The sequence below is a fragment of the Pelophylax lessonae genome (assembly GCF_965119305.1).
Source record: "Pelophylax lessonae genome assembly, chromosome: 2".
NCBI classification, from domain to species: Eukaryota; Metazoa; Chordata; class Amphibia; order Anura; family Ranidae; genus Pelophylax; species Pelophylax lessonae.
The window spans coordinates 464930074-465060320 of NC_138769.1; the positions used below are offsets into that span (position 1 = coordinate 464930074).

Consider the following 130247-nt stretch of genomic DNA (forward strand, 5'->3'; position numbering starts at 1 on the left):
ACATCATGATCTCCACCTTGTTCAACCATAGAACTCTTTGCATTCATTGGAAAAATGCAAAGTGTTCTCTCAATGGTGCCCGTGCTAAGTGAGTGACCTGTGTTCAGAAAGTAGTATTGGAGGCCGGAGGCACAGGACCTGGAAGCTAGTGGCAGTCACTATAGCGTTGATGTCTATCATAACTATTTCCAGCTTCCACAGGGATCCCACACATGGCACATATACAAATCAGGGCTTGTAAAATGTAACCATGTAAAAATTGGCATTCCTACTGTATACTACAGCTTTAAAGTAGAACTATAGGCAAAATTTTATTTTTCATGTTGGATAGCGTAAGGGAGGATTATCAGAGCTCAAAGCGATGTATATATATATATATATATATATATATATATATATATATATATATATATATATATAATTTTTTGCAATAATATTAAGAGTAGCATCTTGAGGGTCATTATTAGCTAAGGTGGAATCTCTTAGGGACCCCCAGGTCACCAGAACTAGTGACCTAATTGGAAGATTCCTCCTCTTACTTTTTATGGGACAACCAAAAATTGGGTGTTTTTTTTACTTTCAATGATAATGGTAAACAGGAGAAATAGAGAGAGTTAATCTCCATAATCGGGGCACAGATAGCATTCAAAACTGACAGGGGTTCTAATCCCTCTTCACTCTATCCAAAACTAGACACAGCTATCTAAGACTAGACACAACAGGAAGTGAGTGGAAATCTTTGTAAAGTGAGAGAAAACCCTGTTAGACAATTGACAACAGAACATTGAATGGTTTACCCTCTATTCCTGTCCTGGGGACCAATCTAATTTTTCTATTTCTCCTAATTTTCAGTGCTGGTGATAATGATTTCCAGGACAATAGTGAGGACGGATCTACCCAAGGGGGAACATAGACAGCAATAATTTCTCATCGCTCAATCCAAAACCAAAAAAAGGTTTGGGTTTTAGACATGCAACATTTAAAGTAAACCTGTCATGAAGGAAACATGGTACAACCATCGCTGGCATCATTCTGCTAATGCTAGTTACCTGGCTGCTACAATGGTCACTGGCTTCAGTACTTTCTGAATCACTGACACAACTTATTGAAGAAGGAGGATCACTTTGACAGCATTTTCAGATGAAGAGTTCAGCCATGGCAGACTCCACGCATCTCTCATGACAGATTACTCTACATTATAAAAGAATTTTAATCCCTGGCAAACTCAGTCTGTTATATACAGTATGTGTCTTTCTTTACAGAAATGATCACTGCAAAATATTATAAAAATATTATAGTGCATGATGTGGAGTATCTTAAAAAAAAAAAATTACTATGTTATTAAGATGTACATTTTACTTTAAATTAAAACATATGAATATCGCTGACTATACATGTTGGAAAAATTCAGTTCCAGGAAAAGTCAGTAAAAATAAAATGAGAAGATATTTGCTGCCATCTGCTGGTGATATTATGCATTTACAAAACGAGCTGAAAGTATGATTATTTCAAAAGGTTTGGTTCCTAGTCATTTTTTATTTGACTAAACATGATGTAACTTGAATGGCTTAATATACAGGGGGTTGTAATGCGCTTCAAGGTGTACTAAAACCAGTATAAATAAATCTATATATAATTAAAAGATCATAAAAAATGATTCCAAATGGTGAATATGAAATTATAAAAGTGCTTGTGTGCTTCAAGTATAAGTGATATACATACACTTAGTATCCAATATCATTGTGCATATCATAAAATATCATTGATCCTTATTCTTAAATGAGGTGCCTTAAAGCAAAAAGAATATACAAGGTGCTAAATATATAAAAAGTGCAGGTGCATCAATATAAATTTCTAGTATACAAAGTGCTTCTATGGTTCTGTAAACCAGTATGCTTCTTCCAGTGTTAGGTGCTAAAATTAAGTGTCCCAAAAAGTTATATAAAATAGTCCAATCAAACATAAATCGATCCAATAAAATAAATAAACATATAAAGTGATCCGTAGTGCTTTCTATTTTCCTCCACCTTCCCTGTGTCCTGTGTATCTTCAGTGCATTCACCTCTACGTGCCCAGAATGCTCATCTCACTTAGGTAAGTAATACGCCTGTATCACTTAACCAGTGGTTCCTCTGGTTATAATTCCTCTCTGCTTTGTTCGTCTCTCTCTGGGATGGTCCCTTGTCTCCTGAGTGGTATCCAATATTTCCTCCTATGCCACTTTCTCTTTCTTATCGGTGCTTCCTAAATCTCCTAAATCTCTACCACTTGCGATCCTTTACTGCTCCTCTTTCTCTTTACAGCTCATGTAAATGATAGGCCCTGAGGAAGTCACGTGTCTTCGTGACGTAACGCGTAGGATTACCCGGAAGTGACGTATCGGAACGGGACAGAGAACCCGGAACAGACCGAAACAAACGCTCGATTGTGATTTTAAATGTGAGTTGGCTATTTTTTTGTGTGTAATAAATATTTGGAACGACTACACTATGTTGGCCCCTATCATTTCCTATCAAGGAATTATAACCAGAGGAACCACTGGTTAAGTGATACAGGTGTATTACTTACCTAAGTGAGGTGAGCATTCTGGGCACGTACAGGTGAATGCACTGAAGATACACAGGACACAGGGAAGGTGGAGGAAAATAGAAAGCACTACGGATCACTTTTTATGTTTATTTATTGGATTGATTTATGTTTGATTGGACTATTTTATATAACTTTTTGGGACACTTAAATTTAGCACCTAATACTGGAAGAAGCATACTGGTTTATAGAACCATAGAAGCACTTTGTATACTAGAAATTTATATTGATGCACCTGCACTTTTTATATATTTAGCACCTTGTATATTCTTTTTGCTTTAAGGCACCTCATTTAAGAATAAGGATCAATGATATTTTATGATATGCACAATGATATTGGATACTAAGTGTATGTATATCACTTATACTTGAAGCACACAAGCACTTTTATAATTTTATATTCACCATTTGGAATCATTTTTTATGATCTTTTAATTATATATAGATTTATTTATACTGGTTTTAGTACACCTTGAAGCGCATTACAACCCCCTGTATATTACCTTGAACAGCTGTTTTATTTAGCACCAGCTTCAGTATATGCTGCATTGAGGTGTATCTTTACCATCCTCTGTGTTAGCGCAAGAACCATACTTTACAATACTTGAATGGCTTAATGTTGCTATATTTTGATTGATGCTAAAAAATGCTAAAAAGCAGAGAATGTTTTTCCAGTGTTTAATTGTAAAAATTCTGATTGCACTGATTTGTATATAGTTTTAGGTGATATAAAAACATAAATACACCCTTGCCATGCCTATGTATGTACATGGCATAGTAGACAAATTTATACAGCACATAAGGAAAAATATGGGTGAGACATAAATTATGGGTGCTTATACAAGCTGTTTAAAAACATGTACGACTCCTTTCTCCATCAAAGTATGTCTGAGACTACCAGTATTACAAGGTCTGCACAATCCGGCTGTGGTCTTGCATCTAGTCAAATGGCTGGGTAACCTTGTTATACTGCAATAGATAATACAAAAAATACAGAGGACAAATACACTAACAGGGGGCAAATCACCCTTAAGTCCCGGTTCACACTGGTGCGATGCGGGAAACCCTGCGAATCAGTGCCGGTTCCCGCATCACACCAGAATCGCACAATGGTTCACACCAGTGTTAATTTCGTCGACTAAAACCGACTAAAGCGTTTTCGTCGACTAACACAATTCAGATGACTAAAATACGACTAAAACTAAAATGGCATTTTAGTCTTAAGACTAAAATACGACTAAAAACTAAAATGGCATTTTAGTCAAAAGACTATAACTAAAACTAAATCGAAATTTGCTGCCAAAAATTAACACTGTTGCATGTTCAAAGCATAAATAATAACATATTAGATTTTTCCCTCCAGGACCAGCAGTAGTATATAATGAGTTTGGAAATTGTAGAGAAATGCTTAAATAATGCATTACAAATTACAATTGAACTACACCCATTTGATTATAGATGACTAAAATGAGTTTTAGTCGACTAAAATGTAGGGCGTTTTAGTCGACTAAAATATACTGGAGTTTTAGTCGACTAAATACGACTTAAACTAAAACACTTGCAGAAGACTAAAATAGGACTAAAACTAAAATGCCATTTTAGTCCTAAGACTAAAACTAAAACTAAATTGAAATTTGCTGCCAAAATTAACACTGGTTCACACTGAGATCTGCGAATTGCTGGCGGTGTCAATGTACACCCTCAGATTGGTTTGCAAATCGCAGTGTGAACTGTGAAATGGTGCGGGAATCGGATCGCATAGGTATGAACACTTATGTGATCCGATTCCAGTGCGAAACAAAAAAAGGGTCCTGCACCATTTTGGTGCGAATGCAATGCGATTTCAGCCATACATTTTGCATGCCTGAAATGGCATCTCACAGAGATCGCATGCGATTCGCACCGCATTGCTGCCTGGCATTGCACTAGTGTGAACCGGCACTTAACTATATAAAAACATTGAAAAAAATATGATCAATGCAAGTTCACAGGCGCCATAAAAATACAGATTTCTAAGTCCAATAAAAAATGTGTAATCCTGCCATGACAATGTCAGTTTCAAGAGGCAACTGCTGGAGAAAATGTCAAATGTATAGGGAATGCCTTGGATCTGTTATAACCCAGATAACCAGTTTAAGGCCTCATGCACACTGGAAGTTTTCTAAGCCTTCCTCCTGGCAGCAGCGTTTTGGCCAAAAAAATTGCTGACGCTTGGAAAAATATGTAACGCGTTAAGCCACATTAATTAATTTCATTGGCCAAAATGTATTCTGGTCGTTGAAATGAATTCAGCTCAAGCATTAAACAAGCCTAGCGTTAACGCATGTTTTTTTCAAGCCTCAAGCATTTTTTCTGCCCAAACACTGCTGCTCATGGACGCACTGACAGTGGGGGTTTTCCTGCCTCTAAACTCTCCTGCTACTAAACACCACTAAAAGCCTATATGTGCATGGACAACATGCAGGGGAGTTTAGAGGCAGGAAAAAAAAGAAACACAGTCGCCCCTATTAGCAGCTGTAAAAATGCCCAGTGGGCATGAGGCCAAAAAAGTCAAGATTTATTTCCCAACACTAGAGCAGATTTTAGGGATGGAGCTCTTCTCTAAAAACTGGTTAGTTGTGATGTTAGAGTTCAGCAACTTTTTTTTTTCTTTATTAAACTAACTAGGTAGTGGTAGTGCATTTTCAGTGAGCACACCTTTTAAGCTGTTATTACCTCCTAATATGTTTATTGTGACTTTCATATTTTGGCATGTTTTGTGTTCCATATTTAATTTCTTGCAATAAACACAGATATTTAGATTATGCACTAATGGGTGATCTTTAACCAGTTCTGGACCGGAGGGTATTAACCCCTTAATGACCAGGCCATTTTTTGCGATATGGCACTGCGTTATTTTAACCAACAATTGCGCGGCCGTGCGACGCTGTACCCAAATAAAATATATGTCTTTTTTTCCCACAAATAGAGCTTTCTTTTGGTGGTATTTGATCACCCGTGCAATTTTTATTTTTTGCGCTATAAACAAAAAAAAGAGCAACAATTCTGAAAAAAATATATATTTTCACATTCTGCTATACTGAATAACATTCTCAATAAAAAAAATGTAAAAATAAAATTTTTTCATCATTTTAGGCCAATTTGTACTCTGCAACATATAACCCAATAAGCGTATTTTAATTGGTTTGCGCAAAAGTTATTGCGTCTACAAACTAGGGGAAAGATTTATGTCATTTTTATTTTATTTCTATTTTTTTTACTAGTAATGGCAGCAATCTGCGATTTTTTGTGGGATTGCGACATTGCAGCAAACAGATCAGACCCCTAAATGCCATTTTTGCCATTTTTGGGGGGACCAGTGACATTACTACAGTCATCAGTGCTACAAATATGCACTATTACTGTAATAATGACACTGGCAAGGAAAGGGTTAACTCAGGGGCAATCAAAGGGTTAAGTGTGAGCCTAGGGGGTGTTTTATAACTGTGAGGGGAGGGGCTTGTGGAATCAACACAGAGACCTGTGATCTTAAATAGGAGGATCAGCGTGTTCATTCCTGAGAGAACAACCGTCTGCTGTGTTTACAACAGCAGACCGTTGTTCTCTCTCCACAGGGAGCGATCGCGGGTGCCCAGCTGAAATCGCAGCCACCAGCCCCATGGATCAGCTTCCCCACTTCCCAATGGGGCCCCAAGAAGCGCTCCCACGAACCAACGTACCTATACTTTGGTTCGCACAGCCGAGCCAGCTTGCCTCAGTATATCTGCGGCGGGCGGTCAGCAAGTGGTAATTCATTGCCGTCACCCTCATTGATTAGCACCTGTTGTGATGATATCACAACCACATAGATTGTTGCCAGTGAGTCAGACTTGACTCAGACTTACAGGGGTAGTCCACCCTAATACTAAAATAACTACATCTACAGGCGTCCATGATCTAAGACTAACCTATCTAGCCCTGTGTATAGGAATACTTATTTCAATTGACCTGTAAGAAACAACCTCTAGACTGAGAAAATTCCAAATGAAAAAGGTTTATTGAAAAACAGAAAACGTAGCTATGTGACAGCACGCCCCTAAAATGCCGCCCAGAATGCACTGGTCTGATACATTTCAGATTCCCCTTTTTATAGGGTTTCTTTACACACAACACATACTTACAGAATGATACATTGGTACGAGGCATTGGCATTCACGTTGGTATTGGCACTAGTATGATAATATCTTTGTAACAGACTCATAAGCACCATTTTAGCTTCCTCATGAATATATATATATATATATATATATATATATATATATATATATATATATATATTACCTAAACGTATCATATGTTTATAATATCAATAATAATATTAATACTTCTTATATATGTTTAAATATAATTGTATTTTAAATGTGTTATTATCATGCATTATGATGTAGGAATCAGTAAAGTTCACATTATCCTTGTACACCTGTAAAGAAGAAATCATTATACATACCTTTTTTTAAGCCGATCCAGTCCAGTCTCCAGCAGCAGAAACTCTGCAGAGGAGACAGCTGATGGGCAATAATGGCTGTGAAATGAATGGGAAGTGATGTCACCTGTAGAATTACTATGGGACTTCTGTTGTTGGCTGCTTCCTCTGCAGCCGCCTACACAGCAAAGCCGTCACTGACAACTCAGTGAGACCGGACCTGAGAGGCTTTAGAAAAGGTACGTATACTGATTTCTTCTTTACAGGGCTAGATAGGTTAGTCCTAGATTGTCGATGTCTGTAGATGTAGAGATTTTAGTGTTAGGGTGGACTTTCTCATTAATCTAAAAGTATCAACCAGTAAAGGACAACCAGTGTATAGCACTGTAAAACAGGAAGTCAAACCAGCCTTTGTATTAATTATTATAGCCATCCCCATGCACATAAAAAAAGCATAGCTTCACTTTTCTATGTGAACATTTCCTTCAATAAATTACGGTCAAGGTTTTTAAAACATTAATACCACTTTAGGGATTGTTCATCAGCTTAAAAATCCTTAAAGTAATTTTAAAGTCTTGTTTTTTTGTTTTTTTTTTTTAATAACAAACATGTTATAGGTACCTGCTCTGTGCAGTTGGTTTTGCACAGAGCAGCCTGGGACCTCCACTTCTCGGGTCCCACTTCGTTGCTCCTGGCCCCTCACTCCTGTCGAGTGCCCCCACAGCAAGCAGCTTGCTATAGGGGCACCCAAGCCCAACTGCAGCTCAGTGTGTCCATGCAGACAGAGCTGCAGTTTGGCCAAACTCCCTCTCTCTCCTGATTGGCTAACTCAGGTTGATTGACAGTTGACACCATGGCTGAGTCTCAGCCAATCAGGAAGGAGAGTCCTGGACGGCCAAGGGACTTGTGGACATCGCTGGATAGAGATGAGGCTCAGGAAAGTATTAGGGGGTGCTGGGGTGACTGCTACACACAGAAGGCTTTTTATCTTAATGCATAGAATGCATTAAGAAAAAAAAAAAAACCTTCTGCCTTTACAACTTCTTTTACCACTTAAGGACCAGAAGGTTTTACCCCCTTAAAGAGGAACTAAACCCTCCTCTGCAACTTTTACCTATAGGTAAGCATATGATAAGGCTTACCTATAGATACTGTAAATATCTCCTAAACATGTACCGTTTAGGAGATATTTACCTTACATGCAGCCAGTGACGTCATCTGTGACATAAGGGGGCGGGGTCTCCCGATGACGTCATCTGGCGTCCACGCCCCTAATGGCTATATAATAAGCTGCAGAGACCGGAGACCGGCATAATCACCGGAGACGTCGCCGGAGGAGGACCGGAGGAAGAAGGAGAGCCGACAGCAAAAGAGCAGAAGAGCAGAAGACCGGAGAGGAGAAGACAAGAAGGGCGGACACAGAGAGGAGAAGACAAGAAGAGAGGACAGCAAAAGAGCAGAAGACCGAAGAGGAAGAAGACCAGATGAAGATTTTTAATAAACTTTCCAAAACGTCTCCTGTCGTTATTTACACACACTGCCTTTTATGGGGTGAATGGGTAGGGGTACAGTGTACCCCATACCCATTCACATAGGGAGGGGGTCTAGGATCTGGGGGGCCCCCTTGTTAAAGGGGGCTTCCAGATTCCGATGAGCCCCCTGCCCGCAGACCCCCACAACCACCGGCCAGGGTTGTGGGGATGAGGCCCTTGTCCTCATCAACATGGGGGCAAGGTGCTTTGAGGTGGGGGGTGCAGAGCTCCCCTGCCCCAAAGCACCAACACCCCCCATGTTGAGGGCATGTGACCTGGTATGGTCCAGGGGTGGTGGGGCCGCTCGCTCGTCCCCTCCCCTTTCCTGGCCTGCCGGGCTACATGCTCAGATGAGGGTCTGGTATGGAGTTTGGGGTGGACTCCACGCCGTTTTTCCGGCGTGGGGCTACCCTCAGATTTCATACCAGACCCGAAGGGCCTGGTTTGGAACCTGGGGGGGAACCCCACGCCGTTTTTGGTGTAGAGTTCCCCCTCAAGATTCTCACAGCGCAAGTCGCGCCTCAAGTCGGATCATCCTGATCCGACTTGCGGTGCGACTTCCATTCAAATCAATAGGCTCCCATAGGGAACCATTGATTTTGAATGGAAGAAAAAAAACGTATAACGGGGCTTAACGCACGTTAAGCATCGTTATGCAGCCTTTAGCAGGGTCAGACATTTTTACAGCTTGACGCTGCAGCTCCAGAACGCACAGTTCCTGGGTTTTTTTGGAGCTGTAAAACGCCTATGCCACTTGGAGCTCCTAAAAGCTCTATGTGTGCATGAGGCCATAGAATAACATGGATGGGCATTCTGCAGCTGCAAAAAAAAAACGTCTGACGCTGCTAACAGCAGCTCCAAAAACGTCCAGTGTGCATGAGGCCTTCATCTTGATGCAAGGTCTGCTTAAAAAAAATACTGTTTATGATTACTAATGTCACCTGTGATTACTGTAAGCCCTCTGCCTTGTGTCTTTTCTCCAAGCACAATTATAAAAAAAAGAAAAACATAACAGTGTAGAAAAGACAAGCATATCAAGTATAACAATTCTTGTCCTTATTCCCCCACCCCCCCCCCCCCACCCCATAGTTATATATATGTACTGTATCTCTATAGTTACAAACAGACCAGGCTCTGAAACAAAAGTAGCACTGATAAGAGTAGGGACAAGCTAATGCACAGCAAGGGATAATTATAACTCGTTATGACTAAGGCCTTATAGGCTGAAACACGTCAACTGATCTAATCAGCAGTTGTGTTCTGTGGTTCCTGAATAAAAAAAAAAGATTTTTTTAAAAGCAACTACCAGTGTGCGGATCATCTTTCTACATATGTACTTAAACGGCTGTTGATCGGGCACCCGGAAGCTCGTTTATTGGTGAGCTGTATGGGTAGTAGCACTGCTCTCTCTGTTTGCATAATGATAACTCACACATTTCTTTCCCAATGGTTCAATATACTTTTTTTTAATAAAGGATATCTAAACCCAAAAACTAACATTTATTATATTGCAGCTTACCAGTCTCTAAATATGATGTCTGCATTAGTTTTCACTATTCAGGCCAAGAACATTTTTTAAGCAAGTACAAAAAGTACCTGATGATCTGGCCAGAAATGCAATGTCCTTGTCATTCTCTGTGAGTGGAGCTGAAAGCACAAATGAAATAATCTTCCTTCTGTAAACTACTAATCTCCCATCCCATGTAATTGAGAAGAAGAGAGGTAGGCATGTTTGAAGTCCAGCCTGGGTGACAACTATGGCTCCCTCCATAATTACAGTGGAACAAGTAAGCGTAGCCACCTTAGGACAGGAAATGTGGTATTTGGAGGATTACTAGGTGAAAATAAAGGTAAGAAAGCCTAAAAAAATCTAAAGTAGCTATAAAATGTAAGTTTTGGAAAGCTGCAATATATTCCTTTTTTGCTTTGGGGTTTAGATATGCTTTAAGGAAAAAAAACTGTTATTGCAGCTGCTGAAAGTGGTTGATTTGCATGTCTGATGTTTTGTCTGTCATCTCAGGTTACATGCACAAGGTCAATGCACAGATGTAGAGGTCTGAAAGAACATTTTGCAATGCTTCTAATGTCTCCTCCTGAAATGACTTACTGAAAATAAAATTCCTCAAGGCAGCCTGGTGACAATGAGAATTTTGGAGCTGTTACTTTCTGAAACCAGGGGCTTAAAGTGGTTGCAAAGTCAAAAGATTTTTTTTTTTTTTAACCTAATGCATTCTGTGCAATAAGATAATAAACCTTCTGTGGCCAGCAGCCCCCCTCAGCCCCCCTAATACTTACCTGAGCCCATTTCTATCCAGTGATGTTGCATGAGTATCTCGGCTGCTCGAGACTCTCCCTTCTCATTGGCTCCCGCTGCTGTCAATCAAATTCAAAACAGTCAAAATTGTGCACTTGTTACAAGTGCACAAACAAGCGCTCTGCCAGAATTGTAATCGTATTGTATTGTATTGAATAAAGGATTATATAAAAGAGAGCACTAGATTCTTTCTATTCGCTTTTTTATCGCTATCCATGATCCTTACAGCGGAATTGGCTGTCTTGGATCCACTCTAACAATTGGGAGGCTAGTAGATCCCTTCATGGGAATGCTTGTTTGACTATCCTGTTGGTTCAAGGGTCATGGTCCTAAGGTGAGTGGCCATCTGTGTGTATGGTGGAGGTGCTGCACATTACATGACACCTGCATGTTCAATCTAGAAACTCCATTTTGCACCATCCGGGATCTTTTTTTATGAACTTTTTATGGAAATTTATTTTGGACTTTCTCTTATATATTTTATTGGATTTATATGTTTAATATATAAGTATTTCTTGCGTTGCACTATTTTCATTTATTAGCTTTTTTGGAGGTGTTGTGTAATTGGTCTTGAGTGTTCAGCTGCAATTGTTAGTAATTACTCAGGATTGTTTGCACTGATTATTTTTAGTTTATATTTAATGTAATTGTTATTATTACTGTCAGACTGCCACATTTCTCTCACTCATTAAAAAAAATGTATTAATCAGAATAAATGCACCCACATTAATAACAGAGAAAATGAATTAAGGCTTGCAGAGAAGTGTGCACAAACCTCTGCATTGTTTACTTCTAAGCCCCAGCTCGGTACAGAGTTATAGACCTACAGTTATGGGATTAGAAGAGGTAATTGGATTTACCTGGATTATAAGTGCAGTGACATCACCACACATGTGCCCCTTATGTGTCATGTGATATGTGAGTCTCTGTACCACTGTGAAAGATAGGACTTGTGGTCATTACTATTACAGGTCCCTGTTAATAGATCTGTGAATAGATGACATGGCTGTGAAGGCTGAGCAACTCAAGTAAATGCTCTATGACTCAAGTAAGGCAGGGCAGCTTAAGGATTAGGCGTTGGGGAAAGTAACTATGTTTCAAGTTACAATGTACAATCTAAATATGGATGTAGCATGAAACATGGTCACAAAGGGGAACTAAGCCAGAAACCAGAAAGCAAGCTACTCACTAGGGGGGGAACCTCTGGGTGAGTCTAGGATGGAAAAGGACTTGGGGGTACTTGTAGACAACAAGCTTGGCAGTGGCATGCAATGCCAAGCCGCCGCAAGCAAAGCCAACAGAATACTGGGATGTATAAAAAAGGGGATTCACTCCAGAAATAAAGAGATTATTCTCCCTCTCTACAAGACTCTGGTCCGGCCACATCTGGAGTATGCTGTCCAGTTCTGGGCACCGGTCCTCAGGAAGGATGTGCTGGAACTAGAGAAAGTCCAGAGAAGGGCAACAAAAATAATTAGGGGAATGGAGGACATCAGCTATGAGGAAAGACTACAAGCACTGAACCTATTCTCTCTGGAGAAGAGACGATTGAGGGGGGATATAATATCAATGTACAAATACTGTACTGGTGACCCGAGCATAAGGAACAAACTATTCAGAGAAAGGAGATACAATAAGACACGTGGCCACTCACTAAAACTAGAGGAAAGGCGGTTTAACCTTAAAGTGCGTAAGGGGTTCTTCACTGTAAGAGCGGTAAGGATGTGGAATTCTCTTCCACAAGCAGTCGTATCAGCAGGGAGCATTGATAGTTTCAAAAAACTATTAGATGGACACCTTAAAGACCAAAACATACAGGGGTATACAATGTACGGTTAAAAGCAAACACACACACACATCATAGGTTGAACTGGATGGACTGATGTCTTTTTTCAACCTCACTAACTATGTAACTTTTCTGATATTTTTATGGCATTACATTGGCCCTTGCTCAACCCTCTAGGATGTTTTTCTATAAAATTGAGCCCCATTTTATAGGGGACATTCCTTTTTTATCCTCCTGTCTCTAGGACAAAGTCTCCCTACCTACCTCTGTGCAAAATAATCTTTGGTGATGTAATCTAGTCTAGATGAGGTCTAATGAACATTGGTTGATTCCAGAGTGCTAAATTGGCTAAGAGCCTTTTTTTATTGCCAGGATGGTCATACCTTGGAATGCCTTTCATAGACTACTTTCCAGCTTGGGAACTAGGTTGCCTTGGTGTGCCTTGTACAACCTCTGCATTTGAATCCAGTAGGTGGGTTTTCCAGTGTTCTTTTAGCCGAGGCTAGGACTTGTTGCTCTGTGGAGTCATTCTCAAACCTGACGATATAGTGATATAGTGAGGTAGAGCTAAGGAAAGAGGTACAAGAAGTTGGAGGTGAGAAGTGTTGGCCATCTCAGCAGAGACAGACAGGCAAAATCTGTCTACTTGCTGGGGAGAAAGCCTATGAAAAATAACTTCAGAAGAGTGTAACTCAACATGACAAAATAAATGTATTTATCACAGAACACAAGATAAAAAGGTACAAAGTTACCTACATCCATGTTAAAAAAAACGATTTTTGCCAGGGGCTACAAATTGAGCCTGTTGTTAAGTACATACTAATATGAGTGCATCTGTGATCAAAGATATCAGAGTCTGCAGTAGAAAAAAAAAAGCTAAAACAGTGAAAGGCATCTACAGTTAAGGTTAGGTGCAGGGAATCACATTTATAAGCAAACATACCAAATCCAATACAATATTGTAATGAGAAAGGGGTTATGGTATACCCGCACTATGGTTAAATATAAAAAGGGCTTCTTATGCGTATCGGTTATGTAAACCAAAATAGGAATAAATTATTAAAACTGTGAAAAATATAATATAAACCATATTTTGAAGCTGCTGCTAAAGTGAAAGGTGTAATACCTCATGTGTTAATGACAGAAATTAAACTAGCGCTTCTTCCACATATAAATCACCTATAATGAATAATACATGAACAGTGCTACATAAAAATTACAAGTGCATAAACAAAAGTAATTAGTGCAAACAAAGTGTTAGTGCTGATGAATTCTTCTGGTGAAATCCAGGGTGCTACTCCGTGCTCCCCTCCTGAAATCCCCACTCACCAACAGTAATATTCAAGCAGGCATGGAATACTTTCTTAGGCAAAGCGTGTAGATATGACTCCTCTCCTCTCTTTCGATAATAGGGCTTTCAGCAAGGTTGTGTTATAGAAATTGTGTAACTTAAGTGAATAATCCTCTGCATCCTCTACATTGTGTAAAAAGGCTGTGTGATCCTGTATGCACAGATCCTCCCCCTCCTGCACGTTCACTCTGGACAAGTCCAGATAAAACACAGTAAGTGTAGTTCAGCTGCACATGCTCAGTTTGGTGAGAGAGACCAAATTTCTTCTTGATAAGGGTGTTTAGTGACAGGTCAATCAGTTTTAAAACAAAGCCATGGATGAAGTATTGTTACAGAACATTGGAACGGACAGAGCACTGATTTATAAGAAGAATACTTTTCTATCTACAGCTTACTTTGATTGTCTGGTATAAAGTTGGCCATATACAGCCTGAAAGTGCGTGACCCTTCATCACCACCAGGTGGCGCTGCTCTGTTCTCTCTTTTTTATTTGTCTACCATGCACAGAGTCCCCCTCTAACTCTGATAGAGCAGGCGGCCGCCCAGCCATCCATCTCTACATAGACTCTACTCCATGGACTTTGTATCTATATACACCTGAAACATGTATCATTATTGAGTTTTTTATTATTATTTTTTGATTCTCTATATCTGTTTTTATATCTATTGTTTACATTTGTTTTTATAATTCTCCCCTCACACTGTGGGTTTAATAGCGCTGGTCCAGCATTTGTTATATATTTCTGTATTCTACATGTGATTACTCAGTTCTCAAGCTTATAACCGACAAGGGACAGCTACAGCGTTAGACCTATGCTGCAGCATAGAATTGAGTATAGATATTTGCTTTTTTAAATACCCCAGGCTTTTGCTTTAATACCAACAATGTTTTCTGATGACCTTAACCCAAATCTTACTAAGATTTTACAGTGTAACCACTATGCAGCTAGAAATATATTCCCACAGGTATAACTTTTTTTCAAGACACTTTTTGATCATCGTTTTTGAGGTTATGGGCAGCTACCAAAACCTTTTTCTGGTGACCTTTGCCTAACTTTAAGCTTATTGAAGATTTCTCAACACAGTCTTTATGCATATAAATGCCTGTTCCCAAAGATACATCCAATTTTTAAAGCTCTCTTAAAGTAGTTGTAAACCTCAGACATTAACTGCTTTAAGAGCGCCCGCCGCACATTTACTGTGGCAGGCTGCCTCTCCTGTGCGAACCGACATAGCCCTATATCGATCACGCGCCTGGTGCTAGGAGGGCGAGTGCGCACAGCAGGCAGCATGCTCTCGCCCCACTAGGCATCGGGGATGCAGATGCACGGGGGCCGGCGGCCACGTTTGCCGCCGGGCTCCGACGATCGCTCCCTGCTGAGAGAGAAGGACAGTCAGCTGTAAATACAGCTGACCGTTCTTTTCTCTGAAATGATCACAGAGCACCTGCGATCCTGTCACAAGCCCATCCCCCATACAGTTAGAAACACTCCCCTAAACACTCACCCTTTGATCACCCAGTAGCTTAACCCCTTCCTTGTCATTATTACAGTAACAGTGCATATTTTTCATATTTTTAGCACTGATTACTGTAGTAATGTCACTGGTCCCCCCAAAAGTGTAAAAAATGTCAGTTAGGGGTCCAAACTCTCCACCACAATGTTGCAGTCTCTCTAAAAATCACAGATTGCCGCCATTACTAGTAAAAAAAATAAATAAATAAAAATGGCATAAATCTTTCCCCTAGTTTGTAGACGCGATAACTTTTGGACAAACCAATCAAAATACGCTTATTGCGGGGGGTTTTTACCAAAAATATGTCGCAGACTACAAATTGGCCCAAAAGGATTAAAAAATTTGATATTTTATTTCTTTTTTGGGGGGAATGTAATATAGCAGAATGTGAAAAATATTGTTTTTTTGTTTTTTTTTCAGTAATGTCACTCTTTTTTTGTTTATTGCGCAAAAAATAAAAATTGCACTGGTGATCAAATACCACCAAAAAAAAGCTCTATTTGTGGGAAAAAAGGACATAAATTTTATCTAGATACAGAATCGCATGACCGCGCAATTGTCCGTTAAAGTAACGCATTGCCGAATCGCAAAAAAAGGCCTGGTCATTAAGGGGGCAAATCCTACCGGTCCAGAAGTGGTTAAATATAAACAAAGCATATTTCTGTATAGTGTATGCTTGTCTCAATCCAGAGCACTAAGTGTCATTTCTGTTCCCTGCCTCATTACTCTGCTATCTGTTTTAGTCACTTCTGACAAGTTTTCCCAACACCAGGAGAAAAATGGTGACAGGGGAGGGCAAAGCCTTAAGGCCCCTTTCACACAAGGGAGTCCATCGACAGAATCCGTTTATCTCAGTGGGGGATCGATCTGCCAAACCCCCGCTGAGCAGTCGGATGGCAGCTGTGTCTCCACGCTGTGTGCGGAGACAGAGCTGTCAGGTCCCCGCTGTTCTCTATGGGGGAATCGGATGGGAATGGACCACCTGTCCATTCTCATCTGATCCCATCCGCTGGACGGATGGAAAATAGGGTTTCCATGTGTCCAGATTTGATGGATCGGATCGAATGTCAGCAGACATGTCTCTGCTGACATCCGATGCCCCATAGAGATGCATGGGGCATCCGTTCAGATCTGCCTGAAAAACTGACAGGCGGATCTGAACAGTCCGCAAGTGCGAAAGGGGTCTTACTCTGTATCTGTGTGCTGTGCGAAGGGGGTTGTGCCCCTTCCTTCCAATCAGCTCTCAGAGTTCTCCTCACTGATGAAGCTTCAGCTCTCCGCCCCCTGCTTTTGGGAGCTGAGAGATCCTGCATAAATTCTGCACTTTGAATGGATGTGGGGAAAGACATCTGAAGTTACACAGGTGCAATTTATGTAGGAGGATCTGTTTCATCGTTGTGTATCACCTGAGGCCAGTCACTTCACTGGGTAAAGATAAGGGTTTACAACCACTTTAAACATAATTACTTTATAACTTACCACTGGCTGCATTCCCTCTTTGACCAGACAGTTTTTTCCACAAATAAGTTTAAGGAATATCTTGAACAGCCAAATTGTATTGCAAGTAATAGAGAAGTGTTTGGAGAGTCAGCAAAAGTCAAACTGACTCTCTTTAGTCTTGAGCTAATGAGAACCTTATCTGGCAAAATGTTGTGTAGTCGATAGTGTAATAAATCATCGATTTTTAGCAATGATCCTGTTTCAGGGATTAAATATTTCGATTTTTCCTAGATGCTAAAATGTTCTGGTTGAAAGTAGACGTTCTGTAAGCTTGATACCCAAGGTGATGGGTGATATATGCATCTGCGCTGGATTCTCTTTTAATATGGAAGCAGTCATGATCTTTTTTGTTCTTTTACAAAATAAGACTCAGATATGAATCACTGTCATGATCATTCCATTGCCCACCTTTATGAGAACCAAAGAGCATAGATATTTTTTTTTCATTTAATATTAACCAAGATGTTTCTAATCAAATATTTTATACAAAGATGGTTTCTTTTTTTTTTTTTTTTAGTTCAATCTGGAACCATGAGTGTAACTGGGCAATCAAACAAACATTTTGGGGTTGTTTGGCGTGCTCATTGAAGTTGACTATTTTTGTGGAAGATAAAGCTGAAATTGCCTGCCTGCGAAAAAAAATGTTGTGGCCTCTACATTTATAAAAGAAAATATGGACAAGGTAGAATAGCTAAATTACTTGTGTTGATTGTCTTTTTGGTTTTTCCAAATTGTATTCTAGTTACAAATAAGGATTATTTAAATAATCCTTCTCTTCTTGTGCACGGAATTCAGCTTAGTTTATTCAATACAGTTTTATTACCCTTGATGTATGGGAAATGTCTCAGTTGCAAAAATTAAATTAGATATGATTGCTGTAACCACTGCCATCTAACAAGCCATAAAATAGTTTTATACAGCATGGTTTCATTCGTATTAATGATATAATGTGCTATTCATATATTTATTCTCCAAATACTTAGAATTTTTATATATTTTGTGGCAAAAATCTAAACAATACAGAAAAGGCATTCCTTAATATATTATGTTTTTTATATGTATGCTGAATATGTACACAGTTGTACCAAAAGGCATATTTAATAGACTGCCTATTTTTCAATGGAATCAGTTTAATGAGTGTAATATAAAATATATACAGGCTTGAAAAAGCCAGTTTGAATAATTGTTAAATTCTTTGCAGGCCTCCTAATAGGAAGCCCTGTTTCCCTTTAAAAGCAAAAATGCTATTATATTCTTGAGCTGAAAGCCTGCACATTGTATTTCTTCTTTCTTATGTAGTTCAACATGTGGCACTTTCATTTCCTTTCTTTATGAAGGAAGTTGCCATCTGGTAAAATTTTGCTGGTCAGTAATTGAAAAAAAAATAATAATAATGAAATAGAAAAATGGATACAAAAGATTAATATGTACCAGCAAGGCAGCTTCCCATTCAAGTTCAATCGATTTTGCAACTACAGAAATAAAAGAAAAAAAAAATCCAATATTCTAATAATACGGTTTTAGAAACCATTCTAAAAAGTCTGATAGATGTTTGTTTACGGGCAAACTTTAGTACTTAACACATATTTGGCTTATTACAGCAGTGTTTAGCTTAAAGTACATTTTATGCATCTTTTACCTTCCTATTTTATATTTATGTTATTGTATAAAACATTCTGAAGATTAACCACTAGAGGGAGACCTGCATTAGATTAAACCTCCTTCACTCATCTAGCGTAATGCATCTCTAGGAAAAACCAAAAAACTTTTTTTTTTTTTCTAAAGAGGGAAGGGTTGTACCCTCTGTCAAGTTGTTTTTCTTCCTATGTCCCCCGTTGAGGCAATTTACCCCTCTATTTGTATTGTGACCATTGTAACTTAGAAAAAAAAGTGGGCAAATACATTTTTGAGTCGACCCCCGGACAAAGGGGGTGAGGGAAAATCTTATAATAGAGAAACCTGTTTTAGGGACAACTTTCTTTTTCCTCACTTTAGAAGATTGCCTCTAGCTTCCTTCTGCATCTATAAGGGCAGAAAATGAAGGGATATTTCCCCAATGGTACAAAAAAAACCCCAAAAAACTTGGCAGCGGTTTAAGCCCATGCTGTATTCCAAACTTAAAAAGGTTTTGACTATACATACACTTTAGAATAAGATGTCACCTATACATCATTACAAATAATGATTCTGTAAACTCATAGTTGTAGATTAACTGCAGAAGAGAATGTTCATTTCATTTTAATTAAAAGGGTGAAGGTGAAATGTAATCATGAGCAAGCATTTTTTTTTTTTTTTTTGCTTCTGTTTAATTCTATTTGCGCACATTTGGGTATTTCATGCAAGCAATGCTTTAACTTTCTCTATCCTGTTAGTAAATTACAACAAAAGGCGATGTTTACTGTGCAGCACTGCAATGCCGCCATATATAAAAGAAGCAAATTACACCTAAAATATCATAAGGACACTGGAGGTTAACTGGTTAAGAAAGATGAAAAGGAATAGAAGTAATTTGACATACTGAAATAGGATATTATTATAAGATGTTAAGAAGATATGTATATATTGTAAAATAATATTATGGTATATGGTGCAAAAACTAAAAATACAAAAAAAATTAAAAATTAACAAGCTAAAAAATACTTTCTTTAATTAGATGTGCTCATAGACATGCATGAGTTGTATGTACTGTGAAAAAGTTTTAGGCAGGTGGGAAGAAAGGCTGTAAAGCAAGAATGCTTTAAAAAAAATATATATATGTATATATATATATATATATATATATACACACAGTATATATATATATATATATATATATATATATATATATACTGTTTGTTTCTATCCATTTACAGAATTCAAAATGCAAAGTGAGCAAACAGAAGAAAAATCTAAATCAAATCAATATTTGGTGTGACTACTCTTTGGCTTCAAACCAGCAGTCATTTTTACACTTGCACACTTTGTAGGATTTGAGTCAGGTATATGATTAACCAATTATCCCAAGCAGGTGCTAATGATCATCAATTTCATATGTAGGTTGAAACACAGTCATTAACTAAAACAGAAACAGCTGTGTAGGAGGCCTAAAACTGGGCAAGGAATAGCCAATCTCTGCTGTGAGCTTGTGGAAGAAAGTTTCATGTCATAGGTCATACACAATGAGAAGACTGAGCGTAGCAAAAAGACACATGGTAGGCTTACTGCATCAGCAATTTTTCTCAGCCAAAGATTTAGAAGCAGACTGGGGTCTCAAGATCTGCTGTTCAAGCTCTTTAGAAGAAGCACAAGGAAACGGGCAACATTGAGGACCGAAGGGGTCGGCCATAAAAATGCAATGCAACAGATGAAAGACACATAATGCTTACATCCCTTTGATATTGGAAGATGCCCAGCAGTGCCATCAGCACAGAACTAGCCGGAACCAGTGGGACCCAGGTACACCCATCTACTGTCCAGAGAGGTCTGGCAAGAAGTTGTCTTTATGCAAGAATTGCAGCTATAAACCCATACCTCTGCCATAGAAACAAGGCTAAGCAACTCAACTTTGCACAAAAACATAGGAACTAGGGTGCAGAAAAATGGCAGCAGGTGCTCTGGGCTAATAACTCTGGTAAAATGTGAAATATTTGGCTGTAGCAGGAGGCAGTTTGTTTGTCGAAGGGCTGGAGAGCAGTACAATAATTAGTGCATGCAGGCAACAGTGAAGCATGGTGGAGGTTCCTTGTCGGTTTGAGGCTGCATTTCTGCAAATGGAGTTGGAGTTGGATCAATGGTGTCCTCAATGCTGAGATAGATACAGATATTAACCCTTATGCCATACCATCAGGGAGGCATGTGATGGCCCCAAATTTATTCTGCACCAGGTCAACGACCCCAAACACACAGCCATTGTCATTAAAAACTATCTTCAGCATAAAAGAATAACAAGGAGTCATGAAAGTGATGGTTTGGCCCCCACAGAGCCCTGATTTCAGCATTGAGTCTGTTTGGGATTACATGAAAAGGATCTGAGGTAGCCTACATCCACAGAAGATCTGTGGTTAGTTCTCCAAGATGTTTGGAACAACCTACCTGCCAAAAACTGTGTGCAAGTGTACCTAGAAGATTTGATCCTTTTTTAAAGACAACAATTAATTTGATTTGGATTTCTGGTCTGCTCATTTACTTTCCATTTTCATTAATTGATAAAAAATAAACATATAACAATTCTATTTCTCAAAGCCTTACTAATTTGCAGTGTTTTTTTACACCTGCCTAAAACTTTTGCACAGTAGTGCATGCCAGTAAAATTATTATTATAACTTAGACCTGGCAACTGGAATAAGTGCACCATATCCCCAATAATTTACACATTACATATATTTGCTGTCAGTTTTTATTTTATAAGTGCTAGACATATATAACATACATAAACCAATTTATCTCCCATCAAAAGATGTGGTGTCATTTATTATACATATATATATATATATATATATATATATATATATATATATATATATATATATATATATATAGCTTATTTTACAAAAAAAATTACATACATAATTACTAAAACATCAACCTACAATAATAGTATAACATTTTCACCAGGAGAGGCACAGAGTCATGGCATGGTATTAGTAGGTGGAGACACTGTCACTTTGTTCTAAATGGGGAAGGTGACAGTGTCTCTTCAACCCTGATGAGTCCTGAATAATTCTTTCCTTCCCCTCATTACCTAGTTTTTTTTTTTTTTTTCATTTTCTCTTTAATTAAAAAAAAAAAAAATCTATAAATTTGTGTAATGCATTATGTTCAAACACAAATTGTGTTTCGGTATTATTTTATTCATAATAAGCATCACGGTTAAAAAAAAAAAAAAAATGTTTTGTTTGTTTCATTGTACATATTATTGTAATGTAAATATATATTGTCTATTTATAAAAAAAAAATTTGCATAGCTATGTGTTCTGGGAAACTGCATATACATTTGTTCTGTATGAATTAAACAGAATTCATGCATCAGTTTCAGAGATTTTTTTGCACTGTGTATTATGCTGTAGCTGTTGCATACCCCTGAATGTTAAAAGAGGACAACATGGAAAGGTCAAAATTTACACTTGTGGCTGTGGTTAAATTGCACTGAATATTGGGCAAAGCCTTAAGAGACATGGTTAAATGTAGTGTAAGCCTAAAATAAAATAAAAAAAAACTAAAATTAAAAGAGACTATTTTTACATGTTGTATGTGTTATCACATGTGTAGCACCTTCCTAGGTAGGTACTAGAGATAGAGTATAGTTTTTAAATCCTTTCTGCTTACCCGAAGGATTGGAGGTAAACCTGTATTGTTCTCTGCCTACCAGAGATCAGGATCTGCTAGTGAGGTCCACTCAATGTGCTCAGGTTCAACTCGTTCTGTCTGCAGAGTGTTTCACACTGGTCCAATAGGGAGGTATATCGGACAGTGGGAGGAAACCTGACAAATGAGTGCACAGGCATTTGGTACAGCCCTGCTGATTTGGCAGAGGAGAATGCCTCAGTGCATGCGGGGATACTGTATAAATGCCAGGACCACATGTGCTCGGGGTTCTTTTAGCTAAAGAGCAGGGTCCCGGAGGGAGGGGGTGGCTGCCTACTCCTTTGTAGAGATGCTATGCAGCCTCAGGGTGTCAACCTGAGGGCCTAAAGAGCTATAGAGGAACTTAACCTGGAGGTCCTGTAAAGCTGACAAGGAGAGGAGACACTGGAAGGATCTGATTCTGCAGTACAGTGAGTACAGAACTGTGTCGAGGGGCCTGACCTGAGGGGGGCCACCCGTGCAGCTAGAAGAGTTAGTGGAGGGGTGTCAGTAAAGGGGATGCTAGAGAGTATCCTGAATGTAGATCACCAAGTCTATTGCTGGAGAGAAAAGAGCAAGGAGACTTAACCCTTTCCATACATGTGACAGTACGGATTAAGCAGTGAGACTGCTTCTGCAAGCAACTGGTGAGGCCAAGTGAGAGTTGACCTTTTCCAATGTACACCGTTCCAGTCAGAGACCAGACTTATGAGGTTGAGCATCCCATCCTCCACACACACCTGTACTCTATTGGTGTCCTCCATCAAGTAGATATAGGAGGAGTCCCCTGCAGTGCATTAGCACATCTTCCCAGCAAGGAGTGTTATCTCCAAGGGTAAGAGAGGCTGGATTCACCCCTTTTTTATGGATAGTGTAGGACCCACTGATAATGGGGTACTTTGACGCAGTGGTGGGCTTGAGCACGATATGGCCATATGGTGGGACTAAACCCCCATTTTTATTTATGGATTGTCTCCATATTTAATAGTCATTTCTTTTGCATGGTTGCGCTATTCTTTTTTAATATACATGTTGCTTGGTCCATAGCTGCACCAGCTTTAGATATACATGTTCATGGTTTTCTCCCCCAATTTTTTGCTTGTTTATTATGTATTCGGTCTGACCAGACTTATGAGGTTGAGCATCCCATCCCCCACACACACCTGTACTCTATTGGTGTCCTCCATCAAGTAGATATAGGAGGAGTCCCCTGCAGTGCATTAGCACATCTTCCCAGCAAGGAGTGTTATCTCCAAGGGTAAGAGAGGCTGGATTCACCCCTTTTTTATGGATAGTGTAGGACCCACTGATAATGGGGTACTTTGACGCAGTGGTGGGCTTGAGCACGATATGGCCATATGGTGGGACTAAACCCCCATTTTTATTTATGGATTGTCTCCATATTTAATAGTCATTTCTTTTGCATGGTTGCGCTATTCTTTTTTAATATACAGTCAGAGTATTCCCTTCTCCCATCTAAGTTCCACAATAAATACTAAAAACCAAGACCCCTGGACTATTTATTGAGCAATGAGCCATTGGGAGTAAGGTTTTATGTGTTAACCATACACTAAGTGACTGTATGCTGGTAATCAGAGGAGGCCCAAGAAATTGTCATACAGCAAGCCCTATGGGGACATTGCTACACATGTTATTATTGACATATGATTAATTGTTGATTGGTGATAGTATGTGTATATCATAGAAGAGTATTCATGCAAAAGTGGTTAAATTATTGTATGTAGGTACATACGGTATAGGAGTGAGGTGAAGTCACTACAGTTTAGTGATTATTTTAAAGCAGCACGACACCAAAAAGCATTTGTTCTGTGTAGAATGAAAAAGACATGGTCGATCCTTTTTTCAGCTGTCCCTCCCATCCTCTCTGTGTACCCATTGCAGGCTGAGATTGTGTAGACTAGCTGGTGTCCTCTACTGAGCATGCTCAATTCTAGGCTCTTCATTCCCTCCTTTTTATTATCTGTACAGCCCATCCAACAATATAGTCACATCTGGGCATATACACAGTGGTAAATGTGACTCTCCTCCCTCCCTCCTCCTCCATGTCCTGTTATTGCTAAACACTATGGGGGCAGGATGTAGTATGCTGATTGATTACATTTACTAAGAAATTTACAAAAGAGCTTTGTTTTAATATAAAGCACTACTAAGTTTATCCAATGCAATTGCTATTATCTCTTAGGAAAAAAAAAAAGCCTTGGATGTAGATGCCATCTGAACAAAGTGAATGCTAGTGTCAATCATCTTTGACGTTGCATACATCGTATTAACCACTTGACCTCCAGAAGATTTATCCCCCTTCATGACCAGGCCATTCGTTGCGATACGGCACTTTAACTAACAATTGCACGGTCATGCAACGCTGTACCCAAAAAACATTTTTGTTCTTTTTTCCCACAAATAGAGCTTTCTTTTGGTGGTATTTGATCAGCCCTGCTTTTTTTTATTTTTTGCGCTGAAAAAACAATAAAAAGACCAGAATATTGGAAAAAAAACAATACTTTTTTTTCTTTCTGCTATAAAAACCTTTTTTACACAAGCATGCCACTTTTAAGTCACCTTTTTGATTCTGAAATTAGCGCATGTGGCACCGTGTGACCTAATCGCCAGGGCTTCCCCCAATGGCTTGTAGATTCCCGACTTAGACGGGGGGAGAGATCCTGCTTGAAGTGTAATAAATTGCTGGCAGTGAAGTGGAGGGACACACAGAATGTTTTCGTTCTGTCCTCCATTCATGCAGATAGGACAGTCCAAATTGCAATGGTGACTGGTGTTGTTGAGAAACCCCTCTGTGTCTATAAATACAACCTTAACATGGGAGGGGTGGACTTCAATGACCAGATGATTGTGCCATACTCAATTGCCCGTAAGGCCAGACACTGGTACAAGAAAGTGTCTGTTTCCTTTTTCCAATTGGCTCTGCTGAACGCTTATGTGCTATCCAAAGCGTCAGGAAGAAGTGGATCCTTTCTAAAATTCCAGGAAGAGATCATCACAGCCCTTCTGTATCCAGAAGGTGCTGTGGCCCAAATTCACAAACCAGATGCAGTGAGCCGGCTGCATGAGAGACATTTTCCGTATGTCCTCCCTGGTACCTCTACCCAAAGATCACCCAGAAGAAGATGTCATGTCCGTAGAAAACTTGGATATAGGCGCGACACCCGCTTTTTTTGTCCCTCCTGTCCTTTCCAACCTGGTCTCTGCATCAGGGACTGTTTCCGTCGCTAGCACACACTAGTGGAGTATTAGTATAAGATACACCATGGCACAGTCTAGGGCACACTTTTACACAGGGTCTTGAAAGATGTTGGATGGCTATAGCATTTTGAGAGACCCTAGATGAGGTTTTGATGTTGGTGTGCTGTGCCTCTTTTTCGCCACACATAGTGTTGTGTGTTTCTTCCAGACAACTCAACTTTGGTTTCATCTGTCCACAGAATATTTTGCCAGTACTGCTGTGGAACATCCAGGTGCTCTTGTGCAAACTGTAAACATGCAGCAATGTTTTGTTTGGACAGCAGTGGCTTCCTCTGTGGTATCCTCCCATGAAATCCATTCTTGTTTAGTGTTTTACGTATTGTAGATTCGCTAACAGGGATGTTAGCATTTGCTAGTGACTTTTGTAAGTCTTTAGCTGACACTCTAGGATTCTTCTTCACCTCATTGAGCAGTCTGCGCTGTGCTCTTGCAGTCATCTTTACAGGACGGCCACTCCTAGGGAGAGTAGCAGCAGTGCTGAATTTTATCCATTCATAGACAATTTGTCTTACCGTGGACTGATGAACAGCAAGGCTTTTGGAGATACTTTTATAACCCTTTCCAGCTTTATGCAAGTCAACAATTCTTCATCGTAGGTCTTCTGAGAGTTCTTTTGTGCGAGGCATCATTCACATCAGGCAATGCTTCTTGTGAAAAGCAAACCCAGAACTGGTGTACGTTTTTTATAGGGCAGGCAGCTGTAACCAACACCTCCAATCTCATCTCAATGATTGGACTCCAGTTGGCTGACATCTCATTCCAATTAGCCCTTGGAGATGTCACTAGTTTAAGGGTTCACATACTTTTTCCACCTGCACTGTGAATGTTTACATGGTGTGTTCAATAAAAACACGGCAACATTTCATCCTTTGTGTGTTTTTAGTTGAAGCAGACTGTGATTGTCTATTGTTTTGACTTAGATGATGATCAGATCACATTTTATGACCAATTTGTGCAGAAATCCATATAATTCCAAAGGGTTCACATACTTTTTCTTACAGCTGTAATACTTTACATATTGTCATCATCAGTATTCGGTATCTTTCAGCTGGGCTCAATGGGAAACAAAAGGAAAAAGAGATAATTCTAGCTCACGACTGCTTTTAAAGTCCACTTAGACACCACCTACATAAACACCCACTGTCTGCTTGTCATAAGAGGCCGTACTTCCTACTTCCTAATCAACAGGAAGTATCTCATCTCCTGGAAGCATGTTATAGTCGCCACTAGGGGCACCATTCCTCCATGAATTACTGTTTTTGACCCGGGTCATATTTTGAGTAACAGCTGGCCTTTGATGTTGGTATAACCACCCCAGGAGGTCTTATCTGAGGTTCCTCTACCCTCCATACCTTAAAACAGGAGGTCAATGCGAGAACAATGAGGATATGAATCCTCATTTATGACTTCTTGTCATGAACACCCTGCTAGGTAAACTTGCTCTGCGGACATTCTAGGCCAGGTGTAATCAGGTGTCAACCATCTAGAAACATCTGATATTAAAAGCAATAGAAAAACATTTTGCTTTCCAACATATGCCGCGTTGTGCCTAAGGGGCACACGTCACCCTTCCTCAGAGACAGCCTCTATGGAACAATTCATAAACGTCTGACCTTACGATATAGTGTGTTTCCCAACATGTGCTGCTTTGCCCCTGGGTGACATACCACCACCATTCTTCCGCGACCACTTCCATTGCACCATTTCATGTATTTTCCTTTTGGTATCCTCATACAGAGACTGCACAACCAGCTTGGTTGATAATTCTGACTGCCCCTGCGCACACGCCAGAGCCCATGATACATTTACATCTTGTACTCTTGTAGCCAGTGTTTTGGTAGAGCTTGGATCTATTTGGAGGAGTTCCCCTTTCTCTAACGGAGCATGTGTTTTGTTTTTTTTGAGTAGACACTGGCATTGTCTGTGCAGGGTTTCAACAGCTCAGGTGAGACATCAACCAGGCATATCTCCCCTATGTCCAGCTCTGGTGTCCCACATGTCCCGTAACCAATACCCTCTCTATAGGACTGATAAAATTCAGACACCACCCCATAGGGAAATTTTTACCCTATTGAGGTGTCATCTATAGCTCCATAGTCTGGCCAACAGACACCTTACTATGCCTAAGTGTCAGTCTCCTGGGTACCCGCAGCATATTAATTTGATTATGCCAATATATATCACACATTAAAAACATATTTTCCTTCTTTCATTTCCTCAAAAAAAAAACACCATAGTTTACATTTCTTATTCTGAAAGATTGGATAGGTTATATTCCTTCCCTAACCTCCAACCCATTGCACTTGTATTTACAGTATGTTTGCATTCGTAAATGATAGGAAAGATTTCGGCAAAATGTTCACAAGTCTTGACGGGCAAAGTCTTTCAGATGCAGCATTAGCACTAAATTGTCCAAAGGGAAAATAAAACTTATATTGCACATATTATTCTGCATCTTTTTGTTTTTCCCTTCTCCCATGAATGTTGTCAGAACAAATTTGCGATGTGGCATGGCACAGACAAACTGCCAACCAGATGAACATCTTTCATCCATGTTCCAAAGACCTCTCCAATATCTTGCTGCACCAGGACTATGGAAATAAAAACCAAGAGCAGAATCAAATTCTAATCCACAATATCTATTAGCTTGCTATGTTTGCTTATATAACCTCCCTTGGATCCCAGGAACTTAGTTTTTCTGGCTTCTATAACCCTGAACAAACTACTAAAACAACCATTATTCTTTGGGATAAACCCACTCTAAAATGGATCGCCATGATAAGAGAAAAAGAAAAAATGAAAGATAGTGCTGTATTCCAAAAATTCTTATCTTTAACCGTAAAATCCATGCAACTGTTAACTTAATACTACTTTCACGTGGACAAAACCTAAACATTTGGAATTTTTTCCTCCTGAATGAAAATAAAAAACTACAATAACTCCAGTGGCTATGGCTTTCTACGAACTCCTGTCTTAAACAAACTGTATTCAGCTGCTAACTTAGGGCATAGCCAATGACCCCCTTTCAGGTGGACTAAACCTATCAATTTGGAATTTTTCCACCTGAACAAAACAAAAAATTTAAATAAAGTAAAAAAAAAAAAAAAAAAAGATAACACCAAATCCAGAGGCTTATCCTTAAAAATACAAAAAAAAAAATAAAAACACATCAAGGTCCCCCAAAATATTCCAAAAATTGAGGCTAAATCTCTGGGACTTGCAACTAAACCTTGTTCATAGCAAAGAAATATTAACCAGAACGTTCTTACCATCCATGCGATTCATTAAGGGCTATTACCAAAAGATTTGTTTCCCCCTAGTGCTATACCTCAGTGAAAATGAGGCTACCTCAATTTTGAGTTTATTAAGTTGTTCTACATACTGATGCCTTACCTGCCTTAACTGACTATTTTCAGTTTGTAATCTCAGCATTTGAGTTTTAAAAGGGACTGGGTTTGACTACTATGGCTTCTATGCCTTAAATTGCTACCCCATCTTGCAGGATAAACTTCATAATGCCTCATTGTAGTTTTGGGGTACTGCGATTCCCTTTGCATATTATTATTATTATTAGCCACCAAACAATACCTGCCAAAATGACCCCACTTTTTACAGGCAAAAGACTTGAGAACTGGTCTCTCTGCATAGGCTCATCTCTGAGCATATGGCAATGGGGACTCACATTGCTGCATAACATTACTATGATTGGAATCAACAGAATTTATGCTTTCACTTGTCTGAAGAGTAGTCACTGGCAATGGACTCATCAGAGGTCTCCAAAAGATCAGGCGCATTTTCCATTTCAACTCCTGAATTAATTTCAAAAGCAGTTATAAGACATTCATCATCACTAACATTGATTCCAACCAAAGCAACATCACTTGAAGCAACACAAGCATTAGGCTTCCCTAACTGTTAGAGCCTTTATCTGTGCTGAACACTGAGACTGCTCAATCTCTGCTTGTTTGGTGGATAACTTTATTATGGCAGCTTGGGACTCCTGCAATTCTCTCCTAAGCAGTATTATAATACGCTCATTCTCAGCCTCTCTTTGTTTTAAAGAGGCAATACAATTTTCTCTGAGCTTACACGTTTCTTCTGTTTTCTGTTCCAATACACACTTCTCAGTCACCAATTGTGCCATCTGATTACAAACATTTGCATCTGCCTGCGCAGCTATCGCTAATATATTTTTACTTACACTTTCTATCTGATCTATAAATTGTGTCTTTTCGGTATACCATTGCTTTCCTTTTTGTTCCGCAATCTCCTTCATTCTCAACAGCATGCATACCACATTCGCCATTCTCACTTTTTTACGTTTCTTAGATAACTGTTTATCCTTCATATTATGATTTTGTACATAACATTGCTTTAACAAATCATTAAATTGGTGAGTCAAAGAGTTTTTTGTAGAAGTGTTAAACCTAGCAGAGACATATTTCTTAAGGGAAATTCCAATGACCTCCATTAATATGCAATTATGTTCACACTGGAGCTTGCCTAACCAGTCTGCACACAGCTGCTGACACAAGATCCACACACAAATACACAGACACGCAGCTGTTCCAAAGCTATAATGGACTTGTAGTCCCACAAGGAGAAACCCACTATCAAACCAGTGCCCTGCTCTCTCCTTACCACCACTGACTGTAGCCCTCTTATCTCAGATCTTCGGTCACATGAACTTCTCTTGGAGCAGAAAGCTGCCTCCCTTTTACGTGGTAAAAAATATTAAATATAATCTATATTTCTCCCACTTTCTCCTCAAAGATGTATGGTTTATCCTAAAAATCTGCAGGGTACATCAGTTAACCAGGGGGGATCCGCCCTTCATTTGCTGGCACACAACTGAACAGCTAACCAGGCCTAAAAACAATTTGCATTAATGATACGATAAACTTTAACACATACAGTACACATATACATATTCCAGCCAGATATATGAACCCTATACATACCGAATAATGCACGTCCGCTTACTGATAAAGTATTTCACAGAACTTTCAGGACCACTCAAGCAGGGCTTCAGAATTCATGAACCAGTGCAAATCTTGTCCACAGCAGAGGAATGCGTTTAGTTCTGGGTCTCTTGTAGAAGACTTATTAGCTTATAGGAACTCAAGACAAAAATACATTAGGGTTTGAATTCTGTGCAGAATTTCTTTCCACACCCCAATGAAATAAATGTTTTTTTAATTCATACTTACCTGTTAAATCCATTTCTTTAAGTACATCATGGGACACAGAGCCATAAATCATAACATATGGGTTATATAGCCACCTATAGGTAAAGGACACTGGCAACCAATCAGAATTGATGACCCCCTATATAACCCCTCCCACACAGGAAGTACCTCAGTTTTGTAGCAAGCAATAAAAAGACCCCATAGAAGAGGGGACGGACCTCTGTGTCCCGTGATGTACTTCAAGAAATGGATTTTACAGGCAAGTATAAATTAAAAATCCATTTTTCTTTTTGTACATCACGGGACGCAGAGCCATAAATCATAAAATATGGGACGTCCCAAAGCAATGCATCTGAGGGGAGGGGGACACTAAAAAATACCGGCATCTGACCCTTAACAGAAGGATTACACCGCTGCCTGCAGCACACTGCGGCCAAAAGCAGACTCCTCCTGGTTCCCAACATCCACTCTATAGAAACAAGTGAACGTATGCACCAATGACCAGATCGCAGCCTTGCAAATCTGAGCCATAATGGCTTGATGGCGATGTGCCCAAGAGGCACCTACTCCTCTGGTAGAATGTGCCTTTACAGGAAAAGGTGGAACCTTTCCTACTAAACCTTATGCCTGGGTAATAACCTGGCGAATCCAACAAGAAATCGTAGATTTAGGTGATGCCAACCCCTTTCTGGGGCCTTCTGGCAGCACAAAAATACTCTCAGTCTAACGAATCTGAGATATTTCCAGTAAATAAAATTTAAGTGCACGCATTACATCAAGAGAATGCAATAACTTTTCCTCCTCTAAATGAGGATCTGGAAAAAAAGAAGGTAGTATAATGTCCTGATTTAAATGAAAGGCGGACAATACCTTGGGCAAAAAATCTGGGTGAGGACATAAAATCACCCTATCTTGATAAAATATCAAGAACGGCTCTTTATAAGAAAGAGCTGCTAAATCCGATACCCTTCTAGTCTAAGTTATCAAAATTTAAAAATACCAGCTTTCTGGTCAAAGGAACTAGGGGAACCTGCCCCAGAGGTTCAAAAGGCTGTTTTTGCAAAACTGCCAACACCAAATTTAGTTCCCAAGGACACAATAGTGGCTTTACTGGTGGAAGCAAACGCAATATTCGCCGGACGAAGGTTTGAACCAACAAATGGGAAGCAATCGGTTCCTGGGAAAAAAAACAATAGAGCTGAAATCTGCCCTTTAATTGTGCTTAGGGCTAATTTTATATCTACCCCCACTTGCAGGAAGGATAGAACTCTCCCGATAATATATGTGCGGGGATGCCATTTCCTGGCTTTACACCAGGCAATGTAGGATTTACAGACCCTGTAATAAATATTTGTTCTCTTGTACCACAGAGCACATCTTTTTTCCATTGACACTCCCGCACTTTACTTGAGAAGACACAATGTTATTTGGTAAATGTCCGATCGTTGCCAATATCAACCACAGCCATGACTTAAAAGCACACTTTCACTAATCACTGTAGAACAGACATTACTTTCTCCCCCAACACTCCAGCACTTCACTTGAGAAGCCATGATGTTACTTTGGGCAATTATACGGCCGTTGCCAATAGCAACCGTTGCTGTAACTCAGGGGAACATCCCGGACGGCGCCCCCAAATGTAGCACTGTCCCCGTAGGGCCTGCTGGATAATGACTTGACGGGCTCCCCCAATTACCAGAACCTGATTACCTTGAGATATAGTTTTTTAATCCCTCCTTGCTCCTGTGGGCTCATCACACAATAAACAGTCTAGGTGTTGTTGGGGTTTTTTTATGTTTATTTGGTACTTGGATAGGAGAAGGGAATAGTGGGATACTCCAATTTGAACTATATACGTCAGCTGAGGACATCTATCTCTAGACCTCATAGGTTGATTGGAAACAGCTGGACTGCTTGATCCACGCTGCCACAAGTGTGGAAACTCTCTTCCTCTTCCTATTTAGTGGATGACAACTTATCTTCAGAAAACTCTCACTAGCATCCACTTTCAACCGATACCCATCCACCGACAATCCTAGGAGCAGGGGTGGCCCCCTTCAGGTCAGGCCCATTTACATGAGATTCCGTACTCACTGTATTGCAGAGCCAGATTCTCCAGTGTCTCCCCCCCTCAGTCAGCTCCTCTGGACCTCCAGGTTCAGTTCCTCACTGCTACTCTCCAGGCCTTCAGGACGACCCTCCTGAGGCAGCCGCCCCCTCCCTCCGGGACTCCACTTTCCACTCCACTTTTTACAGTATCCCAGCATGCACCAATTGAATTTTCCTCTGCCAAATCACCAGGGCTGTATCAAAAGCCCATGCATCCATTTGTTTGGTTTCCTCCACTGTTCAAAATGCCTCCCTATTGGACCAGTGTGAAACACACTCCAGACAGAACAAGTTGCATCCTGAGCACAATGAGCAGACCTCACTAACAGATCCTGTGCTCTGGTAGGCAAAGAACAATATAGATTTACTTGCAGCCCTTCTGGTAACAGACAGAGCTCAAAACTATACTTTCTCACTAGCACCTACCTAGGAGGGTGCTACATGTGTTATATTGTTAACCATTGTTTGCTTTGCAGGTACACCCATCAGCTGCAGCACTGATTTGTTTATCCTGACAGCAATAGCATTTGCTCTCAGCATATTTGTTAATCAATGATTGTAGCGCTGTAGGAGGTGATTTCAACACCACCGTTAAAAACAAGAGCATATATTGCGAAGCATAGGGGGTGGGGTGGACACAGAGGGCGGATCTCCCCTATGCCTCACCATATATTTTTTAGCACTTTTCCTGGCAGATATTTCTTCATCCACATCAATCGATGTAAATGGAGGAATCTGGTATGTTCTTTCTTTTTTTTGTTCAGCCCATGGGCTGAACGAAAAAAAAAAGAACATTGCGTGTATGCCCATCATTAGAAGTGGGTGGATGATGAAAAATCGAATGGTGGGCATACCTCACACTTTCTGGCAGAGATTTCTTCATCCACATCATCCACAGGCTGCATGAAAAAAAAAAAAGCTTACAAAATATGCCCATCAAGGACCACCAACGTACTGGTACATCACTGAACTTTGAGTGGTCATACCAGGATGATGTTTGCTGATTTAGGCATCATCTTGGTATTGTTTCTTACAGCCAGCAGTCGGCTTTTAAGTGAAAGCAATCCTAGTGGCTAATTAACTCCTGGATTGCTTTTACAAGCAGTAGGAGGGGACTCCCCCCCCTCCCGCCTCCTTCCACGGTTTCCTTGGGCTCTCCTGTCTCACCAATCATGGTATGGTCAGATGCTTTAAGGGCAGAGGAGAGATCAAGAGTCTAATAGACCCCAATTTTTTTCAAAAAAGAGTACTTGTCATTACCTTTTGCTATTATAGCACCCTACAGGTAGGTGCTAGGTAAATATACAGTGGGCCTTGTCTGCCTAACAGCAGGGCTGTGATTTATTTAGTTAGGGTGTCAGGGCTTCCAGATGTGCCTGCTGAAGGCAGAAGTATCCCCACTGGCTCCTGTGAGAGGCTTTTCATAGGGCAGTGTGAAAAGCCCAATCAGGGGACACATCCCAGCTTGTAACTACCCCAGAAGGCAGATTATGCTGCAAAGGATTCTGGGAGTGGGTATAAGTTTGGGGGGGAAGTGCGTGGTACGGTGTCTTTGGCTGGAGCAGAGTCCCAGGATGGAGAGTACGGCTGTCTCTCCTCCTGTCTGAGGAAAGCGGATGTCTCAGGGTGTCGCCTAAGAGTCCAGAGAGTGCTGAGTTGAGCTGAGGGGATCCGGTGTGCCGAGACCCTGCAGAGAGAGAGAGGGATCCAGTCCCAGGAAAGCCTACACAGGTCGTGAGTACTGAGGATTGACCCTGGGGGTCTGCCAGAGTTAAAGGGGACCACTTCGGAAGAGGTTCTGGGATCCAGTGCTAGCAAGCTGACAAGGGGTACCTAGGTTGAGGACCCTGTAGTTACAGAGGGGGGTGCATAGACAGTGCACCTCGAGGAGTTCAGAGTTAAAGGTGGCACCTGCTAATGGGCCCTGAATTGTACAGAGTGTGCCAGTTGGAATTTACAGCTTTACAGGATTCTACAACATACTACCTTAAGCTAAAGCAAGGCGGGAGGGAAGTATTTAGTGACTTGTTACAGTCATGGATCTTCTGGACTACAAGTCAAGGATTCAGCACTTCTATTAAGTTACAGAGTGTTCTCAGAGTTAGTGAGCGTTGGCTGGCGCCAGCTGGCGTCAAGGAAGCGCCAACAGGCATTTTCAGGAACAAAGTCCCAAGTGTATATAGTTGAAGCCTAAGGGAATATCCCACTCATTCCCTTTTCCCATCCCCTTTATCTACAATAAAACAACAAAACAAAGATGCCAGAGTTGTTCATGTCTCAGTCTTCACACCCAGGACCTGCAGCTCATATGGGCTGGAAAGGTGACCGGCGGTAACAATGGCAGACCCATATCAGGCCACAGGCCTGGAAAACCTGCTACACTATCATAGAGGATATTTATATTCCCTGTTATAACAATAAAAAATTATAAAAAAATTATAAAAAAAACATGAAAGGGAAGGTGTCAAATGAATATAAAAAAGCAAAATAAATAATAATAACAACAAACGAAAAAATTCAAGCACCCCCGTTCCCCTCTGTTTACACACAAAGGCAAACGCAAGCATTGGTCTGGTTTCATATGTAAACAGCAATTGCACCATGCATGTGATGTATCGCCATAAACGTCAGATCGAGGGCAGTAATTCTTGCAGTAGACCTCCTCTGTAAATCTATGGTGGTAACCTGTAAAGGCTTTTAAAGGCTTTCAAAAATGTATATAGTATGATGCCACTGCACGGGCGTGCACAATGTTAAAGCATGTCATGTTTGGTATCTATGTACTCCGCATAAGATCATCTTTTATATTTTACCAAACAATTGGGCAATATATAGTGTATTTGTGCAATAAATTAAAAAAAAGTGTTATTTTTTTTCCCAAAAAATTGCGTTTGGAAAATATCTGTGCAAATGCTGTGTGACAAAAAAAATTCAACACCCGCCATTTTAATCTGTAGGGCCTCTGCTTTAAAAAAATATACAATGTTTGGGGGTTCAAACTAATTTTCTAGCAAAAAAAAAAATATTTTTTTCATGCAAACAAAAAGTGTCAGAAAAGGCTTGGTCTTCAATTGGTTAGAAGAGTGGGTGATGTGTGGCATAAGCTTCTAATATTGGGCATAAAATGCCAGGACAATTCAAACACCCACCAAATGACCCCTTTTTGGAAAGTAGACACCCCAAGCTATTTGCTGAGAAGCATGTTGAGTCCATGGAATATTTTATATTATGCCACATGCTTTGGGAAAATGTATTTATTTTTTTTATTTTTTTTTTACACAAAGTTGTCACTAAATGATATATTTCTCACACACGCCATGGGTATATGTGGAATGACACCCCAAAATACATTCTGCTGCTGGGTACAGGGATATCACATATGTGAGACTTTTTGGCAGCCTAGCTGTGTACTGGGCCCCGAAAACCAATCACCGACTTCAGGTTATCTAAGGGCGTAAATTGCTTATTTTACTTCCTCACTACCTATCACAGTTTCAGAGGCCCTAAAATGTCAAGCTAGCACAACCCCCCCCCCCCCCCAAATGACCCTAATTTGGAAAGCAGACACTCCAAGCTATTTGCTGAGAGGCATGGTGAGTCAATGGAATATTATATATTTTCTCACAAGTTTCGGGAAATTGACAAAAAAAATTATTGTTTTTTTTTTAATTATATATTGTTCAAACATGGCGTGGCTATTTGTAAAATTACACCCCAAAAGACATTCTGCTGCTTCTCCTTAGTACAGCCGTGATCCCGAAAACCAATTACCGCCTTCAGGCTTTGTTTTGGAAAATTAAGGAAGAAAATGAAAATTATTGTTTTTTGGGGTCCTGTACGCGGCTGTATTGCCAGAAGGTCTCACACATGGGGTATCCCCTTACTCAGGAAAAGCAGCAGAATGTATTTTGGGGTGTAATTCCACAAATACCTGAGGCATGGGTGAGCAACATATCTGTTTATATTTTTTTTGTCATTTTTCAAACACCTGTGACCAAAAAATTAAATATTCAACATGCCTCTTAGGAAATACCTTGAGGTGTCTACTTTCAAAAAAGGGGTAATTTGGGGGGGGGGGGTTGTACTGCCCTGCCATTTTAGAACTTCATGAAATAAGTTAAGCAGTCAGAAAGTAAAAGCTTCCTAAATTACAGTATATACACCATAGTTTGTAGATGTTATAACTTTTGCGCAAACCAATAAATATACACTTATTGAGATTTTGTAGCTAAATACACTTTGTATGACAAAAATTTAGTTCATTGGATATTTTTTAAAAGAAAAAGTAGAAAATGTAATTTCTTCTCAAATTTTCGATCTTTTTTTGTTTATATCGCAAAAAATGGAAACCGCAGAGGTGATCAAATACCACTAAAAGAAAGCTCTGGGGAATGTGGGGAAAAAAGGACATACATTTTGTTTGGGTACAGCATTGCACAATTGCGCAATTACCAGTTAAAATCACGAAGTGCCAAATTGCAAAAAATGGCCTGGTCATTAAGGGGGTAAAACTTGCAGGTCCTTATATGGTTAACTACATACGTGATGTAATGTAACGTATGTACGTTACATATGTAACTATGTAAGTGGTTAATTACTGTATAACAAGGGAGATTTACACAGATGCACTAAACCTAAAGGATCATCTTGAAAAAACAGAATATGGACAAAGGACTAACACGTTGGGCCTAAAAGAAGAACATCATTGAAATAATTAGCAATTAATTAGCAACTAGCAACTATAAACATATTGGTTAGAGCAGTGTTTCTCAACCTTTTTTTCAGTCAAGTTACCCTTTAAAATTGTGGACAGTCTCAAGGCACCCCATTCTAAAAATGTAAAAAAATGATTCTAATAGTTTTACATAATGCAGCAGCATCAACACACGTAAGATACCCAACATTAGAGGTGTTTTATTCTTACAAAGCAAATACACTTTTGCACACTAGTACCAACTATTATTCCAGTGTTTCTCTTCTCCCTCAGTTTCTCTCCATCACTCAATGTGACCCCAGTGTTGACGGAGAGAGGCAGAGGAGGGTCAAACAAGGATACTGTGCAGGCGATCAGCACCCTTCTTATCAACACTAATAACATCACTGGCTTTTAGAATCCTAGCATTCCTTGCTCTGGGTGCTGACAACCCACGCTACGCCACTGGTTAGTACATTCTAATAACATTTGATTTGACAATAATAAAACAAACAGGATTATGAATGTTACATTTCCCTTGCAAAAGACAACTTAAATATCAGGAAAAAAAAATAAAAAATTTCCACATATTAAAAACATTCACAAGGATATTATTTCTGACTTTTTAGTGAATGCGGACACATTTGTACAGTAACACATTTTTCTTAATAACCCCCTTAGTGTCATGATAAACAGGACTAATACGATTTGCAATTTGCCTCTACAATAGTACTAGCTGTTACAATACAATCCCTGGTAGTTTTGGCACAAGTTAGATTTTAATCCCACACAAATAAATTGACCGTTTACTGTTGGTTTTACAGTGAATAGCATCTCCATGTTGAAAACAGAAGCATGTATAGCAGATACTCATGTACACCACTTTCATAGTGGAGTAAAAAGCCACCAAATTAGAACTAAAGACTAAACAACTTTTTTTTATTTTGGATAGCGTAAGGAAGGGTTATTACCCCTGTCTGTTTCTTTTTGGTGCCATTTGTGTCCCATTGGAGAGACTTCCCTTCACTTCCTTTCCTATAGCCACAACAGTAAGTGAGAGGAGATCACTCCAAAGTTAGGGAATCCCTGGTTGTCACCAGGGTCACCAGGGTCACCAGGGTCACCAGAAATAGTCCCCATTAGAATATTTACCCTCACAGCAAAAAATCTGGGATTTTCTTTATCTTTCAATCTCAGTGATAACGGTCAACAGGACAAATAGAGAGGATGAATTTCCCTAACAGGGGCTCAGGCAGCAAAAAAAAAAAAAACTTGACAGTTGTAATCTCTCTTTGCTCTCTCTAAAATTTAAAAAAAAAAAAAAGTTTTGCCTTAAAGCGGAGTTCCACCCAAAAGTGGAACTTCCGCTTTAGGGAGTCCTGACCCCCCGACATGCCACATTTGGCATGTCATTTTTTGGGGGGGGGAGCGGGTACCTAGTTTTGACAGGTACTCACTCCCACTTCCGCTCGGAGCGCCGCGGCGCCCTGAGCGGAAGTTCTCCTCTCCCCCTCCCTCCCTGCAATCTTCTGGGACACGTCAGAGGTCCCAGAAGATTGCCGGCCAATCACGGCGCGCAGCGCGACTCGCGCATGCGCAGTGGGTACCCGGCTGTGAAGCCGCAAACTGTAACAGCCGGGTGCCCACAGCAGTGATGCCGGCGCCGAGGGAGAGGATCGAGGCTTCCGGCGGCCGCATCGCTGGACCGTTGGACAGGTGAGTAAATGGCTGGAACTCCGCTTTAAATTATATGTAGGCATCTGCTGCCCTCTACTGTCTGTATTTTTTGAATACCTGTGCTTCTATTATTACAGATTTATACAGTATATGTACATCATATAAAGTCTGGTGACAGAAGTATATCTATATCCTTGTTGTTATCCCAGATGCTCTTTTTCAAAAAGCTAAGTCTGTGATATGTGTGTGTGTGTAACGGTCATCTTGCTATATCATAGTAGATGAACCTGTCTGGTGTTCTATAGCTAAAGCTCAGGGCTCAATAACCAATACAGGCTAGAGCCAGTTTAGGCATTTGACAGGTCTGGTTGCATGAAAGATTAGAAGTTCCTATAGACTTATGCCTCGTACACACGCAACGATTATCAGCCGACCGATCGGCCAACTTTTGTCCACTGTTGTTGTGTTGGTTGAAATGTGCTCTAGACTGCACACAAATTTTCTCGGCCAACAAAAACCAACTTCAGAAGTGATGTCATGTGCTGGTTTACTTTCCGTGTGTTTTTTCTTCTCTGAGCATGCCCAGTCTTGCTCATCAGATTTTTGTCTGCCGAAATCTGTACTGACTGACGGAAAATCGTCCGTTGTGTTGACGGCCAACAAAAATTTTATAGCCTGCACACTAAATTTTATTCGGCCGAAAAGTCAGAGTCGGTTGTCGAAAGCATCATACTAACAAGCCGAAAATCGGCCGATCGGACGTTGGCCGAAAATTCACGGCCAACTATCGATGCGTGTGTACGAGGCATAAGATGCCAAGTAGATAGACTGACTCTGGGTTCCAGTATCACACCATGGTTTTTGTTGGTGTGAAGCTGAATTCCAGGCTGGTTGGAGAACGGGCTGGAGGGTCTCCCATTCATCCCTGCCCTTGTCTTCAGGTATTTGGCTTCACGCCGGACACTGCATCATGATCATCCTCAGTAGGCCATGCATCCATCAGGACTTTGCTGCAACATTCATCTGGAGGTACAGTATCTTTATTAATAACTACTGTATATATACCCTTAAATATGTACACAATTCCACCAAAACTCTTGATGGGTTCTTTGCTGATATTACATGTTTGTACAGTGGATGTTCTGTATGTACTATTATTAATTCTTGTATTATATAAAGTTTGTATTATTTTTATGCTGGTGTGCATCTATATACATATGGTTAAAGCGCAGTTCCACCCAAAAGTGGAACTTCCGCTTTAAGTACTCCTGACCCCCTTACATGCCACATTTAGCATGTCATTTGTTTTTTTTTGGGGGGGGCGGGTACCTAGTTTTGACAGGTACCCGTTCCCCTTTTCTGCTCAGAGCACTGCAGCGCCCCCGAGCGGAGGTTCTTCTTTCCCCCTCCCTCCCTGCAATCTTCTGGGACACAGAAGATTGCCCGGCCATTCAGGTCATGCAGCGCGACTCGCGCATGCTCTGTGCGCACCCAGCTGTGAAGCCGCAAGCTGTCGCAGCCGGTTGCCCACACACTGAGAGGAGAGAGAAAGAGAGAAAGGAGCGAGGCTTTGGGTGGTCGCATCACTGGATCACAGGACAGGGGAGTCTGTGTTTATTAAAAGTCAGCAGCTACACGTTTTGTAACTGCTGACTTTTAATAAACACAGGAACCACTGGATCTTCGCTTTAAGGTTTTAGCTGGTTTCAGCAGTTCCTCTGCTCCCAATTATTTGATTAGATTAATAGTTAATTTCTCAGGAAGGGAACCTCCTCTGTTTATAGAGGCACTGTCCTGGGTGGAGGCACTGTCAACTTTATTATCAAACCCGCTCTTCCACTTCGCAAAACTTTGGTTCTCTAACTTACCTGAAGGTTTAGTGCAATATGAGTGCAGAAGTGAAGGTGAGATGTATAGGCTGTGGGGTTGAGAAGGGACGGTAAAGAAGTGAGAGTTTGAAGAGAGAGGGCATTATTTAGAGGGAATGTTAGTGAGAGCATGTTGGAGGTGAAGAGAGGGGAAAAGCAGGGAGGGAGAGCATTAGGTAAGAGATGAAAGAGAACTTGCAGACCAGACTGTTTGAAGTTCAGCACAAATGTTTGTACTGGCTATATTACGTCAAACGTGCCATACACTTTGTGCAAAAATGGCCATGACTGCCCCTCACAATGCCATCTCAAGGAGTTGCACTGAAATTAAACTCATATCAGGAGGGGGAGGTAGGACCATTAATCAGTTAACGTCAGAAAGTTTTTCATCTTAATGCATTCTATGCATTAAGATAAAAAGCCTTCTGTGTGTAGCAGCCTCCCCTCAGCCCCCCTAATACTTACGTGAGCCCCATCTCTATCCAGCGATGTCCATGAGTCCCTCGGCCATCTGGGACTCTCCCTCCTGATTGGCTGAGACACAGCAGTGGCGCCATTGGCTTTCAATCAAAGTCAGTTTGCCAATCAGGAGAGATAGGGGGTGGGGCTGAACTGCAGCTCTGTGTCTGAATGGAAACAGGGAGCTGCAGCTCAGCTCGGGTGCCCCATAGCAAGCTGCTTGCTGTGGGGTCACTTGAAAGGAGGGAGGGGCCAGGAGCAGCAAAGAGGGACTTGAGAAGAGGAGGATCCGAGCTGCTCTGTACAAATCCACTGCACAGAGGAGGTAAGTATAACATGTTTGTTATTAGAAGAAAAAAAAAACAAGACTTTACAATCACTTTAACCACTTTACCACCGGAGGATTTTCCTGCTTTATGTCCAGGCCACTTTTTGCGTTTCGGCACTGTGGGACTTTAACTGACAATTGCGCGGTCATGCAACGCCGTACCCAAACGAAAATTATGTCCTTTTTTTCCCACAAACAGAGCTTTCTTTTGGTGGTATTTGATCACCTCTGTGCTTTTCATTTTTTGCAAATTTTGAAAAAATAACAATATTTTTCTACTTTGACTGTTAAAAAATATCCAATATATTCAATTTTTGTCATATATTTAGGCCAAAATGTATTTAGCTACATGTCTTTGACAAAAAAATTCTCAATGAGCGTATTTTTAACCGATTTAAGACCGGAAGATTTTACCCCATTCCTGACCAGGCCATATTTTGCGATTCGGCACTGCATTACTTTAACGAAAAATTGCGCGGACGTGCGATACTGTACCCAAATTAAATTTATGTCCTTGTTTTCCCCACAAATAGAGCTTTCTTTTGGTGGTATTTGATCACCTGTGCGATTTTTACTTTTTGCGCTATAAACAAAAAAATAGCGACAATTTTGAAACAATAACAATATTTTTCACATTTTTTTATATGAAATTCCCCCCCAAAAAAATGTAAAAATCTAAATGTTTTAACATTTTAGGCCAATTTGTTTTCTGCTACATATGTTTGGTAAAAAAAATCGCAGTAAGCGTCTCTTGAAGTTATCGCAGCTACTAACTAAGGGAAATGTATGTCATTTTTATTGGTTTTTTTTTAACTAGTAATGGCGGCGATCTGGCGGCGATCGGCAATTTTTTCGACCCCTAACTGACATTTTTGACACTTTTGGGGGTACCAGTGACATTACCACAGTAATCAGTGCTATAAATATGCACTGTAAAAATGTTACTGTAAAAATCACACTGGCAGGGAAGGGGTTAACTTTTATTGGTGATGAAGGGGTTAATGTATGCCTGGTGCTTACTGACGTGATCACTGCCTCTCCTCCCCTGGCCCGACTCCCGCTGTGTCTGAATACAGCGGGAGCGAGCCTCCGGCGGCGCGCGTGCCGCCCACAAGGGGAGGAGTCCAGTGACGTAGGTCTACGTCGCTGGACAATAACGAGACATTTTGTCGCAGTACCCTCAACGTGAGCGGTCAGCAAGTGGTTAAGAGCTAATAAAAACCATTGGTGAAAGTGAAGGCTTTCTACCCTAAGGCTCTATTCACACCTGAGCATATAGTTTTCAGGCAATTTATTTTTTTTTTTGGGGGGGGGCTTTTTTCAGGCGTTTTTTGTGCTTTTTTTGGGCGTTTTTTGTTGGGCTGTTTTTCAGGCGTGTTTTTTGCAGGTGTTGGAGGCAGGCATTGACATCTAACAAAAACACCTGTAATCTGCCAAAAAAGAAGCTCATGCACTTTTTTGAGCTTCAGGCATTTTGCTTCAGGCGACAAAATGCTCATATATGAACAGGGGCCATTGAAAAGAATAGGATTTTGCTTGTTGGGCGTTTTGAGATTTCAGAGATGAGCATTTTACAAGCTGAAAAACGTTCAGGTGTGAACAGGGCCTAAACAAGCTGCAAAGCAGGATATAGACAAGATAAAACTAGAGCTTTGCTGCTAGGCAAAACACCAGGAAAGTAAGTCACACCCACTATAAAAAGTATAAACAGCAATTACAATAAGTCATTGAAGGGCAGATGTCATGCTCAGTAGATTGGGGTTTTAAAGGTAAATATATTCAGTGGTTGCAAAGGGTACAAGCAAGCTGGGTGTCGCCTGAGTCATGCACAGTTTGGTTAGTGCAGCACTTCTCAACCATGGTGCCACAAAGAGTCCCCAGGAGTGCCATGGCAAGAAGACAAAACATTGTCTATACACACCAATCTGAGTGTGTTCCTTGTTTACTCCTGTGTGCAGACAGGAGGGAGAGAGCATAGCCTGCACCCCTCCCAGCTTTCTCTGCTGCTATCTGTACTCCTGTCGACAACCCAGAAAGAGGTGCCATCTGACCCCCTGCATCCTACTAATCAATGACATCATCGGTTGCTAAGGACATGTCACACAGGCTGCACAGCATTCTGGGTTGCCAACAGGAGTACAGATAGCAGCAGAGAGAGCCGGGAGGAGATGTGGGCTATGCACTCTCCCTCTTGTGTACAGACAGGAGGGAGATGTGGGCTATGCACTCTCCCTCCTGTCTGTACACAGGAGTTAACACAGGTTCGCTCGGATAGCACTATACTAGGTTTGTTTACTCGACCACCATTCTCCTACCTGGACTGCTTCTGCCTCGGCAGTAATCAAGCCCTGTATAGTCCAATCCAAGCGATCCTGTATTAACTCATGTGTATCCTGTATTAACTACTGTGTACAGACAGGAGGCAAAGCACCTTTGGAGGGGGAGGGAGAGCATAGTCCAAATGTGTGCTAGGGGAAGGGGGATTTGTGCTAGGAAGGGGGATTTGGGAGGGAGGAGGATTTGTGCTGGGGGGATATTTGTACTGTGGGGGATATCTGTGCTGGGGGTGGGGTTGGGAGGGAGGAGGATTTGTGCTAGGAGTGGTAATTTTGATAAGTGAAGAATTTGTGCCAGGAGGGGGGATATTGGAGGGGTATGTGCGCTAGCAGGGGGGATTTGGAGGGAAGGGATATACATCCTACAGACCACTAAACTCTGTCTCACAAATTACATTGTAGGGCTTGTTAACACTAGCTGCATTTTCTCACACCACACAAAAATGTGCTGCCTTTTGCAGACACACCTGGGTGCCATTAATCCTTAACTGCATCCCCAGGCATCTAGCAAATGCACGTTCTTTCGCATCCACTAAAATGCATGGTACTGTAGAACAGTGCATTTTGCTGCGGCATGATTTGAAAAAAAATGTTTTTGCATGTTTCATATGCATAGAGCAGTCCATTAAAAAACATGACATACAGGAACATGCAAAAAAACACATGTATTCGGATGCTCCTCCAGGTGTGAACAAGCCCTCAGATTGGTGTAACGATGCTCATTGTAACTGAAATGTGCAGGTTTACTAATGCATTATCACAAGCTAGCTGATTGATGGAAATCTCAGCCCTTCATAGTTTGTAAACAACTGCCGGGATTGCCAGGCTATAAAATCAGGCCAAAGGGGAAGGCAGGGCCTATAAAATTGTAGCAGGAAACCACTTGCTACCCATCACAGATGCAGTTTGGGTCCCTTCTCTCAACTAATTCACTCCTGCACAAGACACCAGTAGGTCTCAGCCTCAAAGCCCACCCCAGGGTATCACTTTACAAACTGATGAAGAAGAGATCGAAGCTAAAGAGGAAATGGACTTTGAATGGTCATGATTCTATCTTCCCACCAGAGTGAATGCACTTGATTCAAATAATGACTCAACGACTGCTGATCCAGAACCAATGATGGATGTCCCTGATTCAAATAGTGGCTCAGAGACTGTTAACCCAGAATCCCCTAAATCTGTTCCACCTCAAACTAGAGCGGAACCTGCAGAGCTCCAGATTCCTGAGGCAATAGAAACTGAGCCTTCGCTTACTGATGAATAAGATGAACGTGAGCCCTCACAGTCCCCAGAGCCAAAAGAAAAATTGTCCATCAGACCACCAAAGAGACTAATGTATGATGTGCTGGGTGAGAACTCAGAGTAAGTTATTTATTCAAGTCAATGGACTCTTGGTGAGCCAGTCCCCTGCACTGCTTATTATGTGAGGGGCAAAAATACCTCACTCTCTGACACCTCTGGGTGGGTCACCTCTGAATCAATAACATCCAAACAAAGTAATCGCACCCCCTCCAATCATTGGTGAGAGATTCCTTTATTAGACTCTTTATACCATATTATGAACCATTTACTTCTATGTTCTTGAAAAAAAAAAACAAATGTGTGTTTTTATCCTATTGCCTTTCATAATTGCATTTATGTTGAGTTTTTTTTTTTTTTTTTAAACACTGTTGGTTTAAAAGCATATTATAGCACTTTGGGGACCAAAGATATTTAGTGGGGGGGAATATGTAACAATGCTCATTGTAACTGAAATGTCCAGGTTTACTAATGCATTATCATAGTTAATCTTTATTGCAAGAAGTTCCTTTTTTATGCCACAAGATGGAGCTTTATGAACTTGGATTAATCATCAGTTAAGAGGATTGCATTTTGGGAGTTGTGGTTCCAGTTAAAAAGAACTCCAACGTTAAACGAACCCAAAAGTACTTCTAAGACCAGCCTGCTTTTGTATGGGAGGGGTTACATAAATTTGAAAACCCGGCAAGCCAGAGGGGAGTCTGGGAAAGGAGACTAGTGTGAGAAGACTGTGCTTTACAGTAGAGACAGTGTCTGTCAGTTCTGGGGAACTGGTGAAGCTGCTGCCATCTGCCAAGACAAGTCTGCATCCATCTCACCCTGTGCAGGAGCCAGCGATCATTCTGAGGCCTAGTGCTAGAGATTCGGACCTGCTGATTTCTGCTGTGACACTGCTTAGTCTATCTAAATGCTGTTGCTGCATCGCAGAGGTACTGCTGCCAGAATACTACAGAGGTACACCTGGAATCATTTCATCCTAAAGGGGGCCCCCGTTCATAACCGAAGGAGACCTGCTGCTACAAATACTGTGCGGTTGGGGAGTGGAATATTAATCCTTTGTGTCACACTGACTGACTTAGTGAAATTCATTGTAAGGCAAACTGCACTATGCCTCTTAAAGGCACCACCAACTATCCTTTGATGTTCTGCAACAATCCTGCTGTTTAGAATTTTAACCCTGAACATCTGAGATACATCTCATAATATACTCCTGATAATTAACCACTTGCTGGATACTTTGCCACTCAGTGACCTTGGGAACTCAGTGTTCTACAGCCATTTCTTTATTACAGAAAATATTTTCTTTATTTCTTAAACTTCTTCAAGAGCTCCAAAGTGGCTGGCTAAAGATTTACTTGAAAGACCGCATTAGAGCACATGTTACCCTGTTTAGTCAAGAGTTTATAGTTATTCAGAGATGCATAAAGTACTAGAGACCCAGACTTGAGTAAAAGTACAAGTGCTCTATCAAAAAAGTGACTTGAGTAGAAGTTGAAGTGCTCTTTAAGCACCACACTTAAGTAGAAGTACTAAAGTATTTAACATTTTTTGTATTAAGTATTGCAAGTAGTTTATTTTAAAATTTACTACTCAAGTACTGAAAGTAAAAGTACAAGTATTGTGTTATGTAGTTATTAAAGAAAGTAGTCAAAAGGCCAGGGCCCCCCCTCCCATTTTAGATCCCCCTTACAGCAGGCCAGGGTCCCCCTCCCATTATAGATCCCCTTAGAGCAGGCCAGGGTCCCACTCCCATTACAGATTCCCCTGAGAGTAGGCCAGGGTCCCCCTCCCATTATAGATCCCCCTTAGAGCAGGCCAGGGCCCCCCTCCCATTATAGATCCCCCTTAGAGCAGCCCAGGGCCCCCTCCCATTATAGATCCCACTTAGAGCAGGCCAGGGTCCCCCTCCCATTATAGAACCCACTTAGAGCAGGCCAGGGTCCCCCTCCCACTATAGATCCCCCTTAGAGCAGGCCAGGGTCCCCTCCCATTATAGATCCCCCTTAGAGCAGGCCAAGGTCCCCCTCCCATTATAGATTCCCCTTAAAGCAGGCCAGTGTCCCCCTCCCATTATAGATTCCCCTTAGAGCAGGCCAGTTTCCCCCTCCCATTTTAGATTCCCCTTAGAGCAGGCCAGGGTCCCCCTCCCATTATAGAGCCCCCTTAGAGCAGGCCAGGGTCCCCCTCCCCTAATAGAGCCCCCTTAGAGCAGGCCAGGGTCCCCCTCCCATTATAAATCCCCCTTAGAGTAGGGCAGGCCAGGGCAGGTCCCTCCCGCCATTGAATAGGTCCCATCCCCTTAGTGAGTGACTTGACTTCAAGACAGTTCTTACTTCTCCTACCTTAGGCTGTCTCGAGTCCTCCAGCCTCTCTCTCCACAGTCCCAGTCCCCCCTGCTGAAAGAAGAATATATTCCTACCTCCATCCAGTTCTCCCGCGCTGGGCGGCAGTGCTGCCCAGTGCCCAAAGACAGTCTAGTAGTCTAGACTCTAGTAACTCATAGTCCCTCCCCCAGCCAGGGCCCAGAGAGATCACTCCGCAGGCAGGTGTCTCTCCTCTCTCGCCACCACCACTTCCCTTAAGAGCCTAGCGGGAGGCGGGACTCGGACCGAGCCGAGGGAGGGCAGAGGCGGCGAGGCTCTGCCCCTGAGCCATCGCATTGGGTCGGGGATTGGTCGTGACTTGTGAGTCTCAGAGACAGTGAGACTCGCTAAAAAAAAGTCAGCGGCGGTGCGGGTTTGGAATGGAATGATTCGTAAAATTTTTATAATTGTAACAAGTAACGATGCAGCACATAAAAAAATATCGGAGTAAAAGTATTAAACTCATTGAAAATATGTACTGAAGTAAAAGTGGAAGTAGGAGAAAAAAATTATACTCTAGTAAAGTACAGATACCGCCTTTTAGTACTTAAGTACAGTAGTGAATTAGTTCTACTTCGTTACTATACATCTCTGTAGTTATTGTATCGTCAGTGCATTGTAGCCTAGGCCCTAGCCTACTCACTGTAAGTGACTCTAGACAACTTAGTCATTGTTCTAGTAATACCAAATTCACTGTTGCCTTATGTTGTTCATTTCCAGTGGGGAAAGCTACAGTTTATGCAGCTTTATCAAAACCTAAGGAGACACTCCTACTGCATTGATTGATATTTGAAACTGTATATGCTAAAACATGTACTGCATTGTCTTTTCCTGTTTATTTTTGACTACTCATATTCCTAATATAACTTGTTATCATACTCCAAGGTCTCAAGTCTTATTTCAGGGTGACCCTGAGGCATTTACCAAACCTTGTCAATTTGTGTCTGTTGACGAGTATACCCAAGGTGTCAGAGGTACAGAGGTCTTTATAGAGGTCAGTGTAAGAACAGAGGACCCAATTTAACCAGCGGCTCCTGCAGGGTTAGAGCTACATTAGTATGCCCCAAGATTGTGCTCAGTTCTAAAGTGTTACTTGACTGAAAAATGGTTGAAAAACATTGGATTAGTGCTTCAGAGATAAATGGAGTCAGTTGAATTAGATTAAACTAGTGTTTTCTTAATATAGAGCAAATTGACACATTCACTATATTGCCAGCCCCACCAGCTACACATACTCCTCTTTGCTTCCCTGTGCCTACTTTAGACCACTGGTAGTAAGGAGGGTGAGTCCTGTGTAAGACCTAAGTAGCAACATGGCTGAAAACTCCCACCTCAATGTGACAGCCCTTTTGCTTGGTGATTGGCCACACAGGGCAGAAGGTTACATGCTACCAGGGCCGCTGATAGGGCAGTACAACCAGCCCTGCTGTACCGGGCCCGGGCTCCATGAGCTCCACTAGGGGCCCAGGCAGCTTTAAAGTTAACTTCTGCCTAAATAAATAGAAATCCTTTAAATTCCATCCCCCACTTCAATTTAATTACAGGGTGTATAAATATATTTTCCTGGGCCCCATGAGGTCAACAGAGGGGCCCAGGAGGTGATAGCAGAGGAGGGACTTTATTTCCATTTTCGGGGCGTAGGCGCACTAACCTTGTGCACTGTGAATATGCTGCACTGTATGAATATGTAGTTCCGGCCGCCCTGGCGGAGTGATTCGTTTATGCATGCTGTGGAATGAGGAAGTGACTGATGAGAGATGGATGAGAGGGCTCAGCAGTACACAGACCAGCAGCACACAGTGACACTGACAGACTTCTATGGAAGGAAGGTACAGCTCCCAGACTCCCTGACTGTGTGCTTATAATCATATTCATTATGATGATCACAGCACAGCATGTACTTTATGGCTCTGGCTCTGTGTTATATGGCTTTTGGGTGCTGACTTTGTTAACTTATGGCCATACTGATTGTAACACAGTGCAGCCTTAACAAAGTCAGCACCCAGCAGCCATGTGACACAGAGCCATAAAGTACATGCTGTGCTGTGATCATCATAATGAATATGATTATAAGCATGAGTTGCTAGTTCACACTTGTGTTTGGAAGGGGAAAGGGGGGAGAACGTGCAGCTGAGCCATGTTTTTACCTCCCACTACCACCGCTCCCCTTAAATAGCCTTTCAACCAAGCTTTTCAATTAGGTCCGCCTGTCAGCTTTACATGCGGATCTGATTGAATGTTCCATGTAGGTCTATGGGGGTTTGGATGTAAATGGACTTGTGTATATACACCCTCCTTCCTCCGGGTCTGCAGACCTAAATGTTATAGATCAAAGCTAGCATGATGTAAAATGGATATGAGTGCATTTACATCTGGCCACCCATAGAGACATTACAAGTCATTCATAGACAGGGCTATTGATTGGCATGATTTTGGGGCCCGACCTCATTGTGGATCAGTTTGGGGCTAGGCACTTCAAGGTCCTATGGATCCCGGGTTCTGACTTGCAAGAGGTTCAGGACTTCCTGATGCTATGGTCCTCAACAGACATTACCCCATTAGAAAAACACTTGAGGGTTCTCAGTGCAGGGCCACTGATAAGCCAGTACATGAGCTTAGCAGGGAGGGCCCGGGCAGCCTCACAGACAAAATGCACCCCCCGCTCATTCCACTCCTTCTAGCTTAGGGGGTGTTATATACTACATGCAATTCCAGGGCCCCTTTCTGATTATGGGATGGTGGAGGCGGAGCAGTTGAGGGACTTTTTTTTTTTTCAATTTTGGGCGCATGCGCATTCCCGCACCTGCTCCGCATGTTGCTGGCTGCTGTGCTAAAGTCCCGGATGCCTGCCACTGTGGCTGCCCATTGCCTACCCTGGCAGAGTGATCTTCCTCCACTCAGGTCCCCACTCAGCAGCCGAGATCAAGAGGCTTATGTGAGGCGGGTGGCAGCAGCAGTGGCAAGGAGAGACAGCTTACAGGGAGCAGAGGGAGCCACACTATATCGTGGATGGAGCACATGTAAGCTGCAGGTTTAGTACGTTTCCTAAGTAAATTATTAACATTTTTTCCCCCACAGGTTTTTTATTTTGAATTGTACTGCAGCATGGAGAAGGGGCCCTGAATAAATAAGCATACTTTGCTTTGTAATATAAGACCCACCTAAATTAGTTTTGCTAATTTTAGCTAAAATTGCAGAATGTATTGAAGCCACTGCATCATGTGCCAGTAAAGCAGCTAGCATTTTCAAAAGCAATGGTCAGCAATGGCTGATTACAAATTTTTATAATCACTGTATTTCTTTAAGAGACCCTGCCATGTAACAAAATACCCATGTGATAAGGTTCTGATGGCAGTAACAATTTTCCAAACGTAAAAGAGCAATGCATGTTGTGAGCCCATAGATCTCCATCTTCTGCTAGTTATACTGACTTTGCTGTATGCTTTGTACACAGATCAGTGATCTGGCTATTTAGTCTCACTGCAAAGCAAGGAGAAAAAACAGACTGTTCTGTTAGTAAAAGCAGCACATATAAGGCAGGGTCTGGGGCGGGACCAGGGGCGGAGTTGAGGGTGGGGCTAAAGGGGGCCCCGTCAGGTAGGCTGTACGGGGCCCCATGATATCTATCAGCGGCCCTGCATGCTACCCCATACCTGGAATTACTTTGTATTTGTCTTTGTTCTTTATTTCCAAATGGAACAGCAGAGGAGCAAAAAAACAGGGTAAGTATAGTATGCTGGTGCGGCTGTCAAGCCTGCCTGTCACTTTACTCTGCTTTGGAAAGCAAGTAGATATGAACCCTAAATTAAATAAAAATAGTTTGCTGAGACAATTACAGTAAAGGCTGCAAGGCATATCGGGACAGGTTTTCTGATTATGACAACAGTAGAGCATGCCTGAGGCCAGGTTCATATATGTGAGAATTGGATGCGGATTTCCCCACATCCAATTTGTATGACATGAGAGTGTGACTGACTCTCAATTGAACCGGTTAACATAGGTCAGGGGTGGATTTCATATGGGGCCTATGCATTATTTGGTCCGGTTCAGGTGTGAATTGAGGCAAAAATTCTGACCTGATTCGAACTTGAACCGATGAACAGGAATGCACCAGACCCCATGCGGGGAACAGCGGCCGCACATACACTATATTACCAAAAGTATTGGGATGCCTGCCTTTACGCACATGAAATTTAATGGCATCCCATTCTTAATCCGTTGGGTTCAATATTGAGCTGGCCCACCCTTTTCAGCAATAACAGCTTCAACTCTTCTAAGAAGGCTGTCTACAAGGTTTAGGAGGGTGTCTAGTTGAATGTATGACCATTCTTCCAGAAGTTCCTCCAGAAGTGCATTTGTGAGGTCAGGCACTAATGTTGGAGAGAAAGCCTGGCTCACAGTCTGCAAAAGTGTTCTATCGGGTTGAGGCCACTCACCCCTAACTCGCTCATCCATGTCTTTGTGGACCTTGCTTTGTGCACCGGTATGCAGTCATGTTGGAACAGGAAGGGCCAACCCCAAACTGCTCCCACAAAGTTGGGAGCTTGAAATTTTTAAAAATACCTTGGTATGCTGACACCTTAAGAGTTCCCTTCACTGGAACTAAGGGGGTAAGCCCAACCCCTGACAAACTACCCCACACCATAATCCCCCTCCACCAAATGATTTGGAGCAGTGCACAAAGCAATGTCCACAAAGACATGGATGAGCGAGTTTGGGTGGAGAAACTTGCCTGGTCTGCACAGAGTCCTGACCTCAACCCGATAGAGAATTAGAAGAAGAATTAGAGTGGAGAATTAGAGTGGAGACTGCGAGCCAGGCCTTCTCGTCCAACATCAGTAACTGACCTCGCAAATGAGCTTCTGGAAGCATGGTCAAACATTTCCCATAGACACACTCCTAAACTTTGTGGACAGCCTTCCCAGAAGACTTTAAGCTTTTATAACTACAAAGGGTGGACCAACTCAATATTGAACCCTATGGACTAAGACTTGGATGCCATTAACCACTTCAGCTTCGGATGGTTTTACCCCCTTAAAGACCAGGCCATGTTTGCGATACGGCACTGCGTTACTTTAACGAAAAATTGCGCGGCCGTGCGACGCTGTACCCAAATACAATTGATGTCCTTTTTTTCCCACAAATAGAGCTTTCTTTTCGTGGTATATGATCACCTCTGCAGTTTTTAGATTTTGCGCTAAAAACAAAAAAAGAGCAACAATTTTGAAAGAAACACAATATTTTTTACTTTCTGCTATAAAACATTTCCAATAAAAAAATGTAAAAATCTAATTTTTTTTTATTCATTTAGGCCAATTTGTATTCTGCTATATATTTTTGGCAAAATCCCAAAAAGCATATTTTAATTGGTTTACTCAAAAGTTATAGCGTTTACAAACTTTGGGATCAATTTTTGGACTTTTTATTTATTTTTATTTTTTGTTGTTGTTTTTATTAGTAATGGAAGCGATCAGGGATTTTTAGCGGGTCTACGACATTGCGGCAGACAGATCGGACCCCTAACTGACATTTTGACACTTTTTGGGGACCGGTGACATTAATACAGTAATCAGTGCTAATATTATGCACTGTTACTGTATAAATGACACTGGCAGGGAAGGGGTTAACAGCGGGAGTGATCAAAGGGGTTAATGTATGCCTAATAATGCTTACTGACTGTGGGGTCGAAGGGCTCTGTGACAAGCACAGAGAGATCGGGGTTTCAGCTTAGCTGAAACTCCTGATCTCTCTCTGCCTGTGTGACCAGGACCGTCTTTATTATTGATTAGACCCTGGGCAAATATTTTCTTGGGCCCTCCAAATCCACTTATTACCTATTTGCGGGCAGTGCAGGCTCAAGGGGCAGCTGTATTGGGCCCCACAAAAATGACTGGGTCCAGGGCAGCTGCCCCTTTTGTCCTGTGGTAAAGATGGCCCTGTGTGTGACAGAAGACCAGCCTGCTTTGTTTAAGCAGGCGGGTCTTCTGTCAGTTTCTGTGACGATTGCAAGAGGCCAGCGGCGATCGGGGCCGCTACTCCCGTTGCCTGACTCCAGCTGTGTCTAATCACAGTGGGAGCACGGCGCCGCCTAGACCACATGCACATAATCATGTAGATCTACGTGGCTATGCTCAGCAGAGCCACCCGGCCGCAGTAAATCTGCGTGGGGCGGTCGGCAAGTGGTTAAAGTTCATGTGCGTGTAAAGCAGGCCTCCCAATACTTTTGGTAATATAGTGTATGTGAACCCGGCTTGAGTGTGTTAAAATGGCCTCTTGTAGTCTCTCTCTATGGGGAAAGCATGCAACAGGGTAAAAAGGAACACTAGTGGGAGACAGGAACAGAGAGTTGTCACCCTATAACAGGAAGCACCTGAAAAACATTCATAACAGAAACACTAGGTGGTACTTAACCCTCCTCTTATGTTAGGGTCAGAACCGACCCGTTTTCAGGTTTTGAATGTCTATAAGTATCACATAAATTTGTTTATTGCATCAAGATTTTTTTACTTTGTCAGGAACCTCTATTTAAACAATGTAATAGAAAAAGAATCCTTTTCACTAAATTATAAAATACTGTGGTGAAAATTAAGACCTTTATGGTGTTAGGGTCAATTCTGACCCAGTTATAATATAGGATTTTAGGATACTAATAAGTGCCAAAATTGAAATCATAAACACTCTCTCTGCTTAGTAACACTGACAGCCAATCCCCTCTCAACCCTGTGAGCTGTAGTTAGGGAGGGGCCTATCTCTTTTCCTGCTTGTCTGCTTCTCTAAATAAAGTAAAGAAACATAGGACCAATACATTTCAGAGTTGCTGACTTTATTTTACCATTTTTTAAATTTGAAAATGAGAGGTATGCTATCAATAGAAAGGTCTAAGGGGTCACACCAAAAATATTAAAACCAATCTTTTCAAGGATAAAGAAGCCTAACAAGGTAACCAAGAGGTAAGAAACAAATTTGATGATAAATAATTATTCAGAGGGTATTTTATGGCTGATTTAAAACACGGGTCAAAACCGACCCGTTAACATCATGGATAGTAACAGAATTCTAACATAAGAGGAGGGTTAAAGAAAAAATGCAGATTAAAAGATATAGAAAATGATGTAATTTCCATGTTACAGCCTATGTGCTACTATATAGCATTTGGTTTGCATGTACTTTAATATGCTCATATAATGAGAATATGGATGTTTCACCACATATAATACATAGAAAAAAGGACATTTCAGAATAAATGAAGCTTACCATTACCTCTGAAAATTCTGAGTATTACATGTTACAGATGAGTGTGTGATGGTTGTAATTGTCCTTCTGAATGGGAGATATACCTGATCTCAGAAGGGAAGTGTGACTGTGCTGATGTCTGCTGTGTGTGTGTGAAAGCAGATGTAGAGGCGCATATCTGTATATCACATCTGTGCTGATCACAATACTTAACATCACAACGCTGCACATGTTACAAAACATTCACGGGGAAGTTTGGTGACCTGAATAAAAATCTTAGATAACTAGTGTAGATAAATGACAAAACAAATGCAAAACTGAGAGTAGAGGTAATTTCTCAGCTGTTACGGTTTACTGAGATAAAACTAAACAGCTTAGATAAAAATATATATATATATATATATTATATCATGCTGTACATGGCAGTCCTGTGTGACAAATCAATGAGGTTTAATTTAGTCAGTCCAAGAATATAGGTTACAATTTTGCTTTATTTCTCCAAAATACATACATCAATACAGAAATAATATTGAATAACTACATCAATACTGTAGTCAATAACATAGTTTTAAAGAAAAAAGCAGGAGTTTTAGCCTATATTTTAATGCAGCTGTAAGCAACACTGTCGAGCAATACTGATAATGTAACAGAATCCCCCATATTGGGACACATAATCGACAATGACAATTATGTTATTAAAGAATAAAATAAAATAAAATAAAAAAAAATATTTTTTTAACCTTTTATTTTTGCTACAATTCTAGATTTTATCTTTGGTGATGATACATTTAAAGTAAATCTAAAGGTAAAACTTTTTTTTTTTTTTTTTATGTTGGATAGAGAGAGATTAGAACAACTGCCAGGTTTTTATTGCTGTCTGTGTCCCTATAAAGTTGGCCATACATTATACAATTTTCTTATTTCATTTCCTTTAGATTTTTCTTCAACTATATAATACAAGGGCCTGTCTGATTGTATACAAATTGGAAGTGTTTCGGTTTGACCTCATATTATATGGTTTTTGTAAATCTAAAGGAATATTGTACAAAACAAATTGTATATAATGTATGGCCAGCCTTAGGAAGATTCATCCTCTCTATTTGCCCAGTTTGCCATTATCACAGAGAAAGTAAATCCCAAGTTTTGGGTTGTCACCAAAACAAGAATACAAGGGAAATCTTTGACTAGGGACACTAGTTCTGGTGACTCTAGGGACAACCAGGGATTCCTTCACTTTGGAGAGATTTTCTGTTATTTCCGGTTTTGGCTATGGAACAGGAAGTGAAGAGTGGTTTCCCCAGTAGGACACAGTTGACTTCTTTATTCTATCAAAAATGAAAAAAAAAATGTTGCCTATAGTTCTGTTTGAAGATATAACATGAAAAAAATATATAAAATAACTACCAAATCACGTATGTGCTTTACAAAAATGTTTGTAAACATCACTGCAGATTCTCACCTGCTTTTGTTCTGCTTGTTTGGTTTAGTCCCGGTTCACACTACCGCGACTTGTCAGGCAACTTGTCAGCCTGACAAGTCGCGGTCCATTCTGTGCTACGGGAACTATTCTAATAGGAGCGTCTCAAGTCGCTCCGACTTAGAAAATAGTTCCTGTACTACTTCGGGGCGACATCGGAGCAACTTGCATTGACTTCCATTATGTGAAGTCCGTGCAATTTACGCCAAAGTCGCGGTGCACGCAACTTTACAGGTCGCCCCCGAAGTCGGATCGCCATAGTGTGAACCGACACTTAAGCCTTGCTATTTGCATTATCAGACCCCAGTGGCATAGTGTGGGTTGTCAGCACCAAGGGGAAGGCAAGTCATTTGCATCCCCTTATCTCACTAACCCTAACGTACTTATAGCAGAGCGGCCAGCCAAGGTGTGAATGGGAGGAAACTCGTTATTATTATGCCAACTGCCTTCTCACTAATTTTCAAAAATCCCCTACTTCACAAATTCCCCCTTCACAAAGTCCAATCCACTCCTCAGAAATCCCCCCCCCCCCACACACACACTCTTCACAGCTTCCACCTCTTTGCAAACCATCCCAATGTCTCCCAATTCAAACCCCACTCTTCACAAATCCCTCCACTCTTCACAGCTCTTACCTCTTCACAAATACCACCCCCACTCTTCAAAAATCCCCCTTCACAAATTGTGACCCCACTTTTCACAAATTCTCATTACCCAACACACTCTCCACAAATTCCCCTTTAATGAAGTCCAACCCCACTCTTCAGAAATCCCCCCCCCCCGCCACACACACTTCTCACAGCTCTCACCTCTTCACAAATTCCCCCCAGCTCCTCAAAGATCACCCACACTCTTCATAAATACCCCCCTTCACAAATTCCAACCCCACTCTTTACAACCCCCCCCCCTCCTCCTCACTCTTCACAGCTCTCACCTCCTCACACATTCCTCACCCTTCACTAATACACACACACACTATTCGCAGCTCTCCACCCTCCTTCTCACAGCTCTCATCTTTTCGCAAATCTCCTACCTCCTCAGCTATCATCTCTGCACTACACCTCCAACCTCCCCACATCAGCCTCTCTGCACAATCCCCCCGCTCCTTTCCCTCTATGGCTCTCTCTCCCCTCTTCAAAAGAAACATACAGCGGTCCAGTCGGCAATGCTCTGCCATGCACAACTTTTTTCCCCAATTCATCAGAACAACACAAAGCCGAGAGAACAGACCAGAGGAGGTAAGAGTGTCAGAACACTTCACTTGGCTCTGTGCTACACAGGTCAGACAAGCTGGGGTGGGGACAGGAACTGCCTCCCAAAGCACCCCAGGAACAAAAAAAAAGGTCACCCACCAACATATGTCCTGCCCTGCACATGTCTTGGGTGGCTGGCAATAGCACACAGAAGTCGGTAGAGGAAGTAATCAGTGCAAAAACTTCCTCTACAGCCTTCTGAGTTTTGTGACAGGTTGGCGAGGACAGGGCTAGCCAGAGGTGGTGGAATGGAGTTCTACCACATTCCAGCTGAAAGAAAAGCCCTGGCTGTAAGTAATTACATGGTTGGCTGGGGCATAAGACCCAGTACACTCGGGATGGAGCAGGACTAATTACTGCAGCCCTCTACATGTTGTGCCCAGGGTGACCTCCCTGGCTGCCCCCCAGGCTACTCCAGTGGTAGGAAGGTGTGCTTTCACTATAATAGCATGATCAGCCCCCAGTGGTGTAATAGAAAGAAATGTAGCACAAAATGTATTTACACATGCATAGTCTAAAAGTGCCTCAATTAACATAAAAATCCTATTGCAAAGCATGGCTGTAATTTGATAACTGCTCTCAGCAGACTAGTGGCAAATTACCAAAAAGACCGTTTAAGGGCCCGAGACAATGGATCAAAGTAATAATGATTTGATCTTGAAAGGAAATTACAATAAAGCTTTCTCAAATTGTTTACAAACTAAAGAAAGAATACATCTCCTCAAAGAAACAAAAATAAGACTCTATAAAGAAAATACTGTATTAATGCAATGTACCCAATAACATCGTACATAAACCATAGGCATCAGGTTCACATTACAGTTTGTCTCCTAAAAACTCATCTTCATTCGGCTGTCAGTTTGTAAAAAAATGTAATGAGACCTACATACGTATAATGTACAGTAGTGATGGTCATCTCCATCTAATGGCCGACGTGCACACTACTTAGTTAGATGTTATCCCACTGGAGCGTGTGCACTAGAAACCTCCACAAACCTACTAGCAGGACCCCAAGGTTTAAACTGCCTGAGGGCCTCCGCAAAGTTTAATCCAACACTGCAGCAGACATTGCTGTCTCTTTTTTACTGTCTTTGATTTTTGGATTCTTAAAGGATAAGTGCGCTTAAAAAAAAAAAAGAATCCACCAACAATCTGTTCAACACCCACCCTCACAGCTTCTAGAAAAATAGACATAAAAGGAAGGCACTTTTATTTTATTTATTTATATATTTTATATGTTTATTATTTATAAAATTGTTACATTTTATTTATTTTATTTATTTATTTATGTTGTTTAAAATGTTTGCAACTCACGCTGTATACCATCCAAGCTAACTTGTTATACAGTAATGAACAGCATATGTGCAAATCTCCAACTGTTCCCTGAATTTCCATAATTCTCTATAGTCACCCCCCCCTCTATTATTCCTATCTAATGTGTTGACTTTTATAGTCTTGATTTAATTAGGACAACACTGAACCTGTGAAGATCATACAATGAAAGAACAGCTATCCTATTATCTGGCTTTCTATTATAAGCATTGATAGTAATCCCACTACTAAGATATATGACATTCAAAAGCAAGAACTAATAAATTAGCATAGTAATCCCTTTGACATGAAGGTGGGCATTATATTCAAAACAGTTTGTCACATGTTTTTGCTGGTAGGATAAACCATTACGTGGCCAGATAATGTTGGACCTCTGAGCTTTGAGACCCCATAGCAATCTCTTGGTGGGCTAGGCCTAATGTTACACCTTTATTGAAGATTATTGTAGATTGAAGAAGCACAGCTTGTTTCCTTTTTTTTTTTTTTCTATTTGAATGCAAATTTGCTTAATCACAAACATGTCAATACAGCTGTCGCATTTTTATGTCGAATGACTCTACATTCTGTTTCTGTAGTAAACAGACATTTCAGTACTACTGCAGGTATTTAAAGCATAATATACATGCTGTCATTCATTGTGAAATTCATATTTCTAAAACAAGCATCAGATACGTTCTGAACAAGTGGTGCAGGCGTAGTCATGGAATTGTCCATTGGTTCCTTAGACAAACACTGGTTGTCCAAGGTCACATCCACATTATCTTTAAGCAATGTCGACATTTGGTCTCCATCTTGCTCATCCGAGACCGACTCTATTTTTTCAAGTTGTGCATTATTTCCTGATGCTTTCATCCATTCCTAGATAAATATATATATATGAATAGAAATGGATAAACAAAATTACTGATTATACAAACGATTTATTATTTTATTATACCACATTTTCATATCTGTAAATTTCACAGTGACCGTATTGCTATCCAAAAAGAAAGGACCAAAAAGACCCTGCAAAAGATGATTTGTGCTAATCCAATCTTCACTCTCTTGTTATATCAGGGATGGGGGACAGGGAAGTGGAGGAGAGTCTCCCTGTGTTCCTTGGCATATGTGGCCATTTTGGCACACAACCTCTGGTAGTGAGTATTATTTCTTCACGTAACCCCCCTGTGGTGCTCACCTTTTTCCTCTCCAGGTCCTTTTGGAGCTAATGGCTTCAACCTATTGTCTCTGTGCCTTTTTTCCAATATGAGCAGGGTGGCTCAGATGCGCTTATACCTGGGGCAGAACTTTGCCATACATACCTAGTTTTATACACAGTCATCTAAAGGACAGACAAGCCTGTTCTAAGTTGAATATTGTTTGTAATTAATTATTAAGAATAAGATGATAAATGTATTAATATAATATTGGTTATAAATGTGATGTTTTTATTGTAAATTCAGTGTAATGTAAATATTTCTGTACTTGTATATGAGATTAGTTACAGATTATGTCAAATATGTCAATTGGTGACCACCAGTCAATGAAATTTGTGATTCAAAATAGGGATGCACTGATCCGATATTCGGATCGGATATCGGCGCCGATATGGCCATTTTAAATGGATCGGGGGATCGGTAACATTGACCGATCCACTGGCCGATCCGGTTTTTGCTTGGTAACGGCTCAGCCATCCCTTACTAGGTGCAGTAGTAGTATGGGATCGGCTCACAGGCAGAGTGATATCAGATGCACTCTGTGCATGTGAATGGAGAAGCCGTACACATGAAGCAGCGGCTTTGCTCTGTACTGCAGCCTCTTGCTTTGTGTGTAGCTCCGGATCGGTTCCGGTATCGGTATCGGAGATTTCACAACGCCAGATATCGGTATCGGGTCCAAAAAAGTCGGATCAGTGCATCCCTAATTCAAAAGCCAACTACTTCCAGAGAATATTGGGTCCTGAGGAAGCATCCCTAAGCTGTGAAACACGTAGACCCCAGAAAATATAGGGCTATATTAATAAAGAAGAAAAGGGTGCACTGATGAAACAAAAGGCAGCAACTAGGATTCCAAAAACCTTATTGGAATAAATGTGTGATGTTAGAAAGTATAACTATTGCGCACAAAAAAATAATAAAGATGGAAAAGAAACAGTGTCTTGCAATCAATAACAGAATATGTGTAAAAAAAATCTGCATAAGTAAGTAAATGTCAAAAAATTCCAAATCAAAATTCCAAGTGCAGTGTGCAACACCATGCACAGTGACATATAAACAAAGTCCAGATAATACATGTATTATTAACACATGTGAGTACACACAGGTGATAATCTGTTCCAGAGAATGGTGGTTAGAATCACTCTTTAGGTGCAGCTAATCTTCACAGTGCAAAGGTGAATTGGCTCCTTACCAGAGACAACTGGTTAATAGCAGGTGTTATGCAAACAGTGCCGACCCCACATAGAGACAACTGGTTAATAGCAGGTATCATGCAACCAGTGCCGACCCCACGCTGTGATAAACCACGGTACACTGTGACACCACGTGCAATGGACAAGATGGTCTCTTACCAAATATAGGCAGCCCAAAATTCTATCCTGCATGGAAGTCACCACGGACCAACAGAGATGGATATTTGGGGCTGAGATGCTGTTTCTTACATGAACGGTATGCCGGGACTCTTTTCACAATGTAAGTGCTGTAGCAAGTGAATCTTCCTTGGTATAAGGCAAAGGCTTCATATGTCAGCTACCCAGCTTTCCTCATTCTTTAACATCCAGAAATGCACTAGTGTTTCATTCTCTCCCCATGTGTCTGTTTCTTGTTTCTTTTCCATCTTTATTATTTTTTGTGCACACTAGTTATAGGGCTATATTGTTGTGATGTTTCTGGACTATGAATTATGAATCCCTTGCAGCATTCTATGGCTCAATTCACCAGCCACAATGTTGCTAATGGACACAGTACAAATGTAATGGCCGGTAGGAGAAACCATGGCATGCATTAGGAGAGCCTGCCAAAAAGAATATGATACTAACCTTCTTCTGCAGGGAGCTTTTGCTTGTTTGTTTCTGTAGCAGCAAGTTCACTAAGGCATCAGGGAGTTTAAGGAAGAGGTAAAAGTGTAGGACCACAAGAGGAGAGCCCTTAGACAGATCATCTGATTTGACCTCTAATATTATTAGCCTTTCCTGTATAATACAGACATTGAATTTTAAAATTAACTGAAGATTTTATTCAGGAAATGGCTCCCACCAAGGACAGGGATTGGTATGCTCTCCTTTCTCCTGCTGTTGTCTCACTGTTGGGTCCATTCTTTTCACGGATTAAGCTCGAGAAAAGTACCCAAAGCAATTAAGCATTTTCCCAATTGTGCTGCTTTATTTTAACTGAAGTGAGTGCTCTTTGGTGTCTTTAGGTTGTTGGATTTTTTTCCCTGCTCTCTATTTATTAAAAACATTGTACATTTTAAAATGTTTTTGTTGTTTAAACTAGGTATTAGTGTAGTTATATCCCCTGTGTGGTTTGTTTGTCCTACCTTGTAATGATGGGCTCACGTTTTGTGGCTTCTGCTAGCTTCCATGTATTGCTTCAGCTAGCTGGTCCCTATGCACCAAGGGGACATGAAAACTTCCTGTTTTGGTTCACACATCATCTAATGCATGCCCTCTGTGTTGCATTACAAATGTGCTAATGTAATAAAACAATCATATTAGCTGCAAGAGTGAGCTCTCTGTGTGTCTGTAAGTGCTCTGCCTGCATGTGCCTGTGTCATATCTAATAATTGAGTAGTTATCACCTGCAGGAGCACTATACTGAGAGGCCTAGGGATTTGGGGATATGTAGTTTACTCACAGAAGGTGTCAGGTCTCACACTACAGACAGAGGCCATGCATTAACCTGTGCAGTAACTTGCCAAATGCCTCATGTTTCAAAACAAAAAGAAATTGCTGGCACAGGAATGTGAAGATTTACGCTACTATAGTCTGTGAGCACAGGGCAACATAATGTCACCATCAAGCTGTATGATTTATGTATATCTTATGCTGGAGAAAAACACAAGTTGCATGTAGTAGTATTACCATGCTTATAAATTGGACCAGTGAAGATCACTACCCCTGAACAAACCCCTATAACCAAAAAAGCATCCGTAAGTGGCTCTGCATTTAACCAAAAGACTTCATGCAAAGGGCTCATGTTTTTAGAGCAGGTGAGTATGACATGTTTGTTATTTACATTTTTTTTTTCACCTTTACGATCACTTTAACTGCAGATGCCCATAGCTTCTTTAGTATGTTTCTAAATCCTTATGACAGACTTACAGTATATCTGACCTGTTGTTATTATCTCACATGCCAGACAGCTAAGTCCATGCTATGGTATGTGTGTGGTGGTAACCTTCCAGTATAATGTATATTAAAGGGACAAAAGGAAAAGGGGAGGGAAGGGGATATTTGAAGGAAGGAAAGAAGAGGAAGGTGGGACTTTAGATGAGACCAGTGCAATTGAGTCTCCATCCCTAATTATAATAAGCATGGGAGCACATAGTGTTCAAAGGATGTGGGACTTTGTATGAGGTGTGGATAGTGTACACATAATGATAATGGTAATACATATACATCTGCTGGTAAGCATATAGAAGCATATGGTTAACACCACGTGTTTTATTAACATGTCCATAGCAGTTGGCATAAATACAATAAGTACACAACAAGTAAAAGGGGACATAAATAGTATACATATGGGTAACATGATATGACTATCAGTATAAATAATAAAAAAACAATAACAGAATAAACCAGAAAGCACAGAATGTAGGTGAACATTGATAATAGGATGCATTATGGATTTGGCAAAATAATTTAAATGGCCTCCATAGCTCTACGCGTTTGTTTGAAAAGGATTTCACTTCATCAGGAGCAGGCACAATTCTGATTTCTAAACAACATATATATATATATATATATATATATATATATATATATATATGAACAATATTGCATCCAATGGAGGGGTATATTGAGAAAATTGATGAGAATTATATAACTTACAAAAGTTCCTACTATGGACGTATTTCTGGGAGACCAAGATGCCTCATTGATAGCCAACAACCGTTTGTAAGTTTTGTAAGTTATATAATTCTCATCAATTTTCTCAATGTACTTGGATGCAATATTGTTAATATATATATATATGTTTTTTAGAAATCAGAATTGTGCCTGCTTCTGATGAAGTGAAATCCTTTTCATGAAACGCGTAGAGCTATGGAGGCCATTTAAATTATTTTGCCAAATCCATCATGCATCCTATTATCAATGTTCACCTACATTCTACGCTTTCTGGTTTATTCTGTTATTGTTTTTTATTATTTATACTGATGGTCATATCATGTTACCCATATGTATACTATTTATGTCCCCTTTTACTTGTTGTGTACTTATTGTATTTATGCCAACTGCTATGGATATGTTAATAAAACACGTGATGTTACCATATGCTTCTATATGCTTACCAGTAGATGTATATGTATTACCATTATCATTATGTGTACACTGGCCACACCACATACAAAGTCCCACATCCTTTGAACACTATGTGTTCCCATGCTCCCTTCCAGTATAATGGTAGGTGAACCTGTTTATTGCAATATAGTTTATATGCGGCTCCTGTTATTTTAGTTATATACAGCCCTTGTTATTTTATTTAACCCTATCCCTTCTGGACTAGAATTCTATAGCTAGTTTTTGCTTGGAGCTCAATAACCAGCATAGGCTAAAATTAGGTTAGGTATCCAAAGGCCACTTCTTGTAGTTAGAGGTCTTGCTGCATTTCAATATAAAATCTACTAAAGTTCAGAGTAGATAGGCTGATTCTGAGTTCCAGTGCCACACCACAGTTCCTGCCAATGTGAGGCAACATTCCAGGCTGGCTGGACAACAGTTGGAGGATTCCCCATGACCGCTGATCTTGTCCTCAGGTGTCGGACAAAAGGCAGATGTTGCATCATCCTAAGGGACCCCTGCAACTGCACTTTGCGATATATATCTGAGTACACAGTATGTACACAGTTCCACCAGTACCTTTAATGATAATACTTTTTATACATTGGATGTATGTACAGTTATTATCCTCTTCTAATTTAAAACTTGTATTAGTTCTAAAATGGTGTGCATCTATATATTTATGGGTAATGTTATATGCTGATTGCAGGAGTTCCTCTGTTCCTAATGACTTTAAAAGGATCACCGGTTAGTTTCCCAGGAAGGTAATCCCCTCTGTTCACAGTGCAATACCATATTAAGGAAGGATCATTTCTCATTCCACACCCCCCCCCCAAAAAAAAAAGAGGTATATATATATATATATACACACAACATATTTATTTATTTTGCAGTTTTGTACTGTGCTTTGATATCTCCATCCTTTCTATACCTCTATAGTGCAAAAATACCATTACTCTTTTAAGATTAATATTCAACCCTGATGTAGAACTCTTGTATCATATAGCAGTAAATGTTACCTGTAAGTATCCATTGTGGCTGTTGTATAGGTCATAAAATGCATTTTTTGGATCAGGTATTGTAGGCAACACACATTTCTTCATCCTGTTAAAAAGACAGCCAGAGAAATAAATATATGACACATTATGAAAGACATTTTAGTTTTATCTGTTCCAGACACGTTACTGATCTCACAAGCCTTGGTTTTGAAGCATCCTGTCTGCTTTTGTGCTAAAAGTATTTATCTTTCATCACACATGGCAGAGTTTAGTGCATGATATCAGTAGGCTCAGAATATAGTATTTATAATGCTTGGGATTTAAAGTGCATTCACACAATGGTTCTTTAACCAAAAACACCTTCTGAAAGATCCCTCTCAAAAAACAAAACATAACGTATTTATAAAATGACTTTATTCTGATAAGGCTATAATGCTTGTAGCTACAGGGTGTTTCCTGAATAAGGAATATAATATTGCCTTTTATGCACTTTTTATCCTTCAGTCTGTAATTGGTGGCATCTATCAACAAATCTATTGTTCACAGGGGTTTCTCAATATGCATTCTTTTTAAGTATGAACTAGAAAAAGTGTGCCTATTCCAGAACAAGAAAGATTGTGGATATAACAATGTCAAAGAAGTGTCTTAGTGGGTAGTATATGCAGGAGAGGAGTGTGAAGCATATGACAGCGGGCAGTATGTTCAGGAGAGGAGTATGAAGGGTATTATAGCAGGCAGTATATGCAGGAGAAGAGTGTGAAGGATATGAAAGCAGGCAGTTTATGCAGGAGAGGAGTGTAAAGGGTATGACAGCAGGCAGTATATGCAGGAGAGGAGTATGAAGGGTATTATAGCAGGCAGTATATGCAGGAGAGGAGTGTAAAGGGTATGACAGCAGGCAGTATATGCAGGAAAGGAATGTAAAGGGTATGACATTAGGCAGCATTTGCAGGAAAGGAGCATAAAGAGTATGACAGTGGGCAGTATATGCAGAAAAGGAGCATGACAGTGGGCAGTATATGTAGAAGAGGAGTGTGAAGGGTATGACAGCAGGCAGTATATGCAGGAGAGACGTGTGAAGGGTTTGACAGTGGGCAGTATAAGCAGAAGAGGAGTGTGAAGGGTATGACAACAGGCAGTATATGCAGGAGAAGAGTGTGAGGGGTATGACAGCGGGCAGTATATGCAGGAGAGGAGTGTGAAGGGTATGACAGTGGGCAGTATATGCAGGAGAGGAGTGTGAAGGGTATGACAGCTGGCAGTATATGCAGGAGAGGAGTGTGAAGGGTATGACAGCAGACAGTATTTGCAGGAGAGGAGTGTGAAGGCTATGGCAGCGGGCAGTATATGCAGCAAAGAAACATGAAGGGTATGACATTAGGCAGCATTTGCAGAAAAGGAGCATAAAGAGTATGACAGTGGGCAGTATACATATGTAGAAGAGGAGAGTCAAGGGTATGACCATGGGCACTATGTGCTGGAGAGGAGTGCAGGGAGTGTGACAATCTGTAGTATATGCAGACACATAATGCAGAAGGTATGACGTCAGGTAGCATGTGCAGGTGAGGGGTGTGGAGAGTAAGATAGGGGCAGTATGTGTACAAGTAGGGCAGAGGGTATGACAGCAGATAGTATGTGCAAGAGAGAAATACAAAGGGTATAACATTTGGCAGTAAGCAGATTGTAAGATGGGTAGCAGTATGTGCAAGAGCGGAATGCAGAGCATATGCCATGGAGCAATATACACTCGCCGGCTACTTTATTAGGTACACTTGTTCAATTGTTTGGTAACACAATCTGCTAATTAGCCAATTACATGGCAGAAACTCAATGCATTTAAGCATCTAGACATGGTGAAGACGACTTGCTGAAGTTCAAACTGTGCATCAGAATGGGGAAGAAAGGGGATTTAAGTGACTTTGAACATGGCATGGCTGTTGGTGCCAGACAGACTGATCTGAGCATTTCAAAACTGCTGATCTACTTGGATTTTCACGCACAACCATCTCTAGGATTTACAGAGAATAGTCTGAAAAATAGAACATATCCAGTGAGCGGCATATGTGTGGACAAAAATGCCTTGTTGATGTCCGAGGTCAGAGGAGAATGGGAAGACTGGTTCGAGATGATAGAAAGGCAACAGTAACTCAAATAACAGTGAAAGTAGTCGAGATCGTGTCACCAGCATTGCAGGCTGTAAAGGAGGAGCTGGGGGGATGCTGAAGCTGAAACAGGAGGAGCTTTTCAGTGAAACTGGGAACAATCGATTTTGAAAAGGAGACACAAAAAATTAAGGATTTCAGGATATTATCTAGGACTGTGTCATGGAACCCTGAAATAGTAGCGACAGTACATGGGATGTGGAAGATGGGGCATGGCTTTGTTGTTGAGGATAGTTTATACAGGAAATGGGGCAAAGAAGATGAGATTCCCACTCATGGGATAATGTCTGTCTGTAGGGCTGGGTTGGGTGACTATATTATTGATCAGATTTTATTTATGTAAAACCTTTATCCCAAAAGGAAAAACTGTTCGCTGTTTGAGCTGGAGTTCGGCTTCAATTTGTTAGTGTATTTAAATCTGCAAGTCCATCTAACACTCCCCCCAGATTGACAATGCTCCTGTCCAAATTTGCCCCCTGTTCTCATGCAACCAGAGTGAGGGTACTCTAATACAGGAGGTGCGTTACTGACCAGATTGCCAGATGAAAAGGCCTAAAAAAAGAAGACTAATCAATACATTACATTTTTGGTTTGGGGTTTAGGGTTTAACACCAGTTTGAAACAGCTGTCAGTTTTCTTTACATGTCTAAATAACAGCAAGGGCATACAAAAGCCATTAAGGTCCTTATGAAATGAAATGACTGTACATTCACCCCATCAAATTAAACTAATTTACCTTTTCATAAAACATCCAATGAATATTATTAAAAGAAACAGTACAGACATAAGAGTTGAAAACAAAATGATGATAAGTCTTTGCATCTCAAATGTTGTCTTTTTCATGTTTCTGGCAACTTCAGGGCATGTATCTAGTAAAAAACAGTGTCAACAAAAAAACACAATAATTATAAAAAATCAAACACAAATAATTATAGTTTAATACTACTGATCGTTAATTTAACCTTTCCAAAAAGTGTGAACTAAATCATACAAAATTCCTACCATACAGACTGCTGTTCTTCATGAACATAGTGATGCTCCACTGGCTTTCAAAGGTTTCGTCCAACGAACAGGATTCCCTTACTTGAAATTTTGCTTGCATTTCATAGCATTTCTCTTCATTCAGATCTATATTACTAAAAAGACACTCAATTGAAAAGGTACTTGTATTACAACCTTCGGATGTTTTTTCCTGTTAAGAAGAATAAAAAGAATATTTAAATAAGGTGAATGCACATTGCAAAATAAGTGTAACTTGTGCACAGTTTGTCATTCTATCAGGTTGTGCAATGTTTTCTAAACCTTTCTCAGTTATGTAGATAAAACTTTTCAAAATCCAAATATTAAAGTGCACCTATCACCTTGTCCATTCGTGGCAACGGCACTGTAGCCCATTACCCTCTCCCCTTGCTATTTATTACCTTCCCCAATATCCCCGCCAACCTTCTCAACTTCCACAGCTTTGTGTTAACTTCGCTGTGTAATCTGGTGTTATTTAGGGATGGGTCTAACGACCCCCTGTTTGGTTCGCACCTGAACTTTCGGAAACCGCAAAAGTTCGGAACCGAATAATGAACCCAGTGAAGTCTATAGGACCCAAACTGCAAAAATCAAAAGGGCCCATTTTGAAAGCTTATGTGCAAGTATTTGGGAACACAATGGTATAAGGGACCGGGTACTGCCCTGGGGGACATGTATCAATGAAAAAAAAGTTTGTAAAAAACATAATTTTTCAATGAGCAGTGATTTACTGATGCTTAAAGTGAAAGCATCAAAATGAGTAATAACAGCAAAAATGAAAAAATCCTTTCAACATAGAGCCTGGGGGGTCCCCTTAGTCTACCTGTAAAGTGGCACATCTGTAATATGTATATAGGCTGCTGCAGAAATAATTGCATCTATAAAACCGTTAAAAACAAAACATAAAAAATGACATTTTCACTGCAAGCTTTCTTTATTTTGTAAACAACGGCTTGGGGACCCAGTCTGTATGATGAGGTCACAATGTAGTGCACTGGGAACAAGATTAGAGATTTTAAAAATAAATTCTGGTGTCTCTTCCGCAGACTTTGGATAGAAGTAACAGGTGCGGAAAAATTGGTCTTTGATTGACAAAGGTGCCTTCACACTGTAACGCTTTAGAGGTACTCTTGATAAAAGCAAGAATTGCCTTGCTGTCAAAAATTGAAATTATATGCACCTGTTTGACAAGGTTGTGCCCCACCCTCAGTTTCCTCCTCTGCTCTTTCTGGCACCAAAGTTGCATCACTGACCTCACCAACATCATGTCCTCCATCCTCATTACCACTGGAGACAACTTGGCAATATGCTGCAAATGGGGGACATGACTGTCAATTTGTGTATCAGTGTTCCCCCCTCTCTGCGGGCTTATGTTCCTACCTTCCTCAACCTTAGAACCAACATCTGAATCAAGTAATGGCTGTGCATCATGAAGGAACTAGTGGCTGACGCTGTGTTACAATACTTCAGCTGACTCCTCCATGCATAATGCTGGGGCTATGGCAGGAAAAGCTGTGGACAAGGAGGCAGATTTAGTCACTCTGGCAGCTGCAGTGGACTGCACACTAGTCTCTGCTTGGGTGACGGAGGATGAGGATGGTTTAGTAAGGCATTTCACCACCTCCTCTGCATGCTGTGGCTGGATAGCATGGGCAACATCACTAAACAGAGGAAATTATGCCCTGCCTGAGGACTGACCACGTCCACCTTTGCAAGTGGACAGATATGCTGCTGGCCCCCCTCACAGAGCCTCTCCTTGTTGGCCTCCCAGACATCATCAGGGGCTGCTTTTTAACAAAATGTAATAAAGATGTGGGCAACAGTAACTCAAATAACCACTCGTTACAACCAAGGTTTGCAGAATATCATCTCTGAACACACAAAACATCAAACCTTGAAGCAGATTGGATTTGCCTTTAGTAAATAAACCCCAATGAGTTCACTGTACTCCAATGGCCTCCACAGTCACCAGATTCCAAACCAATAGAGCACCTTTGGGAAGTGGTGGAATGGGAGATTTGCATCATGGATGCACAGCCAACAAATCTGAAGCAACTGCATGATGCTTTAATGTCAATATGGACCAAAATCTCTGAAGAATGTTTCAACACCTTGTTAAGTCCATGCCATGAAGAATTAAGGCAGCTCTGAAGGCAAAATGGGGTCCAACCCAGTACTAGCAAGGTGTACCTAATAAAGTGGCCAGTGAGTGTATACAAGAGGACAGTGTGCAGTGCGTGGCAGCATGCAGTATGTGCAGAAGAAGGGTGCAGAAGTTATGACAAGGGGTATTATATACAGGAGAAGAGTGTGAAGGGTATGACAGTGGGAGGAATAGTTAATCTTTGTGTTCACAACTGGTAGCTACAGTTTTTTTTATAATTGGCAAGAATTGCCTTGCTGTCAAAAATTGAAATTATATGCACCTGTTTGACAAGGTTGTGCCCCACCCTCAGTTTCCTCCTCTGCTCTTTCTGGCACCAAAGTTGCGTCACTGACTTCACCATCATGTCCTCCATCCTCATTACCACTGGAGACAACTTGGCAATACGCTGAGACTGGGGGAACATGACTGTCAATTTGTGTATCAGTTTTCCCCCCTCTCTGTGGGCTTATGTTCCTACCTTCCTCAACCTCAGAACCAACATCTGAATCAAGTAATGGCTGTGCATCATGAAGGAACTAGTGGCTGACGCTGTGTTACAATACTTCAGCTGACTCCTCCATGCATAATGCTGGGGCTATGGCAGGAATAGCTGGGGACAAGGAGGCAGATTTAGCCACTCTGGCAGCTGCAGTGGACTGCACACTAGTCTCTGCTTGGGTGACGGAGGATGAGGATGGTTTAGTAAGGCATTTCACCACCTCCTCTGCATGCTGTGGCTGGATAGCATGGGCAACATCACTAAACAGAGGAAATGATGCCCTGCCTGAGGACTGACCACGTCCACCTTTGCAAGTGGACAGATACGCTGCTGGCCCCCTCATAGAGCCTCTCCTTGTTGGCCTCCCAGACATCACCGGGGGCTGCTTTTTAACAAAATGTAATAAAGATGTGGAATTGTGGATGCACTTTTATCAACGGAAAGTGGTGTTTGGTGCACTTTCGCTACACAGACACATTCCAGCAATACACTACAATATACTGCAGTAAAACTGCACAGAAGTATACTGCATTAAATGTGCAGTAACACACTAAAATATACTCCATTACACGTGCAGTAACACACAGAAATATACTGTGTTAAATGTGCTCTAACGCACTAAAATATACTGCGTTAAATGGCATGTAACGTACTTAAATATACTGCGTTAAACGTGCACTAAAGCACAGAAATATACTGCATTAAACGTGCACTAACGCACAGAAATATACTGCGTTAAACATGCACTAATGCACAGAAATATACTGCGTTAAACATGCACTAACGCACTGAAATATACTGCATTAAATGTCATGTAACGCACTGAAATATACTGTATAAAAGGTTCAGCAAAGTACAGAAATATACTGCGTTAAACGTGCAGTAACACACTAAAATATACTGCATTAATCATGCAGTAACGCACAGAAATATACTGCATTAAATGTGCACTAACGCACTAAAATATACTGAGTTAAATGGCATGTAAAGCACTTAAATATACTGTGTTAAATGTGCACTAATGTACTGAAATATACTGCATTATACGGAACGCACAAAAATATACTGTGTTGAATGTACACTAACGCAGGGAAATATACTGTGTTAAACGTAGACTAATGCACAGAAATATACTGCGTTAAAGGTGCACTACAGCACAGAAATATACTGCGTTAAACATGCACTAACGCACAGAAATATACTGTGTTAAACATGCACTAACACACTGAAATATACTGCATTAAATATCATGTAACGCACTGAAATATACTGCATAAAAGGTGCAGTAACGTACAGAAATATACTGCGTTAAACGTGCAGTAACACACTAAAATATACTGCATTAATCATGCAGTAACGCACAGAAATATACTGCATTAAATGTGCAATAATGCACTAAAATATACAGAGTTAAATGGCATGTAACGCACTTAAATATACTGTGTTAAATGTGCACTAATGCACTGAAATATACTGCATTATACGGAACACACAAAAATATACTGTGTTGAATGTACACTAACGCAGTGAAATATACTGTGTTTAATGTGGACTAATGCACAGAAATATACTGCATTAAACGTGCACTAAAGCACAGAAATATACTGTGTTAAACATGCACTAATGCACAGAAATATACTGTGTTAAACATGCACTAACACACATAAAAATACTACGTTAAACATGCACTAACGCACTGAAATATACTGCGTTAAATGTCACGTAACGCACTGAAATATACTGCATAAAAGGTGCAGTAACGTACAGAAATACACTGCATTAAACGTGCAGTAACAAACCGAAATACACTGCGTTAAACGTGCACTATTGCACTGAAATATACTGTGTTAAACATGCACTAATGCACGGAAATATACTGTGTTAAATGGCACATAACACACTGAAATATACTGCCTTAAACGTGCAGTAACATCACAGAAATATGCTGCGTTAAACATGCAGTAACGCACTGAAATATACTGCATTAAACCTGCAGTAATGTACTAAAATATACTGTGTTAAACGTGCACTAATGCACAGAAATATACTGCATTAAACGTGCACTAACGCACAGAAATATACTGCATAAACGTGCACTAACGCACTGGAATATACTGCATTAAACAAGCACTAGCGCACAGAAATGTACTGCGTTAAACGTACAGCAATGCACTGAAATATACTGCGTTAAACATGCACTAAAGCACAGAAATGTACTGCGTTAAATGTCACGTAACGCACTGAAATATACTGCATAAAAGGTTCAGTAACGTACAGAAATACACTGCGTTAAAAGTGCAGTAACAAACTGAAATACTGTACACTGTATTAAACATGCACTAATGCACTGAAATATACTGCATTAAATGGCACATAACGCACTGAAATATACTGCCTTAAACGTGCAGTAAAATCACTGAAATATACTGCGTTAAACGTGCAGTAACGCACTAAAATATACTGCGTTAAACCTGCAGTAATGTACTGAAATATACTGTGTTAAATGTGCACTAACGCACAGAAATATACTGCATTATACATACACTAGCGCACAGAAATGTACTGCGTTAAACATGCACTAATGCACAGAAATGTACTGTGTTAAATGGCACGTAACGCACTGAAATATACTGCAATTAAACGTGCAGTAGCGCACAGAAATATACTGTGTTAAACGTGCAGTAACGCACATAAATATACTACGTTAAACGGCACGCAATGCACCGAAATATACTGTGTTAAACGTACACTGACGCACGGAAATGTACTGCGTCAAACGGCACTTAACACATTGAAATATACTGTGTTAAACGCACATTAACGCACTGAAATATACTGTGATAAATGGCACGTAACACACTGAAACATACTGCGTTAAACGTGCACTAATGTACTGAAATATACTGTGTTAAACGTGTTCTAACACACTGAAATATACTGTATTAAATGGCACATAATGCACTGAAATATAGTGCGTTAAACATGCAGTAACGCACAGAAATATACTGCGTTAAACATGCAGTTATGAACTGAAATATACTGCTTAAACATGCACTACCGCACAGAAATATACTGCGTTAAACGTGCAGTAACGCACTGAAGTAGTGATCGACTGATATCGGTGTTTGATTGCCGATACCGATACCGATATTTTGGCCATCGCATATCGGTACCGGCCGATATTGGCCGATATTTTTTTACATTTAAAATTTTGCAAAATAAACACAAATTTCAACACAAATCGGTTACTGAACATGTAAAACTTTATTTATTAACAATTTTAACATTAAGGGCTTGTTCTTCACACCTTAACTGTATGAGAACTGATAGGAACACTTCAATTGCAGGGACATTTAGTTTCACATCATTCTGATTGTGTATTAATGATTAATAAACTGCTGCAGTAATGCACCACTGAAATAATTTTAAATCACTACTGCAGTGCAGACAGTGCAAAACTGCTAGAAAAAAAGATAGACAACAGCTACACAGTGGATTGGAGTCAGTGGACTACCTCTGCAGTATGGCACTCACTGCAACTACTGAAGTCACTGCAAAACTGCTAGAAAAAAAGCTAGGCAACACAACAGCTACACCGTGGATTGGACTGGAGTCAGTGGACTACCTCTGCAGTCTGCAGTATGGTACTCACTACAACTACTGCAGTCACTGCAAAACTGCTAGAAAAAAAGCTAGGCAACACAACAGCTACACAGTGGATTGGACTGGAGTCAGTGGACAAGCTTTGCAGTATGGCACTCACTGCAACTACTGCAGTCAGTGCAAAATTGCTAGAAAAAAAAGCTAGGCAACACAACAGCTACACAGTGGATTGGACTGGAGTCAGTGGACTACCGCTGCAGTAGGGCACTCACTGCAATAATTTTAAATCACTACTGCACTACTGTAGCAGTAGTCCACATTGACTCCAATCCACTGTCTAGCTTTTTTTCTAACAGTTTTGCACTAAATGCAGCGCAGCCAGTGCAAAACTGCTAGAAAGAATAGCTAGACAAAAGCTAGACAGTGGATTGGAGTGGACTCAGTGGACTGGTGGACAGACACTACTACTACACTTTCAAATCAAAACTCCCAGTTAAGTAGAACAATATTATAGTGCAGAAAGCATAACATTTCAGCATGTTCACCAGTTTAACGGCTTCTTTTCTTTTCATAAATTGCTGCCACTTCACTAAAAACACACTCACTTGGTACCGAGGAAGGAGGAGCAGAAAGGTATCTTCTAGCATGAGAAGCAAGTCTTTTGTAGCGTGCCTCATTTTCTTTCCACCACTGAAGAGGATCACTTTTTCTGTCAATTACTGGTTCCTTCAAATAGAGATGAAGTTCATCATCCAGGCTCATTATTGCTGATTCTGATGAATCCTAGGCATGAGGCCCCAATAAAACATTGAACATGGCATCTATTTCACCACGTTGAATTTTCTCTTCTGTCCGTTGTCTTTTTGGAAATTTTTCTCCCGCATCCTGCTCTTCCACATCAGAAACCTTCTCTTCTTGACTTTTCTGTTCATCAGGAGGAACCTCCTGCACCTTCTGTTGAACTTGAATCTCTTCTGTCATTGTTTTGCCTTGGCCAATACATCATCAGAAGAGAAAGGATGGTTCTTGTATCGAGGATCCAAAAGACATGCATGCACAACATTTTTATTCTCCTCCTGCTTCTCAAACCATTTGGCAAGGCTGTCCCTCATGGCCTGCCTACATGCTTTAATGCCACGTGTGTTGGGTTCTTCCCGTTGAAGAAGCATCTTCAGCACTCTCACACATGGGATGACAGAGGACACAGATGAGTCGTAATGACTCACGTCTAGTGTCACTTCCCCAATGGGTAGGAGCTTCCCAATAATGTTGGCTACTATGTCCCACTGATCAGCAGTAGGACAAGAATGTCTTCCAAGTCCATATTCACCAGAATATATAGTTAGTAAGAGCTTGCTTTTGCTCCAGCATCCTTTGTAACATGTGTAGCGTTGAGTTCCATCGTGTTGGAACAGCCTGTATCAAGTTGTTTTTGGGTAGGCCTAGGTCTTCCTGAATTCACATCAGTCGCTGCTTGGCAAGAATGGAATTGTGGAAATGGCCTGCGCACTTCTTCAGCATGCTAATAATGTCAAGCAATGCTTTCTGGTTTGACAGACCATCATTTACCACAAGTTGGAGGGTGTGTGCCATGCAACTGAGGTCTGACACTTCAGCAAGTCTCATACCTTTAACCATGTTCACTCCACTGTCTCGCAGCACAAGCATCACTCGGTCTTTGGTGATTCCCCATTCTTCTAGCATGCCTAAAAACATTTCTCTAATGAACTCCCCAGTGTGGGATCCTTGCATCACTTTTGTATTCAAAACTAAATGCCTTCTTGTCCATCCGCTGTCAATGAAGTGGCATGTAAGACTCATTAGTGATTCTGTTTGTCCTGTCCAGCAGTCAGTCGTGAATGAGAGTGAGTTACCAGCATTCTCTGGTTGCAGCATAGCCTTTACTTTCTCAACGACCTTTTGGTGAATCTTTTGCAGCATTTCAGTTCGATAAAATGTGTCACTCTTCAGTGTGTACCTTGGCTCAAGCATGGACACCAACCACTTAAATCCAGAGTCAGACACTATTGTAAATGGCTGGTTATCAGTGACCATCATCTCTGTGATTACTCTGTCCAGCATTTGGGATCTTCCATCAGATTTTTGCAACCTGTTTTTTTTCTGAAACATAAGTTATTGTTGCCTGGGATAGTGACGTTTCACCTTGTAATTCAATTTGTTTTCTCTGTCCTGCATTATACAATTCAACATGATAAACTCTTAGATGAGCCCAAAGATTAGACGTATTTCTGGTTTTTGCAGTTATTGATCCCATGCTTACATTGTTTTTGCAAGTGTTGCACAGTACTGCTGATTTTCCTGGAGATGGAGAAGAGAAAAAGTCCCAGACCACACTTTTAATTTTTCTATCTCCAACCATCTTCATTGAAACTTGAAAATACACTAATATAGGCTTAAACAAAATGGCTGGCTGGCACCTTGTGGTGAGGAGTTGCTGGCACTCTTTGGTGGGTGGGTGGCTGGCTGGCACCCTGTGGTGGGTGGCTGGTTGGCTGGCTGGCATCCTGTGGTGGGTGGGTGGCTGGCTGGATGGCACCCTGCGGTGGCTGGCTGGCACCCTTTGGTGGGTGTCTTGGTGGCACCCTTTGTCACATAGTTACATAGTAGTTGAGGTTGAATAAAGACAATAGTCCACCCGGTTCAACCTGTGGTGTGTATGGCCGTAATCATCTCTCCTACCCCCTTATGAAAGTAGCCATACTTCCCACAGAAACTACCTCTTGTGGTAGAGAATTCCACAATCTTGTAGCCCTAACAGTAAAGAACCCCCTGCGTTGCCTGAGGTTAAAACGCATCTCCTCTAATCGCATTGCATGCCCTCGAATCCTCATGCAATCCTTTAGACTGAATAGCTTTTTTTCTATGCTGAGATCACCATTGAGGTATTTATAAATTGCTATCATGTCCCCTCTCAGGAGTCTCTTCTCCAGGGAGAATAAATCAAGCGATTGCAGACGCTCTACATAATTAATTATCTCCAATCCCCTAATTAGTTTAGTTGCCCTTCTCTGTACTCTCTCCAGCTCCAACACATCCCTCCTGAGGACTGGCGACCAGAACTGGACAGAATACTCCAGATGCGGTCGAACCAGAGTTTTATAAAGTGGTAGGATTATAGTTTTTATCTCTGGAATACATCCCTTTCTTTATGCATGCTAATATTCTGCTGGCTTTGGCAGCTGCCGCTTGACATTGCACGCTATTGCTTAGTTTATCCTCTACTCCCAGTTCTTTCTCCATTTTTGATTCCCCTAAAGGTCCCCCCCCTAAAAGTGTATTGTGCTTTTATGTTTTTAGTCCCCAAGTGCAAAACCTTACACCTCTCCACATTAAACCTCATTTGCCATGCCGTTGCCCACTCTGTTATTTTGTTCAGGTCATTCTGTAGGATATCTGCTTCATGCTGTGCAGTTATTACCCTGCCCAATTTTGTGTCATCTGCAAAAATTGATATAGAACTACTGATCCCATCCTCAATGCTGTTTATGAATAAATTGAACAAGGTTGGTCCCAGGACTGAGCCTTGGGGGACCCCACTTACGACCCCAGACCAGTCTGAGTATGTGCTATTTATTACCACCCTTTGGACACACCCTTTTGGCCAGTTCCGTATCCAAGAGCAAACCTTGCGATCAATGCCTGCAGACCTTATTTTATAAATTAAGCGCTTGTGGGGAACTGTATCAAACGCCTTAGCGAAATCCAGGTACACCACATCCACTGGTCTCCCCCTATCTAGCTCACAGCTCACCTCCTCGTAGAATCTTAAGAGATTGGTTTGACAAGAACGCCCATTTGTAAACCCGTGCTGATTACTGCTTATGAAGTTGTTGTCTTTAGCAAACTCTACGATATAGTCCCTTATCATCCCCTCCAGAAGTTTACATAATATCGATGTCAGACTGACAGGCCTATAATTTCCCAGGACATGCCTCTGCCCTTTTTTGAATATCGGTATCACGTTAGCTTTCTTCCAATCCCCTGGTACATTTCCTGTCATAATACTGTCAGCAAAGATCAGGAACAGTGGTCTAGATATAGTTTTACTAAATTCTTTGAGTACTCTCGAATGTACGCCATCTGGGCCTGGTGATTTATTTGTGTTAATTTTATTCAGCCTTTCCCTGATTTCACCCTCTGTTAGCCATAGCGGCAAGTCCTGTGTATTACTACTAACCATACAGTCATGGTAAGTGTTACCCCTCCTTTTCCTGTGTAAAGACTGAGGAGAAAAAAGCATTCAGCACGGTTTCTTTTTCAGTGTCCTCTGTAACCATCCTCCCATAATCATTAATTATGTGTGCAACATGCTCTGCCCTAGTTTTTTTGCTGTTGATATATTTTTCTTTGGGTTCTTTTTACTATCCTCCGCTCTTTGTCTCTCAATTTGATTTTAGCCATTTTGATTTTGGATTTACTTTTCTTATTTGCCTCCTTGTATTGCTCGAAAGCCGATACTATGCCCTCTGATTTATATTTCTGGAAGGCCATTTTTTTACCCCTAATACGTTTTTTAACATTACGGTTTAGCCAGCCAGGTTTGGCTTTGTCTCTTCTAAATGTATTTCCTATAGGAATGTACTGCGAGATGCATTTGTTTAATATGTTCCTAAAGCATTCCCATTTTTCCTCCATGGTCAGTGTTCCTAGGGTTTGGTCCCAGTTTACCCTTTCCATCATTGAGCACAATTTGGTAAAGTTTGCCCTTCTGAAGTTTAGGGTACTTATGTTTCCCTCTTGCTTTGTTATATTGTTATTTACGCTAAATGTGATCATCCTGTGATCGCTAGAACCCAGGTTGTCCTGGACTCCTACCTCCGAGATTAGGTTTGGGTCATTAGTGATCAATAGATCCAGCACTGCATTTTCTCTAGTAGGAGAATCCACCAACTAAGACATGTAGTTGTCCTGTAAGGTTTCCATGAAGAGACAGGCCTTCTGTGAGTGTGTAGTCCCCTCTAGAGATGGCCTTGCGGTTCCCCGGCGGTCGGTTCGCAGGCAAATTTTGCTTGTTCGCTACCCGCCAAATTTGCAAACACATGTCGTCGTTCGCGGCGGCCATATTCATTTATATTGGGGAGAACTTTGACCCATGACACAGCCGTCAGGTGGAACAAGACAGCCAATTGAAACATTCCAGCACATGGACAGTCCCCCTACCCTATAAATAGACCTGAGCTGTCAGCCATTTCACATTCCGCTTTTTGCCAGTGTAGGGAGAGGTCTGCTGTGCTCATGAGGGAGAGTTTGCTAGACACAAATAGCGCTGTGAAGATCCACAAAAGTCCTTTTCAGGGCTGGTATTTCGGTATAATGTAGGTCTACTAGTATCTTTTGAGTTTAGGGAGAGGTATCCAGTGATTGTTTTAGGGGCAGTTAGAGATTGGCTGCAGTGACACAAATCACTTTGTTAATGTCCACAAAAGTCCTTTTCAGGGCTGGTATTTCGGTATAGGTCCAGTCTCTCTTCAGTATAGGGACAGGTTATCCAGTCTGTAATGTAGGGACAGTTAGAGATCGTCATCTGCAGTGACACAAATCGCTCTGTTAATGTCCACAAAAGTAATTTAAAGTGCTGCAATATCGGTATAGGGTCTATTACAGTCTCTTTAGTATAGGGGCAGGTATCCAGTGGTTGCTGTAGGGGCAGTTAGAAATCATCATCAGTGACACAAATCGCTCTGTTAATGTCCACAAAAGTAATTTAAAGGGCTGCAAATTTTTTGGTATTGCTGTGCAGTGCACTAAAAAGGGGGGGGGGGTTGGGGGAGGGGGGTAATCCACGGTATAATATACTTTGTAGAAAGCATATTATAGTGGATTAGTAGTATTATTGTGCACTGTGCAGCATTGCAACAGGTGTGGTGGTGAGACTGAGCGTTTCAGCAGCAACACTACACACAGTGACAAAAGCACTTATAATGTATTATAACTGGTGTGATAGACCAATTGCCCCCCAATACCACATATTGAAGTGGGGTGTTATCTGAGTATACTTATACATGTTTATTTGTGTCATGCAAAAATATTGCCTAGTTTGCTGAGTGAAGTCTGGTACACACAGCGCCAAACTCACTGGCCAATTTTTTGAACTGGTGTGATACACCATTGCCCCCCCAATACCACATATTGAAGTGGGGTGTTATCTGAGTAAACTTTTTCAAGTGTATTTGTGTCATGCAACAATATTGCCTCATTTGCTGAGTGAAGTCTGGTACACACAGCGCCAAACTCACTGGCCAAATTTTTGAACTGGTGTGATACACCAATGCCCCCTCAATACCACATATTGAAGTGGGCTGTTATTTAACAGTATATTTTTCTAAGAGTGTATTTTAGTCCTGAAAAAATGTGGCCTCTTGCTGTGTAAACAGTGCTACACACAGTGACAACAGTTACTGGCCAATTATTTTATAGAATTGGTGTGTGGCCCCCAATACCACAGATTGAAGTGGGGTGTTATTTAACAGTATAATTTTCTAAGAGTGTATTTTAGTCCTGCAAAAATTGGGCCTCTTGCTGTGTAAACAGTGCTACACACAGTGACAACAGTTACTGGCCAATTATTTGTAGAACTGGTGTAATAAACCTGTGGCCCCCTCAATACCACATATTGAAGTGGGGTGTTATCTGAGTAAACTTTTACAAGTGTATTTGTGTCATGCAACAATATTGCCTCGTTTGCTGAGTGAAGTCTGGTACACACAGTGCCAAACTCACTGGCCAATTTTTTGAACTGGTGTGATACACCAATGGCCCCCCAATACCACATATTGAAGTGGGGTGTTATCTGAGTAAACTTTTACAAGTGTATTTGTGTCATGCAACAATATTTCCTTGTTTGCTGAGTGAAGTCTGGTACACACAGCACCAAACTCACTGGCCAAATATTTGAACTGGTGTGATACACCAATGCCCCCTCAATACCACATATTGAAGTGGGGTGTTATTTAACAGTATAATTTTCTAAGAGTGTATTTTAGTCCTGCAAAAATTTGGCCTCTTGCTGTGTAAACAGTGCTACACACAGTGACAACAGTTACTGGCCAATTATTTGTAGAACTGGTGTAATAAACCTGTGGCCCCCCAATACCACAGATTGAAGTGGGGTGTTATTTAACAGTATAATTTTCTAAGAGTGTATTTTAGTCCTGCAAAAATTTGGCCTCTTGCTGTGTAAACAGTGCTACACACAGTGACAACAGTTACTGGCCAATTATTTGTAGAACTGGTGTAATAAACCTGTGGCCCCCCCAATACCACAGATTGAAGTGGGGTGTTATTTAACAGTATAATTTTCTAAGATTGTATTTTAGTCCTGCAAAAATTTGGCTTCTTGCTGTGTAAACAGTGCTACACACAGTGACAACAGTTGCTGGCCAATTATTTGTAGAACTGGCGGACTGTCGGACCGGCAGATAGGGAGGAGAGGCAGGCAGAACTTGCATTGCACAAGAGGTACAAAGCAGACTGCAAATGTATCAGGAGCGAGCCATCAACCATGTACAGTCACATCTGGCGCTCCCAGGACGCCGGCACATGGCTCCGCAGTGTGGGCTTTTTTTAATGTGTCCGTTGCTGACACCAGTGTTGCCATCTGCAGCCTTTGCAGTCAAGGCATAAGTCGTGGTAAGCCCAACACTTACCTAGGGACAACCGCCTTAAGAAGGCACCTGAAATCCCATCACCAAGCCCAGTGGGAGCAACACCGTCAGAACCCACAAAGCCACACTCCATGCTCTCATCGTCCAGCCTCTTTTCCTTCTCCTGTCTCCTCACAGTTGTCCAACACTCCACCTTCCATGATGCCGTCGTCACGTTGTTCTGGAAAAAGGCAGGCTTCTGTGGCTCAAATGTTGGAGCGTAAAAAAAGGTGTCCGACAGGTGTCCGACTACATCGGGTTAACGGCCGATGTGGACGCTCTGAGGAGTGATGAACCCCTGGACTACTGGGTGGGCAGGCTTGACCTCTGGCCAGAGCTTGCACAATTTGCAATGGAACTGTTGGCTTGCCCCCTTCCAGTGTCCTGTTCGAAAGGACGTTCAGCACAGCAGGGGGGATCGTGACCGATAAGCGCACTCGCCTAGCTCATGACATTGTAGACTACCTCACATTTATAAAAATGAATGAGGCATGGATCTCTGAGAAATACAACACATGTGACCACCAGTAGACCATGTTTCATTGAAATTCCTCATCACAGGCCACAAATATCTGCCAGACCGCCATCCACCCACAACAATTCCTGGTCCTTGTCGTCGCTAAATACAGCGGCATAAAAGGCATTTCATGTCCATTGAATGGCTAATTTTTGGGGCCTATACAGGCCAACACTTACTGTTCTGTGTACTGTGAATGCCTACTGTACCTTTAGCCATCAAATACTACATTCTTTGCTGTCAGTTCAACCCATGTGAGCTAATTTTTGGCAGCCTATACAGGCCGACACTTACTTGTGTATACTGTGTGAATGCCTAATGTACAGTACCTCTAGCCATCATATACTACGTTCTTTGCTGTCAGTTCAACCCATGTGAGCTAATTTTCGGAGCCTATACAGGCCGACACTTACTTCTGTATACTGTGTGAATGCCTAATGTACCTCTAGCCATCATATACTACGTTCTTTGCTGTCAGTTCAACCCATGTGAGCTAATTTTTGCAGCCTATACAGGCCGACACTTACTTCTGTATACTGTGTGAATGCCTAATGTACCTCTAGCCCTCAAATACTAAGTCCTTTGATTTCAGTTCAACCCATGGAAGCTAATTTTTGCAGCCTATACAGGCCGACACTTACTTCTGTATACTGTGTGAATGCCTAATGTACCTCTAGCCATCATATACTATGTTCTTTGCTGTCAGTTAAACCCATGTGAGCTAATTTTTGGAGCCTATACAGGCCGAAACTTACTTCTGTATACTGTGAATGCCTACTGTACCTCTAGCCATCAAAAACTAAGTTCTTTGCTGTCAGTTAAACCCAAGGAAGCTAATTTCTGCAGCCTATACAGGCCGACACTTACTTCTGTATACTGTGTGAATGCCTAATGTACCTCTAGCCATCATATACTACGTTCTTTGCTGTCAGTTCAAACCACGTGAGCTAATTTTTGGAGCCTATACAGGGTGACACTTACTTCTGTATACTGTGTGAATGCCTAATGTACCTCTAGCCATCAAATACTAAGTTCTTTGCTGTAAGTTAAACCCATGTGGGCTCATTTTTGGGGCCTTTTATGGCCGACACTTACTTCTGTATCATGTGAATGCCTAATGTACTTTCAGCCACAGAATACTACACTTGTAGCTGTCAGTTAAACCCATGTGGGCTCATTTTCGTGGCCAATACTGGCTGACACTCACTTCTGTTACCTGTGAATGCCTAATGTACCTTCAGCCACAGAATACTACGTTCTTAGCTGTCAGGTAAACGCTAATTTTTGGGGCCTGGAATGGCCGACACTTACTTCTTTATCCTGTGAATGCCTAATTTTTCAGACTGGAAATGAAAAACAATGGGTCTGTAAAGGTTCCGCCAAATTGTGGAATGGATGCGGACCCATTTTACAGATGTGTGAATGGACCCTATATGTATTAGACATGTATTTACCGGCTGCTGTCAGTCCTGGCTGATTTATGAAAAAAAAAAAATTTTTTGCTGTAAAAAAAAAAAAAAAAAAAAAGGGCAACTTTTTCAATTGCAATACTTCTGTTATGACATTGTCCATGTGCTGGTACTATTTGTGCACAGCTAGTACATCTTTTGTGGCGGCAAATATGACCTAAAGGTTTTTAAATTTCGCCTCCCATTAAGTCAATGGGGCCCGCCGCGAACTCGCAGTTCGCGGACTTTTGAAAAAATTCGCAGCTGACGTTCGCGAACCGCCCCGGCCGATGTTCATCCATCACTAGTCCCCTCTTCCCAGTCAATGTTGAGATAATTGAAGTCCCCTAATATGATGACTGATCCTTGTTTTTCCACTTTACCCAACAGTGATATAAATTCCAGCTCTACCTCCTCCCTTTGGTTGGGTGGCCTATAGAAAACCCCCACAATTCCTTTTCCCTTTACTTTTTCCCTATGGAGTTCTACCCACACGGATTCTAACTCCATACTCATCCCTTCCATAACATCACTCCTCTCTATCACCCTTACATTATTCTTGACATAGAGACATACCCCTCTCCCTCTTTTTCCTACCCTGTCCTTCCGGTACACTGAATACCCTTGGATTCTGGCCAGCCAGTCATGTGAGGGGTCCAACCAAGTTTCCGTTATTCCCACAAGGTCTATGTCCTCCTCATGTACTAACATTTCCAACTCATCCATTTTATTAGCTAGGCTCCTGGCATTTGCATATACCCCTCTTAGTTTTGTTGAAGTTGATAGTGAATGGTGATTATTTTTATTCCTGTTTGGTCTGAGGTTTTCCTGCACAGACCCCCCAATTTACGTTATTGAACTACTGTCACTGCTGACTCTAATACTGCCTTCTGTCCTTTGCTCCCTCCTGACTGACTCTACTTTTGAGCCCTCCCCCCGTCTCCTAGTTTAAATTCCCTTCCAACTTGGTGGCCATCTTTCTCCCCAAAAGAGCTGTACCATCCCCATTAAGGCACAGCCCATCCTTACTAAAGAGCCGGTAGCTGACTTTGGTGGCTGACTGGCACCCTGTGGTGGGTGGGTGGCTGGCTGGCACCCTGTGGTGGGTGGGTGGCTGGAACTCTGTTGTGGGTGGATGGCCAGCTGGCTGGCACCCTGTGGCGGGTGGGTGGGTGGCTGGCTGGCACCCTGTGGTGGGTGGGTGGGTGGCTGGATGGCACCCTGTGGTGGGTGGGTGGCTGGCTGATACCCTGTGGTGGGTGGGTGGCTGGCTGGCACCCTGTGGTGGGTGGCTGGCTGGCACCCTTTGGTGGCTGGCTGGCTGGCACCCTTTGCTGGCTGGCACCCTTTGGTGGCTGGCTGGCACCCTGTGTGGTGGGTGGCTGACAGGTACAGGCCCAGGGCCGGCGGGTGGCTGTCAGGTACAGTCAGGCAGGGCCTGTGGCTGGCTGGCTGGTAGGCCTGTCGGTGTGTGACACTGGTTGGCTGGCTGGCACCAGGCAGCTGTGGGTGGTGGGTGGCCGCGGCGGCTGTGTTACAGAACATGCACTGTGTCTGTGACTGGTCTTTGATAGAACTAGAAGATCACTCACTGTCCCGACTGACTGTGCACAGCATACAGAGCAGACTCCGGTGTGGCCACGGCATGTAAAACACACTGTAACGAGGCTGAGAGAGGTGACCTAAGAAGGCCGCAGAAGCTGCCCAGTGTGCGGAGGCGTATGGCACAACATACGCAATGACGTCACAACAATATTGTCAATATTGGTATATATCGGTATATATACCTATATATATATATATATATATATATATATATATATATATATATATATATATATAGGCCGATTCTGATATACCAGGGAAAGTGCATATCGGCCCTTGATATATCAGCTTTGCCGATAATCGGTCGATCTCTACACTGAAGTATACTGTATTAAACGTGCAGTAATGCACAGAAATATACTGCGTTAAACGTCCACTAACGCACAGCAATATACTGCTTAAACGTGCACTAATGCACAGAAATATACTGTGTTAAAAATGCAGTAACGCACTGAAATATACTGCATTAAACATGCACTAATGCACAGAAATATACTGCATTAATTGTGCACTAACACACAGAAATATACTGCATTAAATGTGCATGAACACACAGAAATATACTGTGTTAAGCATGCACTAATGCACAGAAATATACTGCGTTAAATGCGCAGTAATGCATTGAAATATACTACGATAAACGTGCAATAACCTCACAGCACGGCATGTAACGCACTTAAATATACTGTGTTAAACGTGCAGTAATGCACTGAAATGTATTGTATTAAACATGCACTAATGCACAAAAATATACTGCGTTAAACATGCACTAACGCACAGAATTATACTGCGGTAAATGGCATGTAATGCACAGAAATATACTGCGTTAAATGTGCAGTAATGCACTGAAATATAATGTGTTAAACGTGCAGTAACCTCACAGAATTATACTGCGTTAAACATGCAGTAATGCACTGAAATATACTGCGTTAAACTTGCAGTAATGCACTGAAATATACTGTGTTAAATGTGCACTAACACACAGAAATATACTGCATTAAACGTGCATGAACACACAGAAATATACTATGTTAAACACGCACTAATGCACAGAAATATACTGCGTTAAACACGCAGTAATGCATTGAAATATACTGCATTAAACGCGCATTACCGCACAGAAATTTGCTGTGTTAAACATGCACTAATGCACTTAAAATATACTGCGTTAAATGGCACATAACGCACTAAAAACATTCTACGATAAACGTGCAGTAACCTCACAGAAATATACTGTGTTAAACATGCAGTAATGCACTGAAATGTATTTTATTAATTGTGCGCTAATTCACAAAAATATACTGCGTTAAACGTGCACTAACGCACAGAATTATACTGCGGTAAATGGCATGTAACGCACAGAAATATACTGCATTAAACATGCAGTAATGCACTGAAATATAATGTGTTAAACGTGCAGTAACCTCACAGAATTATACTGTGTTAAACATGCAGTAATGCACTGAAATATACTGCGTTAAACTTGCAGTAATACACTCAAATATATTGTATTAAACGTGCACTAATGCACAGAAATATACTGCTTTAAACCTGCACTAATGCACAGAAATATACTGCGGTAAATGGCACGTAACGCACTGAAATTTGCTGCATATTTCCGTGCAATAACACACTGAAATATATTGTGTTACACGTGCACTAACGCACTGAAATATACTGCGTTGTATTGCACTGTAATATACTACTTCAGGTCCAGTAACGCACAGAAATATACTGTGTTAAATGTGAAGTAATTCACTGAAATATACTACGTTAAATGTGCAGTAACGCACAGAAATATACTGTGTTAAACGTGCACTAACGCACTGAAATATACTGCGTTAGTCACACAGCATATGGAGTACAGAGCCTACACAATATACACAAAACACAACTTGGAGGGTAAAGAGATTGCAGAACCAGAGCACAGCATTCACAGTGAACATAGCATACCCAGCAAACAACAAAGAGACTCAAAGTGGAAAAGGCACAAAGCATGAACTACACAGAAGCTACAGTAAGAGATGTTTTTTCAGACAAATATTAGGAAAATATTTCAATGGTCACAGAATCAATGTACGCATACAAGGGAAGGAGCTATTATGAGATGGCTGCTAACCCAGTATTAGGGTTCATTCACACCAGATGCAATGGGACTGCTTCGGGTGGCTATTCCAGTGCAGTCCAACTACATGACAAGGCAAAATGCTTTGTTCTCTGTGTGCCCTGTTCACACCACTGTGTTGCGGTGATATGCTGTGAAAAAAAAGTACTGCATACAATACTTTTTTTTCACACACAGCGTAATTCACGGCAATCCACTGCCTCACACCACATGGCAGCCAATTGAACTTAAAGTGATTGTAAAGGATCTTTTTAAAAAAATAAACATATCATACTTACTTGCTTTGTGCAATGGTTTTGCACATAGCAGGCCGATCCTCCTCTTCTGGGTCCCCTGGCGGGGCTCCTGGCTCCTTCTGCCTTCAAGTACCCCCTAGCTAGCCACTTGCTGGGGAGTACTCATGCAGGCTTGATCCTGTGCCACACTGTGTGCATCTATTGAGTAGGGGAAGGAGTGTGAAGGGTAAGGTGGCTCGCAGTATGTGCAGGAGAGGTTTGAGGAGGGTATAACAGCAGGCCTTACGTACAGGGGAGAGAAATGTGGATGGTATGATGGTGGGCAGTATGTGCAGGAGAGGAGTGTGGAAGGTAGGAGAGTATGAGAAGAGTTTTTTAATAAAAAGGTACAACAGGGAGCTGCCTAATAATGCTCAAGATACTTTGAAAGAAAAAAAAAACCATAAGAGATATGTAAATAATAATGCATATAAAGCAATATATCAATGATTTTGATCCAAATGTGATATTTTAGTTTTGAAGACACAATACAGTAACTAGCTGTAAAAATTATACAAATGTGATGTAAAGAGACTGTCACCTTGCCCATGCAGGGAAAGTGACTATGCCTCTGCAAAGGGCCCCCACCCACTTAGACTTAGCTGTGCTGCTTCACTCCTGGAACATTTAAAGATGAGTAAAAGACAGGCAAAAACACCCACAGCTCCAATGGGAACGGAAATTGTCAGGACAAGGATCCAGGACATAATAGAAGCCAGGGCTTACTCAGCCAGCAAACTATGAGCTTGGATCCTAAAAATTAAACCTGAGCTGATTTACAAGAGTAGAGCCAAGTAATGGCTATGAGGGTTTTATTACCTAAAGCAGTAAAGGCTGTAGAGTAAATGATGACTTTACTTTAGCTTAGTGAATAGGGTCATAAGGTAGGTTTACTTCAATAATCCAATTATGTGCAGACAAAAATCCTCTCTGCAATTTTCCTTGCATATTATTGGGTTTTCAAAGTGAACAAACAGTAGCTTTACCATGTTCACTTGGCTAAAGGCTCACCATCAAGAGCACCTTTTATAGACAGGGGGAGATGGAACTTAGCCATGACGTAAAGAAATATTAGGCTTTTACCTTGTCAGCCTAAAATGTAAACATTCTCTTTAAGTCAATTTTTCTAATAAGTTTATATTATCTATCACTCCAATGTCATCTGTCCACTAGGGATGAGTTTGGGTTTGAGTCGAACCCAAGTTGTGCACAGTTTGCTGAATGGGAAAACTAGAAGGGCAATTTTGGCCAGTTCATCCACCTGAAAAATGTGTACTAGTGCGCTAATGAAATAAACATAGCATAAAGAAAATGCTAATAAGAGTAAATAAATGGACAAACAAAAGTTGGAATATGTATTCTCTAAAAAGTGAATACAAAAAATCAGTGAATACAAAAAATCTGTGAAAAATCAGCATAAAGGTGATGACCAAAACATGGTGCTCAAAGTCCAATGGTGAATAAAGGTATACAATGTGAGGAAAAAGTTCATAATGAATCCGGCTGCAGTAAAAAGGTGAGCAGTGAATGAACACAGCTGATGAACTCAGGTGTTGCATGCAACTCCACAGTGATCACATAGATGGATGGCTGTTAACCAGACTCAATGTAAATCAGTGCAGATATATATCTTATGATGGGATGACGGGAGCCTCGATGGATGCACCAGACACTTCCAGCAGCCCCCAACAATAACCCTGAACCTCTCACAGATAAAGCCGGACTCCCAATGTATGGCATGTAAGCAAATAAAGTAGCCAATAGTGCATTATCCTCAATTATTTTATTAAACAAATAAAATAATTGCACTTACATATTAGAAGAAAGGTTCCAGCTTAAAAACGTAAGGTAGGACAGGAGAGCCCAGCCACCTGCAGTGCGGACCGAGCGCGATGACAATGCAGCTGCTCCACCCGACGCGTTTCCCATCAGAAGGCATCAACTGGGATTGGAGTGTATTCACTTTTTAGAGCATATATATGCCAACTTTTGTTTTTATCCATTTATTTACTCTTATTAGCATTTTCTTTATGCTATGTTTATTTTAATTAGCGCACTAGTATACTTTTTTCATTTATTTTTTCCCCAAGGTTCAGGGAATTCTAAGTGCTGCTTGCATACCATAGGACTAGCGCATCTTACTTTTCACATTTATCAGTTCATCCACCTGCCTGGATCTATGGATTCTGCATTTATTTAGAGGTGGTTCACCACAGCTACTAATAGCTTACTGCACGCCAGCCAATTTTACATTAAAAACAAGCCAACAGTAATCCTGAGAAATTTCATTACTAATATATGGTCAATTACACCAGCCAGCATCCCTGGCTGGTTTGCTGACATTCAGCAATCAGCCAGGGAGCTGTCATTTACAACAGGAGTATTGGCGGGAAAAGATTTTTGTTTTGCAAGTCATCTGCGGCTTGTCGGGGCATCACTCATTGTGACTGCTGATTGATCTACATCAGTGGGCAATAAGACTGACGTTGGATTTATCATTGTAGACATTTATTTGGTTTTATTTTGTTTGTTTTAATAAATTAATTGTGTGTATTTATTTTCCATTCCCATTATTTTTTTTACAAATGAATAACAAGGGGGGCTAAAGAGTAATTCCAGTATCCAGTAAGGCTGGGGAATAACCAGTCATTTAGCAGTGATAAATATATCTTGTTTAAATGTCAGTTTTGTAAAGAGAAAAGTCTACACCTTCATGTGAAGATTTAAGGAATCCCCCAAGAATGTTGTTTAAAGGAATTGTGAATTTTTAATGTTGCCCCTAAGCTGTATTAAAGGACCAGTTGCCCACTGAAATGTTTTATTTTTGCAGTGCATATCCTGCATGGCAGTGGCCTTAAAAGAAAGCCAGAAAAATGACAAGATTCAACTCCTAAAACTTCAATGGGGTGTGGGTGCCTTGGTCAGAGTTCATGGATTGCGCACTGGATTCAGCAAACGTCCAGCGATCCAAACTGCTCATCTTTACTGTCAACCGTGAAAAATTATGCTTACCAGCCATTCTGTGGTATTCCTTGTTCTTAACTGCAGAACCAAAATAAAGCAAGAATCTTCGAATTCTTGTCCAAAAGGTTCCCACGCACTTCCAATGACCATTTTCTCGTCTTCCCATCTTAAAGTCATATCTCTTGGAGGACCTATGAAAAATATTCATTTACTAAAGTACAGCTTGGGGGATAACTGTGAATAGCGCCAAGTGATCATATAGTTGATACATTACAGATTATGTTAATTGCAATTTAATACATACAGTGAGGGAGATTTACTAAAACTGGAAGGTACAAAATCTGGTGCAGTTTTACATAAAAGCTTCCAGGTTTTATTGCCAAAGCCTAATTGATCAAGCTGAAATTAAAAGCTTATTGGCTACCATGCACAGCTGCACCAGATTCTGAGTAATCCAGTTGTTGTAAATCTCCCTCAACACATACACTCTGAAAAAATAAGTACACCCCATTGAAATTGTTGACTTTTTAACACATTTGAACAGGCATGTGACTGATAATTACTCCATGCATTGTAGTAGCCATGCAACACTGTACCCAAATTAATTTTATAGCATTTTTTGAGACAGATAGAGATTTATTTTGGTGATGTTTAATCACTACTAGGTTTTTATTTTTTACTATACAAGGAAAAAAAGGCTAAACATTTTTTATTTCCTGCAGTTTCTGCTATAAAACATGGCAATTCATAAATGTATACCAAATGTATTTTACTACATTTCTTTGGTAAAAATAAAAAAGGATATTATTTAGTTTGTATGTTATAGAGTCTGCAAATTGAGGACTCTATAACATACAAACTAAATAATATACTTTTTTTTTAACCAAAGAAATTTTTTTACCAAAGAAATTCAACCCTGATGTTCTGGCTATCTAATTTCATGAGGCTTTAAAATGCCAGAATAGTACAAACACCCTGAAATAACACACTTTTGGAAAATAGACACTCCAGTGCATTTAGTAAAAAGTATTTTGAGTTTTTTGAATTTGTAATTTTTTTGCCACAATTCTTTGGAAAATGAATTATTTCACAAAGTTGTCATTTAAACAGGTAATGTCTTTCTCGTGGCATAGGCATACTTAGAATTATACACGAAAACACGTCCTACCCCCCCCCCCCCTAAGTATGGGGATACCATATATGTGTCAGACTTTTTCTCTGCCTAGATGCATAGAGGGGGGGCCAGAAATCCAAGCAGCATCTTCGGGCTTTCAAAAGGCATAAACATTTATCTAATTTCCTAACTATCTATCACATTTATTAAGGCCCTTAAGTGACAGGATAGAAGAAACACCCACAAAATAACTACATTTTGCAAAGAAGACCCTCCGAAGTATTTAATTAGATGAGTCATTTGAAGATGAGTTTTTTTGCCACAAGCTTTTAGAATAGAAAAAAAATTTAAATGTATTTTATATGCATTTAGAAGACATTTCTAAACACATGAAATTAATGAAATTATTTTTTATTTATTATTATTATTATTATTATTATTATACAGGATGTATATAGTGCCAATAGTTTGTGCAGCGCTTAACAAAATGAACGGTGCCATTTACACTGTACATTTACCTGTTAAGGTGCAGTCGGTTTAGTTGCAATTAAAAAACAAAGAATTTTGTGCATCTGGGAATCTGATTGAGACTCTAGACACAGCTAGACTCATATAAATGTGTGTAAACACAACTAAATATGGCGAAACCTGCTTTAACCACTTGTCGACCGCCGCACGATTATATACGGCCTGCGGTCAGCCCCTCCTGGGCAAAGTGACGTAGGGGTACGTCACTCGCCCACGAGCCTCCAGGGGGCAAGCACGCGCCACCGGAGGCGCGCTCCCGCCCCCGCTCATTCCCTGACATCCCCGCACGAGTGACCGGCGGCTCCGATGTCCACCGGTCACTCGCAATCTCCCGCAGGAGAGGGAGAAAGGCAGACAGCTGATATACACAGCCGTCTGTCATTCTCCCTTAGATCATGACAGAGGCTATGCGATCCTGCTATGTAGGATCATATGTCTCTATTATAATCTAACAAGCCACGCCCCTTGGCAGTTAGAATCACGCCCCTAGGGACACACTTAACCCCTTGATCACTAATAAAGTTAACCCCTTCCCTGCCAGTGTAATTTTTACAGTAACCGTGCATATTGATAGCACTGATTACTGTAATAATGTAACTGGTACCGCCAAAAGTGTCAAAAATGTCAGTCAAGGGTCCGATCTGTCCACCACAATGTTGCAGTCCAGCACAAAAAATCGCAGATCGCCACCATTTCTAGTTAAAAAAAAAAACAATAAAAATGACATAAATCTTTCCCGTAGTTAGTAAATGCAATAACTTTTTCACAAACCAATCAAAATACGCTTATTGCAATTTTTTTTACCAAAAATATGTAGCAGAAAACAAATTGGCCTAAAATGTTAAAAAAATTTCGATTTTTACATTTTTTTTTTTTTGAGAATTTCATATAAAAAATCTGAAAAATCTTGTTATTTTTTCAAAATTGTCGCTCTTTTTTTGTTTATAGCGCAAAAAGTAAAAATCGCACAGGTGATCAAATACCACCAAAAGAAAGCTCTGTTTGTGGGGAAAAAAGGACGCCAATTTCATTTGGGTACAGTGTCGCAGGACTGCGCAATTGTCCGTTAAAATCACGCAGTGCCGCATCGCAAAAGAGGTCCTGGTCTTTGAGCAGCCAAATCCTCCAGGGCTTAAGTGGTTAAAACAGGAATCTCTAAATGCGGGAAAAAGTGATTTGAGGGGTATGAAAATGAAAATGAAAATTGTACATACTTCCCAGATGACTTCTCCTGTATTTTGAAAAGCTAAATACAGGAGTGCCAATGTGGATGAAGCTTAAGAGAAAGAAATTTGTGGATACCTTTGAGTCTGGCAAGGGATTTAAAAAGATTGTCAAATTATTTTAAATCATTCCATTGTAGAAAAAATAATCCTCAGGCGGTGTACATAGTTACATAGATAGTCAGGTTGAAAAAAGAGTCCATCTATTTCAACCAATTAAAAAAAAAAAAAAAAACATACAATCTCATATACACAATCCTATGCCACAGAGGAAGGCGAAAAACCCCAGCAAAGCATGATCCAATTTGCTCCAGCAGGGGAAAAAATTCCTTCCTGATCCCCTGAGAGGCAATCTAGATTTAAAACAACTGCTAATTTCCCCAGGACTTTTTGTCTCTGCAATTTTAACCCAAGAGCTAACTGTTTAATACTAAAAAAAAGTCTCAGCGAACCCCACAATTTAATTGAGGGGTGTTCAACAGTTGCAACAGCTGAGGTCAAAAGTATGCAGCTACAACCAGAAAGAGATTGCACCAATTCAACCTGGATGAGAGGTGTAATAAGAAAAATTCTTAGCATCTCAACTTCAACACTTTGGGGGATGGGGGATTCCAGATCCAGAGAATGCAATAGGCAGTCTTCTTCTGGGTAATTTTTCAGAAACAATCCTCCTATCACACTTAGAGAGGTTTTTTTTACCATTATGCAGGATGGTCCTACATTTGTGCTGATGAATATAGTATGATCCACAATCAAGAAACAATTGAGAATTGTTGGTTACCTCAGGGAGACCCCTTTGTGGCATAACCCTTCTTATGGAGAGTTACTCAAGTTAGAAGGTTCTCAAATCTGGGAGTCTAAAGGAATAAGATATATCTTGCAATTATACTCTCAAATTATATTAGTCCTTTCTGTAATTACAGGGAGAATTTTCTCTGCCTAGACAGCAGTTCTACCGTTATCTCCAATTAAGGCATGCTTTGCAGGCTTAGACCCGAAACTCTACTATGACACTGGTGGAGCATGCTCTGATGGGAGAGGTGATGTTAGAGAGTAATAAAAAGGTATGATTTCCAAAATTTATACAGCCTTGTCTTCTACTACACAAGCCTCTTCTCAGCTATTACGTAGAAATAAATGGGAGCAGAATCTAAGTAATTTTAGAGGTGGGGTATGGGACGTATGTTTGCAATAAATACCGCTGAGTTCTGTCTTCACCTCATATAAACTGTCTCAATTGTTTATATTGCATAGATCTTATCGCACACCAGTGCAATTATTTAAGTGGGGTCACAGAGAAACTCCCCTTTGCTCTGTGGGAGACATGAGGAGGATCTGGTTGACTTACTATGGAGATGCCCTAAACCTTTTAGGTATTGGAATGAGGTTATGAATAGCATTTCTACTATCATTTAATTTAAAGTACCAATGGATCCAGTAGTTGGTCTTTTAGGAGCGGTTGATGAGGAGGTATTTCTCCCATCTTCACATTACAGTGATAAGGCTCTTATACATAGCTCGTAAACAGATTGCCAGACTTTGGTTGTCCCCTCACGCCACCCACAATTAACCACTGGATTGACCAAGTTAATTCTATGCTTCTGCATAAAAAAGCTGACATATCAACATAGATGTGCCCACCATATGTTCTATTCGTTATGGTAAGCCTGGCTTGACACACCAGGTCTCGCCCCCTCAGTTAATTATGGATCGTTTACTACAGTTGTAATGAACAAATGTTCCATGGAATGGTACCTCGGCAGATCACAATATTATTTGCATAAGAAAGCATGAAAAAAAGAAATTGTTATATCCTACTTAGAAGGTGTGGAGAGTTTATTAGACAATCTTTGCAAAAAACAGGGGACTGAAAGAATTCCAGCATCAAGCTGGTTTTTCTATAGTTTATGTCCTGTGCTTGTTTCTTTTCTTGTTTTTGTTTCCCCTTATATATATATATATATATATATATATATATATATATATATATATATATATATATATATATTAATGCCTTTGTATTGGATTTCGTATTTCAGTATTATGTCATGTGTATGATCCCTATTGTGTGCTGCTTTTATTCTTGTATATACCACATTGATAAGTCATGCTTGTATGATATTTGGTTGTTTGTACTTTGTGGCTGAATAATAAAAACTTTTTTTTCTGACTAAAATAAAAAAAAAATAAGAAAAATCCTTTATATATAAAAGATGCTTACACACAAACGCGATATCCCAAGCAAGCAACTCCAAGCGCTCAGTGAGGATTATTACAATAAATAAATAATGAATAAAATGTATAATATACAATGCTGCTACTTATATAAATAACATGTCAAGCGGAATAAATCTGAATAACATAAAAGCAAAAAATATTCCAGTAGCGCAAGGATGGTGATAACCCCTCATCATCTATCAATCTGCAATCGTGACTGCTAATACACAATACAGTCTAAGTGCAGTCAGTACAAGCTCCACCAAGACAGCAAAAGTAGTTCCAATAGTCCACAATTGTTATACACTCCTGGGATGATTCATAACATGTGCAGATGTAATGCTGGATCACCATGAACCGCCACCGTCGTGCTCAAACGGGGGAGAAGCAATGCAAACTCACCGACTCCAATGGCTCAGTCACTCTCCTGACTGAGCAAACGAGCCAAATGTAAAATACATCCACTAGGAGATCCAGGGTAGACACAGTAATGGGTGATCAGCCGAACTCAGCAGCCTTATTCCTCGCCCCGCTGGCTGCCAGCTCCTCCACTCCTGCTCAAGAACTAGAGTGTAGATGTGCACTTAACATCCTGACGTTCAATGTGGGTCCACTAGACCTGAATTATAAGTGATGATGTCATCGGGGAGGGGGGGGGTATACACACGACCGGTGAAGAGGAGCACCTTCAGGGGAATGGTTGTCTGGTGGGGAGGAAGCCTTGCTGAGTGTGTGCTCTCCCTCCTGTTGGTGCTCGCACTGTATAAGACTCTCCAATAGTGTATGCTCAGTCTTCAATGGCTCATCTGCTGTCCATGACACAGACAAGGAGCCGCTGCAAGGCTTCCTCCCCACTGGACAACCAGTCCCCTGAAGGTGCTCCTCTTCACCGGTCGTGTGGCTACCCCCCCCCCTCCCCGCTGACATCATCACTTATAATGCAGGTCTAGTGGACATCTACACTCTAGTTCTTGAGCAGGAGTGGAGGAGCTGGCAGCCAGGGGGGTGAGGAAATAGGCTGCTGAGTTCAGCTGATCACCCATTACTGTGTCTACCCTGGATCTCCTAGTGGATGTATTTTACATTTGGCTCGTTTGTTCAGTCAGGAGAATGACTGAGCCATTGGAGTCGGTGAGTTTGCATTGCTTCTCCCCCCTTTGAGCATGGTGGTGGCTGTTCATGGTGATCCAGTATTACATCTGCACATGTTATGAATCATCCCAGGAGTGTGTAACAATTGTGGACTATTGGAACTACTTCTTCTGTCTTGGTGGAGCTTGTACTGACTGCACTCAGACTGTATTGTGTATTAGCAGTCACGATTGCAGATTGATAGATGATGAGGGGTTATCACCATCCTTGCGCTACTGGAATATTTTTTGCTTTTATGTTATTCACATTTATTCCGCTTGACAAGAAAAATCCTTTGTTGTCCAAAAAGGATTTGGAGGAAAATTACAATTTGCCATTGAGCACATGGTCAATCAAAGATTCAGTTGCTTTGTCACAGTAACAATAGACATGTTTGCCACAAATCATAAACAGTATTTCAGGAGAAAAAACTCATAACAATGAGCTTTACATTTTGCATTATATCATAGTGTGCTTGAGTTGAATCACAAGTTGAATCGCAAATTAAACTTTCAATGTGATAATAATCCTAAGCACACTAGCAAACCAACTAAGGTAAAGCTCAAAAAGAAGAAACAGAAGGTTATGGACTGGCCTTGTCAAACCCCCGATTTGATTCCCATTTAAGTTTTGCGTGAAGATTTTGAAACAGGCTGTTAATGCAAGGAAACCCAAAAACATATTTTTACAACTGAACGAATTTTGCATGAAGAAGTGATCACAGCTTGCAGTGTGGAAATAGGTGGGCAGATATACAAAATGACTACAAGAAGTAATTTCTGCTAAAGGGGGCAATACCAACTTTTAATGTGATATGTACTTTTGCCACAGTGCACAATTACATCTGTTAATATTTTTATTGAATAAGTGACTGAAAGGTAATACTTTTTCTGTTTTTATTCAAGTATATTACCATTATCTGTAGTTTCTGCATGATTAAGGATCTAATGTTTGCCTTTCCAAAAGGGTTGAAAAAGTCAACAATTTCCATGGGGTGAAGCCTATTTTTCCCATGACTGTATGTTGTTAGTGGATATAGCCTTAATATGGGCTCTTCCAGGAATTCATGTTAAAAAAAAAAGTAAATGCTTGTATGTGTGCTGTAAATGTGCACCTGTAATATTAATCTCTTGTTATTAGTAACAGTAGTGCTAGGGAATGTATGACCGTAAATAAAATGTTTGCTGCTTAACTTTTTGAGTAAAAAAAATACAGTTTCAGGGATCATTTGTTTAAGTATTCTGAGTGCAATGTAAAACCTTATTAATCAAATAGCTAAACTATAAGCAGTATTTGCTGACAGTATATACATTATATATAATAAACAGCCTACATACATAATAGATATAATCATATTAAAACTATTAGAATTTACTGCATATACAAATCACAACTTTTATTATAATAAATACATATTTTTCACAGTTCTGTGTATATTTTAATGTGACACTATGAAATTAATTCAATTATACAAATGCAAATTGGTAAAATGTTTGCTTGTTAGAGAAAAAGAAAAAAATAGGAACAATACTACTGGTCTATATTAACCACTTGCCGACCGCCGCACGACGATTTATGTCGGCAGTTAGCCCCTCACAGGCAAAGCGACGTAGGGCTACGTCACTAGCCTGTGAGGGTCTAGGGAGAGAGCGCGCGCTGCCGGAGGCGCACTCCTGCGCGGTCACGGACCCCCCCGCGCTTGTGACCGGCGGACCCGATGTCCGCTGGTCACTCGCGATCGTCCGTTAGAGCAGGAGAAAGGCAGGCGGCTAATGTAAACAAGTCTATGTAGGACCGTTGATCACTGTAAACAAGTCTATGTAGGACCGTTCATACACCTCAAGCCACAGCCAATCACAGTTAGAATCATAACCCCTCCCTCTCGAAAAAAGTTAACCCCTTCACTGCCAGTGTCATTTTACAGTAACAGTGCATATGTATAGCACTGATTACTGTAGTAATGTCACTGGTAACCCCAAAAGTGTCAAAAATGTCAGTCAAGGGTCCAATCTGTCCGCCACAATGTCGCAGTACCGCAAAAAAAATCGCAGATCGCCGCCATTACGCGTTAAAAAAAAACAACAAAAATGACAAAAATCTTTCCCTTAGTTAGTAAACGCAATAACTTTTGCGCAAACCAATCAAAATACGCTTTTTGCGATTTTTTTACCAAACATATGTAGCATAAAACAAATTGGTATAAAATGTTAAAAAATTTTGATTTTTACATTTTTTTTTTGGGAATTTCATATAAAAAAATGTGAAAAATATTGTTATTTTTGCAAAATTGAGGCTCTTTTTTTGTTTATAGCGCAAAAAGTAAAAATCGCACAGGTGATCAAATACCACCAAAAGAAAGCTCTGTTTGTGGGAAAAAAAGGACGTAAAATTAGTTTAAAATTAGTAAAATTAGCACGACCGCACAATTGTCCGTTAAAGTCACGCAGTGCCGAATCGCAAAATAGGCCCTGGTCAGGAAGGGGGTAAAATCTTCCGGGGCTTAAGTGGTTAAATGACTATCTACAAAAGAGTTTTTAGTTTTTAAAAATAATCTCAGACATGCAATTCAGTGTGTGACTTGCACATATTGGGATGTAAGATTAAAGGGCTCTCAGCAATAAGAAGGCAGCTCCAGTTTTACTAACTTTTGGCAAACTAAAAAAAAAAATGTTTAAAGTGTTTTTTGTTTTTCTTGTATTTTTTTTTTTTTTTACTTGAGCTCAAAGTGTTTTACCCACTTGTTGCCCATTTATTAAAACATGGTTCAGTACTGTTAGCATATAGATAATATTTTTTTAAACATTTTTTTTAAATTTTGTAGCTGCCTCGTTTTTGTTGCCTACATTATAAACAGGCAGCTCCATCTGTTGAGAAAGACAGGAACTAACGATCAGAGCTGCCTCCTTTTTGTATCAATTTAAAGAGGAAAAAATGGTGCTGCCTCCTTTTTGCTGTGAACCCTTCAATTCATGTTCTAGAAAAATTAACTGATGCCCATCTCAGGTTTGTTAAAGATTACCTAGATATAACATAATACTTCTTGAGCAGTGTTCTGAGGACAGATGAAAACATATCTGAATCCAATGGAAAATGTGTATAGTATTTGTAGAATACAAAACAATGCAAAACTTAAATTCCATTCTAGCTGTGAAGCATGGTAATGGAGACTGGACAGCTTGTCATTATTAAAGAACCAAAGCATTCCAACTTAAAATTAGAATATATCTGCAGCAGATAGTAAGAAGCCTGACACCAATCTTGTTTCTATACTTTGAAAAGTTTTCACAGATGTGGTAGACCTTTTTACATTACACACAGGTGAAAGGAGAGGATCTCATTGGGGATCTCATTGGGGTGCAGTACAGATAAGAATATAAAGGAGCCATCAGACAGAGACATTGAAGGTCAGGGACCAGATAAGCATAGCAGAGGCGGCTCTAGGCTTTATGAGGTCTAAGGCAATACTTGGACATGAGGCCCCACTCATGCCCATAAGGGGAAAAATAGTTCAAGCAATAAAAAATTAACTGTATAAATTGTATATATTAAGAGTCTTAACCTTTGTACTATGAATTCACAGTTTCTAGGATTTTCTCTAACCAATACTTCTTTAATCAAAAATCATTAAACATCGGGTATGTATATATATATATATATATATATATATATATATATATATATATATATATATATATATATATATATGTATATATATATATATATATATATATATATATACATATGTCTGCTCTTACATCGCAGTCCCCAGCATTTCCCTATAGGTCATGATTTCCTGAGTCCCTCCTTACATCAGAGTTCAGTGTCCCCCCTTACATAAGAGTTCTCCTTTAAATCAGATTCCCCCCAGCATCTCCTCCTTAGTCCACAGAATTCCTCTTTACATTAGAGTCCCCCTCTTAAATCAAATTTCACAGAGCCCCCTTTACATCAGATTCTCCAGAGTTTCCCCCTTACACTGTAAGAGGGAACTCTGAAGACTCTGATGTAAGAGGAGTTCTGGGAACCCTTATTTAGGGGGAATCTTGGGGACTCTGAAGTTAGGGAAGTTATGGGAATCACAATTTAAGGGGGAATGCTGGAGACTCTGATGTAAGGAGAGTTCTGGGAACCCTGATTTGAGGGGGAAAGCTGGGGACTCTGGTGTAAAAGGGAACACTGTGGTCACCAAAGCTCCCCCTTGCATTAGAGTTTCCAGAGACCCCCTTACACTTCCCTTCCTCAGTCCGCCACAGTCTAGGGCATGACAAGGGACCTGAGTCCCTACAGAGGGCACTGTCAATTCCAGTATGGTGCACTGCCATTCCCCCTTGAGGAATGGAAGCCTGCTATGCTTGGACTTGTACTGCTCTCTGTAGGGGACTGAGGAACTACTGCCTGCTATGCTAAGACTTGTAGTGCCCTTTGTGGGGACTAAGGCATGGCAGCCTGCTATTCTGGAACTTGTAGTACCCTCTGTGAGGGACTGAGGATTCCTCAGTACTCAACATTCTAGGGCACTATAAGTCCCAGCATAGTGGGCTGTTTATTCCTCAGTCCCTCACAGCTAGGGGGAAAAACAACAGAGTTAAACATCTAAAGGACAACTCCAACCAAAACTACCAATAATGTACAGAGTCCATATGCTATATAATGTCAAAGCCCCGCTACCCCTCACCTTTCACCTCGGGTGCTGTCATTGTGTAGGGCAAAGGGCTCCAGCTCCACCATGTTTGGCTTTGATGTCAGATATGCAGGACTGGCTCAGCTCCACACTCTTCCCTGGCAACTGACTCTGGCATCACGGGGGGCCCTCTCCTCCTCCCCCAGCCACCCAGGGGCCCTCTCCTTCTCCCCCAGCCACCAAGAGGCCCTCCCCTTCTTCCCCAGCCACCCAGGGGCCCTCTCCTTTTCCTCCAGCCACCCAGGGGCCCTCTCCTTCTCCTCCAGCCACCTAGGGGCCCTCTCTTTCTCCTCCAGCCACTGAGGGGCCCTCTCCTTCTTCTCCTCCAGCCACCCAGGGGCCCTCTCCTTCTCCTCCAGCCACTCAGGGGCCCTCTCCTTCTTCTCCTCCAGCCACCCAGGGTCCCTCTCCTCCTCCTCCAGACACCCAGGGTCCCTCTCCTTCTCCTCCTTCAGCCACCCAGGGGCCCTCTCCTATCCCCCTAGCCACCCAGGGACCCTCTCCTTTTCCCCTAGCCACCCAGGGACCCTCTCCTTTTCCCCTAGCCACCCAGGGACCCTCTCCTTTTCCCCTAGCCACACTGGGACCCTCTCATTTTCCCCTAGCCACCCAGGGACCCTCTCCTTCTCTTCCAGCCACCCCTCCTCCCCCAGCCACCCAGGGCCTTCTTCTTCTCCTCCTCCTCCACCAACCATTTTAGGACTCTTCCAACTTCCCTGGGGGTACTCACCCCCTTTGCGTAGTAGACACCACAAATCTATAACCAGCCTGCAGAGTGACAAGTAGGTGCCTGGTTACCTGTATGTTCCTGGGCCAGGGCAGAGCTCTCCTCCCAGAGCAACAACCGATGATAGCAGAGTGAGCTGACCGGGCAGTCACTTCCTACTGATGCAGGTATACGCCCACCGATTCCTCCACATTTTAGGATTACATGATCAGACATCCAATCCCCAGGCAGAGAAGGCGGGGTAAGTGTCAGCGGACAACAGACACCTGGCAGCCGCAGTGAAGGGACTGCAGCACACTGCTGCAACTTTTTTATCCGAGGATTTAAAACAATCTTTTACTTGGGAAATTTCCCTGATTGCGCCCTTCTAAATGTTATCGCTCCGCCACTGGTGCGAGTTGCGAGGCGTAGGTGCGAGGCCTTAGGCGACCGCCTAATTTGCCTAATTAGAGAGCCGCCTATGAAGCATAGCAGAGAAGAAAGCTTAAAATCAAGCTGCAAGTTCAGAGCAGATGTATGGACACTTACTCATATACATTTTTGATCAATTGTTATTTGTTCAATAACATTTCAATTTTACAATGTCATATTTTAGATGTCAATTATGCAAAAAGCCTTTGCCCTAAGGCTTCCACATCCTAACCGCTCTGACGGTATAGAACCCTTTAGGCAATTTAAGGGTAAACCGATTTTCTTCTAATTTTAGGTAATGGCCGCGAGTCCTTTTATATTCCCTTTCACAGAATAGTTTGTTCCCTATGCTAGGGTCGCTAGTACGGCATTTGGACATTGATATCATATCCCCTCTCAAGCGTCTCTTCTCCAGAGAGAATACGTTCAATGTTTGTAGTTTTTCCTCATAGCTGAGATTCTCCAGTCCCTTTATTAGCTTTGTTGCTCTTCTCTGGACTCTCTCCAGTTCCAGCACATCCTTCCTGAGGACCGGTGTGCAGAGTGTCCAGTATGGACAGCATACTCAAGATGCGGTCGGACCAGAGTCTTGTAGAGTGGGAGAATTTATCTCTGGAGTGAATCCCCTTTTTAATACATGCCAGTATTCTGTTGGCTTTGCTTGCAGCAGCTTCACATTGCATGCCATTGCAGAGCTTGTCATCTACTAGGACCCCCAGGTCCTTTTCCATCTTAGATTCCCCCAAGGGCTCTCCCCCTAGTGAGTAACTTGCCTCCATTATTTTGTTCAGGTCTTCTTGTAGGGTTTCCACATCCTATGTAGAAGTTATTGCCCTGCTTAATTTAGTATTGTCTGCAAATTCAGGGATTGAGTTGTTTATCCCATCCTCTAGGTCGTTTATAAATAAAATTAAATAGTATTGATCCCAGGACAGATCCTTGGGGAACCCCACTTTCCACACCAGATCATTCCGAGTACTCCCCATTTACTCACCACCCTTTGGACTCGCCCCTGAAGCCAGCTTTTAATCCTGGTACTCACTCTATGGTCCATACCTAGATACCTTAGTTTGTACAGTAAACGTTTGTGGGGAACTGTATCAAATGTCTTTGCAAAATCCAGGTACACCACATCCACAGGCCTTCCTTTATCTAGATGGCAGCTCACTTCTTCATAGACGGTTAATAGATTGGCTAGGCAAGAGCAATTTTTCATGAATCCACGCTGATTACTACTAATGATACAGTTTTCATTACTAAAGTCTTGTATATAGTCCCTTATCATCCCCTCTAATATCTTTCAGACTATTGATGTCAGGCTAACCAGCCTGTGGTTCCCGGGGATATATCTCGTCCCCTTTTTAAATATCGGAACCACATTGTTTTTTTTTTTTTAAATCATCTGGTACCATTCCCTTCATTAGGCTATCCATAAAAATTAGGAACAATGGTCTGGCTATCACCTGGATTTTTTCTTCCTCCAGTAGAAGCCATGATGGATATGGCGTTAAGCGTAAATGTACCAAGTGGTGGGCAAGTTTGACGTTACCTATGTGATCATCTTGGATTTGTGAATTTTAAGTTGTTTTTTAATACAATAAATGTGAGTTTATTGATTGAAGCTAGGATTTGTCTTATTGCTTCATAAACGTTTGGGTACTGCACCATTGGAGATCCTCTTTTTTTTTTATCTCTACATGTGTTTATTTGGAGCAATATTTAATATTGTGGAGTGATATAAAGAGTGGGCGGCAGTGCGTATCTGTTTTATAATTGCCTGAGACCCCTAGTGGGTCAATTTGGAGGTGAGCAGACACTTCACCTGGTGATTGCAGCACAAAATTTAAAGAGTGGACACACATGGAATGGTTCACAGATTGCACTTCTTACAGAAATCTTTTTGGACTTTTTTGCACATTTGCACTTTGGAGTGCTTTTTCTTCTTTTTTGTCAGCACTCCAGGACTTATTGCTTCACTTGCACTTTATTCAATCGGAGACGGAGTTTCTGCACTATTGTTGCACTTTACTAGGTGTTCATTGTTTGATTTGCACAGTATTTATTATTTATGTATTTATTTTATGTCATTATATGTTTAGTATTGTTTATAGTTTATCAAATATAATTTTTTTAGCAGCGCTATCACATATTTTCTATCTATCACCTGGATGAGTTCTTTAAGGACCCTCGGGTGGAAGCCATCTGGTCCCGGTGATTTATTTAAGTTACGTTTTTCAAGTTTAGTTCTGAGTCTGTCTTCTGTTAACCATGAGGGTGCTTCTTGTGACATGTTATTGGCTTTAACATTACAATCTAGTTTACTGTTTCCCCCCAATTCTTTTGTGAAGACTGAGGAGAAGAATTTATTTAGCACCTTCGCCTTCTCTCTATCCTTTGTAGCCAGATTCCCTTTGTCGTGCTTTATGGGACCAATGTGTTCTGGCCTCACTTTCTTACTATTTATATACTTAAAGAATTTCTTGGGGTTTTTTATTACTCTCTTCTGCTATGTGCCTTTCGTGTTCTATTTTAGCCGCCTTGTTTGCGCTCCTACATTTCTATGGCATTCTTTGTAATGTTGGAATGCTGCCAATGTCCCCTCAGCCTTGAATTTTTTGAAGGCCTTTTCCTTAGTTTTTATATGCATTTTTACGTTGGAGTTTAGCCACCCAGGGTTTAGTTTAGCTCTTTTAAACGTATTCCCCGTTGGAATGCATTGGCCAATACCTTTTATTTAGTATGTTCTTAAAGCACTCCCATTTTTCCTCTGTGTTCTTTGTTCCTAGGATTTTATCCCTTTGTATATCGTCTAACAAAGAGCGCAGTTTAGAGAAGTTGGCTCTTTTGAAAATCAGTGTCCTTGTATTACCCTTGTGTTTCCTATTTCTATGATTTATACTGAAACTAATTGACCTATGGTGACTGTTTCCTAAGTTGCTCCGTATTTGTACATCCGTGATCAGGTCTGTATTGTCAGAAACGAATACTAAAGGAATAATATTATCAGGTACAAAGGCTTGTAGTGGTTACTCACTGCAGCATTCAGCAAGCTTTAGAACAGAATCAATGCCTTTTTGAATGTCTGCAAAGAAAATGTTCAGCATTCTCGAGTTTAGCACACCAAAGGATTGATTTACTAAAACTGGAGTGTGCAAAATTTGAAGCAGCTGTGCATGGTAACCAATCAGCTTCCAGTTTTTTTTGTCAAAGCTTAAACAAGCTGAAGTTCTAAGCTTATTGGCTACCATGCACAGCTGCACCAGATTTTGCACTCTCCAGTTTTAGTAAATAACCCCAAAGAGTACTCCTGCTATGACCTCCAAGTGCTGCAAAAGCCTTTTAATACCTGCCTTTTCCCCACCTAGTTGCCTTGCAACCAGCAACTCTGCCAGCTATTACAGAAATAGAAGAATAGATGAAGTGTATGGATCCAGCATGCTCCCAAGATGTAGAGAAAAGAAAGTAAATCATAGTTCCTGCCATGCCTGTCATTAAGACATAGGATTTTGGAAGTAGATAATGTTTAATCAACAAATGAGTGCTCACGTAGTTTAGCAAATAAGAATACTTTAAAAAATGGCCTAAACAAGACAGCAGAGAGAATATGGAAAAGGGGAACACCTCTGAATTCCTTTAGGCTTTCATATGCAAGTAAATGGCCCAGGGACCAGTCAATAATGTATGAGGAAAAAGAAATGCATTTTAAAGCAAAACACTAAACAGAAGATAGCAGTAAACGGATATATTTAGATTATGTGTTTGGAAAATTGCCAATTTACTCACTATGCTCACAATACATGCCTTTACCTGCATTTCCCACAGCCCGGGCAGCCGGGCCAGCCAGACCCAGCCACTGTGGGAAACCCCTCCCTGATTTCTACCAGAGTACTCCAGTTCCATTGGGATGGCATTTTGTCCTTGGAACCCTCCAGCTGTTTGACTGCGTTACGAGAGCTATCCTGGACTTGACTTTGGAGGATGCTGTTTATTAGGATTATCACAACTAGCTGTGTTCTGAAGTGCATCACTGAAGTAGTGATTCTTAGCTAGACTCTCTGCTGCTATTGAGTCTTATTGTTATACTGAATTAGCCACATAGGCTTTGTTGTGAAGAGTCCACGTTCGTGCAGTTTTTATAATCTTTGTTCTGCAGTGTAGACATTCTCTTTGCCATAATAAACCTGTTTCTCATTATTGCTTTCAATATTAGCAGGTATTTAGTAAACTGCAAGTTACAGTTACTCTCTGTCTGATCATTCGGCGGATAACCCATTCTGATAAATGGCTATTTGGATTATAAAGAATAAAGTTTATTAAAAGGAGTTCTGAATACCACATTTTAAAACTAAGACAACCTTCATTTCCCTACTACTACGTGTATATTCAATACAACACCTGAGTACTTTTGAAAATCAGTGAGCCTGAAATTGGGGGCAAGACAGGAGATGTAGCCAATAGAAATAACAATTGTGTGCTGCACCAAAATGAACATAATTTTTGCACTACACCCCCAAATAGTGTCAGTGGTTGCATATTTTGTAACTGATAATATCAGTGCTTGATGGGAGAGGAGTAGTGCATGAGGACATTGATTTTAAGCCAGCAGGAGCAATGGGCACGTATAGGAGGATGAGATTACAGCAGTTTATTTGCCATTTGGCCCTATATGCCTATGTTAGCAGGGGCATCATAACCTTTAGGGGGCCTGGCCAGCTATGTGGCCTTTACAGAAATCTATCTCTGAGCATAAATGCGCCAGACCCTGCTTTGACTGAAGAACAGGACTGACATCACTCCTGTCAGTCAGCATCAGGTGTGCCAGAGACATTGGGTGATTTGAGTTTGCTGGTTACCCAGCAACTTCCCACCTTTGCTAGCCACATTACGGATGCCAAATGTGTTAGGTTTGCATCCAGTAAATAAGGCAACTGTGTAAATTGAGCATAGCAGCAGACCAGTATAGTCCTGAGCATATTTAGAAGTCCTCATGCTGCATGCAGGTCTTTTAATGGTAGTAAGTGAATTCATATGTGGATCACTAGATTTTCTGTAGTATGTAGTATGTCCAAATATTAAGATACAATTTATTACTTAAATTTAACTTTCTGTCTAAAATATATATTTTTAACCTATGCTGAGAAGACTATATTTGCTGCCATTGAGGAGACTAAGAGGAGACTAGAGAGCAAGTGACACCAGAACGCTGCAAGCATTCTTCTACAGGTATAGGTTATTTAAAGGATAAAACTTAAAAACAAAAAAGGAATATGGGGAGCTGCCATTGTTTACCCACTTCTGAAAATGGTAGCACTCTGACTGACTTGTCCTCTGGCTAAAACACTTTTCAAGGCACTGGCCCAAAACAAGTAAGCAGATCAAGAATAAAGACTTCTAGCCAAAATATATTCCTATAGGACCATGGCAAACATCCACTGTCAAAGCTTTCTAGGGAGAAAGAGCCCGTAGACCAAGGTGAGCCAAGAGAGTCTGGTGTCAGAGGTACTGCTAAGTACCCCTGCCCTCTCCATGTGTGTTCACTTAATATAAATGGGCATGTTAGTACCATATTCTCTTGCTACAATGAATGGTTGGCCACCATCTAACATCTAGCCTGCTTTAGAAAGTCTTGAAGTAGAAGAAGGTCAGCAAAGTAGCCTTTTTCAGAAGCAGACCAGCAATGATTGCCCCAATATTTTACTCATAGTAGATTTCTTTAAACCTTCTTCCTTCAAAGGAATATCATTATATAAAAAACACTGTACGAAACCAGTAAGTATGAGTGTCATCCAAGCAAGAGGCTGACTGTGGATGGAAGTGAATTCTCTTTTGAATCACAGAGAGTAGGCAGATGTATAAAGCATGTACTGCTCATCACAAAGTTTTGAGGTGGAGCTGTACTTGAATGTTTTATAATAGGGGTACATCATTGAATTCTTAATGATCATATCCTGGTCCTTCTAACATTATTCTACTCTAATATCTTTAATTTTTGCACTCATCAGTAAGGTCATCCCTAAATAGCTGTAAATCCAAATTTTGGCCTTGCTGTACTGAAACTGAGCATAGTTCTTGTAATAAAAGCAGGTAATATCGACAAATATGGACAAACTGCTAAATTTGCTTAAATCCAGTCAGAGCCCAAGCAACTTGTGTAGAAACTGAGATCAAAGTGAGCCTATCACAAGTATTCACACTTCACATGAAGTGTGAATACTTGTGATAGGCCTATCACAAGTATTCACACTTCACATATTAGCATTACCTTATCACATCATTATTTTAATAAAAAGTGACTCTTGCAATGGATACAAAAAAAATGTTGTTAGCTCATAGCGTAGACAGCCTACATACACATGGTCTCTGGCTACCCATCTTTACTGTAGTAAGCCTATTATTTCTAATCAGTGGCAAGATACTAAGATCAAAAAGAGCGGTCCCCGGGTATCTAGACTAGTACAACGTTTTTATATATTAAAGCATATTTGAAGCCCAAACATTTTTAGTAAGGTATAGGTTAGGAAATAGTTAAAACCGCTGTTGGTTGTCTTTGTTTTATTTTTGCTGTCTATATCTTTTTAGAGAGAATGAATTCCCATAGACACAACAGGAAGTAAGGAGAAATCTCTCCAAAAAAAAAGGGAAATCCCATCTTAGACAATAGTTACCAGATCAGGTGTTCTCATTGGAAAATAACCTCTATGCTCCTGTTTTGGTTTCATCTTAAAATGTGGGGTTTTTCACTTTTAGGGACAACAGAGTGAATCTCCCCTGTTGCACGCACATGCACACACCTAAAATTTTAACATGCACAGCCATCCTATACATGCATATCTAGTAAGCATTGAAAAAAGATTAGAATTCTCCTTATAATGGTTATAGTAATAGCCTTTACAAATCCTGTGACCAGTTAAGCAAGTGACTCTTTTGCAAGAATATAAACTGTAGGGGAACATTATAACAATGACATCAAACTGAAACACCAAATATACCATTACCTTACTTTTTAAAATATATATAATTTAAAAGTCATGATTTTATGTCATTCAGCATGTAAATACAAATTAAAAAAAAAAAATTATTCTAAGAAGAAAACAAAGTCCTAAGACTGCTCCTGCAGCTGTAAGACTAAAAGCATATTTAGGTTACCTTTAAATTCATTTATATTCGCCTGTCCATCATCAATAAATAGGGTGTAGAGAAGAAGGAACATTGCCACAATCAATCTGTCCATGTGAAACATTTGATGTAATGCAAGGCACACCAGGCTATATTATGACTGCTGTTACCCATTGTCAGGAAAAAAGATCTTCACTGATTTATACCAAGGGAAACAGTTTGAGGAAATGACAACAGGAAGAACTACAATACAGAGTATCAATATATACAGTATAAGCATGGTTCTGTGATAGCTACAGCCAGATCTTATGTATTATTATTATTATTGTCAAGAAATGAATACATGACTTGCTTTGCAAAGATGCCAACAGGACATCCTTCTTACTGTTCTCAATTCTTCAAGGTTATGTATTTTAGACTATGTATTGCTTAATAAAGAAATAAACTTAAAAAACTTCAGAATATAATATCTGCAAAGTTGAAAACAAATGTTAGACACATGCATCTGCTTTTGTGGACAGCAATGTCAATAAGCAAAAGTATATCAGATTTCACAAAGCAGACGGAGGGCATCCATAGCTGGGGTCATCAGCTGCCATTTTGGCAAAGCCTGCATCCATATGAATGGAATTCTCCACCATGTACATGGTGAGCAGCAATTCCCATGGGACCAAAATCTAATTTTTTTTCCTTTTTTTCTGCTGTCAAATGTCCCCCTTCTTTGCAAGCACAATGCCTGCATTTGTCAAACAGGGAGATCAGCTGCTAGCTTTTTAGTGAGACCTTTTGGAAGGATGGCAAGGTGAGTTTGTAATCTTTTTTTAAAAAATCATTATGGCTAAAACTAAACAAAATGTTAGCATGCAAGTGGAGCTCTAGCATTCCTTTCATGTGTTTTTCTTTCTATACTTCTCTTCTTAAAGTGTTACTAAACCCACAACAGTAAAATCAGTCTGTATATGCAGTAAAGCATGCCTGTTCTCAGTTTGGAATCTAAGTGGTTAATCATCTGCATTGCGTAAAAAGGCTGTTTGATCCTTTCTCATCTGATCCTCACCTTCTTCCAATGTCCCCAATTTATCTTCGGATAGTACAAAGGGTAGGGGACAAGCTGCATATGCTCAGTATGGTGTGTATTGCTAGAGAGTTTTTTTTTCCTGGGAGAGTGCATGTGATCAGAACAGGACCAATCAGCGCTGTCCAGACAGAAGGTCAGGAGTTCTGCAACCTCAAAGGACAGCTAGAGCTGTATGGAAACTCCTCCTACAAGCTTTAAAGTGATTGTAAAGTTTTGTGTGTTTTTTTTTTTTTAAATAACAAACATGTTATACTTACCTCCTCTGTGCAGTTGGTTTTGCACAGAGTGGCCCCGATCCTCCTCTTCTCGGTTCCCTCTTTGCTGCTCCTTGCCCCTTCCTCCTGTCGAGTGCCCCCACAGCAAGCAGCTTGCTTTAGGGGCACCTGAGCTGCAGCTCCATGTGTCCATTCCGACAGGGAGCTGCCGGTTGGCTCTGCCCCTCTCTCTCCTGATTGGCTAACTGACTTTGATTGACAGCAATGGGAGCCAATGGCACCGCTGTTGTGTCTCAGCCAATCAGGAGGGAGAGTCACGGATGGCCAAGGGACTTATGGACATCGCTGGATAGAGATGAGGCTCAGGCAAGTATTAGGGAGGCTGAGGGGGACTGCTACACACAGAAGGCTTTTTATCTTAATGCATAGAATGTTTTAAGAAAAAAAACCTTCCGACTTTACAACTCCTTTACCAGACACTGATAGAAGTACAGTACAAGACTGCTCAAAATGCTGAAAAGGTATTTAGCAGTTTATATTTACTAAAGCAATTGCATTTCTATGTTCTGTGTACTGTAGGAGACGAGATATAGTGAATGCAGGGTCCTGGATTTAGTAACACTTTAAAGTTCTATGCCTTCTTCACTTTATTTATTAAAAAAAAAAAGTTTAGATTGGAATTAAAGAAGTTGTAAAGTCAGAAGGTTTTTTATCTTAATGCATTCTATCCTCAGCCCCCCTAATACTTACCTGAGCCCATCTCTGGCCAGCGATGTCCACGAGTGTCTAAGCCATCCGAGATTCTCCCCCCTGATTGGCTGAGATACCGCAGTGGCGCCATTGGCTCCCGCTGCTGTCAATCAAAGTCAGCTAGCCAATCAGGGGAGAGAGGGGGCGGGCCGTGTCAGGTCTCTGTGTCTAAATGGACACAGGTAGCTGTGACTCGGCTCGGGTGCCCCCATAGCAAGCTGCTTGCTGTGGGGGCACTGAACAGGAGGGAGGGGCCAGGTTCACAGAAGAGGGACCTGAGAAGAGGAGGATCTGGGCTGCTCTGTGCAAATCTACTGCAACAGAGCAGGTAAGTATAACATGTTTGTTATTTTTATAGGAAAAAAAACAAGACTTTATAATCACTTTAAGCATGAACTTTTATCCATTGCCAGTTTCCTGGCTGTTATGCACATCCTTTAATTTCAGTGCTTAGAAATGTGTGCTTAGGATGCATTATGAGTTGCAAGTACTGCGTTATTGCACATTTTAAATGACGTGCAAGTGGCTGCAGTTGTGACATTCATATTTATTACTGTAGTACCTGTGACTGACACAATTCCATATTCTTTATAATAGTATTGCCTAAACTGCAGCCATTAAGGCCATAATCTACCAAAAAGGGGTGGTAAGGTTGTGCAGGTGTCCATGAAGTATATGAAATGGATGAAGTGGATGTAATTGGAACAAGCTCATTTCCAGGCCTATATGTATGGAAAGGTAAGGTAAATCATCAAAATTACTACATAGCATGCAATATAAAAAAATAGAGGTTCTTGAAGTAAATCAAGGCATAAGTAGGGATGTCAGCATCAGCAACTGCTGATGTGTGCCCAGGAGCATTAGCTTTATGAAAAGTAACCATACTCTTGGATTATTACAAAAACACAGTCTGATCTAGCGCTACACTTTATGTTCCTAAATACCATGCAATCCTCTAATTATCCCAATATACAAAAGATAAAAAGTGACAAAAAGCTGTCTACATGTAGTACTATTCTTATTAAAAAGTGCTAAAGTGCTTAGACAAAAAATTATTTAAACAATAAAAATATATATAAAAGTTATATATATAAAAGTATCAGAGTCCACATGCTGTGCATTAGCTGTATATCATTCAAAAGGTGCCCAATCCCTTGTGCCTCACACACCTGGTGTGTCCTATTCCAGCACCATTAACCGATCACCTCCCACTTTGATCTATGCTATAGGTCATATGCGCTTGTACCTTTAGGGGGGTTAATGGATGCAGTCTGGACTCTCCCGAATCTCCTTCAACTATGTGGTCACCATATACAGCAATCCAATACACCACCAACAATAACTCAGAGGTAAAGCATACGAACCATCATAGTGTAATTCATTTAAATAAGCACGTTTATTACATTTTTTTAAAAAAATCACTCACATTTCTAAGTGCACTACTAGCTGGTGCACTACAGACAAATAGCAAATGTGTTAAATCAGTATTCCATGTAAGGCATCATCCTTGTAGGCTTCAGCTTGTGGGTGAATAAATAGGTTACTGGCCATGAGCTATCATGTAATGTATGCCAATACCTCCTTGGGCTTGGTTCTGTCCACTCCAAACAGACTATCTACATTGCTGCCTCTGCCCCTTACGTGTTACGCCACAGGCGTGGTTTCTCCTCTAAAGAAGTGATGATTTGGTTACCTTGTAAGGTAACCCACCATCACCTCCAGCATGCTCTCATTTGAAAGAGCGCAAGATTGCTTCATTACATGTTCTGTCTAAACAGGTTGTGCGTTTCAGTATCTAATCTGTCCTTGCCAGATGTTTTTTTTTTTTCTTTTCAGAATGCAGTGAATTCTCTTGTATATTATTTATTAAGATATCTTGGATTGTCTGCCTGCTTAGGGGGTCATGTTCTTCATAAATTCTGCTGAAAACTTTTTATAGTACTATGTGCAGGGGCATCCTTCCTCAGTGTTACCTTCATATCTTTATGAATGACCTTTGGCTCAAATCCTATTCTACACATATAAAAATCACAACTCTAAACTCCAGCTTCTATGTGTTTCCTTCCTTGGGTCACCTAGCCAATTTCTAAGAATTTCAAAGAAATTAACTTATTAAGATGCTGACAGTTGGTCTACACACATAAAGATATGTATTGTTACATCCTGCAATGGTCGACCTACTTTCATATGGTCAGGCTAAGAGCCTAAAGACGACAATTGCATATCTGAATAGATTTTCTCTGGATGAACAGTCGAAAATTATTCAAAACTTTTTTTAGTTGATCCAAATCACACTAGTATTGTTGTGCCTTTTATCCATGTGTTTATGTCCCCAAAATTTACCATTGCTGCCCCTGGATACCCAACTATTCTCTGAGTAGAACTTTTCTGATTATGGTTAAAAAGCATGGAAATGGAAAAAAAGGGTTGACTTTCACCATTCCCATGTCTGACTTGCAGATAAGTATAATCCCTGGGGAAATTCTGGTCGGACATAGCAACTTTCATCACCTTTGCTATAAGCCTCTACTTCTCTTTGATTCCTCAGATGGTGTTACTCAGCATGGACTCTCACCTTTGGCCTCCTAATCCCAACACCCTAATAACACATATCTTCATTTCCATTTGCTTAGCCATTGCAAAAAAATGGAAATGCACTCAACCGTAAGAAGAAAGTACAACAGTACAAACCCCCAGGGGTTTTTTAGCAGCAAAAACTTTATAGGTAGAATATATGAGACTAGTAGTTATATCTAAAAAAGCTCCTTTATTAGTAAATGGAAATTGTGGTCGGTAAATAAAAGATGGATACCCTTGATATGAAAAGTCGGTGTGGTGTGCCAGAACCGACGTAAGGGGGTAGGCCTGTAAATAAAGAGGGCCCCCCGAAGATTAGAGGTCAGGAAAAAAGGGTGAAGGTGGGTGGGGTGACTCGAGCGCCCAGCAGCAGGCCGATGTAGGGGAGGGGCGGTGCTATAAAGCCCGCTAGCTCCTCCCACAAACACCGGCCTGCGGCCGAACACTTGTGGTCGGTAAATAAAAGATGGATACCCTTGATATGAAAAGTCGGTGTGGTGTGCCAGAACCGACGTAAGGGGGTAGGCCTGTAAATAAAGAGGGCAAAAAGGAAGCAAATGACACACTTTATTGACAACCCAAATTCATGTTGCAAGCCTACTAAAAGCTAACCTCAACTCCTTCTCGGGGTGAGGAATATATATCTGAAAGGCATCAGATTCCCATCGACCAAGTCTTTTGATGATATGACCTGGCGTGTTATTGCCGGAGGCAGCTGACGCAGCTCCAATCCTAAAGGAGTGGCCAGAATGCGCTGCAGGGTCCCAACCCAGCCTGATACATAAGGTGCGGATGTAAAATATGAACTTAGACGTGGTGAGGGGAATGCCCAGCAACGTGAAAAGTGGTGAGTAGCTGGGCGAGCTCGGAGTCCGAGCTGCGTAATTGTCCAGGACCTTGACAGGGCACCAGTCATTCCCCGATGGATACAAAGGGATGGACAAAGGGTGTCCTACCTGTCTGGTCTTAGAACACCGAAGTGTCAAGATGTAGTGATCACCCCGTTTGACCAAGTCCCGTTTGAGGAGGCAGGTGCGATCCTCAGACTGGGAAGCCACCGTGAACTCCCCGGGCCTGAGAAAGCCGTAAAAGGCCAGGTACATGGCGGTCTTTACAACTAAGTTTGTGAAGGGCTCAAAAGGGGCCGAGTCCAGCAAATCAGAAAGAGCCCGGAATTTCTCCCCGTCAATCGGCAACCGCCTGACCGGGGTATGGCGATCCACCTTGCCAATGCCCTTCAAAAGGTTTTTTACTGGATATGCCCTGAGAAAGGGAGACGAATTCGGTTGGTACGTCAGGACGTGATGTTGAACCCCCGACAAGTACAGCTTGATGGTGCTGGCAGAAAGTTTCAGCTGGAGGTGGCAAAAAGCTGCAAAGGCGACCATCGTCTGGATTGAGTGGTCGTGCAACCCAAATTCCGCTGAAAACCTCCGGAAGATGGACATGGCTCGATCATAAGCCTTCCTGGTATTAGATGACAGCGCCATCCGGGCCAATTCCCGACCATGCTCCACAATCCGGGCTAGTCCAGGATTAAATCTTCGAACTTCGGGGTCCGAGTGGGGCATCTGTCGGCCGTTGGGTGAAGGTTGAAGAACACCTGTAATTTAGACCGGGAAAGGGCATCAGCAGCTGCGTTGGAGTGGCCCGGGATATGTTCACAATAGAGGAAAAACTGGTGGGTGGCTGCTAACAAAGTCAGCCTGCGAACCAACCTCATGATGGTCAGGGATGCAGACCGGCCCTTGTTAATGATGTCACAGGCTGCCTTATTGTCGCTAAAACACTTAACTGCCATCCCTGACCAGCACCTACCCCAAGTGAAAGCAGCTGCCACTATAGGGTATATCTCGAACAACGCCGAGGTCTCCCGGAAAGCGGGTAAGGCAAGTGACTCTGCCGGCCAATGATCCCTGAACCACGAATCCCCAAAGATGGCAGCGAACCCCGTGTGAGCAGCTGCATCCGTCCAAAACACAGGGGACTGGGGTGAGATAGGCGGGATAAACATGGAAATGCCGTTCCACCTTTCCAGGAACTCCACCCACATGGCCAGGTCCGCCCTGGCTGGGGGATCCAAGTGGGTGACAACACCCTCCGGAAGGCCTGGCAATAGACACAGTAAACGGGAGATGAATGACCTGCCTTGGGGAATGATGCGCATGGCAAAATTCAATGACCCAATCAACGACTGCAGATCTTTCCTCGTAAAAGACCCTACTTCCAGGAACCTGCCTACCACCTCCCGAATGCGCCTCAGCTTATCCCCAGGGAGGCTGGACTGCATAGAGCTGGAATCCAGGGTGATCCCCAAGAAATCTAACCTGGTGACAGGTCCAATCGTCTTGCCTGGAGACAGAGGGACCCCTAAGGTTGAAAACAAGGCCACAGTGCTCCTCAAGCTGACAGGCGTGCAGTTGCCCTGTTCGATCAACAAGAAGTCGTCCAGGTAGTGCAAAACCGTAGGGCACCTGGTGATATTCAGAAGAAGCCAGCAGAGCGTCTCGGCAAAGGTGTCAAAAATCCTGGGACTGCTTTTGGATCCGAATGTGAGCCTGATGGCGAAATAATATTCCTCCCTCCACTTAACACCGTGAACATGCCATAAAGAGGGGTGAATGGGCAACAGCTTGAAGGCGTTGGCTATATCTGTCTTGCTGAGCCATGCAGCCCTGCCTGCCCCCAAAATGGCTTGGATGGCGTTGTCCATGGTGGTATAGCGGAGAGAGAACTCAGCAGAAGGGATAAGAGAATTCAGGCTAGGGTTATTGGAGGAATGAGGAGCCGACATGTCAATGATTAACCGTTTTTTATTAGAGTATTTGCTTGTGGAGATGCCAACGGGGTTAGTACGCCAGGAGGTGAAGGGGGGGGGCGGGAAAGGGGCCTAGCATGAACCCTGCCTGAACTTCCTTCCTGATCAGAAGGTCCACTGACAGCGGGTCCTCCCTAGCAGATAGTAGATTGAGGCATTCAAGTGACCCTGGGGGAATGGACACCAACCCCGTGTGGAACCCCCCTGTCAACCCCTGCACCAAATACTCGACCAGGTGCGGAGATGGGTGAGACTGAAGGAAAAAAGCCAGTACCTCGATCTTGACCTCGGTCAGTCATTGTTTAGGATTGAGCCTTGATGGACACATGGACTTGGTGTGAGCCCTGAAGCAGATAGAACAAACGTGGAGCAGCCTGCAGGCACTGAAACTACACGCCCCACCGTTGAAATTATTACAGACCTGGGCTTTGCCTAAGTAAATGATCGGGCGACCCAGTTTGTCTCTTAAGCCACGCTGCTCTGATCTGCCAGCCCCCCCCAGGACCCCGGACGTGGAGGGCTCAGTCTCCATGGGGCAAAGGTTGGCAGAGTGCGAGGTGGATGAGCATGTGGCGCAAGAGGGAGGCACCAAACCTGCAAAGTGCCTGCAGAAAAGTTCGGTGTCCAAAAGGCTCCAATCAAACCGCACATTGAATTGTGCCAAGGTAGCCGCTGCTTTGGCCGAAACTGACTTGTGAAAGTCGTAAAAGGTAAAGCCCCCATACTTATGGCCCAAATCCACAACCTTGTGGAGATAAAGATCCAGTTCCTCCCGACGATGTGGGTAGACAGAGCATAACACATCCCTGTAAATCCCGAAAGCCAGGACAAATTCAGGGATGGTCAGCTTCTTATTTAGCCTGGGGTCTCTGGCCTTCATCACTACGGACAAATCCCCATAGTTGTAGACCTTATTCTCTACCACATCTTGGGAGGCAATAAGGAGAGCTACCAGGTTAACATCCTTTCCCTCCAGGATATCCTTACGGAGGGCTGGGGGGACCATGTGTGCCGGGGTGATGATGGGAGATACCGCAGCAGAGGGTAAGAGGGGGACTGGGGGCCTACCCTGTTCGCTAACGGGGGCAGGAGCCTGCACCGGTAAGGGCGGAGGAGGAACCCCGTGAGCTGGACTGGCGTCCTCTAGTTTCGTCAGTCTGTCCCCGATTGACTGCAGGGAAGACAGGATGGAGTCCAGAGTTCCTTGCATGGCCGATCCACAGCCCTGAGAGCTGGTGCCCAGTCCAGGATCTTCCGGGTGCTCAGTCAAGATCCTAAACAGTTCAGCCTTCCTAGCCGTGGCTGGGAACGGAATGCCCCTCTGGCGAAGGACCGCCGAGATCTTCGGGATGGTCCAGGATCCATAAGAGCCCAGCGGGGACGGATTCCGATGACCCCTGGGGGTACCAGATCTGACTGGGGTGCCGGGTCTGGCCGGCGTGGAGGGGGAGGATGATCCTTCATCCAAGATGGCTCCTAGAGGCACGCTGTCGAAAGAAAAATAGAACACCAAAGTCCAATTAACAACCGTAAGAGCCCCAAGAAAAACTGGCTGGCTAGCTAGTGCCTTGAGGCGAAAAACTTAACTACCCCGTGACAGGTGAGGCCCTGCTAGATGCCAAGCGGCAGGTGAGAGACTCTACCTATGATTTGGACGTGGGGCATGAGCCACTAGCGTGGTGGCGGGAAGGTTGGTCTCTCGGTGACAGTAAAGAATCAAACGTGTGGCCGTGACAGGTGAGGCCCTAACTATAAACCCATGAGGTGGGTGAAACGAGGCGCTAACTATGGATTGGCCCGAGGGGCGAAGAATCTCCGTGTTGAGATTGGGAAGTTGGCCTCGCGGGACCGGCTATGAAGGGGGAGTAAGGGCCAGCACCTGAACCCTAACAGCCAGTTCGCTCACCCTACGGGGAGGGGGGGGGCTGACAGGGGAGACAACACATGACGAAGTACAACACAGTGAGGTGTAGACAGCGAAGCAGTGCCCACGAAGGACAATGACATGGGTGTGGCACGGAGGTGGTGAAGGTGGCAATGGAACAACAGGAACCAGGTGGCACCTGCTGGTACATACCGAAGGTGTGGCGAGTGCCCGAAGCGAACCCGGACGGCCTAGGCTAACGGTATGAGCATACCGGCGGTGACTAAGATGTGTGTGGAGGCCCAATGAGATGTGAGACTGGCCTGGCAGTGCCTATGGGCAACGCTGGAGTGCGTAGAGAAGACTACCAGCATACGGAGCTGTGAGAAAAACACATAGGAAGAAACCTGCAGCCCGGCAGTAGTACCTGATGCCGGCGTTGAAGGACATGGTGAGAACCTGGAGGAATAAGGCAATCGGTCAACCAGATGTAGTGACACATGACCCCCCCCCCAGTGTAGATAGCATGTAATGGGAGCCAGCACGGGAACATGTAACCTAGTGGAATGTGAGACCCCCCCCCCCAACCCTGCCATCAACCTCCCTCATGACCCAAGGGGTAGGTATGTGAGCGTGCATGAGCGTGTAGTGCCCCTCCACCTACCCTAGACCTAAATCCAAGAGCCCCCCCGCAGGCCGTGCCTGGGGGTGCCTAGGCCCCTACGGGGGGGGGTTGCTTGATTGAGAGGACGGCCGGCGGGCGGGTGAGCCTGACCGACCAACCCCCCCCCCCCTTTGCATAACATGCCCAGCGAGGGTGAAGCATGGCAAGGAACGAATGCCCTCCCTCATGTTTTTTTTTTTTATTTTTCCCCCCTGGATCACACAGTGTCCTATGAGCAGGACAGGAGCCTGGAAGCCTGGAAGCCCAGAAGCCCCCCCCCCTGTGGAGGAGATGCCGAGGCCTAACTGGAGGCAGGCAATGTGGTCCTAGTGAGAATGTGAGAATGCCGTGGCCTTGACTGAGAGGCAGGCAATGTGTGCAGGTAGGCAGCCGCCCCCCCCCCCCCCAACCCCAGAGCTTACCTGGTCCCGGCTGAGCAGCGGGGAGATGCAGCGGGCAGCTGGCGGTAGTGGAGGTGCTGGTGGCGGCAGGTGCAGTGGAAGAGGCGCAGGCCGGCTGGCAGCGGCGGAGGCGCTGGGAGCAGAGGAGACGGTAGGCAGCGGTGGAGGATCCGGCGGCGGCGGCGGAGATGGCTTGCAGCGTCCACGATCCTACCCGGAAGTCCGGACCTCAAAGGCGGAAGTTCCGGCGGCGATCAGGTGACACAACAGAACACCTGACTCGAGCGCCCAGCAGCAGGCCGATGTAGGGGAGGGGCGGTGCTATAAAGCCCGCTAGCTCCTCCCACAAACACCGGCCTGCGGCCGAACACATGTAAAAAACACACATAATAAAAAATCCCCGGAGGGGAAAGAAGGAAAATTATGAGCTCTAGTTACAAAAATGAAATGATGTTACAAAGGTAACAATCGCATATAAGATCATCACATTGAAATGCAGGAACCCCGACCCCTTCCTCAGGGGTCTGCGATGTCTGGAGAAAACATATTTTACAGTTATAATACATGCAAAAATGTATATTGTCACATACGTGTGTACAAACATATGAAGTAACTTTACCAAAATAGCAATGTCAATAGAACACCACAAAGCATATTCGTGACTGGAAATGCACTGAGAACCGTATACTCAATGAGAACTGACAGCTTGAATACGCCTTTGCCACGGGAAATCTAAAAATCCAATCTTTCACAAAGAATTGGAAATCCCGGCTTCTACACCCGGAAAGACCTGAGAAACTTAAATGACAAACCTTCTTAACCTCCTTAGAGGTATTCCCAAGTGTGGCTCGGGCTTAATACAGTGTACCAAAAGCGGTAACCCCGAGCCATACTCGGGATTACCCCAGAATCTTACTCACCTTCCCTGTGATCCCCCGCCATCCTCCCCCGCTATCCTGCAGGCATCCTCACACTCTCTCCCTGCTCTGTGCTCGGCAGATGCCGGCACCTGTCTATCGGTTCCCTTCCCTGCGAGCATTGTGACGCAGGGGGATGGAACCGGCGGCAAATTCAAAAAGTAAATAAAATAAATGACTTGATACAAAGTTGTTATCCTAATGGATTACATTGTATCAGGTCATTTACCTCAGAAATTCACCTACTGACTTTCCCAGTGCCCTGCCTGTGCTTTTCCAGTTCATTGTGCCTGGAAAATTGAGAACGGCCATGGCGTCCAAAAAGCGCTCTTTTTGCGCAAAAGCTCTTTTAGACAAACTGGAAAACAGCAGCAGCGAAACTGAGTTACTTGGAGAACTGAGCAATAGCGATTCATAAGAAAAATACGGAAAGTGACAACGACAGCGATGACTCTGCGACTGAGTTCAGCGATGTGTGCATTTAGTGCTCTTTTGACTGCCGTACGGATCAGGCAGTGCCCCCAAGATTCCCATTTACAGGAGCACCTGGTATAAAAGTTGATATTGACCATGACAACCCCTTGGCATACCTCCAATTATTTTTGATCGATGAGGTTATTGAAAAAATTATTACCGAGACCAAACGGTACAAAGACCAACAATGCGCTACGCATCGGAGGTTAGCAAGATGCAGAAAGTGGGAACCAGTGACCAAAGATGATCTTTGGACATTTCCGGGCCTAATAATTCTTCAGGGAGTGGTGGGGAAACCCCTGCTGAAGTGGTATTGGACAACCAATTCATTATTCGCCACTCCATTCTTTGGCATGGTCATGTCAGAATACCGATTTTCCCTCATAATGAAATATCTGCACTTTGAAAATAATGAAGAATTTGATGAAACTAACCATCCTGCACCAAAACTAAAAAAAATTTGGGAAGCATATCAAATGATTCTTCAGAATTTCCAATGGAGCTATGTGCCAGAAAGAGACATCAGCATAGATGATAGTCTAATGGCCGACAAGGGAAGGCTCAGCTGAGTGCAATAGATTACATCAAATAGGGCACGATTTGGAGTAAAATCCTACATGCTGTGCGAATCATCAACTGGCTACATTCGGAATTCAGTGATATACACTGGAAAAGCAACAACATTAGATGAAAAATACAGTAATTATGGAATGGCAACATCTTCTGTTCTTTCACTGATTGAGCCATTGCTAAATCAGGGCTATTGTGTAACAACGGACAACTTTTATACATCTCCTGAACTTTATGAGGTTCTACTGCACAGCAAAACTGATGCCAATGAAACCCTAAGGGCTAACCGGCGTGACATGCCGCCAATGTTTGGCAAAAAGATGCTGAAGACAGCAGAAATCGGTGCCTGGCAGAAAGAAAAATGATGGCACTGCGATATAAGGACAAGAAAGATGTGTGCCTAATGAGTACAGTTCATAACACCTCCACTGGTATGGTACGCATGAAAGGTGAGAAAGAAGTCATGAAGCCACCAACAGTAGTGATAGACTACAACAACACCATGGGAGGTGTCGACAGAGCTGACCAAGCAATGACATTCTACCCAGCTATGAGGAAGCAGCAAAAAAAAAATACTAAAAAGATCTTCAGACATCTTTTTGAGCAATGCTTGTGGAATGCGTACATTCTGCTAAAAAAAAAGAGTGACAAGCATTTGATTCATGCGGACTTTATTTGGAAAGTTGCTAAACAAAACTTTTGGAGTCAACAAACACCATCAATGGCTGTGAACAGATCTGGACGTCGTGTTGTTGGCGTTGTCAACCCGGAACGCCTGACTGGTCGTCACTTCATGGACTACATCCCCCAACTGAGAAAAAATTGGCACCTACAAGGATGTGCGTGGCTTGTTGCTTGAAAAGAGATGACAGTGGAAGGAAAATAAGAAAAGAAACCAGATACTATTGTCCAGATTGTGACGTCGGACTTTGTGCAATCCCATGTTTCAAAATATTTCATACCCGAGATGTTTACTGAACCTTTTTTACAGTGACTAGTAATATCACACCCCTTGTTTGTACATATTTCAGTGTTTTTGGTTTGATTATATTATTGAATAAAATGTATTATTATATTATAATGTTATGATTTTGTGTTTCAAACTTTATCATACCCGGGATGTCTACTAGACTCTTGTTTGAAAAGATTTAAGTGGGTTATTCCTAAGAATTACAGGCCTAAAATATAAAACAACAGATTTCCATGCAAAACAATGTACCACTTTTAGCACAAACATTCTGACATAATCAGACCGCCAGGGAGGACAAAGCTCCCCTCAAACATATTATTGTACACCTGAGGTCTCATTCCTACTGAGTTCCCACCCAAACCCTAAATCGTTTACACCTAAGTCTCTGACTCTATATTCTAGATACCTACAGTTCAACTTTAAATTCTGTTTTCCTTTTGTTGTTATTGTACAAAAATGTTATAAGTTCAACACTAAGCATGATTGTCCTCTCTTCTATAAGATCTCGCTAGACTAAGTTGAAATTCTGTTGAGTTTTGAAAACTCAAATTTACATATTGACTCTGTAATTACTTTTATGCAATACTATATGCTGTTCACTTTCTTGCATTTTGTAATGCTATTAAAACTCAATAAAAATTCTTAAGCCTCAAAAAAGGTGTAAGCATACACAAAAAGTAGGAACCTTAAGCCCCGGTTCACACTACTGCGTGTGCGGGGTTCGCATGTCATGTCGGAGCGCACTGCTCCGACATGACATGCGATCAGCTGTGCGGTGCGAGTTTAGCCATACAGTTTGTATGGCTAAATTCGCATCGCACCCGCAGCAAACACGCACAGGAGGCATTTTTACTGCCGCATCAGGATCGGATCGCACAGCGGTTCACACTTGTGCGATCCGATCCTGTGCGAACTGCACGATCGCACTGCGATATGCGATCAAACTGGGGGTGTCGTTAAGATTACATTGACACCCCCAGCGGATCGCATATGGCAGTGTGAACTGCCGGGGGTGCGTGTGCGATGCGGGAACAGGCTGCGAATTCGCAGCCTTCCCGCATCGCATCAGTGTGAACTGGCACTAAGCAAAGGTTGTTATAATCCTTGCAATGTACATCGATCACCCACAGAGGAATGTTTTTTTCCAAACAAAAGTGGAGTTGTGCTTTAACAAAAAGTTCTATAACCAACACCTTATTTTCTGGCAGTGCCCCTCCGGAGACTAGACTCTGTATCCGCCCCTGGCCAAGACTTCCTGTCTCATACCCAGAACACAGAAGAGTCTATTGCAGCGGCACTCAGCCACTCAGAGCAAGCAATGTATTCTATCAATGAAGCTGAGTCAGAGGTTGTGACATCATCAGCCCGCCTCTCTGATTCAGCCAAAAACAGGAAGCTTTGTATTCATTGCTAGAGTACATTGCTTTCTCTGAGTGGCTAAGCGCTGCTGCAGTAGACTCTTCTGTGTTCGAGTATGAAATAGGAAGTCTCTGCTCGCACCTGAAACACCCGGCCAAGCTGGCGCAAACTAACTATGTAAAGTGTGTGTGAAAAAAAGAGTTCTTCCTTAAATTAGTTATGAACAGAGTGAGGAGGGGTTAGTGTGGAGAAGTTTAGCAGACTTCTGTATAACACAGTGATTCTGTGTGATGCACTTTGTATGGCACAGCCTTTAATAGTCTCTCAGTACAGGGCAGTCTGTATTTTAATTAACCAGTTGCCGACCACCCGCCGCAGTTTTACTGCAGCAAGGTGGCTCAGCTGTGCGAAGCAACGTACCTGTACTTTGGTCACGCGCAAGGGCACACGGGCCACGTGCCCACCGTCCTCACGACATGCTGATTCAGTTCAGAACTGATCGATCAGTCATCAGGTCCATTAGGTGATTTTTGGCCTGGACCTGGTCATCAGTTCTTACCAATGGCAAAATGTCCTGTGCCTGTGTAATGTAAACACAAGTACAGGAAATTATGCAATCTCCTCTCCTGGAGCCCTTTTCGGTTCCAACATGAGAGGAGAGAGCATCTATACTGACACCAGTACATATAGGCACATGTTTTACCCCTTGATCATCCCCAAGTTAACCCTTTCACTCCCTGTCACAGTATCACTATATACAGTGTACAGATAATTTACTGATCACTGTATTAGTTTCACTTGCGATATCAGTTAGCATTAACGTTAGTTAGCATCAATCTAGGACAGCATCAGATTGCCCGCCACATATTTAGCAATACATTTTAACCCTTTGATTGCCAGTGACATACACACAATAAATACCTCCATTACTAGTATAGTGTCTGAACTGATCAATATCTTTAATCAGATCAGAACGATACTAGTGTCCCCAATAGTATAGCATAGTGATTCCCAAAACACAGCGTTAGCAGAATCAGCCCCCACACCTGCCAGCACCAGTGTTTAGCCCCTCTGCCTAGCCCCCAAGAAGTGCAGTATCAGCAGATTACTGTCACTTCTTATACACAGCACACTTAACCGCAGCATTAGCAGAGTCAGGCCTGATCTCTAGCAGTTACATTTTTTGGTAGCGGTTAAAACAGTCCTTGACAATCAGGTGCTTTTTTACCTGTGAGCCACACTAGGTACCTATACATGTATTGGCCAAAATGTCCAAACAGCGATACACTAGTGAAGAGGCCTACACAATGCTGAGCATGAGAGATGAGAGTGACGGGGAAGCCTCACTGTCAGAATCAGGCTCAGTATTCAAACCTGAAGAGAGCAGTGGCACCCTGGCAGATAGCTCTGACGGCGGAGTAGTGGTCCCTGCTAAGGTCAGGCGTACCTGACCCCGTTCTTCTGTTGCTGAGGTGCAACAATTGCATGGTTCTCATATTCAGCAGAGTGTCGGTACTAGTGCCACTCAACCTTCTGATGAACTGGCAAGCACCAGCAGCCTAGTACATTCTAGTCAAACCAGCACTGCAATAACACATGGTGACATAGTTCCATAAGTGCAGTTCAAGCTGGTGCGGTTGCTAGCACAAATAGTGTCCCGCAGCCATCAAGAATTCGAAGAGATGCCCATAGAGCCCATAGTGTCCTTCCTGATGCGCTTGAAATTCCTGATTGGGAGCCAAACACTTCTGCAGCGGCCATACTTTCCCCATTCATTGGCCAACCCAGAATTCAGGTGGAAACAGCCGATTTTACTCCCCTTGGCTTTTATGAGCTGGTTTTTACTGAAGATCTGTACAGATCTATTGTGGACCAAAGCAATTTATATGCTGATCAATTTATTGCCACAAATCCAAATTTGACCCTTGCCAGAGAATTTGCATGAAAATGTATCACTGTTTCCAAATTGAAAACCTTTCCGGGCCTATCCCTCATCATGGGCTTTACTAAAAATAGTGAATTGCAGTTATATTGGTCCACTGACCAAATTTATCATATGTCCATGTTCTCTGTTGCCATGGCCAGGACTAGATTTGAGAAAAGCTTGCGGTTTCATGCATTTCAATGACAATGAACTCTGTCGTCCTCAGGGTGAACTTGGATATGACCGACTCCACAAAATTCGGCCCCTCGTAAATCACTTCAACCAAAGTTTTGCAGCCTTGTATACGCCCCAACAAGCTGTCTGCATTAATGGCCGCCTTGTTTTCAAATAGTTTCTCCCCAGCAAGCATGCCAGATATGGGTTCAAGATGTTTAAGCTCTGTAATGAGGGAAAATATAGCAATGTGGAGCCCCCCAACTACATAGGAAGCAGATAAAAGATTGTATGGGACTTGGTGTCACTCTTATTCGGAAAGGGATACCATTTATTTGTGGACAATTATTACGCAAGCGTTCCAATTTTTTAGTCACCTTTTTGATTCTGGAATTGGCGCATGTGGCACAGTGCAACCTTGAGAAGCCCATCTGTGTCCACGAATACAACCTTAACATGGGGGGGTGGACTTCAACGACCAAATGATGGTGCCGTAAGGCCAGACGCTGGTACAAGAAAGTGTCTGTATACTTATTCCAATTGGCTCTGCTGAATGCTTATGTGCTATACAAAGCATCAGGAAGAAGTGGATCCTTCCTAAAATTCCAGGAAAAGATCATCACAGCCCTTTTGTATCTAGAAGGTGCTGTGGCCCAAATAGACAATCCAGATGCAGTGAGACGGCGGCATTTTCCGGATGTCCTCCCTGGTACCTCTACCCAAAGAGCACCCCAAAGAAGATGTGTCTGTAAAAAACGCGGATATAGGTCACTTTTTTGTCCCTCCTGACCTGGCCAACCTGGTCTCTGCATCGGACAATGTTTCTGTTGCTACCACACACTAGTGGAGTATTAGTATAGGGTACAGCACGGCACAGTGCTTGAGAGACCCTAGCCTGGAACATTTCAAGTTTTTTACAGTTACAAAAAAAGTGTAAAAAAAAATGTTACAAAAAAAATAATAAAATTAAACACATTTTTTGAAAAAAATGTAAAAATAAAAAAGCCAAAAATAGTTGTCGTTTTATTGAGTTAATTTTCTGTTCTTACGGTTTTACTGTACTTTATAATATACTGCTATACCATAATGTTTTAATGTTATTGTTTTTTATTGTTAACCATAGTTAGCTGTGCAGATACCACCATTCTACTGTTTTACTGTATTGTATACTATCATATTGTAATGCTTTATTGTTACTGTGTTTTATCGTTAACCATTGTTTGCTTTGAAGGTACGGCCATCAGGTGCAACACTGATTTGTTTATCCTAGCAGCAACAGCATTTGCTCTCAGCATATACATAAATTAATGATTGCAGCGCTGTAGGAGGTGATTTCACCACTGCAGTTAAAAAAAGGGCATATAAGGAGAAGCATAGGGAATGGGGTGGACACAGAGGGTGGATCGCCCCTATGCTTCGCCATATATTTTTTAACATTTTTCTTGGCAGAGATTTCTTTATCCATATCAATCAATGTGAATGGAGGAATCTGTTATGTAGTTTTTTTTTTCTTTCAGCCCATGGGCTGAATAAAAAAAAGAACATTGCATGTATGCCTATCATTAGAAGTGGGTGGATGCTGAAAGGTCTAATGGTGGGCATACCACACACTTTCTGGTAGAGATTTCTTCATCCACATTGATTGATGTGAATGGAGGAATCTGTTCGTTTCTCTTTTTTCATTCAGCCCAAAGGCTGCATGAAAAAAAAAGAACTTTACAATATATACCCAACAAGGACCAGCAACGTACTAGTACATCGCTGGACTTTGAGTGGTCATACCAGGGTGATGCCTGCAGATTTAGGCATCATCTTCCTATCGTTTTTTACAGCCAGTGGTCGGCTTTCATGTAAAAGCAATCCTAGTGGTTTTATTATTATTATTAATATTTTAAAAGCAGTGGGAGGAACACCCATCCCCCCCCGCTCCTTACACGGTTTTCACGGGCTCTCCTATCCCACTGGGTAACTGGAGACTGCAGCTGGTCGTTCTGTCAGCTGACCATAGAGCTGATTGGAGGCCAGAGTGGCTCCAATCATCTCTATGGCCTATGATACTGGAAGCTACAAGCATTTCATGACTTTGGTTTCGCCAGATATAAACAGCATCGTTGGGAAATTGGGAAAGCATCTTATCACACCAATCTTGATGTGTTTAGATGCTTTAAGGGCAGAGGAGAGATCTAGAGTCTAATAGAACCCACTTTTTTCCAAAAAAATGTACTTGTCAATATTTATTGCCATCAGAGGGGATATTTACATTCCCTGTGATAACAAAAAAAAAAAATGATGTGCGCAAAGGCGAATGCAAGCATCAGTCTGGTGTCATGTGTAAATAGAAATTGCACCATGCATGTGAGGTATCGCCACGAACGTCAGATCGAGGGCAGTAATTCTTGCAGTAGACCTCCTCTGTAGGGCCCTTTCACACATACGGACTATTCGTCCATTTTTCATCCATCCGTTGACGGATGAAAAACAGACATCAGTGCATTCCTATGGAAAAACGGATGACAACAGATGATCATTCATTTACATCCATTTTCAACTGCTTCCATCAACATCCGTATTTTTAA

At 41.6% G+C, this 130247-nt stretch overlaps 1 protein-coding gene across 1 annotated transcript; it reads right to left on the reverse strand.

The window, feature by feature from the left end:
* Positions 1 to 59735: 59735 nt before the first annotated feature.
* On the reverse strand, positions 59736 to 111083 carry LOC309545554 (cytokine receptor-like factor 2). Its single transcript, XM_082244766.1, has 6 exons — positions 110947 to 111083; positions 91817 to 91959; positions 68905 to 69094; positions 68639 to 68771; positions 65762 to 65846; positions 59736 to 60121 (listed from the first exon to the last, which is right to left on the reverse strand). Exons 1-6 carry the CDS (start codon positions 111038 to 111040, stop codon positions 59870 to 59872), a joined length of 897 nt encoding a protein of 298 aa, XP_082100892.1. The 5' UTR covers positions 111041 to 111083; the 3' UTR covers positions 59736 to 59869.
* Positions 111084 to 130247: the final 19164 nt, after the last annotated feature.

Bases quoted from the DNA above. Each gene is read 5' to 3' on its own strand.
- LOC309545554 (XM_082244766.1), bottom strand. From the start codon at position 111,040: ATGTTTCACATGGACAGATTGATTGTGGCAATGTTCCTTCTTCTCTAC. The intron at 69,095-91,816 runs GTAAGCATAATT...TCTTCTTAACAG, and splicing joins GGAATACCACAGAATGGCTG to GAAAAAACATCCGAAGGTTG. The intron at 65,847-68,638 runs GTAAATTAGTTT...TCTTTTTAACAG, and splicing joins ATTGGATGTTTTATGAAAAG to GATGAAGAAATGTGTGTTGC.